Source organism: Mus musculus, chromosome 14, assembly GCF_000001635.26.
Source record: "Mus musculus strain C57BL/6J chromosome 14, GRCm38.p6 C57BL/6J".
NCBI classification, from domain to species: Eukaryota; Metazoa; Chordata; class Mammalia; order Rodentia; family Muridae; genus Mus; species Mus musculus.
This window is the reverse complement of record NC_000080.6, coordinates 24,387,007-24,530,266: the sequence shown is the minus strand read 5'-3', so window position 1 is coordinate 24,530,266 and position 143,260 is coordinate 24,387,007. Positions and strand designations below refer to the sequence as shown.

At 45.1% G+C, this 143,260-nt stretch overlaps 2 protein-coding genes, 4 long non-coding RNA genes and 1 pseudogene across 14 annotated transcripts; 5 read left to right on the top strand and 2 right to left on the bottom strand.

Moving 5' to 3' along the window:
• Positions 1-3,338: 3,338 nt before the first annotated feature.
• Positions 3,339-12,236, top strand: Gm31720. The gene is made up of 3 exons (XR_383260.3): positions 3,339-3,572; positions 10,484-10,643; positions 11,162-12,236. It is a non-coding gene; the product is annotated as a predicted gene, 31720 (long non-coding RNA).
• A 21,070-nt stretch (positions 12,237-33,306) lies between these two features.
• On the bottom strand, positions 33,307-39,589 carry Rps24 (ribosomal protein S24). Of its 7 annotated transcripts, NM_001360584.1 has the most exons (8): positions 39,509-39,589; positions 38,452-38,517; positions 38,151-38,360; positions 36,774-36,884; positions 36,648-36,650; positions 36,198-36,215; positions 34,818-34,837; positions 33,307-34,492 (listed from the first exon to the last, which is right to left on the bottom strand). In NM_001360584.1, exons 1-6 carry the CDS (start codon positions 39,509-39,511, stop codon positions 36,210-36,212), a joined length of 399 nt encoding a protein of 132 aa, NP_001347513.1. In that variant the 5' UTR covers positions 39,512-39,589; the 3' UTR covers positions 33,307-34,492; positions 34,818-34,837; positions 36,198-36,209. The 7 variants fall into 7 exon arrangements, with proteins under 7 accessions (NP_001347513.1, NP_001347514.1, NP_997518.1 ...); NM_001360585.1 differs by lacking the exon at positions 36,198-36,215; NM_207635.2 differs by lacking the exon at positions 36,648-36,650.
• A 3,607-nt stretch (positions 39,590-43,196) lies between these two features.
• On the top strand, positions 43,197-81,573 carry Polr3a (polymerase (RNA) III (DNA directed) polypeptide A). Of its 3 annotated transcripts, none has more exons than XM_006518819.4 (31): positions 43,197-43,394; positions 45,745-45,880; positions 46,012-46,149; positions 47,309-47,480; positions 47,733-47,887; positions 50,392-50,631; positions 50,746-50,908; positions 51,025-51,161; positions 54,151-54,254; positions 54,386-54,527; positions 55,954-56,094; positions 58,460-58,529; positions 59,320-59,447; positions 59,595-59,733; positions 60,838-61,002; positions 63,160-63,332; positions 64,895-65,006; positions 65,897-66,015; positions 66,576-66,713; positions 68,397-68,567; positions 70,100-70,303; positions 72,962-73,048; positions 73,168-73,250; positions 74,233-74,403; positions 75,319-75,412; positions 75,605-75,697; positions 76,932-77,096; positions 77,592-77,756; positions 77,943-78,074; positions 79,440-79,572; positions 81,045-81,566. In XM_006518819.4, exons 1-31 carry the CDS (start codon positions 43,351-43,353, stop codon positions 81,191-81,193), a joined length of 4,263 nt encoding a protein of 1,420 aa, XP_006518882.1. In that variant the 5' UTR covers positions 43,197-43,350; the 3' UTR covers positions 81,194-81,566. The 3 variants fall into 3 exon arrangements, with proteins under 3 accessions (XP_006518882.1, NP_001074716.1, XP_030103608.1); NM_001081247.2 differs by having other exon boundaries at positions 43,209-43,394; positions 70,190-70,303; positions 81,045-81,573; XM_030247748.1 differs by lacking the exons at positions 43,197-43,394; positions 45,745-45,880; positions 46,012-46,149; ... (7 more) ...; positions 55,954-56,094; positions 58,460-58,529 and having other exon boundaries at positions 60,824-61,002.
• Positions 81,574-83,976: 2,403 nt separating this feature from the next.
• Gm47814 lies at positions 83,977-91,708 on the top strand. The gene is made up of 2 exons (XR_003951210.1): positions 83,977-88,689; positions 89,739-91,708. It is a non-coding gene; the product is annotated as a predicted gene, 47814 (long non-coding RNA).
• An 8,704-nt stretch (positions 91,709-100,412) lies between these two features.
• Positions 100,413-120,291, top strand: Gm41109. The gene is made up of 3 exons (XR_874408.1): positions 100,413-105,880; positions 109,069-109,116; positions 120,249-120,291. It is a non-coding gene; the product is annotated as a predicted gene, 41109 (long non-coding RNA).
• Gm52167 lies at positions 117,865-118,016 on the top strand (annotated as a pseudogene).
• Positions 120,292-138,457: 18,166 nt separating the features above from the next.
• Positions 138,458-140,250, bottom strand: Gm41108. The gene is made up of 3 exons (XR_874407.3): positions 139,933-140,250; positions 139,177-139,559; positions 138,458-139,119 (listed from the first exon to the last, which is right to left on the bottom strand). It is a non-coding gene; the product is annotated as a predicted gene, 41108 (long non-coding RNA).
• Positions 140,251-143,260: the final 3,010 nt, after the last annotated feature.

The following is a 143,260-nucleotide window of genomic DNA, read 5'->3' as shown; positions in this document are numbered from 1 at the left end:
ATCCTCGGAATTTCACTCACTACCTGTGGCTTATAAATTTTAATTGGCTCTAAACTGCCACCTGAACTGATGTGCAAGTGTAGGGATGCCAGAAACGGCCCAAGCCTCAAACACACGTGGATGTAACCTCTAGAAAAGGGGGTGTGGGTGGGAAGGGCTATTACAGATGCCAAGTAAATGGGTAAAGAGCATAAAGTTCCAGTAGCCACCTCAGTATCCCCACCACCACTGAGGAAGCTGGAGGAAGAGAATAGAGACTACACTCAGGAAATCTGTACCTCCGTCCCCTGCTCTTCCTGCCCAGGATTCCGGTCCCCGATTAACTGGGCAACTCCACAAGCTGTGACGGAGCACTGGGTATGGGTCAGTACTGTGGCATTTAGATACGGGATACAGAAGCCCCACTCAGAGAGATCTGTGTACCAGCGGAGGCAGCACTGCTATGAAGACGCTGAGGTAGACGCGGAAGGAGAGTCTCCTAGGGAGGCCCAGTTCTCTCTGTTTCTATCACAGAACACACGGGCTTTGTCCCCCCTCCCTCTTTGAAGACAGGTTTATGAAGCTTCTGTAGCCGGGCAAACTTGGTGGCCTCTGCTGCTGATATGCTTGTAGTTCAGCAGCATCCACAGCCTGTCCTGGAACCAGACGCTCCTCTCTGGTCCTCTGCTACATGGCTCTTTCCTTAGAAGCGAGACACACGGCTTCCCTTGAACTTCCCGCGGGAAAGGCAAAGGTCTGTATTGCTCCACCCAATGGTAGTAGCTACTACTTGTGTCTACAGAACCCTTGAAATGTGGCTGCCTCTCCTGATGAACTGACTCCTGCTTCATTTAACATTCTCCCTCCTGGTCTCTCAGCCCTGCCAGACTTCCTCTATGACCTCTATCTTCCTCTATCAAATACACTTCCTTACTTGAGCATGTACACGTGTGTGTGTGTGTGTGTGTGTGTGTGTGTGTGTGTGTGTGTAGGTCTAAGAACATCTTCCAGGAGTCAGCTCTGTCCTTCCACCATGTGGATTTCCAGGATTTAACTCGAGTTATAAAATTTAGAGGCAAAGCTACTTTTAACTCATAGAGCCATCTCACCAGACCTCAACCACAATTCTTTAAAAAAAAATTTTTTTTACTTTATTATTTTTGTATGTTTTGTTTTGCACCTCATGTGTGCAGTGCCCTCAGAGGCCAGAAAAGGCCACGGAATTTCCTGGGACTGGAGTCACAGATGGTTGTGATCCAACATGTGGGTGCTGGGAATTGAACCTTGGTCCTCTGAAAGAGCAGCCAGTGCTCCTATCAGCTGATCCATCTCTCTGGTCCATCAACAATTCTCGAACCATCCTCTCTGTAAAAGGTCAAACAAACCAGCTGAATGTCTCTAATCCTAGCTCTTCAGAGGGGGAGGCAGGAGGATCAAAAGTTCCAGACATCCAAGGCAACATAGCCAGAGCTTGTCTCAAAAATGAAATGGGCTGTGGAGATAACTTGATTATAAATCACATGTCATACAGGCATGAGGACCTGAACTTGGTCCCCAGAACCCATGTTAAAAAGCTGGGTGTGGAGGTATTGGGTGGGCAGATGGTTCATGTAGGCACAGGAGGGAGTGTGGGGTGGAAAACTACTGGAACACACAGTCTTTGCCATTGGGAAGGTCAGAAAAAGCAGGGTGTGTTCACAGAGCAGAGAGAGGCTGTGTGGGGGAGGGATGGAGGGAGATGAAGCCGGATTACAAAAACCTGGCCAACTGAGCTGTTGGGTGTTGTTTTTAAAAAACCAAATTCCCAATTGTTCGATTTTTACCAATGAAGACTAAGGAGCCAGATGCTGGGGTGAAAGCCTGCTAGCTCCGAGAGGCAAAGAAAGCACCCAGTTGACCTTCCCACTCCACCAATATCCCAGAAAGGAAAAACAGCAACAACAACAAAAAAAGCTCTGTCTCCTTTGATGTCTTAAATGCCCTTTGCCTCAAAGACCCTCCTTTCTGTTCACTTATGCTCACAGGGATCCCTGTCTGCTTGGTTGCTTGCTCTGCCTCTTGACCTATGGTTAACTTTATTTAGCACTTGGATTAAAGGTGTGTGCTAGGGCTGAGCCACACCACAACTACTTGTTTACAGTAAACAGAAAGCTCTAGGATCAAAGACTGAGCCACACCACAATTAGAAACAGGATTTTACAGTTCACCATCTCAGGGTTCACAATGTGATTAAATATCTTACAACAGTTGGGCTTCGTTCTGTGTAAGCACCATGCATTAGCCACCTTACTGCCCCGTGACCTTCTCTCAATCCCTTTTTTTCTCTGCCCGTTGGCCATGCCATCCCCAAGGCTCCCAGTTCCAAGTCAAGACCTGCTAAGGGCTAGTGAGACTTAACACTAGGCTGATATTCATATTGAAATTAATCTATGTCAGAGGTCCTCAACCTGTGGGTTGCGACCTGTCTGAAGGCCACATATCAGATATCCTGCATATTTACAATAGGATTCATTAACGGTAGGAAAATTACAATTATGAAGTAGCAACAAAATAATTTTATGATCTGGAGATCACCACAACATAAGGAACTGTATTAAAGAGTTCTCTCTCTCATATCTGCCCACCCCCTCTCTCTGTCTCTGTCTCTGTCTCTCTCTGTGTATATGTGTGTGTGTGTGTGTGTGTGTGTGTGTGTGTGGTCATGGCTAACAGAAGACAGCTTTATAGGGTTGGGTCTCTCCTTCCACCTTTGGTGGGTTCCAGGAATCCAACTTAGACTGTCAGGCATGTATATCAAATGCCTTTCCCTGTTGAACCATCTTCCAGACCTAGTGCCCCGTGTTTTCAGGAAGCCCTCCAGTGGTTCTGATGGCTCAGTCTGCAGTTACCCCACCATATCCAAACACTGCACACCTAAAGAGTCAACCAACTTGAGCAGAAAATATTTAAAAGGAATAGTACCCGTACTGTCTAGGAACAGGCTGTCCCCCAGTCATTCACCCTAAACAACGCATTAGAACCATGATACACTCAGTATCTGCCCTGCATTAGGTGTCTGGGAGGAGGAGTGTATCTTAGCAAAAACACTATACCATCTTCTATACGCGGTTGAGACTCCTTGGATTTTAGCATACAAGGAAGTTCACAGAACCAGTTCTCTTAGAACAAAAAGGTGCAACAGTATTGACGGACTATGGAAGTCCTTGCAGGCAGGGACCCTGCCATCTTTTGGCTGTGTTTGCCCAGCCGTAGCTCAGAACCCTGGTACAGCCAGGGCTTAGGATAAGCACATGAATATCAGCATGAATGAATGAAGAAACAAGTAGAGGAGCTACAAAAAACTGCAAGAGGTTATAATGATTTCCTTCAGCCAATGTGATGAGGAAGAGGATGGAGGGAAAGAACAATGCAGGCATGGCGATGCCCACTGGGATGCCACGTCCCCCAGCCCGATCTGTGCAGAGTCCTGCATGATACCGCCTTGTCATGTAACCACTCCAGCCTGAATCCCAGATGCAAAACCCAGTTCAAACTACTTCCCCAGACCCAGAAGCAAGAGATCCCTTGGTCTCCTGTGGTCTGGATGGGACCTGGTAAGTTAATTGCTTAATATCGTTTACAGAGGCCCAGTCGGTCTTGGGGTGAAGGAGGCTAATGCTGTTCTTGGCATCCGGCTGAAAGATTCAAGGCGCCAGAAATACAAAGGAAGGCTTCTTTCAACTTCGAGGACCAGACTGTTGAATAAAACTAGAGATGGGGAAGGGGCTGCCGAGGTGGGTGGGGGCTATTCAGAGAAAGAAGAAAGGTTCTTTTGGTAAAGAAATATTAATCGTAACACTCACATTGCGTTAAAATATATGTTTGAGGTCTGCAGAATGAGATGTTCATAAATAGATAAGCTTTAAGTGGATGATTTTTTAGCCTGGATTTTCCTGTACTGAAATATAATTAACACTTCCTGAAACCAGCTAGCTTGGAATAATTTAGTTCAATTGTAAGTATGCAAAACACTTAACAATTAGCTCTGTGAAATGAGACCAGCAAGCACTGAGCCGACTTCATTAATGCCCTAAGTGCACATGCCCCATTATGAGAGCTTTCAGAAATATTGTATGAATCTGAAATACCCTCGTAGAATGGAACCGGGAGGGAGTTTCCGATTATTTCCATTCATTTGAAAGTTATGTCTCATAACGCAGCCATCTGAAAGATGATGGCAATTGGTTTTAATATTTTTACAGCCTCTTCTGAGGGAGAGAGAGAGAGAGAGAGAGAGAGAGAGAAGAAAGGAAACCAAAGTGTAATGAGGTCTTTAAAGCCAATGCGATTTAATTTGTTATGAAAAGGCAGGCAGCCTGGGCAGAATAAAGCTCTCTGGTTGTCGGAGTCAGGGGACTGTGACGTAGCCTTTGTCCACCCATGTTTGCTCACCTGTACAATGGAAACAACCGGAAGTATTGCTCAAACTCGTAGCCCTCAGAACTGGTCCTGACCAGTCAGGATGAATGCTGGCAGCAAGTGTTCCCATGTCCTTAAATTTTCTGGAGCCAGAATAACTGTGCCTCCCTCAGGGGCCTGCTGGGTGCTCTCCCTGAATCATGACTGACAGGGGGTCAGAAGCAGGGGTGGGGGAAGGGGTAGGAGAGGGAAGGAAGAGGTGAGATTTGAATAAAAATGAAGTCTGGAGGCAAAGCCTTCCTCAGATGAAGATCAACTCTGGGGTTGGTGAAGTGAGAATTTTAGTTTCTTAAACAGCCCAGATATGTTATGTGAAGATGTTTTTATTTTAACCCCAGGTGTGGGATAAGAGGCTGCTTCACAGCAGGTGATTAAGATTTGCCTCGTGCACTAGCAGGGTCTCAATTTTTGCCAGCTGCACACAGTTTAATTCTGGGGACTCTGGAAAGGATATAAATGGGAGAGCCCCAAGGGGGCCTGTGATAGCTGCTGTCCTCCTGCATGCTACTGTTTCCTGGTGCCCTGTTTGCTTTTGCATTGGCTGGTGTGCTGGCTTGCTGGATATCGTAGCTATGAAGATTGGACTTTCCCCTAGGAACTCAACTTCTCTAACCAGCCGGAAGTAGCCTAAAAAGGTCTGCATCAACTTTCCTCCCTAACCTCTCTCTCCCACCTAATGTTGGAAATGGTGGTGGAAGGTATTTGGGTGTAATAAGGGTTGGAAGGGAGTTAGAGGTAGAAATAGCCAATGAAGTAGCTGAAAAACAAAAATGCCAACAGGTTGGAGGGAGGGCCCAGTAGTCGCTACTGCAACTTGCCTTTCAAGTATGAGACTTAAGTTTGATGCCAAACCCAGAGCCCCAGAACCACAGAAGCCAGCCCAACCTAATCCAGCAAGTTCTAGCCCGGTGAGGAAAGGCACACCTGAGGTTATCCTCTGGCCTCAGAACACACACACAAATTAAAACTTTAAAAATCAACTCTGGCTGGGCGGTGGTGGCGCATGCCTTTAATCCCAGCACTTGGGAGGCAGAGGCAGGCAGATTTCTGAGTTCGACGCCAGCCTGGTCTACAAAGTGAGTTCTAGGACAGCCAGAGCTATACAGAGAAACCCTGTCTCAAAAAACCAAAAAAATAAAAAAATAAAATAAAATAAAATTAAAAAATTAAAAAAATCAACTCTGGCTACTTATAAGCTCTAAGAAGGCAATCAGAAACAATCACAACAGCAAAAAGGAAGAGTTTTCACTCTGTACAATTGCCAAAACGTGACTTTAACTCCCTCCCTCAAGTAAAAACCACACATTGGAAGCCTTCTACTTCATGAGGCTTGTGTGGGTGTTGGCCCAAACGACCCCTGAGGACAGAATGGGAACAGTCATAACACAGAGTCTCCTACAGTGTGGTACAAAGAGTTCATCTAATTCCTGAAGGTCAGGCCAAGTGAGTCTTTCCACGGCTTTGTCTGAACTCTGTCCTTGTCACCACAAGACAAGCTGGCTGCACCAAGGAGAACCCCAGAGACGACCCCTGATTGTGACCTCAAGAGTCTGCCCTTTCTAGGCAGAAGGGCTCTCCCAGGGAAGAGAGATGAGAGATTGTATCAGGGGAGGAGGGCAAAAGCAACAGCCTCCGCTCAGCTGGAGTCTACTGAGCACCAAGGCAATCAGCTTCCTCCTTGGATTCTGCTGCCCACTTCAGGAACAAAAAGGAAACTGAGGCTCAGAGATCCCAGATGGCTGACTCAAGATCCCAGGGCCAAAAGACAGTAGCACTGAAAACTGAGGCAGGAGGATCATCCAGATTTGGAAGCTAGCCTGGGATACACCATAAGACCATATCTACCATATACACACAACAGTAGAATTCTTTTGCTAGATAAGGCAACACAAAACTTAGGACCACGAGGACATTTTAAGGAGTCCCAGGCTTTAACGAAGTCATAATAGCTATGCCTTCTTTAGTTAGAGCTAACTTAATTCCAGATTTCTTAGCAATGGTCTCAATAGCCAATAGTGGCACTCTACCAGTAACAGTAATAATCTATCTATGACAATTTACATGCATGATATTATAAACTTTTTTCAGAAATTGTGGCATTTCATCTTGAAAAGTACTCCCATAGGGCTGAGGTTGTAGTTTACTTGGGAGAGTGCTTGACTAGTGTGTGTGAGGACCCAAGTTCAATCTCCAGCATCACACACATTGGACATTATGGTGCACACCTATAACTCAGGAGCTAGAGGCAAGAGAATCTCCAGTTCAAGGTCATCCTCAGCTACATAAAGAACTTGAGGCCAGCCTGGGCTACATGAGACTCTATCTCAGAAAAAAAAGAAAAAAATGCCCAGCAAACTAGGTATACACCTGCAAGTCTAGCACCCAGGAAGCTAAGGCAGGAAGGTCCAGCATTTGAAAATAGCCTGGTCTACATGATAAGACTTTTTGTGGGGACCGGAAAGATTGCTCAGTAATTAAGAGCACTTACTTCCAAGGACCCAGTTTTGATTCCCAGCATCTAAATGGTGGCTGACAATCATCTGTAACTTCAGTTCCAGAAGATCCAATACCCTTTTCTAGCCCCTCTGGGCACCAGACACCCATGTGGTGCACAGACTTACATGTAGAAACAAATACCCTTACACAAAAAATCAATTATTTATTTATTTTTCTTTGTGAGGGCTGGGATATGACTCAATGGTAGAATGTTTTCCTAGCTTGCCCAGTTCCCAGTTCCCAGAACTAAACAAATGCTCTCAGTTCCCAGAACTAAACAAAAACAAACAAAAGACATTAGTAGTAGTAATAGTAGTAGTAGTAGTCTTCCCAATGGGCAAAGTGGGAAGAGAGGCTCTCCCTGTTGTCTAACCTGTGCAAGGGCAGCCAGCTGGATTTGAACCTGAGCCACTTCCAGGTGCACTAGGCATCTAATGAAGAACCAGAGACACAACAAGTATTGTCACCAGAAGAACACTCTATGCATACAAAGGAGAATACTCTAGAAGATATTAAGTTAGCTGCAAATATTCAAAGGAAGCACAAAGGGGCTGGGAGTGGGGCTCAGTGGAAGAGCATGTGCCGAACGCTCTGGGTGAGAGCCCCAGAAATGCAAAAACTAAAAGGTAAAACTCAACAGAAGGTGGCACAGTCCGTAAAGTCCTTTAATTGCACACATAAGTCCTTTCTTTCCTTCAGAAAGTCAGGCTTAGTGTTGTACACTTGTTACATGAACACTGGAGAGGCAGAGACAGGTGGAGCCCCGAGTCTCCCTAGCCAGTCAGCCTAGCTTCCTTGGAGAATTCCAGGCCAGTGAGAAGATCCTTCCTGTCTCACAACCAAACCAAAAGTTGGACAGCACCTGAAGGCTGACCTCTGGCTTCTATACACATTTACACATGCACATATGTACCCGCACATGACTGTATACACACACACACACAAATTAATATAAATACAGGGAATAATACTACAGGGAATGATACAGAAAGAAACATCTGGGGTCAAGTCCAAATCCTGCCACTTTGGTCTCAATTTTACCATCTATAAATTGGAATTAATTACACCCTCTTCTTTGGATTCAGGTAGATTCAAAGGAAATAACACATGTGGTGTTCTGTAACATGGCTCCAAAAAGCTAGGTAAATCTGACTGGAAAATCTGTGTTCAGAATAATGCTGGTTGACCCTCCTGTCAAATAAGAGACTCCTCCAGTGTCCAGAAGAGAAAAAAAAAAAAAAAAAAAAAAAAAGATGGACTAGTTACTGTCTGGGTCTCTCCTGCTTCTGACTCCTTGGGAAAAGACCTGACCAGCTTCCTCTGACTCTGACCAAAGACCAGCTTCCTGTCGCTGCCAGCATCCTCTGGTCCCCAGGCGGCAAGGATTGATGGGATGTGTAAAAAGGTCTTCTAGAATCTTGCTCAGTACCACTTTGCGCAGATACCCTTCAAGCCTCTGCGGCACACTCGTTTATCAGGCTTGTGAAAACATGGCAGTGAACCACCAGGTCCGTAGCCCAGTTCCAAGCTGTGCCTCACACGAGAGATTGATGACAGGGGTGATGGAGAGAGAGAGGCTGGCTAGGGCAGCTCCTTTGTCCCTGAGAAGAGAAGCTTCACCCCTGGCTGGTTCATCTGCTCCAGAAAGGCTCACAGCCTGACTGTGGGGCCCAAATGGGCCAGAAGGAGTGGGATGATAACGGGGGCTTGTCCCAGATCACACAGCAGGACTGTGTGCAGTCAAGTGGCTCTGTGACCTTGAACAAGTCAACACCCTCTCTGTGCCTCCATTAAATCAACTCTGAGCTTGAAGAAATAATGTAAATCTTTTACAGGGCTGTTGAGCACATTAAGTGTATTCAGACCTATGAAGTTCCTAGAGGACTGCCTAGCCTACTGTAGGGGCTATATTTGATTAGCTACTATCTTGTTTGAAGTTGACTCCTTGGTCTTCATTATAGGAATACTCTGATTCCCATACGAGTGTTCTTTCATGACTTCAGAACCACCTTCTTCTGCCCAGTTAGTTGTCTGGCATTCAGAGGCTTTTTTCCCTAGTCCAGAATGACCTCAGAGTTTTTCTCATTCTTCCAGCTCATCCCAAAGAGGCCTGAAAGCTTACCAGGGTGTTTTCTGGAAGCTTCTCTTCTGGATTGGCCCTAGCATTAAGCATGTCTCATGGAGACCTATGAACTCTTCACAAACATCTGCTCTGGGCAAGCATGAAAGTCACTGGATGCTGGGCGGTGGTGGTGCATGCCTTTAATCCCAGCACTTGGGAGGCAGAGGCAAGTGGATTTCTGAGTTCGAGGCCAGCCTGGTCTACAAAGTGAGTTCCAGGACAGCCAAGGCTACACAGAGAAACCCTGTCTCAAAAAAACAAAAACAAAAACAAAAAACAAAACAAAAACAAAACAAAAAAAACAAGAAAGAAAGAAAGAAAGAAAAGAAAGAAAGAAAGGAAAGAAGGAAGGAAGGAAGGAAGGAAGGAAGGAAGGAAGGAAGGAAGGAAGTCACTGGATGGAAAGAGCTGTGTGGCCATCCAGACCAAAAAGCTTCCCAGTCAGTAAGTGGCTGTCAAGAGAGTCTCCTTTAGAGGGTCTGGGGAAGCTGTCCTTCGGACGCCTGATGCCTCTGCACACTGAGCGATGTTCCCAGTATCCCCAAGACATGTCCTCTGAGGATGCAGGAGTCTTGCATTTGTGGGGCTGAACACAGACAGCTGCTGTGTTAACCAACCAATCATGATCAATCACCTTGTCATTTGGCCCATCAAAGCTTCTCCTGCTGAGGGCGGGGTGAGATGACTTAGTAGGTGGTGGCACTTGTCACGCAAACCTGGGGACTTGAGCTTGATTCCTAGAATCCCCATAAAGGTGAGGGATAGAAATGACTCCACAAAGTTATCTTGTGAACTTCACACTAATACTGTGGCACAAGTACACACACACACACACACACACACACTTTCTGCAGAGATGTGACATAGACACTTAAGGGTGATCCATAGAAGCTCAGGAGAAATGTCTGGCACGGAAAGCTGTAGACAAATGTGGCTCTGCCCCAGCTGGGCACTGAGTTCCCACACACAAACACTGTTAGCATGGAAACCAGGAGTCTTATGACCGTCACATGGTCACACCAAGGGAACAACACTGAGGGTGAAAGGCAGAAATGACAGCCTATGGCTGAAGGGAGATGGCAAGGACACCCCAGTACCCTGTTCCCCACCAGCTGGGTCAAGGGTAATAAGGCAATTACTTTCCAGGCCATGCTTTGTCCATTGAAGATGCACCTCCATCTGGATGCACTGACACACACCTGCAGTCCCGGGATTGCTTGAAGGTGGGAGGCTGAGTCTGGCTGAGGTCTGGAAAGTGTAGCAAGATCCTGTGAAAGAAGAGGGAGGAAGGAATAAGGAGGAAGGGAAAAATGTGTCTTCATTCAGAACTTTGAGACGGTTTTTTGTTTCATTCAGAACTTTGAGGTTGCTGGTTTTTGAGATGGTCTCATGTAGCCCAGGCTGACATCAAACTTACTATGTACACAGGAGAACCAGCAATTATGACAAGGCCATCAGCAACTTCCTAGGTAAGCTGAAAGACCGGCAAGCTCCAGGACACCAAAGATGCTCCATATGTGCTCCATCTTCATGGATGTGCATGATGCCACTGACTGCTTTTACAGCCCCTGAGCAAGATGGGCAAGAGGTAACCTCCCTACATGCTCCAACCACTCTTCCCCTCTTTTTCTTCCCTCTGTTCTTGGAACTCCTGTCTCTCCCTCAATTCCAGTGGGGAGAGAGGTCATCTCAGGCCTTCCTATTCAAAGCTTATCTTGTTAAAGTTGTCAGAAATGGACCTGACACTCCATTACTGGGTATCTCATCTGATTTTTAGCCATTGTACCATTTTATGTGGGAGAGGGGAACTTGTTTCTATAGGAGCGTTCACTTCTCCAGCCAGGGACCTCAGGTTTTTCCCAGCTTGATTTTATTTTTATTTTATGTTATTTTTAACTATGTATTGGGGAATATGTGCATATGTGGTTGCAGGTTTCCCTCCTTGGAGTCCAGAAGAGGGAGTCATAGTCCCTGGAGCTGGAGATAAAGGCAGCTATAGACCTTCTTGGAACCAAACTGATGTCCATTGTAAGAGCAGTACGTGCTGAGTGATCTCTCCAGCTCTCTAGCTCAAGCATAACTTAACCAAAGTCCTTTTGTTTACAGGGAGCTTCCTGCCCATCCCATGACATCCTAGCAGCTCCAAAAGAACTACAGAAAAATGTGCAAGGAGCATGGGATGCCATCACTCCTGGGACCTCAAGCCACTTCCTCATTTGTTTAGCCTTTATCAAAATGTAGTTTAGTTGATAGAGTGCTTACCTATCTAGTATACATGAAGTCCTAGATTTAACCCCCATAACCACATAAAACCAAGCATAGTGGTGCATGCCTGCAATCCCAACACAAGAGAGAGAGAGAGAGAGAGAGAGAGAGAGAGAGAGAGAAGGTTTAAAAGACTAAAGTCATCTTCCACTACATAGTGGATTCAAAGCCAACCTGGGATACATAACATAAGCCCTTGTCCTCCTCCTCCTCCAATATCAGCATACTTTCCAATCCCTGGTACATGAGCTCACTCCACTAGGCAGTTTTCTTGTAAGCCAGTGATTCTACTAACAGCAATGGACTGGTGTCTTCCATGGGACACATGTGTAGAGGCAGGAACAGCATTCAAGGACTCTTGGTCCTATCACAAGGGACATGGCCTCATGATGTCTGAATACCCTTCTTAAAAGTCCAAGACCCACATACCTACAAATATTTCCCCCAAATCCTCTGGGTAAATCTTAATATTAGAATCCTGCAAGCAGCCTGGTTATGTTTGGAGAAGAAAGGAAAAGCCTGAAACTCCCAGAGTTACTAACATTCACCTCATGTCCAGCCATGACATGAAGGATTGCTTGTTTTGATTGCCTAGTACTGACAAAGTTATAACCCTGCCAGGCCACTACATCATTAGCAAGCAAGCTGCTTGAAGTCAAAAGACTTGGGTTTAAATGATAGCTCTACTACCAACTGACTCTATGACCTCAGGAAAAATTTCCTAACTTCTCTGTCACTCAAATTTCTCATTTCAGGCTAGGAATATATCTGTCAGTTAGAGAAAATGTGCACAGAGCACCAGAGATTTTAGATTTGGACTCTTGTAGAGCAGGAATATTTTCTCATTTCCCATGGAAACAGGACAAGACTAATATGGTTTAGTAAATACTTAGCAGAATGAAGGAGAACATTTTCCCCCAATGGCGTAGCCACTGGCACATTGTCCATGCTTCTATAAGTAAATTAAATTAAAACTTATTAGATCACTTAAAATTAAGAAAAACATAGGAAGAAGAGGAGGAAGAAGACACTGAGGAAGAGGAAGAGACAAAGAATACAAAATGAAAATAGAAGATGAGAACAGGAAGAGGACCCATGTGAGAAGGAAGGGACAAGAGAGAGTGATGGGGAAAATGAATAAAACCAAAATATATTACATAAAATTTAAAAGTATTAATGCACGGAAAAATTAGCAAAATAAAACATCAAAATACAAGCATGCAAGAGGTTGTCTGTCCACCAGACATATAAATGGGCAGCAATGAGGAGGCATGGAAGAAATGTGTTACAATGGACTAAAGGGTATGTGGAGTGGACCGCTTGGCTGGCTGTGTGGTTTGAAGAAACTGAAGTGTAATATTTTTTACCATGTTATAAAACTTGATCTTTTCCCAATGCTTCTTCTACACACCAGTCCAGCCATGTCTTAACCTTTTACCCATACACTATGACCCTTCCAGGAAAGCAGAACTCTGTACTGTCTGTTTCTTCTACTCTCACAAGAGCTTTCTAAGCCCCCTGCACTGGCAGCATAGCATAGAGGCCTGAGTGCGCTCAGGTAGACCAGTTGTCTCTACCCAGAATATCATTTGAGACTTGATATTCAACCCTTAGAACCTCTGCCTCAGGGAGATGAGGAGTCTTAGATTGGATTCATGATCAAAAGCTGTCTAAATTACTCTGTCAATCTCAGAGTAGAGGGTATCTAGAGCAACAATTCTCAACCTGTGTGTCTCCACCCCTTTGAACATCCCTTTTACAGGGTTCACCTAAGACCATCAGAAAACACAAATATTTACATTATGATTCATAACAGTGGCAAAATTACAGTTATGAAATAGCAATGAAAATAATTTTATTTTGGGTATAGTGAGAATTTTTATTTCTTTAAAAACCCATTTGTGTTATATGAATACGTTTTTGTTTTAATCCCAGGTATGGGATATGGGGTTGCTTCAGTTTATCCACAGCCATTAACTATGATTATCTTGTTCTCTAGGAGGGTCATAATCTTGGCCAGGTGTAGATAGATTATTCTGGGGACTCTGGGGAGGGAATACATGCCAGAGCCCTGAGAAGGGTTGGGGGAACTCCAAAGAAGAAGAAGTCTGCCATTTCCTTTCCTCTAGAGCTCTTGGTTGCTGTTATTGAGGTTTGATGAGAATAAGTTAGAGATATTCTGATAATGACGATCAGATTTACCCCAAGAAACTCAATACCCCTAATCAGCAGGAAGTAGTCTAAAGATGTCCTTGACCCCTTTCCCTCTAACCTTCTTTCTCTTCTACCTAGGGTTGAGGGCTTGAAAGGAGTCAGGGTAAAATAAGGTTCAGAAGAGAGATAAGGATATAAGAACCCAATTACATAATAATAATAATAATAATAATAATAATAATAATAATAAAATAATGATAATGCTAACCGTTGGCAGTCACAAAACATGAAGAGCTGTATTAAAGCTTCACAGCATTAGGAAAGTTTAATATCACTGTTCTAGAGCCTTCCCTATCCTAGGGAACCTTGCCTGTGTGTGTCATTAATACAGAACTTCATTCTATGACATGACTTTCAATTTGTGGTCAGTCAAGAACCCAGAGGATCCTATAATTTGCCCATATTCTAAGCCTGCTACTCTGTGCTCAGTGACAATGGATACTTGGCTCTTCCTTCCTGAGCATACTTCCTCAGGTAGAACATAACTGATGTAATGTGGTAAGAATGTAGTGAGGTGAATGAGTCCCCAGTGGGGACTATGACAAGGGCTGGACAAGCATCAGACTCTTCATTCTGAGCATTTAACTGGTGGTTATGGCCAATGCTGTTAAAACAAACACATCACAGAACCTGTTAGTTGCCTCCTCTCAACCACTGCCATCTCCTTACTCTGCCTTTTCCAGTCTCCTCCATGGCTCTGAGGTTGTTTGGAAGAGTAAAGAAATAAATTAATGGTGTCCTTCTGGAATGTCCAGTTCCTGAATTCCCAGCTTCTGTTGGTCAGAAAAATGTAAGTCCCTTTTTACCACTGAACAGAGTCTGAGTATCAGACAGGCTTGGCAGTAAGATGTTTATCAAACTAGTCTGGACCATACCCTCTGTGTTGGTGAGGTATGTGACCAGGAGACAGATAAGTGGAGAGAAATGCCCTACGTGTAATCACAGGAAGAAATTTGGAATTAAAACGTTGGTTTCTTATCAACGTTTAGATAGGGTCTCACTATAACCCAAGACTAGTCCCAAACATGGGAGCCCCTACCTCAGCCCCCTACATGTTAAGATTATAGAACTTTGGACTGAACCCAGTCCAATCTATCCTGAGACACATATGTGTGTGCACACATACAGAGCCAGGTCAGAGAAGAAAGTCACCAATTCTACCTCCCAGACAGTTAAGTGGAGGCCATGAATTATGGAGAGCTGAGTTATGGTGGCATCAGGAATCCACAAGGGTTTCCTTATCCTGAAGCATATCCTGCCATGTGCAAAACAGCAATACCAACAGATAAATATGCTACCTGTTTAAGGGACCAGATGGAGTTAGGGAGATAGACTCAGATGCAAAATAATTGGACTCAGGAAATAAATAAAAGTCAAAGATGAAAGAGACTCAGAACTGAGCCCAGGAGAGTCAGGTCTCTTTAGCTAGTGGTAGGAAGCTGCCTCACCCCAGCTTACATCTACCCTCAGATGACCCCTCAACAGAAAGGACAGAGGAGGCATCTCACTACCTCACTAGTCTCTAGACACTGGGACCACAGGCTAGTTGGCTACTCATCATTCTCCATGTTATTCCAGTCCTCTTCACCTTTCCACAGAAACCCTTCCTACATGTCTCACTTCATTGATTATTATAGTGGAAGTCTAAGCTCAGAGGTTACCAAACCAAATCTCTCATCTCTTCATGACAGGCTCACCATGTCCTTGGCTCCCACTGGACCAGGATCTGTCTTGATTATCTTTGGAGCCCCAACACCTATCACAGGGCTTGGTGTGAAGTTGCCTAAGTAATACAACTTAATTTACATAAATTGCTTCCGGGGCCAGGTCCGTCTGTGAAGGAAACTAGCTTGGGCTGTAAGAGAGAGAAAGTAAGGAGAGATATAACAAGGTTGGACAAGAGCAGGTTGAAATTTGATGTGATATCCAAATGCAGACAGAGCCACACAGTGCTCAGTGATGGTGAGAGGGATGCAGGGGTCTGCTACACTGGGCTGGTGACTAGGATCATGGGGACAAGATGAGCTCCTTTAGTTAGAAGGCGACTTGATGACAGATGGAAGTGAGGAGAGAACAATACCCTCCATAGTGTTCCTGAAATCATTCTAGGTAGAGACAACCCTCTTACATGACGGCTAGAACGTGGCAGTTAAAATTTTACTGTTGCCCAAGTGTTGGACATTGGGCACAAGCCACGACAAAGAGAAAGAGGAGGGTACTAGCAATAAATGTATCCCAAAGGGTTTCAACAAAAACCTGACCCAGACCCTCTATATGGACCCCACTCCAAACCAACACACACACACGATGAAAGGGAAAGGGGTGCTCAAGAGAGTCACACTCTGAAAGAGGGTGCAGAAGGGATGAGAAGGTGGTGTTTTCCTGCCTGGCTAGGTGTCTGCTAAGCTACAGTCTGATGTTGTTGGGACAGAAGACTATAGGGCTAGGAGGGAAAGTAGGAGTGATGGATGTCCCAGCTCTCTGGAGCACAGTACCCACATTCTGCTGGAGATCACCAAAGGTAGAAGGCTTGATGGAAATGCCCATACTTCCAGATGAGGCCTACGACAAAAAAGTTGGGGGAGTCTCTGCCTTCCTGGTCCCATGACACTTCCTGCATGGTCTCCTGAAGGTACAGACATTAGACAATGGATCAGAACCCCAGAACAGTCCAGGACAAACAAGGGCCAACAGAAAGGAGACTAGAGATGTGTGATATTTGTGAGGCTGAAGGAATTCTCAGTGCCTGTGCCAACCTGAATTGAAGCCAGCAGCCCTGCAGTCCATGTGGAGACCACCACACAAGCTAAAGAAGAAAGCCACAGAGAAAATAGGACCACTAGAGTCTCCTTTGACCTTTGTGGGAATTATTTCTCCCTAACCCCCAAGGAAGTCCAGTCTCCAACTCCAGAGCAGACCTAGTTACTGACCAAGCTGGTTGGTTGGTAGAAGGTAGGGTCTAAATGGGAAGAGTAGTAACAATACGTACTGTCCCCATGGCTCCTGTCCTCCAAGTCCAGATGTGACCCTATATGAAGCAAGGGGAAATTCCAACATCTCAAGAGCCCAGAGTGTTTTGTTTTAGTGTGTGTGTGTGTGTGTGTGTGTGTGTGTGTGTGTATTTTTAACACCAGGTTCTGTGTAGCCCAGGCTAGCTTGGATATCACTATGTAACCAAAGATGACCTTGAACTTCTGATCCTCCAGCCTCTACCTCCCAAGTACTGGTATTATGGGCCTGTGCCACAGTGGTTTTATGCAGGTTCTGGGGATTAAAGCTAGTCTTTGTGCATGCTGGGCAAGCACTGTTACCAACTGAGCTACATCCCCAGCCTGAAACCTGTAGTTTTGACCTCCACAGCTGTCAAGTTATGGACTCCACTCTAGCCAGTGTTAAAGGTAATTTGACAGGGTTCAGCAATAAGAAGTGGCTGGGGGAAAATGAAACTATTTCATTTTCCACACCACCAAGTTGACACTAGTCAATAAGTCACCATGCAGAGGCCACCATGGAGCCCAAAGTGGGGAACACCTCTCAGCTCCCTACCTCTGTTTCCCACACACATAGAATTCAAGTCAAAAGCCCCCCCAGTCTTAATTACCAAACAACAACAACAACAACTAGCCAGCCCCCTCACTGTATGTCTTTATACTGTCATCTGTTCTGGCATTTTAATATCCAACTTCCCGTTGGAAGACAGATGCCTGGATGTTCACACCCCGTTCTAATGGCTTAATACCCTGGGTACTGGAGGGGGAGGGGGGCTTTGGAGAAGGGGGAGGATGAGAGCTGCCACCACATTGAGCACAACTTTGGAGCAAATGGGTTTGAATATTCATTAAACAACATTTAATTTAAACACCCAAACTCTGGAAGCAGCAACATATGGCCTGTTTTATTTTACATAAACTGAATAGGAGGTGGAGCCATTAGTTTCTGCAGACATAATGTTCATTACCAATGAAGAATGTCTTCCTTTGAGGGCATCCCAGCATTGTCCTGGGCCCATAGGCCTGCTGCCCCTGAGGGTCAGGCAAGCCTCCATTGAGGGCTCCCTGGTGGCCTACTCTTGGGGCGGCTACTTCAGATAAATCCCTGTCGCCGTGAGGACGCAGATTAAGGCTTTGTTGTCTCCTCAGTTCATGCTTTGGAGAATAGGTTGGTTGGTATTTTTGTCCTCCTGGAATGAGCCCCCTTAGTAGCTAGAGACAGTATCTGGTAGGTAGCATAAGTCACAGTAGTCAGTGGCCTACAGACTTCTCCATGTCACCTGCCACCCAGTGGCCTGGGACCTGACTGTGTTTACAGGTGTACAGAAAGCTCTGGCTGGAGCCAGGTGTGTATGTCCCTACCCTGTATATGTCAGCACATGTCCCTGTCACTCTCTGGGTGGGCATGGATATCAGCTGTGGATTCACTTCCAGGGCATGATACATGGACTCTTGTGCTAGATACAAATGTGTAAATGTATTTTTGAATGCAGCTGTGGCTGTGTGTGTGTACAGCAGGTGTAAGATGAGGCTTTTGAAGCTGTGTGTGTGCACGTGCATGTATGCATGCATGTATATATAAAAGGATTCTGGTATGTAGGCACACACAGCTACCTAGTTTCATACATGTATATGTGGGAATGTTCTGTCTTACACTAAGGGATTTGTAACTTGGGGATCGCAGGTACCTGGGGTACATGGACAGAATGACCAGGAATATGAATGTATAAATAAAAAGATGCTTGGGGCAGCAGGAGTTGGTGGTGGGAAACAGCTCAGTCAGCAAAGCACCCACTATACAAGCATGAGGATTTGAGTTCAAATCCCAAGCCCTGCATAAAAAGCTAGGTGTAATGGTGCATCTCTATAAACCCAGCGCTGGTGGAAGCAGGTGAGACATGGGGTTCCTTGAAGTTCACAGGGCAGCCAGCATAGCCAAATCAATGGGCTCCAGGCAGGCAGCAAGGAAGGAACACAATGGAGGTAGACCCTGCAGCCCACATGCATGCATACACAGGTGCACTCACACACACACACAGAGAGAGGGGGGGGGGTGAGACAGAGAGACAGAGAGGCAGGGAGACAAAGCAATAGGCAAAGAGACAGAGACAGAAAGAGAGACAGAGAGACAGAAACAAATTCAAGGCCAGCCTAGCCCAAACCCAGCCTCAAAAAGAACAAAATTTGGGGAGAAAAAAAAAAGCATCTCATCTCAACCAGATAGGCATGTTGCTTTTTGTCCTTAACAAGCATGGTTTTCTCTGTAAATACATGGTTCTATTTTCATTGTTGTAGTTGTGGTTGTGGTGGTGGTGGTGGTGGTTGTTTTGACACAGGATCCTGAAATGTTGCCTCCAATAATCTTCCTGCCCCAGCCTCCCAAGTGCTAGGCTTATAGATGCCAGTCACCACACCCATCTCGTTTATACATTTATAAACATTTCAGAAAGGAATGCACAGGCCTCCCCACCAATGGGCAAAGAGAGATGAAGGACCCCATGTGTGGTCCACAGCAGGTACTGGTTCACTATGTCAAAGCATGTATGTGCAGGAACTGTGGCAGCAGAGGCAGTTGTCCCAGCTAAGGGAGACAGTGGGAACAAAGGGAAGTAAAAACTAGCTTGTCTCTGCTCCAAATGTCATCTCCATCCTGGGGGTCTTCTGTAAGCCACTGACTACTGTGACAATGCAGGGGGACAGATTTCCCCCATGACTAATGCCACACTGGCCTCTTCCAGGAAGAAACTCCCTAGGGTGTTGCTTGGCCCCCACCCTCCAAGCTAGTGTGGAGCAAGAGCCTGGACAGAAGCTTGAAGCTATGTCGGGCTCTGCCCCAAGTTTTACCAATGCCTGGTGTCAAATAGCAATACCAGCAAGGGCACTTCCCTTGAGCAGGCTGCAGGATCAGGGATAAGTCCCTCCCCTTGGTGGAGATGGGCCATGCGTCTGGACTAATTTAGCCTGACACCCAAAGGCTCCCTGACTGTTACACTTACTCTTGGTCCCAGAAAAGTATGGCTTGTGAATAAAATGGAGAAGACCACCACAAAGCAGATCTTTTGAGCACCATGCAGACAAGCTGATCATTTTTATCTAAGATCTGCCTAAGAGTCTGCTTTGTTTTTATTTGTACTCAAGTGTGTCTGTCTCTTGCTGTTTACGTGTGATGTAAGTACATAGCTTCCCCTCTCCTACCCTCTGACCATGCACAGGGCTAGACAGATGATTCAGTGGCTAAGAGCACTTGCCATTCTTGCAAAGGAACCAGGTTCCATTCCTAGCACCCACCTTAAGGGGGTCAAAACCAGCTGCACTTCCAGTTCCAGAGGATCTGGTGCCCTCTGCTGGCCTCTGCAGGTACCTACATGCACATAGTACACATACATTCAAGATACATATGCAGACATGTGTGCACACACACAATCTGGTATAATGTGTGTTTAAAATTTTTTGTTGTTGTTTGAAACAGATGTAGCCCAGACTGGCCTCAAATTCAATCTGTACTCAGGGCTGACCTTGAACTCTTACTTCGCTAGCTCCACCCTCCAGTTCTGGGATTACAATTTGTACTGCCATGCCCTGCAATTTCTTTTTCAATCACACATAACAGATAAACATATTGCTTTTGTTTTGTTTCGTTTTGTTTTTAAGACAGCCTCTCACTATCTAGGCTGTCCTAGAACTCACTCTGTAGACCAGGCTGGTCTTAAAATCACAGAGATCCATCTGCCTCTGCCTCCCAAGTGCTGGGATTGAAGGCATATGCCACCACACCTGACTACAGATTAACCAATTTAAACAGCCTTAAATATATTTTAACGTTTTTTTTACCTTAAATAATATTGATTAGCCTCTATAACTGGAGCTCACGGGTACTGAAGTCTTTATGCAGCTCTGTAAGGATCCAGTTATTTTACTATCTTGCCCTCGGTACTATCACCTCGTGTTAAAAAGAACTCTTGCCCAACCTCCTGGCTGCTCTCCCTGCCTGTGTACCAGCCCAGTCCTTCTCACACAGCCTCTGCTCAGCCAGCCACCCAGCCAGCCAGTCAGTCAGTCAGTCAGTCAACAAATGCTTATTAGTGTGTGCTAGACAATATTTGAGGCCCAAGGACACAGCAGGGGAACGGAATGACATATTTAATCCCCAATGCCTCTGCCTTCATGTGCTTCCTTTCTGGCTGGAGAAGTTGGTAGCCAGGAAGATTCTGAAAGAGCCTGCTGAGGAGAACAAACAAAAGCCCACAGAAATGCTAACACAGATACAGCTGTGGTCAAGGGGCAGATGTGAAGCCTCAGAGGGCTCTGGACAGGGAGCAAGTTTATTGGATTGACATTTTTATAAAGCCACTTTGCTGAGTAAAAAAGTAAGTGGGGAGGGGTGACAGCTAGTGATGAGGTCCAGTTGGCAAAGCACTTGCCAAGCACAATCTAGGCACTGGATTCCGTCTTCAGCACCATACTGAGTAGGTGGCATGTGCCTATAACCCCAGAACTCGGGAGGTCGAGGCAGGGGGATTTAAAGGTTCAAGGCCACCAGGCATGGTGGAGCATGCCTTTAATCCCTGTACTCAGGAGGAAGAGACAGGCACAGGCAAGCAGATCTTTATGAGTTCAGTAGCAGGTTCAGGCCAGCAGGCTACAGAGTGAGACTCTGTCTCCACAAAATAAAACAAAAACAAAACAACAACAAACACACAAACAAAAAAGAAATATTCAAGGTCATCCTCTGGTATAAATGAAGTTTGAGGTCAGCCGAGGCTACATGAGACCCAGTGACAAAGGGATAACTGAAATGACAGTGGTATGGGGGGCACAGTCATGCTGTATGGGAATGACACGGGTAAGAACATGTCAATGGCTTAGGCAAGAATTGAGTGATGGGGAGGTAAGCAGCTAGACTCCAGATGGGAAAGAAGGGACAGAACCAATGAACAAGTTGTGGAACATAAGAGGAAGGCTCCAGGCTGCAGAGAAGTGAGGCTTTCAGTCCAATCAGGTGAAGGGACAAATTGCCCTCCACAGAGCAGTGAAGAGAAGTGGGCAGCAGATGAAGACAGAACCCCAGGGGCTCCGCATCGGACCCAGGACTTTACATGATGCACACGTGACAGCTCACCCTCCTGCCTCGCAGACCTCCTCTAGTTACAGCCCACCGTGTAAAGAGCTGCTACAGCCCCAGCACAATTAGCGCCGCTGCCCTCATCCCCAGTCCCGGCACAGTTAGCGCCGCCCTCATCTCCAGCCTCCTTCCCATACATCTCCAGGTTTGTGCGTATGCTTCCTGCTCTTTCTGAAGAGGCTCTGTATCACAGCTACAGCTCCCAAAACCCGATCCGTTCACCTCCAAAGCGGAAATGGCAAGAGTTGTGCAGTGCCAGGGAGTTTAAAAAAAAAAAAATCTGCCTGCTGTCTCCGGTTGTAGTCTGGTGCCCTGGGTTTCTGAAGCTCAGCTAAGAAGTTCCCGACTACAGGCTGGAATGAATGTCCAAGCCAGCTTGAATTCCAAATGCCCAGGCTTGAAGTGACAGGGCCTGGGAGGATTACAGACGTTGGCTGCCCTGAAAGGCTAAATAGAAAAGGCACTGACAGCATGCTCTGGAGTAGACACGAAGCCCAAAGTCAACCCACCATCTAACAAGGCTGTTGAGGTGGCTAATATGGATTGTCAACTTGGCAAGATCTTAAATCACCTAGGAAACAAACTTCCAGGGGTGCCTAGGAGTAAGTTTCTAGATTCTTTATTGAAGCGGGAAGATTCATCCCAAGATCTGGGCTAACTATTCCATGGGCTGGGGCTGGGGGCAGGGAGGTGTTTCCCAGGATGAATACAAAGGAGAAAACAGACTGACCGCCAGCTTCCCGGCTGGAGACGGAACGTGACCTCTGCCTCACCCTCTCCACCATAATAGGCTATATCCCCTTGAAATGCCAGACAAAGTAATCTCTTCCTCCCTTCAGCCACTTTCGCCAAACACTTGGTCAGAGCGATGAGGAAAGGAACTGCTGCAGCCCTCTACCTGCACAGCCGCTCCTTCCCTTCCATCTCTGCTCAGCCTCCCCAGCCACTTCCGGTAGCTCCCTTCCAAGGGAGGCCTCCACCGCTCCTGGCTGCCTGGCTCTGCATCCAAATGCACGCTATCTAGTTGGTTAGGAAAGCCAACTGCAAGTCTCAGCACCAGACTCCAAGGCTCCTCTCTCTGCACAGAAACCATCTCGAGGTCTGTGCCTGCCTCCTCTGGTCCAGTTGACAGTGGCCTTCCCACTGCACCTTCAGGCTCAGGCTTCGCGATTCGCGACTCAGAGTTTCTTTCCCCACCCCTCCCCTAGTACAATAGCTTATACCTAGGCACTTGTGCACAATAAGTAGGTCTTAAACATTTTTTTTTTTAAAAGTGGGACTAAACTACCAACACACTGTCTGAGACATGAGCATTCTTTTGTGAGATGTTCGTGGTTTACCCAAAGGCAGCCTGTTCCCAAGAGGGCCAGCCCAGGGGACAACAAGGCAGGTCACACCGTAGTCCCCAGGTTGCTCCCATGGCGGCTGTCTCCTCTCACCTTCAGGATGTGTAGAAGCCAAAGAGAGATCCCTTCTCATCTCTCTGCTCACTCACCTTCTGCCCAGGGACGTTATGAGAATTAATGGGATGACGGATGAAGCGCCTCCAAGGAAACAGGCTACATAAATCCAAAGTGTTATTATTAAATTCCAAATTTAGCCCTTGGGATCAGTGAGACATGACAAATATGGGCTGGGAGCAATCTCAGCTGCATGGACAGGAAGTACCTATAAAACCAGAACCTATGACATACAGGCTTTGGGGGCTAAAAGAAACCCTAAATGCACCCCCCCACCTCCAGTCTACATGTCACAAAAGGCTGGGAGAGGCTCTTAAGGGAGTCCCAGCACAGAAGCAGCCAGCCTCTGCTCATCCTCGCAGGGACAGGATGCTCACTGTCCTCAAGCAGTGCCTGTCTTCTTCCATTACCTTTGAGTTTTAAGAACTTATTCCTGGGTAGGGGGGCTGTCACTCAGATGAGAGAATGTTTGCCTATTATACCCAAAGCCCTGGTTTGGAGGCATTGTAGCACATATCTGCAATCCTAGCACTTGGGAGGTAGAGGTAGGAGGACCAGAGGTTCAAGATCTGGCTGGAGACATGGCTGCTTTTTCAGAGGTCCTGAGTTCAATTCCCAGCAACCACGCGGTGGCTCCACAACCATCTCTAATGAAATCTGATGCCCTCTTCTGGTGTGCAGGCATATATGCAAATAGAGCACTCATATACAGAAATCAAAAAATCATAAAAGAAGAAGTTTAAGATCTTCCTCACTAGATAGCAAGTTTCAGACCATACTGAGCTACATGAGACCCTTTCTCAAAAAGGAAATAAATAAGTAAGTAAATAAATAACCTATTGTCCAGCCACACCCATTCCCATGCCTTCCATTCCCAGGACCACTTTCAGGCTTTTTCTGTAGGATAGCCATGACCAATAGAACAACTGCCTTTTCACTCCCAAGTAAAAGCCCCTGACATGCCAACAGGCTACCCACAACCACAATCAGAAGGCAAGCCACCTTGACACTCTATCGTGCATGGATTCTCCTTGTAATTTCAAAGCCTGACATAACTCCTGGGAAAACTCTTAAGACATGAATGACAGAGTAGGAGACCCCTGCCCCTGCTAAGGCAGACAGACATTCGGCTCACATGAAATCACAGCAGGACATGACATTACCTACTTTTAGATTTGGGGCCTTACTCCTGCATTGGAGGGACCTAGATAATCACACCCCTAAACACCCCGGGGTGAGATCTAAGTAACAGGGGCTTCTTGGAACAAAAAGTCCCAGTGCTTGGAGGAGCCCACCCATGGGGGGTTGGGGGAGAGGGTAGACATAGGATGGGACACCAATAGGCACCTATTAAGTGATTCTCAGGCAGTCTCTTAAATTCTCAATTGTAGTTTGCTTTTCCCTCAGCTAGGAACACTATTTGGGTTGGTGGCATGTAACCTCTGGAGGTTGATGCAGTGAGATTAAGAATTTTAGGCCAGGCTGGGTTATACAGCACCCTGAAGTCAACCCAGTCAATTTAGCAAGACAGTCTCAAAACAAACAAACAAACAAACAAATGCTGGGAGTGCCCATCTTACTAGGGCTCAATAGAAAAGAATTTAGCTAGCATGTGCACTATCCTGGTTCTGTCCCCTTCACTGCACACACACACACACACACACACACACACACACACAGAGAGAGAAAGAGAAAGAGAGAGAGAGAGAGAGAGAGAGAGAGAGAGAGAGAGAGAGAGAGAGAGAGAGAGAGAAGATCCCTTACAGTTCAACAATAAAAGCACAATAAGGAAATAAGGGCTGGAGAGATAGCTTAATCAGTGATGTGGGCACCTTGCAAGCATGAGGACATCAGTTTAATCCCCACAATCCATTGGGTTTTATTGTTTTGTTTAATGTTTTTGTTTTTAAGGGCAGACATTATGACACACTCACTTATGATCCCAATGCTAGAGGCAGAGGTCCCGGGGCTCACTGCCCAGCCAGGCTACTGGTCAATGTCCAAGCCAAAACATGTTTCATAAAACAAGGCAGGCTATGACTAAGGGTTGCCACCCAAGGTTATCCTCTGGCTATCACACCCATGTTCACAGACCTACTGTGCCCCCATCCCAAGCACATGTGCGCGCACACATGCAAATGCACACACACACCATAACCTAATCTTATATTGAGAAAAGAATTTCAAGGGGCTAGAGAGATTGCTCAGTGGTTAAGAGAACTGAGTGCTCTTCCAGAGGTCCTGAGTTCAATTCCCAGCAACTACATGGTGGCTCACAACCATCTGTAATGGGATCTGATGCCCTCTTCTGGTGTGTCTGAAGAGAGCAATGGTGTACTCACATACATTAAATAAATAAGTAAAAGAATTTAAAAAGACATTTTTCTTAAGGTTTATGTGTTGGTTAGTCTTAACTGACAATGTGCCAACCTAGAATCATCTGGAAAGAGAGTCTTAGGACATATCTGTGAGGATAATCTTGATTGTTAATTAATGTAGGAAGACCCAGCCCACTGTAGGTGGCACCATTCCCTAGACAGGGGATCCTGAATAGTATGAAAGGAGAAAACTAGATAAGAGCCAACCAGCAATTGAACATGTACATATTCATTTCTCTCTGCTCTTGATTGTGGATGTGATATAACTAGTAGTCTCCAGCTCCTGCTGCTGTGACTTTCCAAAGTAATGGATTGGAACCTAGAATTATGAGCTAAAATAAACTTTCTCCTCTAAAGCTGTTTTTGTTAGGGTATTTTTCATAGCAACAGAAATGACAATAGAACAACATATATTCATAAATAAGCACATGAAAAGACCGTCAAACCATTAGTTGGGTTGTTTTTGCTTATTTATTTGTTTGTTTTTGAGATAAGGTCTCTCTGTGAAGCTCTGGATGTCCTGGAACTTGCTACATACAACAGGCTGTCCTTAAACTCACAGTTAAATACTTGCCTATACCTCCAGAGTTCTGCAATTAAAGTTGTGTGCTCCCATGCCTTGTAAAATCAGTTATTATGAAATGTAAATGAAAACTATAATGAAGGCTGGAGCTTTAGTTCTAGTTTACAATATAGACCTATGTATAGAAGAAATTAGACTCTGGTTTTGATCCACAGAGTACACATAGCCACACAAAAAGACACTCGTAAACCAAGTATGGTGGCAGACACCTGTGATCCAGCACTAGAAAGGTTAAGGCAGAAAGATCTCAAGTCCAATGCCAGTAAGATTACTGGCTACTGTAAGGATTTGAATGAGAGTGGCCCCATGAACTCACATGTTTAAATGCCTGCTTCCCCAATTAGTGGAACTGTTCGGGAAGGAAGAAGGGGTGTGGCCTTGGAGTAGGTGTGTCATTGGGAGTAGGCTTTGAGGTTTCAAAAGCCCACAGCAGGTTCATTGTCTCTTTCTGCCTGCTGCCTGTGGATAGGGATTTAAAGCTTTCAGTACCATTACTGTCTGTTTCCCCACCATAAACATGGACTAATGCTTAAAACTGTAAGCAAACTCTAATGAAATGCTTTCTTTTATAAGAGTTGCCTGAGTCATGGTGTCTCTTCACAGCAATAGGACAGTTAACTATGTAGTGAGTTCAAAACCAACTTGAATCATACAATGAGATCTTATTTCAAACAAACAAATGAACAAACAAACAAACAAACAAAACAGGGCTGGTAATGTAGCTCACTTGGTAGAGTGCTTGCCTAGCATACATGAAGCCCAAGGTTTGCTCTCCAGCACATAAAACAAGATGATGGTGGGCTATAATCTCAGCACTTGGGAAGTAGAGGCAAGAGGGTTGGTAGTTCAAGGTTGTCTTCAGCTACATATCCAGTTAGAGGCTAGCCTGGATAACAAAAATGCCAAAACCATAATTAACTTATCCCTTCACACTCTGGCAGCTAAAATCAATACTACGGATAACTAACAAGTGTTGGAGAAGATGTAGAGAAACTGGAGCATAAAGCTTGCTCGTGTTCTGGCGTGATTTTTCTCGCACCAATCCCAGAGAAGCCCCCAGCGCTGTTTTTCAGTTCTTCGCTAAATACTTGTCAGTTTTCTAATAAAGGGTTTAATAAAAACCCCTTGTGTTCCAGAGGCCTTTGGTCAAAAAGACCCTAAAACAAGCATCCATTGTTTTCCTTCTGCCACAGCAAAGACTGGCACTGGTCCCTAAGCCATTCTCCTTTGATGGTTTAGGCTAGAGCTGATCTATGTGCAGAAGGTATGACTTCTCCCAGATGTGCTGGGGCTGGGGGAGATGGGGCCTTCAGCTAGTCATCCACAGCCAAGTTCTCCTCAGACCTCTTATGCTGAGCATCTGTCCCTTGTCTAACTCTTAGCCCACTTGTGATTTGCACAGGCCATACCACAGCACCCATATGAGATAATGAAGGAGGGAAACCATTGCTGACACTAGAGAACTGCTGCATCCACCAAGCCTTTGCCCATGAGTGCTATGTGTGCTGCCTACTCAAGGCTGTTTATACCGAGTCAAAGTTACTAGCAGCCAAGACCTCCAGTCTACTGAATCTATGGCATAGGAAGTACCAAGGTTGTGATGTCAAGCCTCACCCTCCCAGGGGCCGCCTCTGTGCTAATGATAGACTGTGTGGGAAGACACAGGACAAGGAGGTAGAGAGAATGGAAAAGGTACCACGGAGCTTCATGAACTCAGTGGCTGGGGTGTAGCTCAGATAAAGCATTCTCTCTTCCTGCTTGCTCCATCCCAGCACCACAAGCAAGTATGTATTGAGGGGATGTCTATGTGTGTGGCGAAGGGGGGGATGTCAATGTTTGTGTATGTATTAATGCACCTGAGCGTCTTCAAATGACACATGCTGTCAGGAGGGGCATGAGCTATGGGTAAAGCAGCCTGAAGCCCAGTCCCCTCCTTACCATTAACAAATTGAGAGACCTCAGCAAGTCACTGATACGCTCCACACTTCTGTGGAGGTACTAGATGAGCCAAAAGAGGCCCTCTGGCCGGGCATGGTGGTGCACGCCTTTAATCCCAGCCCTCGGGAGGCAGAGGCAGGCAGATTTCTGAGTTCGAGGCCAGCCTGGTCTACAGAGTGAGTTTCAGGACAGCCAGAGCTACAGAGAAACCCTGTCTCGAAAAACCAAAAAACAAAACAAAAACAAAAAACAACAACAACAACAAAAGAGGCCCTCTGCTTCTCTGGGAAATCAGGTAGTTATCTGGCTTAACCTGTACCCTCTACTGTGGAGAGTTATGACTCAGTGGTCTTGCTGGTGGGGTGGGCAGTTTCTAACCAAATGCTGTGTATCATCAGACACGGTGGGAGTCAGCAGAAGGCTGGAATCTCCCTTGGTATTGGATACTTCTATAGGCTCATATTGGCCAATGCCAGAGGCTCAATGCCTAACTCGGCATTCAACTTCTTCAGTGCGCAGCCACTATAGACATAAGATACCAGTCCTTTGTATTAAGGAGGGAAATGCTGAAGTCACTGTGAGACAATGTATTTTCTGAAGAAACACGTGCAGCCAAGAGGAGACCATGATGTAAATCTTTCCTTCTTCCAAACACACAGAATAGAAATCTATATAGAGGCAAATCCTGGGTGTCTAAGGACCTGAAAAAAAAAAATCCAATTTGGTAGGTTCCACCTTACTGCCTTGCAAGTCCCTGGAAAGGCTTACTGAAACGTACACCAGAGATGGATGTCATGTCACAGCCCCTGCAGTGTCCTTGCACCACATGCCTTTCAGAGTCTGAGCTGGGCTCTTCCCCGGCCCCCTGGGGCAGGACTTGTATGTTGTTATCTGCATGTGTGTATTTACACTTATTTTTAAAAGCAGAGGATCTATAAGCCTGACGCTTCTTCTGTAGGAGGGGAGGATAGACCAGGAGACAGAAAGGGGGGTTGTCGGCTTCCTCCTTTCTTCCCTAGGGCAGGATTTTTAGACATGGAGAGAAAGAGGGGCTGAGAGCCACCTAATGAAAGCTACTCCCTTCAATCTCCTGGGAAACTGGGGCCCAGAGGTGAAGGAAAACTGCCCCAAACCACAAAATGAAGACTCGAAATTGGCTCCTGTTCCCATCTAAACAAGACAACACTATGACACGGAAGCACGTTGAACGCTGAGCCATAATCGGCTACTGGGGTTCTAGTGCTCTGCCCTCCAAAGGAACTGTAAGCTGCCTGGCTGGGCAGCTACAAAAGGGGAATGTTGTTTGCAGAGGATCTTCAGAGACCTTGCCCCACGGATGGGTAGGCATCGCCATGCACATGTGAACAGCAGCAAGCCCTCCAGGTTCAGTTTCACCACGAGGGCTGAATCCTGTAAACAAGATTACCACCCCGGCAGACCTTCCCGGAAGAAGAAAGGCTGACCCCTCAGCTAATCTGGCAGCAGGCTTTCTTCAGGCTTCCCGAGAGCAGCAGCAGCAGCCGCCGGGACAACAAAGCCGGCGATTCCAAGCCTGAATCCACAGTGCCCCCTCGTGGAAGACAGCCGCAGGGACCACTTTTATTCCACCAAGGAAGGTTCAGTATTATGGCTATCAAAAGCATCCATTGCTGGCCCCCACAGTTGTCTCCTCCCCCAATACCCTTAACTTTACTCCGCGCCAAATGTACCTGCCAGGCTTGCTAAAACCCAGGTAACTGGGCTCCACTCTCACTTTCCAGTAGTTGACTGAGTACGGTCCGGAAATTTGCAGATCTAATAAGTTAGCAATTGGTGCTGTGGCTAGAGTGAATACCCATGACCTTCCTTAGCTACTCTGGCTCATTAGGCTGACTATTTAGCTCCCTGTAAACCTCAACATCTTCATCTGCAAAATGGGCTTATTTGTGCCTCCCTCCTAGACTCAGATCCCAGTATAATCTCAATAAATCTGTTCATGTGTTTATCACATGTATATATTTACACGTGCATGCACATATGGAGGCCAGAAGTAGACCTCAGATCTCCTCTCATCATTTAGGCTTAGGCTGGAAAGCGTCCCAGAAATCTGCCTGTGGCTTTCCTGGCACTAGGGTTACGGGTATCCGCTTCAGCCCAGCTCTTCTGTAGGCGATAGGGATTTAAACTCAAGTCCTCACAAGTGCAAGAACTTTATCCACTAAGCATCTCCCTAGTTTTGTGCCCGGAATGTTTATTAGCAGTAGTTGTAGTATTATCATTCATCCACAAGCTTCTCTTGGACAAGACCTGTCACATCGAGAGACATCGGCAGAAAAGACCTTTGTGAACTTTGAGTCCAAGCCTCAAAGCTGTTAAATTTTCAGATGAATGAATGCTCCCACTCCGAGCTACAAAGTGAACACAGGTGAACAGCTGAGTATTTTTAACAAAGCCTCACTACTCAACCCTGCTCTTGTACCTGCTATAGAGGGAGGGGTGGGAGCCCTCTGTTCCCCAACAGCTCCTGCTGCTGGACGCTGAGGAGCAGGAACCGGGCCGGGCCGTTTCCCAGTACACTGCTCAAATACCCGCTCATCAGCCCTCTCCAGCTGTAATCTTCCCATCGTGCCTGATGAGCAGTCAAACGGCTCAAGTATTCTGTGTGGAAAAACTCAGCGTGTGACAAGGACACTCCACTTACTGTTCAATCTCTAATTCTCCACATTTCTTTTACTCAACCAAAATAATGAATGAGAAAAGTCCTCAGCCTGGCACACGGGGTCTTCCTGGGGTTGTTCCCTGCTGACCTTTGGGGGGGGGGGGGGGCGGCTTGCTCCATCAGGTCTTATCCTCCCACTCCCAGCCTGAAGACTATGGGAGACAGGGCCTCAGGTCTGGCATAGGAGGAAAGTCTGGAGAACGGAGGAACAGCTGTGTAGTGCTTTGGGACTCAAGAATTTGTGCTGTCCACATTGATAACCCAGAGTCAGCCAGCTATCTTTGCTGGTCTGAGGTCTGTTCAGAATGGGATTTCTCCTGTAAAAACAGCAGGAGTTAAGGGCAACTGTCTGAAGCCACCTAAACAAATTCAGGATTTCCATCTTTCCCCTGCCCCACCACAGAACGGCCACTCCCTCACGCACCTGCTTAATCATTTTTCATGGCCTTGAATGTGACTCTGCTCTTGAATTTGAGCCAGATCACATCACTTAACCCCATGACCTCCGGAAACCTTCCAGGATCCACGGCCTTACACCAAGTTTGGCTGTGGACTGCCACAATGTCCCAACCTGCTAGCTACTCCAGGAGCCAGACCACAAGATCCTCTATTGGCTTCTTTCCTCCCCAGGTGCCAGATCAGGGACTGGCAGGGCACAGTTAACTTGGTAAATGGGTAATGTGGTTGGCTAGGCTACCTATATTCAGTATCCCTATGGCAGATGGCACCTCACTGACCAATGTCATGCCCAAAAGAAAGCAGCTTGGTGACTGAACATACAGTACTACCTTGGAGTCACAAAACTGCGTCCTAATCCCACCCTCACATGGTACCTCCCCAACCTAAACTACTGGTTGTCAGACCTCACCAGCATCCTTCCAGGTAAATTGTAGACCACTGTGCCCATAATGTACCACTTATAACCCACCTGCCTCAGCTCCAGGAGTTTGGTATAAGTCTTCTTGGACCAAATTAAAATTCTACTTTGGCAAGGAAGGAAAGCAATGAAAGACAACTGAAAGCTACACACACAGGATACTGGGGCAATCTAAAAGCAGCCCCCAACACCACAACGGAGACACTACACTTGCAGAACCATCTCCAGCCTTTCTTCCCACCCTTGATGGTTTCTACATGGAAGGAAGCTCACACACCACACATCAAGTAGGCACAAGGTCTGGAGTTTTGAGCCTTGTGCTCTCGTTCTCATTAATTTCCAGCTAGTGCTAGGCTGGAGGGGCGGTGCATGGGCCTTTTCTGTAGTAAGATCACTTAGTAAGTCACCCTCATGTCAATTGTAATGAGACACGATCAACTTAGATCAACTTTGCATTCTTATAAAGGCTTGCCCAAAGCAGAGCGCGTTATCATAGTTATCAGGGCTGTGCTACAGCTCCCAACACTCCCAAGCTCAGTAGCACAATTGCACACAAACTAGTTCCCCTCAGCCTCACAGTTCTGCCATCCTGAGCCTCAAAATAACTTGATTCAGAATGTCTGAACAGGTACCCTTCAAAGCCCTCGATCTGACATGAACCCAAACATCCAGAGGAATTCAAAGTAGCAGAGGGGACAGACTGATGAGAGTGCTAACTGGCTAGGCAGAGGCTGGTTGCCCACTCAGGCTGCCTACAACCATCACATAGGAAGGTGGACCACAGTGGCTTCAGCTATTTCAAAAATACCCTCTATCAAGGAACACTTACAGGTAGGTAGCCAGTGTGACTTGTTTCTCTGGAGAGCCTGGCCCATGCCTGGAGCTCAGGAAGCATGCCTGTACAACTGTCCCTGCCCACACCAGCCACAGAAAAGGCCCATGCACTTCCTTGCCCCAGCTAGTTATCATCTTTGACACCTGACTTTTAAGAAAACTGGTTTGTCTGGGCACAGGCCTTTAAATCTTACCACTCAGGAGGTAAATCTCTATGCTGCACTCCTTTCAACAGACCAGCTATGTAACTTCCTGCCAACAGCAGTCTCTCCTGTACCCACAGGTTGCTCCTCTGCTCCCATACTCTAACTAAGCAACCGACTCCTGCTCCAGGCTTCCTTGACTTTTTCCAGACAGGGTTCTGTGTAGCCCTAGGTATCCTGGAACCAGACTAGCCTGAGACCTGCTTTGACTCCTGTGCTAGCCTCTGCTGTTTAGTTACCTCATCCTACTCCATATAACCCTAGCCTTCAGCCCGTGACCCATTCTACTCATTTGATTCCAGCAAGGGAACTGATTCCCTAAAACAGCTTTACACCCAAGTCTGCAGCTACAATAGTCACATCTTTGCTCCCCACGTTGATGCCCCATTTTACAATGCTGTCCAAATCTCACTTGTCCATTGCTTCAAGATGTCTCATTACAATTGACATAAGGGTGGGAGGGGCTCAGTGATTAAGAGCACCCCCACGGCACCTCACAACCATTTCTAACTCCAGTCCAGAGGATCCAACACTCAGACACACATGAAACCAAAACACCAATGCACATAAAATATCTACCTGCCTGAAACTAGAACTACAAATGATAGCCAGCCACAAGGCACTGAAAACTTGAAACCAGGCCATCTTCAAAAGCAAACAAACCACTTCTCTCTCCAGTCCCAAGATGTCCCTAGTTTTCCATTCAATGTTTATTGCATTTACAAGTCTGATTACCACATGGACCCATACAAATTGATAAAATACAGCCTTTATAGAGAAAAACTCACCTAAGATCCACATAGGCTAAGCTTCACTCTCAGCACAAAAGCAAATTTAGCCCAACCGAATATCTGACTTGATCAACTCAGTTCAGGCTCTTGACTCTGATCCCTCCCAATATCAGGCAAAGCAAAGTATCTGTTGCTGGACTGGTGACTATGGGCCACTGCCAGAACACTTGCTGCCAAGCCTGGAGTCCTAGCCCAAGACAGACTCAATTTCCACTGGGATAAGATCTGGTAAGCTGTCTCAGGCAGATTTAGCTTCAACTAAGGCCAAAAGCCAGATGTGGGGAACAAGGGAGACTCACCTCTAACCTCTGTACTGAGGAAGGCAGATCTCTGTTCAGGCCAGCCTAGTCTACATGAGTTCCAGACCAGCTAGAGCTAGAGATCATCAAGCAGAGGGAGGAGAGGAAGGCCTGGCTTCTAAGAACAAAGTTGAAGGGGCTAGGGAGATGGCTCAGCAGGTAAGAGCCCTGACTGTTCTTCTGAAGGTCCTGAGTTCAAATCCCCCAACCACATGGTGGCTACACCTGCCCATGAGATCTGACGCCCCCTTCTGATGTGTCTGAAGACAGCTAGTGTACTTATTTGTAATAAATCTTTGGGCTGGAGCAGGGTTGACCGGAGCCAGCAGAGGTCCTAAATTCAATTGTCAACATTCACATGAAGACTCACAACCATCTGTACAGCTACAGTGTACTCACATACATAAATCTTAAAAAAATAAAACCTCAAAACACTCAGTGTTCAATAAAAATCAATTAGAAAAAAACTCAGAGTCTAGGGACACAGAAAGGTGTTGAGCAAAGACGATGCTAACAGGGTAATTGGTCCTACACTTTGCCCATGTAGTTATTTATGTTCTCTCCATCACCACCCTCTGCCAGGAAGGATCTGTACCGGCCTCTTACACTGGGCTTTTCACCAAGCCCAGTGCACTTGACTGCATCAACACCCAAGCAGCCACCTGATTCTTCTAATGCCCAATAAGCAGCAGAGCAGACGTGTAGGAGCTTTTTAGTTTATTTGTCCTCTCAGAAATCTGCACATCACAGCAAAACATCAAGTCACCGCAGATCTACTCCTTTGGCTGTAAATGGAGAAAGAAATTCAGTCAGCAACAGTTTTAAAAAAGATCTTTAAAGTTCAAAGACAAACAAATTCTAAAAATAACTCATGCAGAACAAGTATTAACCTAGAACAGAAACTGTAAGGATGATGCAAACACACAGAAACTAAACTAACATTCACGTTAGAAATGAAACAAAAACAAGTCACCATCTCTGAAGTTTAGACAGTCAATGTTAGTACTGTTATAAACTACACTTGCCAATCTACTTATAAATGTTCACGTGCTTGGTCTACTACATCAGTAACAAGGAGTCTAGTGATCTACGGAATAGCTTGAACTATACCTGTATCCAATCTCCACTCACTGAATCAGTGGCAGGAAAGGGGGAATGGGAAGGAGGAAAACAGACAGTTCATTAGTAGTCCTTTTTCAAACACCAAAATTATCTGAAGTACATGCAGATACCTCAGGTGACTGTCCTCTGTTGTGTACAGAACATTCCTTGCACAGCACCCACTTCTGACAGCACCTTCCCTGATTACCAGTTCCAATGTTAACAAAGTAACAGGCAACTGCATTAATGCCAGAGTGGTGCCACCAACCCATGTTGCACATGGATGACAATGGGGCTGGGCCCTTTGGCTCAGGTCAGCCTTGTGCCAGGCAGAGGACCCAGACTTGGGAATCTTTAGACTCCAATGGGAGGAGCTCTGTATGTATGATTAGGCAGGCAAGTCTTTGAAATCTGCTCAAAGTACTTTATACCAATCTTGATACCACAAGGTATACAGATTAGTAACAAAAATTTAGCTAAAGTAAAAATCCAATTACTTTACAAATATATGACCAATGCCTTGTATGCTCCACTGTATACAAAGGATGTTCTAACATCAAGCAAAACAAATTCAGGACATTACTATTTTAAGCCCAGTTTTAAGCTAGCCTTTCAAAGTGTAGTGTACTAGTGAGATCACCAGCTCCACAGAACACCCCATCCAGGGGGACAGAGCCTGGCAAAGAATTTGTTTCATGGCCTTCAGTTCTGGCTCAAAGGACAAACCTACATCAACACTTCTGATCAACAGGTATGATCTGCAACACCTAAGCAGCGTTGTCTATGGGCAGTGCTCATTAGCCAGTGCTGATAGGAAAGCAGTAAGTCATTTGAGTGTGGTCTCAGGCAGGCAGCTTGAAAGGTAGGCAGAGGGGAGTGGGCAGATTTCTAAAACCATACAAACTTAATCCTAGTGCACTTAATCTACTGCACAGTGTTAAGTGTGAAACGGGAGCCATCCCGACTAAACTGCATGTGGTGAAAACAGTACCAAGTGTCAGAAGGTTACTTCAAAGTTTTCTATTACGAACAGGAGACTAGTTAACAGAAATGCTAGGGCCAACCAGCTTGGATCAGATGCCATTATTCCCAAGGGAATCTACTGGTCTTGACCATTTCCTGAATACCAGACTCTAACTACAAATTAAAGGAGACCAGGGCACCTACCTTCCTTTAGAAGACACCTCCCTCCATCTAACATGTGTTTTGGGGGTCTCCAACATAAATATGAGTAAGCTTTTCCTTCTGATAGTTAAGACACTACTTAAAACAGGCACTGGCACTTTAACAAGCCGTACTATAAAAACCATCATCTAAAAGCCAACATGCAAAGCATCAGAGCCAGCTCAGTGAAGGTGGCACACCCCACACCGTGCCCAATGGCAGTACCTGCTAGGTATTTCATTTCTGTTGAACAAGAAATCCAGACAGTAGGAGAGGGGAAAAAATTCACAGAACACTTGATTATTCAGCAACCCAACACCTTAAATTCCATTCTACAAGATTAGCTAGCAAAGCTGGTATGCAGCTACTACTCAAAATCACTGTGATCTTAGCTAACTGGAGAGGAAAGCACAAGCCACATTGATCCAACTGCTTCAAAAACCAGCCCATGTAAAAAAAAAAAAAAAGGCAGTCCCAGGGAGCATGACCTGCTCTCCCTCGAGGGGACTGTGTCAACTAACAAGAAAATTTCTACAACAATCAGGCCTTAAAAGCAGCCACTAGGATCGCTGGATCAATGTGGCCTTATGTTGGAGTGTGCTAGTCTACGAGCAGAAGAGGTGGGCCAATCTACTCTATGATACTACCACACTACAGAGCTTCTCAAAACGTTACCTTCTGCAATCCAGAAGAGGGGAAAGAAAAACACCAAAACAGATTATTTAGAAAAGAAAGCCCCTTCTCACAGAAAATATTAAGCTTAACAACTAATGACATTTCTGCAGCAGCCATGAACCATACCTTTTTGCCAGCACCAACATTGGCCTTCGCCGTGCCCCTGACCTTCTTCATTCTGTTCTTGCGTTCCTTTCGCTGTTTTCGGGAGGTCTTTTTCTTCTCATAAAGGCCATGCTATGAGAGAAGAGTGCATTTAATGGAATCCTTCCTCACCACTCTGATACCAGCTCAACCTTTTAAAGCTGCCACAACAGCCAGGCGTGGTGGCGTACGCCTTTAATCCCAGCACTTGGGAGGCAGAGGCAGACGGATTTCTGACTTCGAGGCCAGCCTGGTCTACAGAGTGAGTTCCAGGACAGCCAGGGCTACACAAAAAAAACCAAAAAACAAACAAACAAACAAAAAACAAACAAACAAACAAAAAACCCAAAAACCCTGCCACAACACTGCTCAGCATCTTGTCTTTCAATTTCTATTTCTCCAGTGAAGGAAGGAACACTTTTACTAAGAACCCTACCACCCCACCCCCACCTCGGATCCTAACCCACTCATCTGTTCTTGGCATTCTAGACAGAATCTTCACAAGGCTCTCAGCAAGATTCCCAAAGCACCACTTTTTTTTAAGATACCTAGCCAGGTGTGGTGGCACATGCCTCTAATCCCAGAGCTGGGAGACAGGCAGGATAATCCCTGTGATTTGAAGCCAGCTAGGGCAACACCCTATCTCAAAAAAAAAAAAAAAAAAACTTCAGGAAGTCCTCATGTCCAACTGTTATAGTAGAGAATTCATCATACCAAGGAGTAAATGGACTAAAGAACTCATGAAACTGGGTAAAGTAACTCCCAGTTTGTGGCTAGCCTGTGCTAAAGGCCATGCCTCAAATAAACAACCCAATGAAACAAACAAGAAAATAACTCAGGGTGGGCAACCCATGCCTGTAATCTCACCACGCTGGAGACAGAGGAGGTCAGCCTGGGCGACAGTGAGAAGTCACCTAAAAGAATGAAATAAGCCAGCCAGGTGCATCCTGACCATCAACCAAGCTTGTTACCCATTTTGGACTACATGAAGTTTGTACATTTTTAAAGGTACCATGTGTGCATTGTATATTGTATATGGTAACTTTCCCATTAAATGATACCAACTTTTCCTAGGCATGGACGGCAGCACGGCTCATACAAAACAGTGAGGTATGGCAGTGCACACCTGCAATTCCACTACTTAGAAATAGAAAGCCCAGTAAAGACTGCTAAGTTCCAGTTCAGAAGGCCAGAGAAACTGCATGGAGATGGGCTAGTGGGTAGGTAGAACACCACAAGTTTGGCCCAAACTGCTTATTGTATCCCAATATACACTGGAAAACAAAATCTAACTTGCCATCCTAACTCAGTCCAGGCTGGGATTACAGGCATGTATCCATTAAAGAATAAGATACCTACTCTTGCCAGTCTGTGTTTAGGCTCATTCTTCTTTGCATAATCTAAAGAATCATAGATCATGCCAAAGCCAGTGGTCTTGCCACCACCGAAGTGGGTTCTGAATCCAAATACAAAGATGACATCTGGTGTGGTTTTGTACATTTTGGCCAGCTTTTCCCGAATTTCTGTCTTTGGTACTGTTGCCTTCCCAGGATGAAGGACATCAATGACCTATAAAGAGGTGTAAGAGTCAGTACTCCTTACAAGTTAACTACATCTTCAAAAGCAGACACAAAGACCACATTTTGACTCTGATCCTTACCATCTGTTTCCTCTGAAGCAGACGGTTGGTCATGAACTTCCTGGTCCGGATGGTTACTGTGTCATTCTGCAGGTAACACACAAGTCAGTAAGATGTTAAAAATCTCGTCTTGCCTTTGCTCTGGCCTTTCAGCAATTACTAGCAATGCAGTCTAGAAAGAGGCAGGAATTGGGGACAAGCTATAAAGGAAAGAAAAGGCAAAAAAGCCCCAAAGCAGGCGACAGCGCCTCATAAACTACCATAAAACAACTCATTTTCTCTCACGTCATCCAAACTTCACTTTAGATTATGGCTATCATTTGAAGTACTACTGATTTTGTGATCTCACATATTGATTTGAGAATCCCTGATCACCTGACACTGGACACCACCAGGACTCTCTACATGCTGCAACCAATGCCTCTAGTGCTTGGAGAGAGAAGTCTCAGTGGTTCCCAGCATCTCTCAGTGGCTACCCAGACACAGGACTTCGCCAACTTCTTCCCTAATTAGAGTAAGTACCGCAGTAGCTGGCATTCAGCGAGCTTAAACAGACACGAAAATTAGCAGAGATCAACTCAAATCGGCAGCTTGCACATGGCTGCTTGCCTTCCGAGCTCGACTCGAGGAATCGGGATTAAGTCACCTCGATAGCACCATGCACGAGTCAAAGAACAGCCCGCGCGTGGCGGAAGGCTCAGTCCTCCGCCTCAGAGAAGTGGACAAGGCCACTTTTTGGCGGTCCCCGAGGCACCCAAGTTCTGCTCCACCGCTCAGTCCGCTGGCCCAAGAGCCGGAGGCGCCTTCGTCACCTTGGCCCGCCAGCGCCCGCCTCACTCGTGCCCCTGAAGCTCCACAGGGGTTTCCATAGCCGAGGCCCGGGAGCCCAAAGCCCGGCGTGTTCCGGACGGCGGTGCCGGACAGCCGCGACTCGGCGACCCCGGGCGACCGGCCTCCGTGAGGCAGGCCGGAGCAGAGTAAGTGGGCCCCGGATGGCTGCAGCTCTAGTGGGGTCCCCGAACAGGCAGGGATGGCGCGGATAAGCGACGGATAGTGCTGAGAGCCCGAGGAGACTCACCATGATGGCTACGGCGCCGGAGCTGGAGAGGAGGAAAAGAGGACCGCTCACTGCCGACCAATCATATCAACGCGCAAGGAAGGACCCCAGCGCGGGGGCGTGGCTAAGGCCTTGGGGTAGACTACAGCAATGCCTGACCGAAAGTACTTGAAGCCACGCCTCGCTAGCCCTTAGCCACGCCCCAGACCTGGGCTCTGGCTGGCCTGAATTGGATCCACTCAAATTGATGTATGGTTACACAATCGCGTGTATATTTCCCATTCCCTTCTTTTCCGTCCTGCATTTGTATTTTGTTGTTTTCTGAAACAGGAGTTCACTATATAGCCCTGGCTGCCCTGAAACTATCGCTGTAGATCACGCTGACCTCGAATTCAAGAGAACGGCCTGCTTCTGCCTCCCAGGCACGTTGGATTTGAGAAATGTGCGCTACTTCACCCAGTAAAGTTCGCTTTCAATGTCATTTGTTTAAATCGGCGGTTCTCAGCCAAAGGGTCACGACCCTTTTGCAAGGGTTGCCCAAAACCATCAGGAAACAGATATTTACATTACAAGTCAAAATCACAGCAAATTAATTACAATTAAGTAATTACAATTAAGTAGCAACGAGAATAATTTTATTTTTTAAGTATTTATTTATTTATTTTTGGGTTTTTTGAGACAGGGTTTCTCTGTGCTGTCCTGGAACTCACTCTGTAGACCAGGCTGGCCTTGAACTCAGAAATCCGCCTGCCTTTGCCTCCCAAGTGCTGGGATTAAAGGCGTGCGCCACCACTGCCCGGCAGGAATAATTTTATAGTCAAGAGTTAACACAATATGAGGAACTGTAGTAAGAGGCCGCAGCGTTAGCAAGGCTAAGAACCACTAGTTTAAATCTTAGAGGCAGGTAGTTGGTTTAAATTGTTTCCACTAAGCAGGGCCTAAGAGGTAGAGGAAGGCAGATCTCTGAGTTTGAGGCCTACAAAGAGTTTTGGGTCAATCAGGGTTGCACAGTGAGACGCTGACTCAAGAATAAAATAAAGTGCCGGGCGGGCGTGGTGGCACATGCCTTTAATCCCAGCACTCGGGAGGCAGAGGCAGGTGGATTTCTGAGTTTGAGGCCAGCCTGGCCTACAAAGTGAGTTCCAGGACAGCCAGGACTACACAGAGAAACCCTGTCTCGAGAAACCAAAAAAAAAAAAAGAATAAAATAAAGTAAAACTTGTCTCCAAAAAAGTTCATCTTGAAGGCATTTAAGAAAGCCATTGGGGTCGGGGTGGGGTGGGGGCTTTGATCAGGGCGTAAAGTAAATAAATTAATTAATGAGAAAAAAAAGGCCTTTCAGTCAGCATCCCTGCTTTACACCAGGGAAATAGCAGAAACCTTAACTACTCACCCCTATTGCATTGACGTGACACCACGAGTTGCTAGTGACTTTTTCATAAGGTTTTTCGTGTGTGAGGCTTTAGGTTCTTTAAAACCAGACCTTCGAAGCCCATGCAAGGTCTTGAAAAATCCATTGCATTGCCAAGAATGATCCTGAATTCCTGATCTTTCTGCCTTCACCTCCCAAGTGGGGCACCACACCTAGCAGTTTATTGGATTGGAAGGGAGGATTGTGGCTCTTTTGGCTTTGAGACTTTCTGAGAGTCTTTTAAAAACTTGTGAGTTTTTAAAAGACTGGTTTTTATCCAGCCAGCCTGGATGACATGGCTGGATCCTGGCTCCAGTTAAAATTTTAAAAGAACTGAGGATGTAGGTCCACTCAGTGGCGGAACACTGTCTAATATGCAAAGGCTCTGGGTACAATCTACATTGTTCAGTATGCAATGGCTCTGAGTTCAATGCCCAGCTCTGGATGGAGAAAAAAAAAAAAAAGAAAGAAACTATCTATTTGAACCAGCTGTGGTGGCATACACCTATGAATGACCACACCAATCTGTGAAGTTAAATAAGAGGATTAGCCAAGAACTTGAGGCTATCCTGGGCTACAAAGCAAGCACCAACATACCAACTAGGGTTACATAGAGAGAACCTATCTCAAAATATATTTTGGGTTTTTTTTTGTATGTGTGTGAATCTCTGATCTGACACAAAATAAGCTTTTAATATTGCCTGAACCAGAAGTTAATGCTTTGCATAAAGTGGAGCAAACATGAATTAACAGCATTATTCCAAGGGAAATACCCGAGTACAGGGCTTAGTGTGCAGAGGAGACCAACCTGCACTTCTGCCTGCACACACACAAACACACACAAGTATGTTAAGTCCCCAAAGCAGGCCCCCAAACGGCAGTGCTGACGGCACTATTTTAAAGTGATGGTCTGGACCCCACCAGACCTTGCTAGGAAACAGACTTAAAGCATTTCTCAGAAGCCCTTAACAGCTGGCTGAAGGCTCCTGGCTGTATCTGTCAGTCTCCTCCCTGCCCAACAGAGTTCTCATGCTAACCACCGGGATTTTCTGAGCTGGCCCCACTCCAGCCATATAAGTCCCTAAAACCTAGCAAGGCTTTGCTGCTGGGAGCTGTCTTCTACTGTTCTTAGTGGTGGCCTGGCAGTTGGTTTTGTTTTGTTTTGTTTTGTTTTGTTTTTGAGACAGGGTTTCTCTGTGTAGCCCTGGCTGTCCTGGAACTCACTCTGTAGACCAGGCTGGCCTCGAACTCAGAAATCCACCTGCCTCTGCCTCCCGAGTGCTGGAATTAAAGGCGTGCGCCACCACGCCCGGCTTCTGGCAGTTTTTAATAGACCGTTCTTTCTCTCCTTGGAGAGCTGAAGGGTTGGGTGGGTTTTTGTTGCATCTATTTACAAAACACACAATTCAAAACGAACCATACATATATATTACATATGCTGTGTAAGAATAAGCGTGTTTATATGTGTTTGTATATATGTTTGTACACAAGTATGTAAATAGATATGTAAATTTACTTATTTATACCAGGTGGGATGTAACTGAGCACTGAGAGTATGGAGACAGGATGGCAAATTCAGTACCCGTCGGGACTATATATGGAGAGCCTTTCTCAGGAAACAACAACAACAACAACAACACACACACACACACACACACACACACACACGCGCGCGCCGGTCCTTGTTTGATTTTTTTTTCTATTTGATGTAACTTTTTGACCTTGAGATTTAAAAAAAAAAAAACAAAACTGCGGGGCGTGGTGGCGCATGCCTTTAATCCCAGCACTCGGGAGGCAGAGGCAGGCAGATTTCTGAGTTTGAGGCCAGCCTGGTCTACAGAGCGAGTTCCAGGACAGCCAGGGCTGCACAGAGAAACCCTGCCTTGAAAAACAAAAAAACAAAAAAACAAAAAAACAAAAAACAAAAAACAAAAAACAAAAAAAAAAAACAAACAAAAAAAGCGGTCCATCCGTCTCTTCTGCTGTTTTTTTGTTTTTGTTTTTGTTTTTGAGACAGGGTTTCTCTGTGTAGCCCTGGCTGTCCTGGAACTCGCTCTGTAGACCAGGCTGGCCTCGAGCTCAGAAATCCGCCTGCCTCTGCCTCCCAAGTGCCGGGATTAAAGGCGTGCGCCACCACGCCCGGCCTCTTCTGCTGTTTTGAGAAACCCACCTGAAAAAGCCATTTTCCCCCACTGATCTGCGCGGCCTAGGTGCATTTTCGTGAAGGAGCCGCTAGATGGCGATCTAGAAGGAGGGCTCAAAGCAGCGTCTGCCAAGCCTCTCTTCATAAAGTCCGGCGGCGGAAGAGGAAGCGGCACGTGCGGCGCTCTACGGTGGCCGGGGAGGCTGCTGCAGCTTCCTTACTCCTAAATACCTAAGCACCCCGGGAAGGTGCGGCGACAGTGGTTTTTGTAGTCGCAGCTCCGAGAAGGGCGTCCGGCCAGCCGGCACCATGGTGAAGGAGCAGTTCCGCGAGACGGATGTGGCTAAGAAAATGTAAGGACGCCCCCGAAGGGGTGGGGGTGAGGTGGAGGCTGAGGTCCCGGGTCCCAGAGTGTCCCAGGAGAGGGACAGTTGTTAAGGGAGCGAAGAAAAAAGTTCCAGGATGGGATTTCAGATCCTGGGGTGGGGGGTGGGGGATCCGTGAGGTATAGCGGGGAAAGTGCAATGGACGGAACAGTGTCAGAACGGGCATTCTGGGCGAAGATGCCACCTCCTGAATCCCTGCGCTGATTACTCTCAGCGGACCTCTTCCTCTGGCACGAGGACACAGTTGTGTGCTGACTCAAGGTTGTCAGCTAGAAAGTGGCAGGCTCAGAAACCAAGCTGCTCTTCTGGGCTCTCTGTTTCAAAGCTTAATTATTAAGCCCTGGTTGTTTGATTTTTTTTTTTTTTGGCGGGGGGGGGGGAGGCTAAGGCGGATCTTTTTGCTTCTTCAACTTACATAAGAGAATGTACTGAGGACAGTGTTGTGCACTAAAGGTCCCGCAGAATGCAGTCTTTCTGCTTGGTCTGTTGTAGAGTAGACAAATCAGCCATGATTGTGGCAAATGCAACGACCAGCAGAGAGGAGACTGAGAGCACCAAGTAATGAATAAGTCTGGGCTCGGTGCAGACCAGGCTCCTTTTAAAACACGTACTGGAGGGACAAGGTAGACTGATAGACGTGAAGCAGGGGACTTACACTATGTGAGTCTTGCAAGGCGTGTCAGACTTTTGGAGTGTTTGGCCAGGACAGAGTTTGAGGCCATGGCAGGGATCTAGACTGGCAATGATGGTGACTTGAGCTGGGTCCAGGGCTCTGAGGTGGATGTGGGGACTTTGGAGAGAAGTGAACTTAAAGGGGCATAGGGCATAAAATGGAAGAGAGAAGCAGAGACAGAGGTAAGAAAAATGAGACTGGAGGAACTCTGTGTTACTGTTCACTGGGACAGGTGTCACCTGGGTGACCTCCGACTGTTCTCAGTCCACCATCTCAGTCCTTCACACGCACCCTATTCACATGAAAGGATCCTCACACAGCAGCCCAGGGATGCAGAGCCACAAGCCAATAGTTATGCCACTCAGGCCAAGGCAGGCAGTCAGGAGTTTGAAGCTAGCCCAAGCTACAGAGCAAGACCCTTCATTTCAGATGCAAACTAGATCTCTGTCACCTGGATCTTCCAGCAGCTCTTGGTAATGCTGACACTTGATTCCCTCCTAAATCCCAAGCCCTGGCCCCTGCAGGCCTTACTGGGCTCATCTTGTACCCTTAGCTGTCTGTGCCGCTTGCCTGTGATTCTCTGGTGATGCCCAGTGCCTGTGGGCCAAGGAATCTTTACCTTCTGCTTCCTATCTTCATTCTCCTATTTGCTCTGTCTGACTTAGAATTCAGCTGGAAGATCACCTTTGCAGAGAGGTGTTCTGACCAGACCCTGGTGTCCCATCAGACTGTACCATCATCCCATGTTATTTTAATTCTCTCTATCTTTTATGAACAGTTAGTGCTCCTACCCCAACTCCAAACAGATAAAGTCTTTTATTCAAAGCAGCACAGTATCTCTAGATGAACTCTTTGTCCATGTAAGTTGTTACTTGCTTGTGTTTCTTAGAAAATGGCAAAGGGGAGGAAGCCTGCACACGTTTGATCTAGATGTAACTTTTCAGATATTCTGAGTTGGAGATGCCCATGCCCAGTCAACTAGAGGTGGCTGACGTAAAGAGATTTCGAAGACGTCTATATATACAAACAAAGGGCATCCCTGGGAGGATTGTGCAATGAAGAGGAGGAAGGGTGGCACCCAGAATGGTGGGGGGGGGGGGTGTCCAATATGCAAATGATAGCAGTGGAAGAAGATACCTCAAAAGACCCAAAAGGACTAAATGAAGACAGTAAAGGAGAGTATAGGCCGGGTGGTGGTGGAGCACGCCTTTAATTCCAGCACTTGGGAGGCAGAGGCAGGCGGATTTCTGAGTTCGAGGCCAGCCTAGACTATAGGCTACACAGAGAAACCCTGCCTCAACCCTCCTCCTCCCCCCAAAAAGGAGAATATACTGAGAGGAGAGGGGCACTGAAGGTGTAGGGAACCTGAAAGCAGAGATAAGGAAGCAAGTCCAGACTGAGAAAGATAGGTTCATCACTAGCTTGCCCACCAAGGGAGTGACCTTGAGAGCAATAACGTCTCATGAGGGAAAATTGAAACTCTTTCCCGTAGGATAAAGGGTTGAAGACCCAGTTACTAAACTCTGTCTGGGTCTGGTGGAACGAGCCTGTCCAGGAGTCAGAGGGCAGGGTGGTTTTGGTTGTGTCCATGTGTGCCTAGATCCATGGGCTTTGATACCTTTCTCTGGTTTGTTCCCACTGCAGAAGCCATATCTGTTTTGGAATGAAGTCCCCTGAGGAGATGCGCCAGCAGGCACATATCCAGGTTGTCAGTAAGAACCTGTACAGCCAAGACAACAACCACGCCCCCTTGTTGTATGGAGTGCTTGACCATAGAATGGTAAGGCCCTGTCCCTCCCAGTGTTCCACAGTTGACACGTGAAATCGTTGGTCCCAGCTGGCTGTGAGTTAGGAAGATTGGGCCCCTTTCTTGTGCTCTCCACCAATGGCTGGGTGTTCTTTCCTCCAAAGGGTACGAGCGAAAAAGATCGTCCTTGTGAGACCTGTGGGAAGAACTTGGCGGACTGTCTCGGCCACTATGGCTACATTGATCTCGAGCTACCGTGCTTTCATGTCGGGTACTTCAGGGCTGTCATTGGTATCTTACAGGTGAGCGAGGGGTCAGGGACACTGGAGGGAACCCAGGAACTGTGGCTGAGGAGGGGTATATCCAGAAGTTTCTATACTGTGCCCATAGTATTGCAATCTTGCATTATGTTAAATTCCTTACAGATTCTCTAATGTTCTGTTTCCCTTGAGAAAGCAATAGCTGCAGAAGAGATGGCTTACTGGGTAAGGCGTTTGGTGCTAGTCTGAGCACCTGAGTCACTTGCCAGGTCCCGCGCTGTTGAAGGAGAGAGCTGACTCCTAATGTCCTCTGATCTTCACACATAAGCTGTAGCTCACACTGAAATAAATACATGTTAAAAGAAAAAAAAAATCTGCCCAACTGAAAGTGGTAGTTTATTCATCGCAAGCCGTGCTAAGCTAGGCGTAACATATACTGGAACCTTAGCACTCAAGAAGCAGACAAGGAGAATCTCAGGTCCAAGACCAGCTCAGGCTGTGCAATGAAACCTGTCTTAAGGTTTTAAAAATCCAGATTCCAACTGTTAAAAACTATAGGACTGGTGATGTGCACGTGTAATCACAGGGCTAGAGAGGCAGAGGCAGGAAGATTGCGAAACTGAGGCTAGCTTGAGACGTGAGTTCAAGATCAGCCTGAACTAAATAACAAAAAAAGATGGTAGGGTAGCTAGAGTTCATTGATATGCATGCCTAGCATGCCTAAGACCCGAGGTTCAATCAAACACTGTACAAAAATAATAACAGTTCCAACACAGAAGACACAAAGAAGAATACAGCAACAAAATCCTGCCATCTGGCCTTGAGCACCGACAACATCCTGGGAACACGGGCTGCCATGATGAGTAGATCTTAGTTTGTGATAATCCATTCCATGTACACAACAAAGCAGAGACATTTAGTAGTAGTGTTTATTTATTTTGTGTGTGTATATATGTCTGTGTGTGTATATGTATATATATTTGTGGGGGGAGCCACTCAATGGGGGTCAGAGGATAACTCGCAGGAGTCAGTTTTCTCCTTCTACCTTGTGGCTCCCAGGAATTGGACTTAGGTCATCAGGTTTGGCAGCAAGCACCTCACCCAGTGATCTATCTCAGTAGCTCCAGAGGTGACATTTTAAAGAGGAAGGATTTTTTTTTAGCCTCTTATCTTTGTCTCCATTCTGCTTAACCTTTGAAAGATGATCTGCAAAACCTGCTGCCACATTATGCTGTCCCAGGAAGAGAAGCAGCAGTTTCTAGATTTTCTGAAGAGGCCTGGCCTAACCTACCTGCAGAAGCGAGGCCTGAAGAAGAAGATCTCAGATAAATGCCGGAAGAAAAGCACTTGTCACTACTGTGGTGCCTTTAATGGTGAGGGGGATGCCTAGAGGCTCAGCCATGGCCCTTCTGTTCACTCTTTGTTTCGTGGATTGATTTTGTAAGATGGTTTTAAATCAGCTGTTTGCCTGTGAATTAGGATTATGGGCCCCGAAGCTGGTGTGTTCCTAGAAAATGTTCCTCTCCTTTTGATTGACGTAGCAGTTTTGTTAGACTATAACCTTTGGACAGCATAGCTGAGAACCTGACTTTTTAAATCCTTTGTAAATTAATTCAATCTTGTAGGTACCGTAAAGAAATGTGGTTTACTGAAGATAATTCATGAAAAATACAAGACAAACAAAAAAGTCGTGGATCCCATTGTATCAAACTTCCTGCAGTCCTTTGAGACAGCCATTGAGCATAACAAAGAGGTTGAACCCCTGCTGGGAAGGGCCCAGGTAAGCTGGAAATGTATGCTGACCCTTGCTCTACATCTCTAGAACATCATACTGGGGCCCACACATGCACACAGATGCACTCATACACATCCTTGCCTTCCTCCGGTCTCCACCCCTAGTATGCCCACATTCTTTAAAAAGAAACGAGGGTTTTATTTTGTCTCTCCCCATGGAACCTCCCAGGACTGTGATAGGTAGATATCTGGCATAAAGTTTTATTTGAATTGGCTTTGTAACTCCACTTGGTTGGTTGTGATTTCCCTTTAGTGTTTTCCTTTCCTAGTGGGGTTGGGGAGTAGTCAGGGTCTCAGGGTGTAGCCCAGGATCCTCCATTCTTATGACTCCTCAGTCTTCTAAGTGCTGGCATTACAGGCTTGTGCTCCTACACCCAGGACATGGGTGGAGCTGGTTAGTCCAGCTCAGTCTATGCTGTTGTGGGCAGCACCATATGGTTGAGTAGAAAAGGACTCTCAATGATTCTACAGCAGTGATTCTCAGGCAATTCAGGTCCCTGAGGGACTGGACAGAAATTAGTCTGTCCCCAGAAGACTAGTGGGTCCTCACACTCATGTCACCAAACACAGGACACGTCCTGAGGTTGGTGAACAGTCCCTCCATGGAGGTCGGCAGTCTCCCACATCCTCTGTGCCTGCTTGCTGTGCTCCTCGCCTGTGGTTCCTGGTCTCTGCATCATTGTACAGGGCACAGGTGCCAGCAGCCTCTTCCCAGTGCCCCCGGCCAGCCGGCTGCTCTTGCTGATAAGTGGGTTCTAGACTCTGCAGTCCTCTGGCCTTTCAGTTTCATGGCATTCCGGGGTCCTGTCTAGCTGCAGCTGCTTCCCAGCTGAGACCCAGCCTCTCGCTGTCCTTTTCCTACCATCTACTTCTCACTGGACTTGAAGAGTTCCTGCCTTCTTTTCTCAGATGGTAGGGAGGTGTTCATGGCTGGAAGACAGGAGCTATTTAACCAATGTCATTCATCCCGGCTGTCCACACTTGCCTTCTATGCTTTGGGGTCCTAATGTCAGTAGCCATTCTTTCTAACATTGTTTCTCTCCTAGATCCCTAGAGAAAATGTTTGTTATTGTCAACTTAAGTATAACATTTCTTTTCTTTTCTTTTTTTTTTTTTTTTTGAGACAGGGTTTCTCTATGTAGCCCTGGCTGTCCTGGAACATAAGATTTAGTTAATAAAATCCCCAGAAAGTTTAATAAGTAGAAAGCAACTCACATAGTGACTTTAAAAAAAAAAGATATATTTATTTATTTTATTTATGTGAGTACACTGTAGCTCTCTTCAGACACACCAGAAGAGGGCATCCCATTACAGATGGTTGTGAGCCACCATGTGGTTGCTGAGAATTGAACTCAGGACCTCTGGGAGAGCAGTCAGTGCTCTTAACCACTGAGCCATCTCTCCAGCCCCCTTTGCTTTTGTTTTTGAGACATGGTCTTTCTATGTTAGTGGTTCTCAACCTGTGCATCTTGACTACAGGGGTCAAACAGCCCTTTCCCAGGGGTCACCTGAGACCATCAGAAAACACAGTAACAAAATGGCAGGTTGGAAGTAGTAATGAAAATAATTTTACGGTTGGGGGTCACCACCACATGAGGAACTGTATTAAAAGGTCACAGCATTGGGAAGGTTGAGAAAGACTGTTCTATGTAGACCAGGCTGTCCTGGAACTCACTGTGTAGACCAGGCTGGCCTTCCTCTGCTTCCCAAAAGCTGGGATTAAAGGCGTGATACCAGGCCTCACTCCATTCTTAGGAATTTTAGATCTCTAATCACTTGCCTAGTTCTTAATGTTAGCAACTCACAGCTTAACGTTTTTAATACATTTTTGTTGATTCTTTAAGAAGTCCATATATGCATACAATATATTTTTATCATATTCACCCTACTTTTCTTCTACATCCCCTCAGATCCATGGCTTGTCCCTTCCTACTTTCATGTTCTCTATTAAATACCCCACCAAGTCAAGTTTATACCGTCCATATATCAGGAGAGAGGTCATCACTGAGACATGGTTAACCCAGCAGGAACCATAAAGAGCTCTCCCTTCCCTAAGGGCCATCAGCTAGCGATGGTTCCTCAGCTTGCAGTGGTATCTGTGAGCGAGCCCTGGCCCTCCTTCACAGCATAACACTTTAATGAACTTAATTCAAAGGTAATACATCTAAGTTTATAGAAAAAACTTGATTATAATAAAAAGGCAACAAAGACTCAGCTAAGTGCTTGCAAAAGGATTTGTGATGCGTATTTAGCACCCAGACGCTGAGGAAGCCAGTGTGATGGTTTATGCTTATAATCCCAGCTGTGGGGAAGCAGAGACAGGCGCAACCCTAGGGCTCGGCTGGCCAGCTGGCCCTAGGCAATTCTCCACTAAATAGCAAGGTTGAGGCTATATGGGAATCTGTCTCCAAGCAAAGCAGACAGGGAAGGATAACCTTACCAACCTGTCAGAAACTAACCTACTATCCCTATTCCTTCCTGCTCCTGTAGGAGAACTTGAATCCTTTAGTAGTTCTGAACTTGTTTAAGCGCATCCCAGCTGAAGATGTCCCGTTACTCCTGATGAACCCAGAATCTGGAAAGCCCTCTGATTTGATTCTCACCCGACTTTTGGTGCCTCCCCTGTGTATCAGACCGTCCGTCGTGAGTGATCTGAAGTCTGGAACCAATGAAGATGACCTGACAATGAAACTGACAGAGATCATTTTCCTAAATGATGTTATTAAAAAGGTCAGTGTTTCCCGTTAACGTTTGCGTCCTGCAGTGAGTGCATCTGGAGATGTTTGCTCAGTAAGGTTTGAGACAGCTCAGAGAGCAGGCTTGTCTGATCTCTCTGTTCTCTAGCACCGGATCTCCGGAGCCAAGACGCAGATGATCATGGAGGACTGGGATTTCCTGCAGCTGCAGTGTGCCCTCTACATCAACAGTGAGCTCTCTGGCATCCCTCTCAACATGGCACCTAAGAAATGGACGCGAGGCTTTGTGCAGCGCCTGAAGGGGAAACAGGGTAGGTTCCTGACAGGATGTGCATTGTCACCTGTTGAGAGAGTGGATGTCTGTTCAGATAACTGCCAAGCAGCACAGAGCGTGGCACGGACTCACGATGCATTTTGATTTGTTTAGGTCGATTTAGAGGTAATCTGTCAGGGAAGAGGGTGGATTTCTCCGGCCGAACAGTCATCTCACCTGACCCCAACCTCCGGATTGATGAAGTAGCCGTGCCAGTTCATGTGGCCAAAATTCTAACTTTTCCTGAGAAGGTGAGTAGCATTCAGCTGCCGAGTTCTTTGTTTCCAGTCCAGTGTTTTCATTTGGACGGTTCATGCTACACATATAAGCAAATATCCAGAAACTCACCCAGCTTTGTGAAAATATCTCACTCCTCTTTGTTTATGGGGGTTTGTTTGTTTTCTTTTTAAATGGTGCCCTGTCTTCATGTACATCTGCACGGCAGAAGAGGGCGTCAGATCCTACTATAAATGGTGGTGAGCCACCGTGAGGGTTGAGTTCAGGACCTCTGGAAGAACAGTCAGTGCTCTTAACCCCTTAGCCATCTCTCCAGTTCATTTCACACACAACCTCTGTAACATCTACACTGGTATGGGCATTGTTGTAGCTGGTGGTTGTTGGGTGTTTTGTTGATGTAGTGGTAGAGATCTGACCTGGGACTACTTGGACCAGGCATACTATAAGCACTCAACTGCTTTTATTAAGGCTTACACGATTTGCACCCTGCTCCACAGACCAAAAGCAGAATCTCATGGACCCTAAGGAGACAATTATTATCAAATAGCTATAGCCAGTAATAGGTTTTTGGTTTGGTTTGGTTTTTTAAGATTTTATTTATTTTATATAGGTGAGTACACTGTTCTCAGACACACCAGAAGAGAGCATCAGATCCCATTACAGATGGTTGTGAGCCATCTTGTGGTTGCTGGGAATTGAACTCAGGGCCTCTGGAAGAGCAGTCAGTGCTCTTAACCTCTGAGCCATCTCTCCAGCCCATCAATAATAGTTTTTTTAAAGTGCTCTGTTTTGGTTTTGGTGAGGTGTGGTTCGGTCTCACTGTGTAGCTCTGGCTGTTCTAGAACTCACTATGTAGGCCAGGCTGGCCTTGACTTCACAGAGCTCTTCCTGTCTCTGCCTCCCAAGTGTTGGGATTAAAAGCTCTTGCCACCATCGCCTGGCTCAGCTGTTTTGTTTTGTTTTGTTTTGTTTTGTTGAGACAGGGTTTCTCTGTGTAGCCCTGGCAGTCCTGGAACTCACTTTGTAGACCAGGCTGGCCTCGAACTCAGAAATCCGCCTGCCTCTGTCTCCCGAGTGCTGAGATTAAAGACGTGCGCCACCACGCCCGACTCTGGCTCAGCTTTTTAAGGCTTTAAAGGGCTGATAAAGTACTTAAGCTACTTTCTTTATATTTTGTTTTTATTTTGATTGCGTATGTGTTTGTACACATGCGTGAGTGTGAGCACACATGTCGTGTAGTGTGCATATGGAAGTCAGCACAATTTCAGGAGTCAGTTCTCTCTACAGTGAGTTCCAGTGATTGAGTTCCGGTCCTCATACCTACTGGCAGGTGCTTTTACTAAACCAGGGAGCCATCTCACCAGCTCTTACCATATTGCTGTCAGTTAGAGACAGCTGCAAATGAAGACAGAAAGCTTTTTTATATTTGCAAAATAAAAGAATCAGCTTTCCCTTTTTGTGTCTTTTATTTTCCCTTTTCCCAGGGCTAGAGATGGAGCTGAGCCCTCCTCTCAGGCCCATTCAGCAGTGTTTTAAAACAAAATGCCATGCCCTTTGCCAGGCTTGCCAAACACCAAAACCCAGTGTACTGGCTAGTTTTGTGTCAACTTGACACAGCTGGAGTTATCGCAGAGAAAGGAGCTTCAGTTGAGGAAATGCCTCCATGAGATCCAACTGTAAGGCATTTTCTGTTAGTGATCAAGGGGGAAAGGCCCCATTGTGGGTGGGACCAACTCTGAGAGAGCAGACTGAGCAAGCCAGGGGAAGCAAGCCAGTAAGGAACATCCCTCCATTGCTTCTGCATCAGCTCCTGCTTCCTGACCTGCCTGAGTTCCAGTCCTGACTTCCTTTGGTGATGAACAGCAGTTTGGAAGTGTAAGCCGAATAAACCCTTTCCTCCCCAACTTGTTTCTTGGTCATGATGTTTGTGCAGGGATAGAAACCCTGACTAAGACACCCACTCAATCCGTTTTCAGTTCGGTCAGTGTTACTTAAGCATTCAGGGTTGCAGGTTTTGGTGATATGGGCCCCGTTGGGATGCGTGACGGTTGGGGAGTGTGGTCTTTGGAGAATCTCTGTCCTGCTTCCTGCTTATGAATGCCTGCATCACATCTGTTCCCTGACTTGTTTTTCCTACTGACAACACTTGGAACACTTTTGTTGGTTTAATCCTCATATTTAAAACTGTTTTACTGAAAACGCTTTCCTATACAGTGCTATTAAATAAAATAGGCAGTGTTTCTCATTTGCTTGTACGTTTTGTAGTCTAGCCATCCAAAAACTTCTGGTTACACAGTTGTCAAAATAACCAAACAATCAGCTCTTCTTCCCGGTTAGTTTTCTTGGGATGGGTTGTTAGTTTTTAAACCTTAGACTCTCAGAGTCCAGGAGGTTGATCGTTTAAAAGCTGTTGCTGGTCACCCAGAAAGCCTGTAGCAGTCTGCATTCAGTTCACCTCTGAGTTTATATCTGATGGTGGTTACAGGACACCCACCCAAGCTCTGCATGGACACCTAGAGCGCTGTGGGGCCGCTCATCACAGTCTGCTGATCAGTTGCAGGAGTGTGAGTGGTTTACAGGCAGTCTGGACCATCAGTGCTTGTGGTAAATCAGTTCCACGTGTCCTCGTTTGAATGAAAAATGATGTAATGCCTTCCCATGGAACTGCTGACTGAGAAGTTACAGAGCGAGGCTGGAGCAGGCCACGGCCCATGGTGCTGCTGCCACGTCTTCTAAGTCGTAGAGCCTCGTAGACGTTGGCAGATGACGTCACCACAGACTGCAGTCAGTCCAGTGTTGCCCAGTGCAGTACGGAGACTGAGGAGGGACTGGGCCACGCCTCCTTAGGTCTAGGCTCCTGTCTGCCAGCCTGTTCTTAAGCTTCTGTCAAGCCCTATGGTAGCTGTTTTTCCTCTTAGAACTATACAAGGAACAACTGAGTATTGTTGGCTAGCTTGTGAGAGAAAAGACGGTTTCACTGTGGTTTTTATCATGGTCCCATAGGTGAACAAAGCAAACATCAACTTTTTGAGGAAACTGGTTCGAAATGGCCCAGATGTTCACCCAGGAGCCAATTTTATCCAACAAAGACACATGCAGATGAAGAGGTAGTGCCTTCCCAGTTGTGTGGGAGTAACTTTCTTTACAGTACAGCAGGGGGATGGCATGCACTCTAGATAGTGGCATTTTGGAGTGCAGAGAACTTAGTTCAGAGACCATGTATATCCTGCACCCTTAGGTTCCTGAAGTATGGAAATCGGGAAAAGATGGCTCAGGAGCTCAAGTTCGGCGACATTGTAGAGAGACACCTGATAGATGGAGATGTGGTCTTGTTCAACCGGCAGCCCTCCCTGCACAAACTGAGCATCATGGCCCACCTGGTGAGTGTGAGGCTGCCTCTTTCTTCCTGCTGAGCAGGAACATACAGGGTCTATTATAGCTTTGAACTTTACCTTTCAGTTTAAATAAAACTTATTTCACCCTTTAAAATTCAGTGTGTGAGTGAGTGAGTGTGTGTGTGTGTGTGTGTGTGTGTGTCTGTGGTCATGCCTTGATGCATATGTGGAGTTAAGGAACCCCTTGCAGAAACTGATTCTCTCCCCCATGTGCTTCCCAGTTATTAGTGTGTGATTGTGTGTGCACCATCTGTGTGCAGGTGCCTATAGTTACCCAAAGAGGGTATGGGATTTCCTGAATTGGAATTATAGACAGGGTGAGAGGACCAGAATGGGCTGGGAACCAAACATGAGTGCTCTGCAGTAGCAAGTGCTTCTAACCTGAGAACTATCTGCAGCTCCTCCCTTAAGAGGCCTTCAGATGCAAGCTGGAAGAACCATACACAGCACACAGTGGCACAGATCTAATTGAGAGTTGCTGTGAAAACGGCAGAAATATTTCCAGTATGTGTTGTGCACATAGCTTTATATAAAATAGGCAGAAAATCATTTAGTTTTGCTTTTGCTTGTTAACAACTAAGATGCTTAAAAGACTTGCATCAGCAGGCCCCTTGAAGAGTGTTGGGTGTCATAGGCTTACAAGCAGAGGCAGATGTGGCTCTGAGGAGCTGTGTGCTCACCTGCAGATGAGGCTCTGCTCCTGCTACTGCTTTTCATCCCTGTGAGCTCGAAATGAGCCTGAAGGTCTCACCAGATTCAGGTTCACCTTTTTTGGCAGAACTGATATAGTATTTGTTATTGTGCTTGGCTTTTTTGAGGGGGGTTTATGTAATCTGGCCACCCACTCTTGCTGATGATAACAAAACTCAAATACTGAGGCTGCAAAGGGAGCCCTAGTTTCTAATTTCTTTTTGTTCTTATTCGTTATCCAGATGAATTTTAATGGAAGTATTTCCTCCAGGGCTCTACAGAGAAACCCTGTCTTGAAAAAACAAACAAAAAGAAAGTATTTCCCTTTCTGTTAGGGCAATGGCTCACCCTGAAGTACAGTTCACAGAGGGAAGACGGTGTTCATGGCTAGTTCTTTCCCTTCCCTTCCTTTTTCAGCCTGGGCAGGTGAGACTCAGTCACTCCAAGTTACTTGACAGGCTTAGGTTCTTTGTGTTTTGACTTCCACCTGTTATAAACTCAGTGTGAAACTCCGAATGCTGGGCGGTAAGGACTGTGCATATATATCATCTCCTGGGTTGGTATCTGCCTCATAGTATGTTAAATTTGTCTGGTCTCCCAGAGCTTGTTGACTAAATCTACCAATGAGTATGTTTACCGCAACAGAATATGTAGAAGTTCTTTTCTTTTGGACATGCCTAAGTCCTTAAGTTCATATTTCACTTTGTTTGTTGTTCTACAGGCCAGGGTTAAGCCCCACCGGACCTTCAGATTCAATGAATGTGTCTGCACCCCCTACAATGCAGACTTTGATGGGGATGAAATGAACCTTCATCTTCCCCAGACAGAGGAAGCCAAAGCAGAGGCCCTTGTTCTCATGGGGGTAGGTAGTGGGACACTGCCTGTGAAAAGGGCCCCACATGAAATGGCAGTGTAGGTCAATGCCAGGCTCAGCTGGGCGTGGTGGTACATGACTTTAATCCCAGTGCTCAGGAGGCAGAGGCAGGCAGATCTCTGAGTTCAAGGCCAGCCAGGGCTACACTGAGAAACTGTCTAAAAGAAAGGAAGAAGAGAGAAGAGAAGAAATAGCCTGGCATGGTGATGCATACTTATAATTCCAGCACTTAGAACCTGAGCTACAGAGTGAGACCCAGCCCATTGGATGTAGAGACAAGAACATTATGAGTTCAAGGCCAGCATGTTCTACATGATCCTGTCTCTAAAGTGGGGGAAAGTGCATGAGTTCCAGTATGGGCCTTGCTGAGGGAAGATGCCTTACTAAGTGGATTGCCCAGTAGTTTTCGGCACAATTTCTAAATGAAACTTTTTTGAAGTTTCCATGGACACACCATGTTGCTTTGACCTCTTAAAGGGCTCTACAGTAACTGTTTTATCCTCTAAACTCAAAATGAGACTGCTGTGGCTGCAGAGGTTCTATGATAGGTTTGTGCCTCGTCATAGGAATTGGCCTCTGTCTATTGTACTGTCCTCACTGCCCCCCTACCCCTGGCACTGTTGGGTGTCTGCTCTGTAAGGCTCTGCCCCTCTAATAATTCCTTACCAGTTACTTGGTATAGCTTTGGGCTTTGTGGATTTTAATTGGGACCTATGTGTGTTGCCTGTGTTAGCCTTGAACTCATGAGTTCAAGTGAGCCTCCAGCCTCAGTCTCCCTAGTGATTAAGACTACACACATTACATTACATCTAGTTTGGCTTTTCACCCCCCTCTGGTTTATATTTCTACATTATAAGCTAACCTGTGTTATAGTTGTAAGCTGTAATCCTACCCTGAAAAAAATCACTTGTAGGGAGTGTGTGGCTATAGCGCTATGGCGGACTCTTTCATGACATACTGGAAGCCTTTAATTCAGTCCCCAGTCCCACTGAATGTAAATAGATCAAAACAGAAAGCAGCCAGTTCTTTCTTTGCTCCAGCTCTCTTCTGTAGTGTTGGGGTTGACTCAGCTTTGTACTCTCAAGTATGAAGCCACGCTCCCAGCCTCCACATTTTCATTGTTGAAATGGACTTGGTTTGTAGCACAGGCTAGCTAGAATTCACAGATCCTACATCTGCTTTTAGCCCTAATATAACAGACGTGAGATACCATGCTTAGCCACAGGCTTCATCACGGGGGTGATGCTTCAGACTTACGTTGGGTTAGGCCTTAGTCCACGTGGTAATTCTGGTGTTTTGTATTGTCTGTCTTTGTAGGTATTTTGTTTGTTTTTCTAACAACAACAACAAAACCCACATGCTGTTTTGTAATTAAAAACAATATTAAAATGTTCTTAGGAAGAACAGCCAGCACTTGGACTCAGCCAGTCAGAATTTGCTTTTGGGTGCCGTACCACTGTCTTCGTTAGGCAAACTTACTGGTTAAAGTAACAGCTGTTAACTACAGACTCAGACACTTGTGCGGGTAGGGGAGTCTGCGCCATTTGAACAAATCTTTGAGTTTCACTGTAGAAACTCAAAAGAAGGTTTTGCCCTGGCACTATGATGCAGCAGTTCTCAGGAAGGCCTATAGGGCCCAGCTTGGATGTGGGCCCAGAGTACACAGATTGACAAAATCCTGGAACTCTACCCCACATCCTCTCCCTGCTCCAAGTCACCTGCTGTTCTCCCTCTGATAGGTCTCTAAACCTGATAGGTCTCTGATAGGTCTTGGCCCCACCCCAGACATAGGACTCATTATTGTATGGTGGGAAGTAAAAGATCTTTGTCTGACAGGATCTTGGAGGTAGTGAGGAGGCCCAGAAAACCCAGTCTTACAGGAGCACTCCACGTCACCTCATGGACGTTAGAAGGTTCCCACTCTAACATGGAAACTTTTGTCTGCTCTCAAGTGCTGTTAGAACTTAACAGCTCAAACAAGAGAAATTGCTCAGTTCTGTTGGGATGGTGGAGAATCGTGGGCTTGGTTGATTTCAGAGATGACACTCCCCTTAGCATTCATGGAAGGGAGTTCTTAGCTGTGCTGGGTTCACACTTGTTAATGCTAGTGCTGGAGAAGCTGAGGCTGGGGGATCACTGGGAGTTCCAGGCCAGCCTGGGTTACAGAGAGAGCTCTAGGCCAACCTGGGCTACAGAATGAGTGCCTTCTAGAGAGTTTTCCTTTCCCTCGATAGATAAGAAAACTACCGGGTAATAAGAATTCTGGGTAGAGACAATCAGTTCAGCCAGCAGTCATGTGATGCACACTGCACTGTCCAGCTAATATCTGACGTGTACTTGTTCTGTCCTTCAGACCAAAGCGAACCTTGTAACCCCACGAAATGGGGAGCCACTCATTGCTGCCATTCAGGACTTCTTAACAGGTGAGTTTGTGAATATAACTTGAAAGGAGACTGTATTCTCAGCCACAGTGATTCCTTCATACGATGGCCTGAACTGAACACTATTCATTGTATGATGTTGATGCATTGGGTTGAGACCGGGTCTCCCTGTGTGGCTTAGGCTGGGCTGGTGCTCAGAATGCTGTCCCGCACTTCCAGGTGTCAGGGTTATAGATGTGCACCTCTGCTCTGCCCTGTGTTTAGGTTTGTCATTTGCCCTTGAGCTTGCTGGAGGTGTTTTTTTTTGTTGTTGTTTTTTTTTTTTTTTAACTGATTGTTTAATCATTTGATTCTGGGTACACTCACTGACTTTACATTTATTTTTATGTTGTTTCTTTTGTGGTGGAGGCTTAGGGAGAGAAGCTGGGGACGGGGGCATTGCTTTAGGTAGGCTGAGTCTGGGGGATTTGGTGGAGCTTCATATCGGCTGAACTGGGGCAGCAATTTGGAAGGTCTTCATGTAGGCTGAAGTGTGTTGGGAGGTGTTCATTAGGGCTTCATCTGGGCTGACTCTGAGCTTACGGTGCAGCCAAGGCTGATCTTCCTGAAACTAGAAGTTCTCTAGGCCTAGTATCTGGCCCAGGCACTGCCATAGCTCTGAGCTGAGGCAGGGGATGACACAGAGTCACTTCACTAGCTTTGGAGTCGGGTCAGGGGCACAGTCAGCACGCCTGTTTTAATTCTTCTCTGGGAAGCAGACCTGAAGGTTTAACGTGTGTGTGTTCCCCGTGTGGCCCCGTCTCCTTCTGTGCTGGTTGTTTTCCTGTCTTAGGTGCTTACCTCCTCACCCTCAAGGACACCTTCTTTGACCGAGCCAAGGCTTGCCAGATCATCGCTTCAATACTGGTTGGCAAAGATGAAAAAATTAAAGTGCGCCTCCCACCCCCTACAATACTAAAGGTGTGCTGGGGCCAGTGTGGGTTGGGGTAGTGTGGAGGGGGCCGTGCTGCTGCAGGGCTTGCCTGTCCCCACTGCACCCTCTTGCCTTACTGAAGTGGGCTGTGGTGATAGCAGACGGGCCCTCATCTGCCCCCTCCTTTCCTCTAGCCTGTCACCCTGTGGACCGGAAAGCAGATCTTCAGTGTCATCCTCAGACCTAGTGATGACAATCCAGTGCGGGCCAACCTCCGAACCAAGGGCAAGCAGTACTGTGGCAAGGGGGAAGACCTCTGCGTCAACGACTCCTGTGAGTGGGAGGACGGGAGGGGATGGAAGGAGCAAGCAGATAGCAGAGAGTGAACTCCACTCTCTCAGACCACCTCCATTGTTTCTACAAAGGCCCAGGAGGAAGGGGTTTCCTTAGGAACATGTCAGTCTCCGTTCTTCTAGGTGGCAGAGATCCGGGGGTCAGAGTGGTCCTTTTGAATGGTTTTTCAGTTAGTGCAGTTTCTATTTTCTTTCTCGGGTGGGGGGGGGGGGAGCAGTTGAGCATCAAAGGTTGTTTTAATGGAGGTAAAGTGTCACGCTGTAGCCCAAGCATGGAGCTCACAGTGTCTTTGCCTCACTTTGGGAGTGCTGGCTGGCTCTTCAGTGGTGGGCAGTCCCACCTCGCTCTGTTGTGGTGCTGAGGATTGAGCTCAGGGCCTCTTGCATGATGCTTTCACAGAGCTCCACCCCTCCTCAAAACTGGTGGGTTTTGTTTTTTAACTCATTTTTACTTGGTCAGAAAGAAGTCTTGCTAACATGAAAATTCAGTATAACAGAAGAGGATTTAAATACAATTCGCTGAGTCCCTTTAGTTAAAAACAGCGACGCCAAGTGAGGTTCACAGCCACCATCAGAGATTTCTGTCTAGCACAATCTTTTTAGCTTTTCCCAGTTCACTGATAAGTTGTCCCTGGCCTAGTGAAGGTCAGAATGAACATGGCTAGCAGGGCCTCGGGACTAGCTGTGTGAATCTCCAGGATGCCCTACTGCGTTCTCAGGAGGTCAGGACTTCTACTGTGTCTAGTGTTTGGGGGGTACTGGTTCTTCTTACATTTGTTTCCTTACCAGAAAACACATTTTTGTTTGTTTGTTTGGTTGGTTGGTTGGTTTTTCGAGACAGGGTTTCTCTGTGTAGTTCTGGCTGTCCTGGAACTCACTCTGTAGACCAGGCTGGCCTCGAACTCAGAAATCCTCTGCCTCTGCCTCCCGAGTGCTGGGATTAAAGGCGTGCACCACCACGCCCGGCAGAAAACAAATTTTTAAGGAGAAATTCTTTGGCTGTACTTTGAATTTTTAGGATGTAAACATTATTCTCCACCAGATAATTGTTCACTTAAATGCATTGTCAGTATCGCCCTTCCAGATGTCACCATCCAGAACAGTGAGTTGATGTGCGGCAGCATGGACAAAGGGACCCTGGGGTCGGGGTCCAAGAACAACATCTTCTACATCTTGCTACGAGACTGGGGGCAGAATGAGGCTGCCGATGCCATGTCTCGGCTTGCCAGGCTGGCTCCTGTCTACCTGTGTGAGTATCTCAGTAGCTTCGTGTCTCACGTTAATGCCGCAGAGGGAAAGGCTTAGTGTGTTATAAGTGTGCTCTCCCACACGGACAAAACGTTAAGTCATTTGTGCATATGTCAGTGAGGTCGACTCAGGGCTGCCAAGTTGGGGATGTGAATTGACTTTCTTTTTTCCTTTCTATTCAGAACTTAAAAGTAGCTTCCTGTTGTCTATAACTGGGTGCACTGCATAAGAAGCCATTTGTGGGATACTTGCCAGGTCCTTGGCAAAGGTCTACAGCCTTTGGGCGTCCCTTACATTCCACCCGGATGATTCAGTGTCAGCCCTCTGTGCTTACACGGCTCTTTCTTATGCCTGCTCATTCTTGGAGGGTGTAGAATATATATATCAAGGGATTTTGGTTTTTAATGATAGGGTTTCTCTATGTATCCCTGCTGTCTTAGAACTTACTCTGTAGACCCTACTGGCCTCGAACTCACTGACATGTGCTTGCCTCTGCCTCCTGAGGGCTGAGATTAAAGGTGTGTGCCACTACCACCTGGACATCTCAAGTGATTTTTGCGTGTGTCCCAACTTGAGTTGCTGGCGTGTGTGTGTGTGTGTGTGTGTGTGTGTGTGTGTGTGTTGTGTGTTGTGTGTTGTGTTTGTTGTTTGAGTAAGGGTACACTGCCACACCATGAGTGTAGAAGTTCAAGACAACTTGCAGGTCTCAGACTTGGTGGCAAACAGCTTTATCCACTGAGTCATGTTGCCAACCATAAAATCTACTCACACTTGACTATTCTGCTGGGTGAAAAGTTCTAGACTAGATACTTTTTCTTCGTATCAGAATCCCTTTGGTGGGGTTGAAATCCTCTGTAGCTTCTAGAGGTGCAATCAAAAGGGTGCCACTTTTCTTTAATAATTTATTTATATTTTTAATGTTCATTAATATTTTACCTGGATGTACATGTGTGAAGGTGACAGGAACCCTAGAACTGGAGTTAGAGGCAGCTGCCATGTGGTTGCTGGAAACTGAACTCAAATCCTCTGGAAGAGCAGTGAGTGCTTTTAACTTCTGAGCCATCTCTCAAGCCCAGTTGTGGCCACTTTTATTCTCACAATGCTTTGAATGTTTGTGTGTGTGCGTGTGTGTACTGTGAATGTGTGTGTGTTGTCTTGTGTTCTTATTGGAAAAGTTCACAGTGGTAAGCTTTTTCGTTTCTTGTGCTAATCACTCAGTCATCTCCTGTAAGTTTGCAGCAGTGTCCTTTCTTTCTGGAAATGTCCTCATTATTTCTTGGATAATTTTATCTTCATTTCTTGTTGTTTTTACCTTGTGTTAATTGCATTTCTCTTTACTGCATCAATTCTGCTTTTCATACCTTTTTTTCTATTGTCTATGTCTTTATTCTTGATTCCTTTCGTCTCTCATCATTTCTGTTGATATGTGGTGGCCTGCAGTGAGGCCCATCAAACCCGCAGCTTGACTAGTACCTCACACCCACAGGGCCACCACTTACCCCCTTAAGTAACAGGTTTCCCCGGGGAGGCTTGATTTCCTCAGAGACATCAGAAGGTGTGTCTTCCCTGGGGACAGTGACTTGGAAGCTAGACAAGGAGGGGGCTCAGTGGTCCCCGGTATATGATGTACAGGTGGTTCTCCGGTATCTTGTTGTCCTATCTGGCTGTGTCTGGTGTTCCCAAACCCAGAGCACTTGCTGCCTTTCCTGAGGGTGTGTGCTGCCATCTCCCTTGGAGCACATCCAGAGCCTGTTTCTTACACAGACTTTTCACCCATTCACTTGTTTCCAGTGCACTCATCTCCATGTCTGGAGAACCTAGCAGTCTCAATTTTAAGCCTCTCTAGACTTGTTGGTTCTCCACCTCACCTTTCTCATGCAGCTAAGAGTGATCACTCCACTCCTTTCTTCACATTTGAAGCTTAGTCCTAGCTTACTGGAAATGGCATTTCTATTGCCTTTTTCCCCCCTTTGGGAACAGAACCCAGATTCACACAGCGCTCTCTTCATTGAGTTACACCCCCAGTCTGACACTGCCTCCTTCTCTCTCTTTGAGAGTGATCTCTGAGGAGAGGAGGGCAAGCAGTAGGATAAGCTCTACCCCACAGCTTGACTGATGATAGTTATCCCTCTAACTCTGCCTGCCAATTCGTCCTCAGCTAACCGTGGGTTCTCCATCGGGATTGGTGATGTCACGCCTGGCCAGGGACTGCTGAAAGCCAAGTATGAGCTACTAAATGCTGGCTACAAAAAATGTGACGAGTACATTGAAGCCCTGAACACAGGCAAGCTGCAGCAGCAGCCAGGCTGCACGGCCGAGGAGACGCTTGAGGTGAGACTGCCCTCAGATCAGCATGGTCAGTTGTCCTGCTTACAGTGTGCTTGGGGATGGGCTAAGAGCCATGCAGAGCAGATGCAGAAGAGCAAGAAGGGGAGCACCATCGGGTGGCAGTCCTGGCTCGTGTTCTTACTAGGTAGACAAGGCAGGGCCTTTGCCCCATGCACGCTCTCTGGTATGAAAGCATGGTATCTGTTCTTTTGACCTTATGAGGCTGTTCTGACTCTTCCTCAGTGCCTCTGCTCTCCCTGCTTACAGCATCATTCCAGAGACACCACACTATAACTCAGTGGGCTGATCATTACCATGACTTGGGTACAGGATAAAGAATACTCATAGTGGACGGTCTTATGGGACCCAACCCGTAACTTCCTCACGTGTGAAACCACTTTGCTAGGTGCTGAACTGGCTGCATCAACATCTGTTACCTCTCCTCTAGGAGACTGAAGTTCTAGAGTAGCTGGGGTGCCAGCAGGTGGGGCACCCCCAGCAGATGGGGCACAGGGCTTTGTTTTGTTCTGTTTCATGGCAGTCTCACTCTGTAGTTCAGGCTGGCCTCTAATTTAAGCTCTTCTGATCTCAGCCTCCTTGAGTCTTGGGATTTGCAAGTATGTGTTTTCTTTCTTTTCTCTCTCTCCCCCCCTCTCCTGCCTTCTCTGTGGCCTGTGCCTTGTGCCTTTCCCTCACTCTAGTTGGGAAGACAGGCTCTTGAAGCATCAAGTTCTCTGACCTGGATGTGGTGGCACATACCTATAATCCCAGTTACCTGGAGGCTGAGGCAGGAAAATGTAGAGTTCAAAGCCAGTGTTTTGTTTTCTCTTCAGATCATAGAAATATTTTGCTAAAGAGGGTTCAAAACCAGGTTGAGCAACTTTAGCAATACTGTGACTAAAAGAGAGGTGAAGAATTCTTTTTGTGATTTTTTTTTTTTTTTTTTGAGACAGGGTTTCTCTATGTAAGCCTGTGTAGTCTCTAGTTCACAATCCTGCCATAGCCTCCTGCATGCTGGGCTCCAAGGACTATATTAATCCCCTGAAAGTCACCTCACTTTCAGTCTTACTGAGTTCTAGGCAGAAGGGTAAGAGGATGCTTCAAATTACTAGAGTCCTCACTAGGACAAGGACTCTAGAGGGTGGCACCTTAAATTGTGGATTATGGCTGTGCTCACAGGTAAGGGGGCTCCTGGAGTCATCTGTCCCACTCTTTGCTCATGCAGGCTGAAGCATGCTTGGTGAGACCAGGTAGAAAGACAGAGTGTGCAAGTGGAGTGAGCGGGTTCCCTTCACACGCTGGATGTATCTTTACAGGACCGTGTATACAAGCCATTTATTGATTCTGCTTCATGAGCAGCTATTCACACTCTTTCAGAACTCTACAGAAGAAAGGCATTTATGCAACTTGGGCTTTTTGATTATCAGAGCTCAGTGAACTTCACCGATTGGAAATCAGACATCATTTAAATTTTCTGTAAATGTCCAATGGAAGCTTTGTGATCTGTAGAGCCCGAGCATGACTTCTCATGGACTGCATTTTCTTCCCTCTGTCCCCTTGCCCAGGCTCTGATCCTGAAGGAGCTGTCTGTGATCCGGGACCATGCTGGCAGTGCCTGCCTCCGCGAGCTGGACAAGAGCAACAGCCCCCTCACCATGGCCCTGTGTGGCTCCAAAGGTGAGATAAGCCCTCAGGGTTGGCTGTTCGTGTGGCCTGCCAAGGGCTTGGCTCTAGATAATTGGTGCTTGTAACTCTGTAGAGGCTCTTCTGTCTCTAAAGAGCCAGACGGGATGGATGACTGAGCCTTTGTTTGCATTTAGGGCAGTTTAAGTCTTTTGAAGAAACTGGTTAGTAATATGGCTGGGTCCTGAGTTTGGAGGTGCTTTGACTAAGTTTGATGTTAAGAAGAAAGCTGGGAATTTTTAGTAATATATTTAGTGATGTAGCAATCGTTTTCCATTGATTGATTGATTGATTGATTGTGATGTTGAGTATCAAATCCAGGGCCTCATGCATCTACTCTACTACTGAGCTATAGCCCTATCTTAGATGTGGCAAAATGTAACTACATATTTACTCAGACCCTTAAAAGCATTAGATTTAATAATCCATGCTCAAACTTAGAGCCTGGGGCTTCTATTACTGTACTTTTTGCTTATTGTGAAATTCTAGCTCTCTACCTTGGCTACCTTTCACCTGTTGTTCTACTTCCTGCCCCTGGTGTTCACCTAGGGCCTCCCCTCCTCTGTCTTTGCTTCCTACTCTTACACACACATTCAGATTTCTTCTCCCTTTCGTCCTCTGTATATAAACCCATGACCAGAAGGCCAGTCTGTGAAAGGTTGCAAAGGCTCTTCCCTCCACCCCACACATGCACAAGCCCTTCCCTTGGCTTCACCTACATTGCTGTAGCTGTTGCTGTAGCTGGCCTCCGTGGACGCCTAGGCTGTGAGCATAGGGTTGTGCTGTGTCCCTTTCTGTTTTCTCCTCTGTCTGGCTGCCTTCTGTTACTACTGTGCTGCATTACATTTTTCCAGTATAATTTACATTTCTGACCTGTACCCCAGGTTCCTTCATAAACATATCACAGATGATTGCCTGTGTGGGACAGCAAGCCATCAGTGGCTCCCGGGTTCCAGATGGCTTTGAGAACAGATCTTTGCCTCACTTTGAGAAGCATTCAAAGGTAAATGGCAGTGGAAGACTGAAGGCTTGTCCAGATTGTCCTCTGAGGGACACAGAACTATCAGGGTGTAACGCCACATTGGTTGTTTCCATGTGGTTCCACTATGATGTCACTTGTGTCCCCTTCATGTCAGTCTTCAAACATTTGAAGTGCTTGTTTGGTGACTGTTGGTATGTGAGAGTTTCACCACCATCACAATGGTCTGTTTTTACATTTTTAGTTGGCTGTAGCTACATATGGCTCTTGTGTGGAGGTGGGTGGGGCTGAACCACAATAAGAATGCCTTGAAGGCAGCAGCTCCCAGGGAATGGGTCAGACACCCTCTGAGTTCCTTGACACTTTGGGACAGCAGCTCACACTCCCACTTCCCTCTTGTGAGCCACTCACATGCCCTGGCACTCCAGCAAAGATAGCCTGTGCAAGTTGTCTCTACTATAGGCAGTTCTTCAGCCACTGGCTAGGAATGTGTAGCCTCCAGGGGACATTTTCTTATGTGGGTGGATTTTACAATTTGGGATCTTGAACCTCATTTGATTTTCTTCTTTCCTACTTCTCTTTAGCTCCCTGCTGCCAAAGGCTTTGTGGCCAATAGCTTTTACTCTGGCTTAACGCCTACTGAGTTTTTCTTCCACACAATGGCCGGTCGGGAGGGTCTGGTGGACACAGCTGTAAAGACTGCTGAAACAGGATACATGCAGGTAAGTGAGGATGTGTCATTAGCTGCAGAGCACCAGGTCTTTGTGAGTGTGAACTGTGCCTGTAGTGAGGGTGTATGTGTCTGTGTGTCTATCTGTCTTGTGTTTTTGTTTGTGAGCTGTGGCTTACCACCACCTTGGGTTTGAAGGGAAACGTTTAGACTTCTTGATGCTCCAGAGCTAAAGAAACAAAATAGTAACCCAACTCAGATGGTCCTGTGGACCTTGAATGGTGAGAACAGGCTGGAGTTGGTGTCACTGAGTGCCCTAGAGGTGGATGCTGAGCGTAGAGCCTGGAACTTGTGATTCAGCCTCCTCAGCTGTTTGCTAGCACGAAGGGTGTGGAGTGGTACCTGCCTGCTAGTTACTGAGAGGGTTGTCTCCCACTTTGCTACTGTTTAGGTCTCATTATTCACCTCCATGGCTCTTGGGAATTACAGCTGCAGGGTAGCAGGGCTGGGCTAGAGGATTTTTGCTGCACTTCTCAAATGGCTGTCAACCTTGACCCTGTGTGTCTCCTCTAAGGTCGCAGCAGGATTTCTCTCTACTCCCCATACATTAGTAGCTCTGCATGTTACAAGACAGCCATGTGTGTTTCTCTTGCCGGCGATCTCGTACAGGGCCTCCCAAATGCTAGGCCAGAGCTTTAATTGCTGAGCATAGTCCTAGCCCCACCAAAATTCTTCATGTTTTTGACTGACACTAGTTAAAATTGACAGGCCACATTATTGGGCCACAAACTTGATTCCAGCTTGTTTCCTGTGTTTCCCCTGGAAGTATGGTCCCTATAGACCAGGCTTGTTAAACTAGTGAGCTGAACAAAGGTTATGAGGATATAGTGGCAGAAGACACTTGTTACAGACAGAGCCCTGCTTATGCCATGTTTGGTATCATCTGGTGCTGTAGACACCTGCTAGGAATTACCCTTTGTAGGAGGTGTGCCACTTTTGTGTCACACCCCAGTGGGCTGTGAATGCTTTTCCTACTCATGCATGACAAGCTGTGTCTTAGGGTGTGAACATATGTAGTATGAATTCCTGGATCACTATGTTAGCCTAGAAGCAGTGGGTTCTGGCAAGGGGGGCTTTGTTTCTCTAAGGCACACTACTGGCTGCTGGTGGAAGGCTCTCCCAGGCAGAGTTGAGAAATGGTTGCTGCTCTTGATTCAGATTCTTGCCCTGCCTCCTCCCCTTCTGTCCTAAAACAGAGCTTGCATCCGACTCTCTGTACTGAAGTCTACAGGTGTCCCGGCATGAGTGTGTGTAGAAACTATAGTTTGTACCACAGGGAGCTGGGGGAGGCAAAGCAGCCCGGGAAAGCAGTGTGCAGAGTTTTGGGGGCTGGTGAGGTTTCTGCTACAGGGAGACGTAACATAGTGAAGACGCGGTTAGAGCAAGAGCTGCTTCTCATTGCACATGTGCCTGGATGTTCTCCGGTAAGGGAGGCAGCTATAAGGGTTTCTAATAAAGTGCTGTTGATGTGATTCGAGTGCTTATAACCCAGGGCTGGGATGAGGCTTGATGATCGAGTGCTTACCTAGCACACATAGGGCCCCGGGTTGATCTCTAGCAGCAGGAAAAACAAGTAAATCAATGACCTGTGACCTTAAAACTTTGAATGGCAAGTCTGGTTGTGTGCTGTGAAGCAGCCTTCAGCAGGCAGCTGGTCTTCCTTCTCTTCCTGTAGAGAAGACTGGTCAAATCCCTGGAAGACCTCTGCTCGCAGTACGATCTGACAGTGCGGAGCTCCACCGGTGACATCATCCAGTTCATCTATGGAGGAGATGGCTTAGATCCTGCTGCCATGGAGGGCAAAGACGAACCGCTGGAGTTTAAGCGGGTTCTGGACAACATCAAGGTGGGATACAGCACTCTGTGGGGGCTGCAGACTTCTGGAGGCTCTGTCTTCTCTTGGCACTACAAATAAGTACCATGCTTTCTCTTAGTTCCCTCAGCCTGAGGACTACATTAGTGCCTTTCTTCCAGTGACCCTGTTTTCATTTGTGCGCCTGTTAGTCCAAATCAGATAGATACAAGGGGAAGAGGCTTGGCTCCTCTCAGCTAGTGGAGTGAACTAGAGACCAGCTTCATGAAGAATGGTGTGAGGCAGCAAGCTCCTTTCATATACTAGAGCCAGGAATGGATGTTGGAACCATTCTTTTTGAAGAGTCATTGGACAAGATTCATCTGGTGTCAATTTAGTGCCTTTTTCCCAGCTTTTATCGACAGAAGGTTGTTCCAATGAGGTGTCTTTTCCACTAGTAGTTGCAGCTACCAGTTAAGAATGGGTCAAAAATGGCTCAGTGGTTAAGAGCGCCTACTGCTCTTCCAAAGGTCCTGAGTTTGAATCCTATCAACCACATGGAGGCTTCCAACCATTCGTAATGAAAACTGATGCTCTCTTCTGGAGTGTCTGAAGACACACTACAGTGTACTTACATATAATAAATAAATAAATATTACTTAAAAAAAAAAGAACGGGTCAAAAAAATAATAAAACTTTGAGGGAACCCCCATGAGCTTAAGGTGTGGTGAAATATTTCCCCTCTTGAGATGTTTAGTTGGCTGGTTATTTTTGTAATCCTGAAGTTGAGGCCAGGGCCTGGAGTATGCTGAAAAAGGGCTGTAGCAACATCTTTGATCCTTTATTAATTTTGTACTTTTTATTTTCAGATAACATCTTACTTGGCTGCCAACTGCAGTTGAATTTGTTCTGTAGCTTAGGCCAGCTAGAACTTGTGATCCACCTGCCTGGGCCTTCTAAGTAGCTGAGATTACAGAGTGGACCACTAAGCCTGGTGACAGCAATGTATATTTTTACAAATACAAAATATGCCAGGCAGTAGTAATCCCAGCATTTTGGAGGCAGAAGCAGGCAGATCTCTGAGTTTGAGGCCAGCCTGGTCTACAGAGCAAGTTCCAGTATGGCCTGGGCTACACAGAGAAATTCTGTCTCACAACAAACAAACAAACAAACAAACAACAACAACAAAACCCTAACTACAGTCTGGGCTGCAGTTGAGTGGGGAAGCAGCAGATCCACACCTAGCAATTAGAGTGGAACTCCTTAAGTCAGGGGATTCCTAGCGGCACGGCAGAGCAGGCCTGTAGTCCTTTCTCTTGGGGGGAAGAGGATCAGGAATTAAAGGCCAACTGCCGCTGCGTAATGAGCCTGAGGTCAGCCTGAACTACACAGGACACTGTCTCAGACAGGCCAGACAGAAGGCAGAGCTTATCTGGTGTTCACTTTCACATTAGACATGGAGTCCAGAGTTTATTAGCAAAGAAAGCCACAGGTTGCTAAGAGCTTACTGCAGAGTTTTATATCTGGGAAATCCCTCTGCCTCCCCCTCAGCAGGCACATGTAACACATGTCTTTCTGGTGCTCAGGCAGTGTATCCATGTCTTTCTGGTGCTCAGGCAGTGTACCCGTGTCTTTCTGGTGCTCAGGCAGTGTATCCATGTCTTTCTGGTACTCAGGCAGTGTATCCATGTCAGACTGAACCTGCTCTCAGTAAGAACGACCTCACCTTGACCGCTGAGGCCATCATGAAGAAGAATGAGTTCCTATGCTGCCAAGACAGCTTCCTGCAGGTAGGCTCTGCCTGGTGTCCTGGGGACTCTGTCTAGTGCCTCCCACTGCAATTTATAAGTCAGGGTTTTATTGTGTTCTAGACAGTATCTCACTAGCCAGATAAAGAATAATGTCTTGTCTTTCACACAAGTGACTCTGTGTTGGAAAAGGAATCTAGAGATCTTGTCTGTATAGCCTTGTCACCAGCCCCATGTCCACTTTCTTTTTTTCTGCAGCCATTCTGAGCACCTGCCTTTAGTGACTGCCATCTGCCTCAGATTGCAGCTTCTTTCTAGCACAGATCAGAAACTGACTGTGTGGTCTTCCCATTCCTCCTGGGGCCACCACTATGCTGTGCCTTGAAGGTTCTCATCGGTTTGCTTTTTGTTTCTGACCAGTGAGGACCCGCTCCAGCAGCATCTCCTCATCTGTAATCATGGTTAAAATCAAAGGCAGAGGATTGAGTGACCCCAGCCAGTGCTCACCTTCAGGCTTGAGCCCACAGGCCAGGTTGTGTGTGCAGCAGGACCAGAGGGGAATCCTGGGGAGACCCCATTCCCCTTGATCCTGTGTGTAGGTGTGAAAGGTGAAAGGTATTGGTTTTTACCCTAGAAGTCATCTTGCTTTTATGCTTTTTAGAGATTAGAATGACAGTTTTGTTTTTCCACGTGACTATATTAGTTATCTTCCTCTTCATCCTCAAGGACCTTCACTGAGAAATAACAGCCACGTGCTGTGTCAGCATGGCCTGCGAGCCAGCAAGCGACCTGTCGCCAGCATGGGGGCAACACATTTCTGTCCCAGTTCCAGCAAACACAGGCTCCTCCTCTGGCTGATTCCTATACCTTTGAGTAGTTTTCATAGATGGCCTTGTGGCCAACAGTTTCTTCAGTGAGCACTGGCTCAGCTTGTCCACTATGTCACTCATATTAAAGACTTAATGATGTGACAGTGGTAAAACGTGTCCTCTCTGTCCAGTCTCTCACAATGAGGAACTCACATGCTCTAAGAGAACTAAAATTGAATGCTAAGCCCAGCCCATACTACAGCTGAGGCAGGTCTGAGTAGCCAGCCCTTGTTTCCTGGCCCTTACCAGAGGCCAGTATGAATGCTATTGGCACACTGGAGTGTGAGACTAATGACGAGTTGCCCATGAGTTCATTTGCCTGCTGAGTGTTGTACGTGCCTTCCTCTAGCATGCGTAGACTCACCCGACAGAATTCCTGGTGCTTATATCAGGCTGGTTTCTTCCATGTGAGTCTGCTGTTTAGAACTGTCATGTCCAGTGTGTGTCTGTCCCCTAGACCCTTTATTCCTTTCAACAAAGTCACTGGGAGCATGTTACATGAGGAGCCACTGACAGGTGCTACCCCTAGTGCCTGTAGGCTGTGGTTTGGTGTGCATGTCTGATGGTGTGTGTCTGTCTGTTTCCATCTCCTCACAGCTGGAAACCTCCAGGCCTCTTCGCCTTCTGCTGTTTCTGTTCCCCTTGCTGAAAGAGTTGTCACAGCTCCTGGGCCCTTAGGTCTCAGCCCTGAACCAGACAAGTGGCAAGGGGTGAAAGCCACTGGTGGGCAGGGTATTTTTGCCCTGAGCAGCACAGAGAGAGGTCTGTCCTGTCCAGCGTCTCTCCACCTTGTCTTTGCAGTTACTCACTGTCCCAAACCAGTTCCAGGTGACTGCTTACTGAGTCTTGAGAGCTTTTCTTTTCTTCCCTTTTCAATATTACTACATTCGTATTTATTTATATTGTGGGTGCCATGGTAAGCATGTGAAACTCAGAGGACAGCTCTTCCCCTATGGTCTTGGGGACAGAACCCAGGCCGTCAGGCTTAGGGACAGGCATCTTTACCCCCGGACACAGTCACTAGCAATGAGTTTTTCTTCCACATCAGTCTTTGAGGAGCTTTAAATAATATGTTATGTACATGGGTATTTTGCCTGCGTGTATGTCTGTGCACTACTTGCCTGCCTGGTGCCCGTGGAGGCCAGACCACAGAGTCACAGGTGCTTATGAGCTTTCGTGTGAGTGCGTGGAGTTGAACCTGGATGTCCTGGAAGAGTAACCCGTGCTTTTAAGTGCCGAGTGTTCTCTCCAGCCCGTTCTGAGACTTTAAATCTTACAATTTAATAAAGCTCTTTCTAAAATGAAGTCATTTCTATCTAGACAGATGTCTGAACTGCAGAGTCACCCTCCATGTCTCCTACCTTCTCAATATAAAGACAGAGTTGACTAGCCCAGGCAGCTATGAGAGCTGCAGAGAGACAGTGATGTTTAGAGTGATTGTCAATGCTTCCAAAGAGGTCTTCCCTGTGGAGTCATGAGGGTTCTGAGTGTGGAGTCTTAATGCCCTGTAGAGTCCCTGAGAGCTGTGCCAAGCTCCTTCCTACAGCATGTGGCTGAGATAAGGAGCCAGAATAACTCATGGGGAAAGGTTGGATAGTGAGGCCTAACGAACTTCTTAAGCAGAGGGCCAGTTTCCCCAGGGTGGAAGCACAGCAGCCTCTTACCAACACACTATGTAAGGGAACCAGTGCCCATATTGCATCCTCCATGCTGTGTAGTTAGCAGTTGCTAAGATAGGGAGCACTGTGTCCATTGTTGGGTTACAGAGTGATTCTGCTGTCTAAATCATTGACAAGCATACAGATTGATAGGTGTTCTATGATCTTTTCAGGAAATAAAAACATTCATTAAAGGGGTGTCCGAGAAGATTAAGAAAACCAGAGATAAATATGGGATCAATGATAACGGCACAACAGAGGTACTGCTTTCCCAGGCTCTGGGGACCCGGTGGTTCACAGATTCAGCTCGTCCTGACTGTGTGCTACAGTGCTTGACAGATCAGCTCGTCCTGACTGTGCACTTGCCTTTGTCCTTCAGCCTCGTGTGCTGTACCAGTTGGACCGTATTACCCCTACCCAAATAGAGAAGTTTCTGGAGACCTGTAGGGATAAGTATATGAGGTAAGCATGCTAACTAACCTACGCTGTGAGGCATCCATCATGTGCTGGACATTCTCTCTGCTGTCAGGATCCTGGCTGGCCTAGTTCATCTCTGTTGATGTGGTAAAATACTTTGTCCAAAAGCATCCTAGGGGAAGAAAGGAGTGATTTTTAGCTCACAGTTCCAGGTTATAACCATTTGGGAAGTCGAGGCAGGCACTCAGTCAGCTGTCACATTGCACCGCAGTCAGGAGCAGAGGGGAAGGGGAGCGGCCTTGCTGCCTGCTTGTCTCTGCTTATGCTGTAGCTTCCTTCATGTTACACAGTTCGGGTCCCAGATGATGAAATGATTCTGACCTCTTAGGTTGGGTCTTTCCAACTCGATTAGCAATCTGTAAAATCCTCCTCAGACATGCCCACAGTCAATGTAATATAGATAATTCTCCATTGAGAATCCGTCTTTTCTCATGAATCTATGTTGGGTCAGGTTGATAATAACAACTAACAAACACACTGCCCAGCATCAATGCCAGGCTTTGGGGAAATTTGTGCCTTTCATCTAGAGTCTCCAATGGGATCCTAAGTTGGATGAATGCCCCTAAACATGAAAGGATTACAAAAGAATTTCTTGAATGTCCTTTGGCCATAAGGAAACATATTATGTACTGCAGATTCCAACTCTCTGGCCGAGTTTACTACCCAGTAAGAACAGACCACTTCCACAGGGTGGACACCAGCCCTGTATATATCACAAGCTTATCACACAGAATTTAGTCATATTGTCTGCCCCTCTGACCCTCTTACTCCCCTGATGACACTTGTTCCTAGCCTGTGCCAGCACCTTCCTCTGGCACAAACACTGCCTGGCCCATGCTGTTTCCATCCTAAACCCGACAGAATCTACATATTTTCCTTTAAGAGGCAGTAACTAGAAGCCTGTCCCAGCACTGTTGATGGCCTTTTCTTTGTTGTGTCATATTTGCTTTTGTGCCTTTTCTTCTAGAGCACAGATGGAGCCAGGCTCTGCGGTAGGTGCACTCTGTGCACAGAGCATTGGTGAGCCCGGCACCCAGATGACGCTGAAGACATTCCACTTTGCAGGAGTAGCCTCCATGAACATCACCCTGGGTGTGCCTCGGATCAAAGAGATCATCAACGCTTCCAAGGCCATCAGGTAGCTGTGCCCTGGTCTGTTTCCTGGGACCAGTGGTCCTTGTGCTCATGAACACCTGTGATTTGTCAACTGGGAAGTGTCTGGTGTCCAGAGGGCAGGTCTGCTGTGTTGATCAGTGTTTGGATTTTTAGAAAGCCATTCAAGCCAAAACTTGTTTTGTTTTATGGCCACTACCTACATGAAATAGAAAATATTACACAAGCCAGCAGGATTGAGGACTAGGTCAGTAGACATTTCACTCCTTTGCGCCATTACTCCATGCCCGAAGATCTGATTGATTATCCTCTGGCTTGATTTGTAGCCATTCTCTATAAGCCCCTAGTGATTCAGTCACATTTTCAAGAGACCTTTAATTAGAACTAGAGATACATCATAATTTTAGGGGTAAAAATTATTCTGTCTATTCTAAGTCTTGCAGTAGAAATAACATCTTAGGAACAGCTAAAGATAGCAGATCCTGGTTGTAGACCAGCAACTGTGGATATCTACAGTGGTTGGAGGTCTGCTTGCCTTCTGCAGGCTGCTCAGATCTGTCCCAAGGGCCCGTGTTGATGGGATATTGTGCCCTGTGAGAACAGAAGATGACAGTGGAGGTCAGAGGAGCAGGGGTAATTATTGGAGAGGGGTAAAGAGAGGTGAAATGCTCTAGGAGTTGGTTCCCTGGAGAGCAGGAGGTCAAGAACTAAGTGGTAGGAAATTTCTTAAATTTTGCCACAGGTAGAATGGGGACCAGGGGTCTCTGAAACTAGCAAGTCTCAGTGAGAGGTCTGTGACGTCCCTTGTTGTGGGTCTCCCTGAAGTGAGTTCTAGTAAAGTCCTCATGGCTGTGAGCAGCACTCAGACTTAATACAGCAGCACACTACGCAGGCAGTCCTGGTCCCTTCCTTGTGAGCTGATCCTTGCTCCTCCTTGCAGCACTCCAATTATCACAGCACAGCTAGACAAGGATGACGACGCGGATTATGCACGCCTGGTGAAGGGCAGGATTGAGAAAACCCTCCTGGGGGAGGTAAGGAATCCCTTTTGATAACAGGAACATGTTTTCCGACATCCTCTCCTCTGCAGTGGTGAGGATGCAGCAGAGTGGCTGCTGTGGATGTAGCCTGCAGCCGAGGCCATGTGGAGAGTGCGCCTGTGGAAGGCTGAGATGGGGAAGGGGCCATGACAGTGCGGGTAATGAACTGCTCTTTTGCCATGGCAGATCTCAGAGTATATTGAAGAAGTGTTTCTTCCTGATGACTGCTTTATTCTTGTCAAGCTCTCCCTGGAACGGATCCGACTTCTGAGACTGGAGGTGAGTCAGAGTTAATGTCTGAGGATGTGATCCTGTGTGTCCTGAGACAGGTGCTGAGAAGCCAAGGGAGAAGTCGGAAGCCAGAGAAACATAAAGAATTTTGGCTGGTGGTTGTTGTTGGTCACACCATCAGCTGTCACATCCTTCTGAGTTGACCTTGAAATACAGACAAAGCACGCCCATCACAAGAAACTATTGATGTGGGCACAGTCTACCTTTACTGGTTTGTTATGGCGTTAGGATAGCTCATTTCTGTCCACCTTCATGTTCTGTGGAGGGAGCCTGGGCCAGTTCTGTCATAGTCACCTGTGCATCCTCAGCACAGCACTTGGCTGGTTTGTAACGTTCTCAGTTGGTGGGTTAACCTGGCCTCCCTTACGAGTATTTGTGGAGATTACAGTTAACTGATAACAACCTTTGTCGGGGTCAGCTGAGGTCAGCTGCTAGTTAAACCTTTCTTAGCCTTGAAAACATTTTGAAGGCCACTGTCAAGTCCCGTATCCTTGTGGCTGCCACCTGACTGCCAAGCCTGTCTTGTGTAACGTGTGACTCTGGGAACACTGGCTTTATAGGCCTTGATATAGCTTGATGGTAGAATAATTGCCTCTTATGTATAAACAAAGTCCTCGGTTTTATCTAGGGATTGGAAAAATATAAAAATGAAGAATGCATTTGCATCTGGGAGTATAGAACAAAACCAACAAACTTCTCAGCCTTCCTGGCCTCTGATTTCCAGACACTCCAGAACTTTCTCCATGGGTTGTGTTTGTTGCCTTGAGTTGAACATGAATGTTCAATGAGAAAAATGTTCATTTTTTTCAGTAAAAAGAATCTCCGGTTTATGAATAAAACACGGGTATTGAACATAAATACATAATATAGCAACATTTGTGGGCTTCGGGAGATTGAATAGTTAAGAATGCTTACTGCTCTTCAGGAGGCAAAGATCCTGTTCTAGTACCCACATAAATCTTAAAACTGTCTGTAACTCTAGCTCCAAGGGATCTGACCCCTCTTTTTGTCTTCATGTGTACCTACACATAGGTGACATACATTCACACAGACAGACAGACACACACACACATAAGTAAAGATAACAGTAACTTCTGTGGCAGAGGAGGTGGCAACAATTGACTACCAAGACTTCTTAAAGCATCCTCATGTCATTAAGGCTGAAAGCCATTGTCACAGACTTCTGCAGATGTCTGATGGTAATGTCCCTGGCACCCTGCAGGTCAATGCTGAGACAGTGCGGTACTCCATCTGCACATCCAAGCTCCGAGTGAAGCCTGGTGATGTGGCCGTTCATGGGGAGGCTGTGGTGTGTGTCACCCCCAGGGAAAACAGCAAGAGCTCCATGTATTATGTGCTGCAGTTTCTCAAAGAGGATCTGCCCAAGGTGAGGCATAGATAGCGTCCTCTCTTGGAGAAACAGCCAGGGGTGCAGCTGGGGACCAGGTCGCTACAAAACCAACGATGGCACCCCACTCCCTCGTGGTCATATCCCTAAGGGCTCAGTCTGGTGGTTCTTATTAACTATTTTTGGAGGTGTGGGAGTGTGTGGTGTGCTTGTGGTAGTTGGCTCTTTCTGCCTGTGGGTTCTTAGAATCAGACTTGGGTTGTCAGGCTCGGGGGGAGACTCTTATTCTGTGACTGAAGCTCTGTCCATCAGTCTTTCCGCTCTCTTCAAGCTAATTGTAGGTTGGGGCGCAGTCCCCTGGACTGTCTTCCCCTACCCGGGACAGTACCTGGTCCCCCTGGATTGCACACATTGAAGTGGGGATGAGCGAGAATGGCATGAGGCAGGTTGTCAGCCCGTTCCTCTGCCCTGTTTCTGAGGCTCTCGGGTGGGACCAAGGGTTGCAGCATCTCGAGCGTTCTATGTTGAATGTAGGTGGTTGTACAAGGCATCCCAGAGGTGTCGCGAGCTGTCATCCATATTGACGAGCAGAGTGGGAAGGAGAAGTTCAAGCTTCTGGTGGAAGGTGACAACCTGCGGGCAGTCATGGCCACCCACGGTGTGAAAGGCACCCGGACCACGTCTAATAACACCTATGAGGTACCATCCATCCCCTTTGGACCCTCGGCCAATACCCGGCACAGTTGCTGACCCCGACATTTGCTCTCTCTTCTCCCAGCAATTGCATAGCAATCTGTTGTGGGAAATGGAGCAGGATTTGCCTTGTGCTTGTTAGGGTAGCTCCGGCAGGGGCTGCAGCCTCTGCTCACTCTGAGCTTTTCCTAGGTGGAAAAAACCCTGGGCATTGAGGCTGCCCGGACAACTATCATCAACGAGATCCAGTACACGATGGTCAACCACGGCATGAGCATCGACAGGAGGCACGTGATGCTGCTCTCTGACCTGATGACCTACAAGGTGTGAGAGAAGGGAGGCTCCAGCCGGTCCGGGGTCGGCAGACAGCCAGAGAGCTTGGATGGCACATGAAGCACTGGTGTGAGGACTGACCTGGATAGGAAGGAAGCTGTCACCACCAGAAAGCCTTCAGTGTGGGAATGGGGCCAGGTTTTCTGGTAAATTCACGGGGGCAGAATTTCAACACAGGTAGTTTTTGGAAGAGAAGTGTTTGAGTATGGCTTTTTCCATGTCCCGAGTCTTACTCTTCAGCAAGACTGGCCATTACCAAAGCTAGGCTGTCCATGGTGACTTGGGTTTTTTTCTTAAAGCATGCTTTGTCTTTGTGCAGATTATTTAGCTGTTTCCAAAGAGTAGGGCTGGGGATGTTGCCCAGTCATAGATTGTCTGCCCTGCATGTATTGGCCTTATGCTTGAACTCCATCAACACACACACAAGTGGGAGTGTAGGAGGAAGCTGCTGAGGGTGTTGGATTCCTCATACTGTAGATTTTTCATGATAAGCCGTTACTGTAATGGAGGGCTTTTAGGAACCAGAGATGTAAGTCAGAGGTGGGGAGCACAGTCATGGTAAATAGCCCTGAGTCTCTGGCTTCTGTGACAAAACCATCCCTGAAGGAGAAGGTGTCTCAGGGGTGGGTGCCTTCTGGTATTGTTTGAATGCATGTACTAGTTCACAGTTTCTGCCAGACAGGTTTCATTCTACTTTTGTGTTGTATGTACGCGTGGGTGTGTAATCACATGGGTATTCCTTCAAGTGGCCATTCTGTGCACGTGGCTGATGTGGTTTTCTTGGAGTCACGTCCATTTACCGTGTCTTACTGACTCCCTCCTGCTCACCCCCTTCCTCTTCCCAACTCGTCCTATTCTCATGTTATCTGTTTAAAGGCCCAATGAGTCTCAATTGGACTGCACACAAGGGCGGGGGTGAGGCAGGGGTCAGTTCTTCAATGGTGTAAACAGTGGCAAGGTCCCCATGTCCCTGTAACAGACCCCGGCCTCACCTTTACCAGTGTTTATACCATTGAAGATTGTCTTTCCCTGTGCCCACCAAAGATGTAAATCCTCACATAAGGGTTCCTGAAGCACTCCCTCCTACCCTAAGATATTGACAGCACCCGTCTTGTGTATGTTTAGCACTTTTTCTTAGCTGGAAGTACCTACATTGTTTCTAGTACTAGCTTCTTAAGAAGGAAGAAGCTACCTCCACCCCCAACCGATTTTTTAAAAACCCAGATTGCTAATTCTATTCCTTGAGTAGCTGCATGGCTGGTTTTGGTGTTTCTGGTGTTGGGATATTGTCTGTTGCTTTGTTATGAAACTTTAGGGTGTGGCTTTATTCCCTTCTGACAGTCTCTCCTCACACAGGGTGAAGTCCTGGGTATAACCAGGTTTGGCCTGGCCAAGATGAAGGAGAGTGTGTTGATGCTGGCCTCCTTTGAAAAGACAGCTGACCATCTCTTTGATGCTGCCTACTTTGGGCAGAAAGACTCTGTATGCGGTAGGTTTGGAATGGCTTTGTTGTCTCTAGAACCCAGCTGAGGCATCCTTCCCCTTACTGAGTCTGAGCTACTTTTAGTGCAGACAGTTTCTGAGTTTCAAAAGAATCTATGGCTCCTGAGTCCTTGAAGCTGTACTTGGCCCCACTGACCTACATGTTGTCCAGGTTTGATAGGCAGTGGGTAGTATCAGTACCATCAGGAGCAGAAGAGATGGCCTACGGTCAAGTATCACAGAAAAGGAGGAGAGACACAAGGTGGAGAGAGGGGTGGGAAGGTGTGAGGTGACTGAAAAGCCAGGCCAGGAGGTGCACATCTTTAATCCCAGGACTAAAGAGGCAGAGGCAAGCAAAATCCTGAGTTCCATGCCAGCCTGTTCTACACAGTGAGTTCAGCCTAGTCGAAGCTACGCAGTGAGAGCCTGTCTTAAAAATACCCAGTGGAAATGAAGGAAAAGTGAGGAGGCTTAGCATAGGAGAAGCCCAGGCATAAGCCAGAGTAGAGCTAGCTGTGAGATACTGGGACTGAGACCTAGCACCCACCTGACCTAGGAGACTGGGTCTTTGCTCAAGCTGTACACACCCACTTTCTGATGCTCCTCCACCACATTGACACCATGCAGCCTTAGCACAGCCTCTCCCCCATCCTACTTGGAAATTGCCCTGTCTCTATGACTGGAGCACTCTAGCTCAACAGTAGCTCTCCTTGTATATTGGGTGTAGGTTGGCGCTTTGTCTCTTTGACATCAACCTGTAATGTGTCTGCCTCTTGATTGCTTCCTGGAGAATCAGAGACATGCACAGAGCCTAGACTTTGAGCTTTTAAAACTAACTAAAGCTGCCCAGTGGTGGTATACACCTATAATCCCAAGCACTATGAAGGCAGAAGCAAGCAGGTCTCTTGAGTTTGAGGCCAGGTGGTCCACAGAGGGATTTCCAGGGATGCCAGGGTAAGCAGAGAAACTTTGCCTTGAAAAACCAAAACTGGGAAAAGAAAGATTTGAAGTGAAGCCGAGAGGGGAATTCTGCCCCCACCCTTCTCAGGCAGTGGAAGCCCTTCTCAGTGTTGTGACTCGGGCACTGGAACCCAGGGCCCTGCACTTTCAGCTGTTGTCATCCTTTCTTCCAGGCGCTAGGTTAAGGAAGGCAAGTGACAAACTCATCTCCTGATCACGTGCAGACTTCCTGCTATCGAGCTGTTTCCCAAAGACTATCTATCTGCTGCTTTTTGACTCAGGTTTTAGAAATGGCTGAGCTGACTTGGTTTCCATTGACCTAGTAGACTGTGGTAGGCACTGTCCTTCATGGCTCCTCAGCCTTTGCCCTTGTATTCGTACACAGGAAGGAAAATGAGCAGGGTCTAGGCAGGTGATACATGGTAGAGCTGGGCCTCAAATCTCAAATGTACAGTCCTCAGTGAGTAATGGTTTCCCCACTCTGAGTCCCTCTCTAAGCACGGTTGTGTTTGGTTTCAGGAGTGTCTGAGTGCATCATCATGGGAATCCCGATGAACATCGGAACTGGGCTCTTCAAGCTGTTACACAAAGCCAACAGGGACCCCAAACCACCCAGGAGACCCCTGATATTTGACACACATGAATTCCACATCCCTCTTGTTACATAGTTTGTGGCAAGAGGTCACCATCTCTGACCTTGATCCTTGTCCTATGTGCTGCTGAATGGAAGAACTTTGTTTTACTTGAACAGATGTCTGCATAAATTTACCATGGTCAGACAAAGTCCATGCCCTCAGCAGGAGCTCCTTGGATGGGAACTGGGATTCTCTTCACTGAGGGACCTCAACACTGCTGCTCAGCCAGCTCACGACCCCTGCCATCTCACTGTTGCTGCAGAGGATTGTAAGGTGTGCCCATACCTGCATGTGAGCCAGGCTGGCCCACAGAGACTAGGACCCAGTCCTGGTTTCTCAATGCTCAGTTATACCAGATTTTCCACTGATGTACCAATGTAAATACATTACCTTTATTTATTTGTTCTGAGGGATATTAAGTGTTTTTTGTTAACTTTGAGTCAGAGGCTGTAGAAATAAGAACAGCAGCTTCAAAGCATATTGGGAAAGCACATACCAATGTGAGGTCCAGTGTGGGGTGGCTAGGCGCTGGTCAGGCACTGTCCGTGTCATTGGAATACCTTAAAAGAAAATGAGAAGCAAGCTGAGTTTCCTAGTAAAGTGAGTCACTTTTGAGGATTCTGTAGCCTGTGGCTCCCAAGGAAAGACTGGGACATCATTAACAAGAGGAGGAGTGGCTCCCCTAAATTCTCTTGAGCAGTAGTTGTCTACAGCAGTCTATTAACAAATCTGGGCCCATGGGTATAGCAGGAAGTCTACCAAGGTATCCATCACTTATGTGGGTGCTTGAACTCCACCCTGTTCTGCTCTCGAGGGGCTGAGGTGGGGGTATAAGGTGTGGTCAGATAGCCCACTAGTTTCCAATGGATCAACCTGATTTAATCTCTGACCAAGGAAGTGTGATGTCCCTGATGACTTCTGTCTAGCCCCTTAAAGGGATCAGTGGGGTTGGCCTCAGTACATGACACTGGCTGCTGACAAAGATTCACTTAGGGAAGGCAGAATTTGTCGTAGGCACACTACTAAGTAGCCGCAGTGAATATTACTCAGTAGTTTTAGATGGTGATAACAACTTTCATTTGGTCTCAGTGTGGACCTAAGGAAAGACAAGAATAGAAAGATCACTGCCGCTTCCTCTCCATCTTCCCAAACTAAAGGAGTAGTAGGGAGAATGGTATCTTTTGACTTTTTCCAAATTTATTTAATCACATTATATCACAATCACAGACCTCTGCCCTGCTTTGTCATTGAGTAGAGGGAAATCCTTGCTGTGTACCAGCTTACCTGGCACCTCAAGTAACTGCAGGACTAGGCACATCCTCTCTCACTGAGGCCACACAAAGCAGGCCAAGCAGGACAAAAGGATCCACACATAGGCAGCAGAGTCAGAATAATCCCCCACTCTAGCTGCTGGGGCTTCCCACATGAAGACCAAGCTGCACAGCTGCTACCTTTGTGTTGGGGTGCAGGAAGGGACCTAGATCCAGTCCATATTTGCTGCTTGGTTGAAGATTCAGTCCCTGGGGCCCCCAAGGTTTTAGGTTATTTGACTCTGTTGGTCTTTTTGTGGATTCCTTATCCCCTCTGAGTTCCCAATTCTTTCCCCCAAGTTCTTCTCAACGCAAAAGGTTTGGCAGGTGAGGCTTTGGGGTAGTGTACTTCGGTTTTGTATTACTGAGACAGGTTCTCATGGATCCCAAGGTGTCCTCAGCCGGGCTTTGCAGGTTCACCTTGAGCTTAGATCATCCTGCTTCCTCTTCACCCGAGCTAGTATTACAAGAGGGACTGCCAAGGGCAGCAAGGACAGCTCTAGTCAGCTCTGGGCTTCATATATGCCAGGCAGTCACTCTGTCAACTCAAGTATATCTACATCTATTGTCTTCTTACCACCCGCAATCGTGTTGCATTGCTCTCTGTGTAAGTCACAAAGGCCTGTCACCAGTCCTGCTTTGGTATCTTTGGTGCAGAGAGGAGACCACCACATTCAGTCTAGGGCCTTTTCTCCCGATGGGACCACTCTTTCAGTTTCCTCTGCCAACAGTTCATCAAAGTGTAGCCAGCACTCTGATGGCTTCCTTCTCTATCTTGGAAGATGTCTTGGAGCAATTTCAAAGGCTGAGCACATGGCTCCTATACTTGTTCCCGCTAATCCACATCCCAGTTTGCAGCCAGCCCTGCAGGCTGTTCCTGGATGTGTTTTAAAGCACCTGTACATGATGAGGTGGGTGATCTTCCCTCCTCCACATCCATCCTAGTGTCACTTCTCAGGACTATTGCTGATATTGACAAATGGGGGTAGTTTGAGAGAGGAACGAGATATTTCTGGTCAGGGTTTGAAAATAAACACTCAGTTCCCCACTCTGGAAGAGCTAAGATGTTCCCAATTAAGCCAAGAGGAAATCTCTGGCTTTGGAAGGAGGAAGTGCTCAATGGCTTCCCCTGGTCCAGGAGATGCTCACTTGAAACTGAGCTGAAGGGCACCTCAGCTTCTTGTCAGTTCAGGGAGACATACTCCTTAGTAGGGAGTAAAGGCCATGCCATCAGCACTGTCTTCTCTGGACATTCCATTGTATCCTGGAGAGCTCACGGCATCCCCTGTGATGTCACCAGCGTTGTGGCAACACCCACTGCTCTTAGAGACTTCAGTCAGTGACTACAGAGTCAATCTGTAGACATGTTTTCTAGACTGAGGAGTCTACTTGGGAGAAAAAAAAATGGGGAGCATGGTGAGACCAGAGAAAGGCAGAAGGAAGCTGTCCTTCCATCTGAGAGTCATTCAGGAAGAAAGAAACGGTCCTGAAGAAGACATAGTGAGTCCTGGGAAGGGGGTGCTGACCTTCCTGGAGGAGGTGGCTTGAAGTGGGTTCAAACAATGTCACACTGGAACTGGAGCCTCTGGGTTGCAAATGGACTTTGGTGCGTATCCTAACTCCTGAAAGTCAAGGATTCCAAAACATTAGCTTGTCCAGTCCAAAGCCAGGATCTGTAAGACCAAAGGCCTGCTACTGTGAGCTCACAGCTTTTCCTCTTACAGGGACTTGTGTACATCATGGGAAAAAGGAGTCCATGAGGGTAAAGGACAGACTCACGCTTCCCACTTTAGGACAAGACAGCACTGAAGTTAGCCCCTAGTGGCCATTGAGGCACAGCAGATTCCTGATAGTTGTAGCTCAGAGAGAAATGTGCCTCTGTCTATGTGACCTTAAGTAATGAGAACTCCTCTGACAACCTCTCACTGACAGTGTCCTCTGAGGTTTCTGAATCAGCTGTTGTGGGTGGCAGGTTTTCTCTAGTACAGCCAAACAACTGAGAGAGGCAGTGGACCCAGACAGAGAGATGCTATTGGCAGCTCAGGGAGGGGGCAGGTTGGGCTTCAGTGGGGTGAACTGATGACTCTGTAGCTCCTGCTCGGCCCCTGCATGAACTTCTCATCCACTCATTTGCTTAGAGAACGAGGTAGAAGGCCTGGGCGTCTCCACAGCCCCTGAGTGCTTGCAGATTGTTTCAGTTTTTCTCCTGGCTTGAGGTCTCTGAAGTCCAAGTGCCCCTGTGCAGTTGTTAATAAGCACAGAGAGGCATCTGTGTGGTGATCATGAGCATGTGTAGGAGGCAGAGGAAACACCTGGATGCTTTGATAGTCCCCTCTCTACAGAGTGATGGGAGAGCGGAGAGCCACCCAGGAGGCATCTCAAGCCTGGGCCAAGATCTTTGAGGTGTCTCTGACTTGAGTGCATGCTCTCTTTCTCATTAAGCCTCAGGCTGGTCTGTCCATCCTCTGTTCCTTCTCACTATGCAAGTTCACGTGTAGTCTTCTACCCGCAGAGGCTGGCAGATAGCCATCAGCCTCCACACCTGTCTCCACCAAGGAGCAGGTGAAGAGGGAAACAGGCTGACCACATAGCTTCACAGGCTGATGACTGAGAGGAATGAATTGCAGTGTCACCTGAAAGTCACCACTGAAGGATCCTTGAAAAGTAGTTATTGTCTCAATATCTGTGGGGTCTGAGAGTTTTGAGTCTGTTATGTCATCCTCATCTTTTTTAAGATCTTGGATTTTAGGAGTCTGCCCCTCCAATGTGTCCCCGTGTTCAACCTTATGTCCCTAAATGCTTCTCAGAGGAGAGGCATATTGGAAGCTTGGGCAGGAGTGAGATGGGAAATGGTCTCCATCTTCCTCCAAATAAAAAACAGAGCCTGTGGTCTGAGTGACAGAACTCAGAGATTGAGAGATTGGAGAGTGAGTTCCCAGTGAGCAGAGATGTCGGAACAAATGGAAGGTCTTGGAACGGGGGTCGCATAGGTGGGCATTCAGGGTGAAATGTTCCCTGGTCATCTCAGCATAGTCTGGCAAAGAAAAGGTTTCCACATACTTCATCTAGCTTGAAGTCTGTCTGCAGTGTGGCATATCATGCCTGTGTGCATTGGCTAGAGGAAAACATTGTGTCTTTTCCTTGTAAATCCCTACCTTGAAACATGATGTCCTAGCTCCCCAGAAGCACGATGTAGAGGCCTTTGTCTTGTCTGGCTTAGCTGCAAGGTCTTGGGATCCTGAGTAGGTGGCCTGTATTGTATGAATGTTTGTGCATGCCTGTGTACCACCCATCCTCTAAGAACACTGTCTTCTAAGGAAGGGGATCGTGAAAAAATGGAGGAATTGCTGGAGGGCAGATCCAAGAAGAGGAGCTGGGGATCCAGGACAAGAATTTAACAGAAAGTCTAAAGTATCACTTTGAGGTCCTCTGGAGTAGGTAGGGGCCCAGGGTAGAAGGAGAATATGGACCCCACTGTGCCCACTGTACCTAGATCTCTGTGTTTTATGGGCTTTTCTGCTCATCAGCAACTCTTAGAGCCACTGCCAGGAAAAGAGCAACTGTGTGAGTTTTGCTGGTCCAGTCAATCTGTCCTGTGGTGGAAGAAGCCATAGTTTTGCTCCTCTGTATAACTGAGCTGCTATGACCGCCTTCTGTGCTCTCTAGTATGTTCTGAGCAGGCTGGTTTTGTTGCCACAGAAATCTTCCTGCTTCTGCTTCCAGTTTGAAGGGATCTCAACGTGGCCAACTCCATGCTTGGCTGTAGTCATAGTTTATTCCTAACATTCCCTTTATAGCACAGAAACCACTCCACTAACAGTGCCCTCAGCCATGTTTACCCAGTTCTTGAAGAGTTCAATGGATCATATGGTGTAAGGAGTTTCCAGAATGAACCCTCGCAGATACCTCTGCTGCAGGGATGATCAGAACCCTCAAGGGAATGGTCTCTATCAGACTCCCAGAGAGAGAGAGCCAGGCTGTGGCTTCTCAGCTCTAGTCTGAAGGAAACACAGCTTCCTGTTTGGTGCCGAAGCCTGTGCAGGGGACATTTCTCTGTCACACAACTGGAGCAATGCTGCTCCAGAATGATGGGCTCTGTCCTAATCTCGTACATTCTTCAGTGCAGGATGCATCCTGCCCTAGCAGGTTTGAGCTAGCCTCAGGACCATGTGCAGGAGCCCAGATTGTAGGGCTATCTATAAAATGGTGTGCTGCATAAGTACCCAACTGTGAATTTGTTGTTTATTGCTCACATGCTGTTGACCCGCAGAAGGTTACTTTTACAAAACGATGCCTGTGGGCTGCAGAAGAATTTCCTATTCTTATGCTAGGTCATTAAACATACAGTGTCTAGATAAAAATGCTGACATACTGTTTAAGGGTAGAAAATGTCTACTCTCTGCTACTGGATAAAGATTATTTGTTAGGATTATAATAATTTCAGACATCTCTGGGTCTGTGGTGCTTAGGCGTGTTTTTACTGCACTCATTGCTGTGTAACAGTTGAAAAGAATGTCCGCCCTTAGTTCTCTCTCCTACCTTGAGGTTCTTTACCCTCTCCTCCACTTTTCTTGATGTTTCCCCATAACCTTGAAGAGTCAAGAAAGGAAGAGATTCCACTTTAAATCAAGGGACTTGGATTTCTGTTGGCATTGGAGAGTTCATGATTTATTTACTCTTTTCTGATTTTGCTGTTCTCTTTGCTTTGGGTCTTCTGAGTGTAGCTGTCATGGCTGTATTCGTCCCTTTCTTAGGTCTTCATGGGAACCTGGGTCCTGTTGGGGTTACTGGGGCCCTGAAGAAGGGCTGGCAGGAGGAGACTGCCAGGGGCTTACTGTGTGGAGGTCGTTTCCAGAAACCTGTTCTTCAGGTGAAGAACAACTTGGAAATACTGAGGGAGGAAAACCAAAAAATGCAGGGGGATTTTGCACTCCTGCAGCATCACTTGGCGAAATTGTAGTCAAATTATAAGAAGCAACAGGAAGATACCAGTAACCCATAGACCCAACACCAAAAGGCATGGAGAGGCATCTGGGTATGGTTAATGCCTTACACCATTTCCCATTGGACTTCCTATCTGCTCTATGACCCACCTCTGCTTTCACCCATTACCTTTCTAATCCACCCTCCCATCCAGCCACCCAGCACATCAATGTGATGGTTTATGACTCTGTCTATGCACAGATATTCTGGGAAGTTAGCTTCTTGTGAGTAAATGAATTATTGCAAGGCAGATCCTCTGTCCTGCGTGAAGTTGCAGCTAGGGAGGGAGATAGGCAAATAATGTTTCCTACCTATACATGGCCTGCTGATGCATAGAGCGCTGAATGAGTTCTGAGTACTGTGAATCATTTACATGGCAGGGGTCATTGGACATCACTGGTGGGAATCTGCTTGATGGAAGAGCCTAGTGCAACTGGGAAATAACTGCTTTTCATTGTTGCCTATTTACATGTCCTATGGCTTTCTCCTTTCTTCCTGAAACCAAGGAGGTCTCTTCTCTTTGCCTAAGGCTTGCTTCATACTGATAGAAACCTGAGTAGCAACTCTTCAGCTCTGTTCTCTGTGAGCATTCCTGGGGAGTTCTCCCTTCCTGAAGACTCAATTCTAGACCTGACTACATAATTATGGATTGAGGACAGACTTTTAAGGGGATTCAGGAGTTGTTTGAGACTTGGACATTCAGGCAACAAAGTTCTCAAATCACATCTATATAGTCCGGCCAAGCACAGTGCACAATATGCTCCATAGTAGATTCATTTCCCCATGGATAGACAGAGTTGGTGTACTTAGTCTCAAATCCCATGCTCATGTCACATGAGGTTGCTTTTTGCTCAATTCATGTGTGTGTGGGGGTGTGTGGGGTATGGGTAGTGCTTCATGCATGTGTGCACTGGCTGGAGGAGAACGTAGAGTTTCTTTCTTGTCATTCTCTAACTTAAAAAAATGGTTTCTTACTTCCCCAGAAGTTTGCTGGGGAAACAGATTCTCTTTTGCTTTGCTGAGCAGCAAGCTTGTATTCCTCTATATCCGTTTGCATTTCTATGGAAGTCTGTGCATGCCTGTGTATAACCCTCCACTAAGGACACCATCTTCTAATGAACAGCACATGGAAAGAATGGAGGAAATGTTGCAGTATGTGGTGAAACTGACGATGGCCATCAAGCAAAAGGAGTTAGCATAGAAGCTGCAGCATCACTTTGAGGACCTCCAGGTGAGGTAGGAGCCCAGTCTGGAAGGAGATCTAGAGCCACCTGAGTCCTATATATATGGACATCTGTCCATCAGTAAGACTAAGAGGCACTACAATGAAAAGAATCCCTCAAGGTATTGTGCTAATCTAGTTATTAAGAGCTTCTGCGCAGGAGAGCAGACGACTGCCTTCTGTCATCTCCAATATCTATGTTCTGAGCAGGTTTTCCTTGAATTCACAGAAATCTGCCTTCTTTTCTCTCCCAACTCCTGAAATTTCCACCCCCATCTCAGGCAGAAATTACAGTTTGTTTAGGAACATCCCTTGTAGAGAACAGATTCCACTCCTTTTATGGTGCTCTCAACATTGATTACCAATTTCTGTGAAAAGGGCTCTGTAGATAACAATAGGTTAAAGAGTTTCCAAGATGAGCCCATGCAGATGCCTCTGCTGTGGGGTTGTCTAGATCCATCACAGTAGTGTTCTACAACTGACTCCCAGAGAGAGCCAGGATACAGTTTCCCATCTCTCGTCCTGAGGAACTTGAGCTTTCTGTTTGTTTCCAGAGACTATGTCAGGCCGTTGTTCTCAGAGACACCACTGGAGAATTGCTGCTCCTGCCTCACAGGCTCTATTGTGTGTGTTACTTGAGTGCATGATGCCTTCTGTGCAGGAGGACTGAGCTATTCTCATGCCCTCGTTCAGGTACCAATGATGTAAGACTGTGTCTGTATATAATGCTGTGATCCATCACTAACTCACCATCAATAACTTGTATATCGCTCATATGTTGTTGATTATGGGTCGCTACCTTTACAAAATGATTCTCATGGACTCCAAGCGAAAGTCCTATATTTTCTAATAGAAAGAGAACATACAGTACCTTGATCGGATTCTGAATATTTGCAGCCCCAGCTACTGTGTGAGTCTTATTTGTGTGGGGTATAAACAGTGGCTTCAGGTTAACCATCCATGTTGAGTGACCAGTACAGTTGAGGTGGTGGGAGGTAGCAGCCTGACAACTAACATAGCAGGTCCCTATCTAGCCAGTGGCTTAACTGCCTTCCTCTCCCAGGTCTAAGAAACTGCAGCATGAGATGGATCTGGCCACAGCCCACGAAGAGAGTGTCCTGCAGAAAGACCTGCTGAGTCATGAGCCCCCTGCTGAGCCCCATCCCCAGAAACCACAGGATCCCTTGGGTGGGTTTGCTTTAACATAGTGTATTTCCTCAGTGTGAATAGGCCCTGATTTCATGGAGCCCGTGAGCCACCAGCCTTCTTCTGGGTCTGCTTCCCTTTGATTTTCTGATTTTCTGAAACTCCTCTTGAGAGAACTGGGGTGATTTCCCAGTCATTAAGTATCAAAGACCAGGCACAGGCTGAAGTTTAGTGCTGCTAAATTCGTAATGAGAGAATGCTACTTAACATAATTTTGTGTTTGAGGTTTGGTTTTTGGATTTGAATGTTTTGGGTTTTATATTGTTTTGGAGATGTCATATATTCTTGTTAATGTTTTTCAAAAATTCTTAAGGCTATTTGCTCATTATATTGGCTGCTGTTTTAATGTCTGTTTAAAAAAATATATGTCAAGAACGAAGACCAAAGTGTGGACACTGCCCCTTCTTAGAATTGAGAACAAAACACCCATGGAAGGAGTTACAGAGACAAAGTTTGGAGTTGTGATGAAAGGATGGACCATCTAGAGACTGCCATATCCAGGGATCCATCCCATAATCAGCTTCCAAACGCTGACACCATTGCATACACTAGCAAGATTTTGCTGAAAGGACCCAGATATAGCTGTCTCTTGTGAGACTATGCCGGGGCCTAGCAAACACAGAAGTGGATGCTCACAGTCAGCTATTGGATGGATCACAGGGCCCCCAATGGAGGAGCTAGAGAAAGTATCCAAGGAGCTAAAGAGATCTGCAACCCTGTAGGTGCAACAACATTATGAACTAACCAGTACCCCGGAGCTCTTGACTCTAGCTGCATATGGATCAAAAGATGGCCTAGTCAGCCATCACTGGAAAGAGAGGCCCATTGGACACGCAAACTTTATATGCCCCAGTACAGGGGAACGCCAGGGCCAAAAAGTGGGGGTGGGTGAGTATGGGGGACTTTTGGGATAGCATTGGAAATGTAAATGAAGAAAATACCTAATTAAAAAAAAATCAAAAAAAAAAAAAAAAGAAAGTCAAAAAAAAAAAAAAATGAAGGGGACATGCGTCCTCATAAAGGAGGTAAGAATCTCTCTTAGTAAATTATGGAATACCAGATATTTCACAGTAATCCTGAGTGAACTCTGAAAGATAATGTTTTTTAAATGTAAATTTACAGAATGTTTTATGAAGGTATTAAGGATCAACTCTCTTCTACATTGTCCACTAGATATAAATGGCAATTTTACAATCTTTGTATATTGGAAAATTTTCAAAATTATAAATGATGTTATCTTTTTATCCAATCAGGATCCATCCTAAAGAAGCAGATGACTGACAGTGCATCCTTTATGCCCTTTAAATTTCATTGGGGTGGGGCGTATCCTTAAAAGTCTTACCCTTCAGAAGCCCTAATTTGCCTGTCCTCTGTGGAATAAAGAGCTGTTGTCTCTGGAGCAGTGTGCGTTTGTCTGACAATTTCAATATCATACAGATGGGGTAAATGCCAAAACTGGAATGGGCACATATGAACATAGAAGGTCACTGTGATATGGCATTTTCCCAAGAGTGGGGTGACATCTGTGACAGGTACACAGTAGGTTAGGAACTAAAATTTATGAACTTTGAATTGTCAGACTTATTCCTGCATCATTCAAGGTATATTATTCACCCTAGGAAAGTAGAAACTAATTAATAGCTTGTTAGTTTGGTTAACTGAAATATTTGAGCCCAGAATAAGTTGTACTCTGTTTGTAGTCTTGTACTATTTTTATTTCAATATTACAAATGTGTAATGGTATCAGTTCAAAAATGTTTTGTATGGCATTGTTTTAATGAATAGCTTGTTTTTAAAATTAAAATAAAGATGGCTAACTAAAATATATATATATGTCTTATGAACAATAAATAATTTTCTAATTCTTTATTCACTTACTATTTTCTTGGATATTTTATTTACATTTTAAATGTTTTCCCCTTTCCAAGTCTCCCCTTCAGAAGTCCCCTATCCTATCTGCCCTTCTCTTGACTCTATGAGCGTGCTCCCCCACCCATCTACTCCCTTCCTCCTGCCCTGGCATTCCCCTACACTGGGGCATTGAACACCCTCAGGCCTGAGGGCCTCTCCTCCCACTGATGTCTAACAAGCCTATCTTCTGCCACACATGTGACCAGCACCATGAGCCGCTCCATGTGTATTCTTTGGTTGGTGGTCCAGTCCCCAAGAGCTGCAATGGTTCTGGCCTGTTGACACTGTTGTTTCCTCCATGGGGCTGCAAACCCCCTCAGCTCCTTCAGTCCCTTCTCCAACTCCTCCATCAGGGACTCTCAAACTCAGTCCAGTGGTTGACTGCAAGCTTCCTCCTCTATATTTGTCAGGCTCTGGCAGAGCCTCTCAGGAGACAGCCACATCAGGCTCCTGTCAGCAAGCACTTCCCAGCATCCACAATAATGTCCAGGTTTGATGCCTGTGTATGGGAAGGATCCCCAGGTGGGGCAGTCTCTGCATGACCTTTCCTTCAGTCTCTGCTCCATATTTTGTCTCCATATTTACCCTTGAGTATTTTGTTCACCCTTCTAAAAATCACTGAAGCATCTACATTTTGGTCTTCCTTCTTCTTAGGCTTCATATGGTTTTTTAATTGAATCTTGGGTATTCTGAACTTTGGGCTAATATCTATTTATCAGTGAGTACATATCTTGTTTGTCTCTTTGTGACTGAGTCACCTCACTCAGGATGATATTCTCAAGTTCTATCTATTTAACTAAGAACTTCATGAAGTCAATGTTTTTAATGGCTGAGTAGTATTCCATGTGTAAATGTACATTTTCTGTATCCACTCCTCTGTTGAGAGACATCTGGGTTGCTTCCAGCTTCTGGCTATTATAAATATGGCTGCTATGAACATAGAGGAGATTGTATCCTTATTACATATGTTGGAGCATCTTCTGGGTATATGTCCAGGAGTGGTGTAGCTGGGTCCTCAGGTAGTACTATGTCCAATTTTCTGAGGAACTGCCAAACTGATTTCCAGAGTGGCTGTACCAGCTTGCCATCCCACCAGCAATGGAGGAGTGTTTCTCTTTCTCCATTACCCTTTGGCCATTCTGACTGGTGTGAGGTGGAATCTCAGGGTCATTTTTGTTTTGCATTTCCCTGATGACTAAGGATGTTAAACATTTCTTTAGGTGTTTCTGAGCCCTTTGTGTTTCCTCAGGTGAGAATTCTCTGTTTAGCTCTGTTTCCCATTTTAAAATAGGGTTGTTTGGTTCTCTGGAGTCTACCTTCTTGAGTCCTTTTTTAAAAAAAAAATTAGATATTTTCTTTATTTACATTTCAAATGTTATCCCCTTTCCTGGTTTCCCCTCCCAAACCCCCATATCTCCCCCCTCCCTGCTCACCAAGCCACCCACTCCCACTTCCTATCCCTGGAATTCCCCTACATTGGGGCACAGAGCCTTCACAGGACCAAAAGCCTCGCCTCCCATTGATGGCCAACTATGCCATTCCCTGCTACATATGAGGATGGAGCCGTGCATCCCACCTTGTGAATCCTATGGCCGATGGTTTAGTCCAGAGTGGTAGTGCCAGCTTGGAGTGTATGAGTAGGTGGGGGAGCACCCTCTTAGAAGTGAAAGGGGGATGAGGTTGGGGTAACATGTAGGTGGGATTAGGAATAGGGATAACATTTAAAATGTAAATAAATAAAATAATAAAAATATAAAAGGATACCAGGTTATACTAAAAATAATTACAAAATAAAAAAATATGCGTTGCTTATCAAAAAATATTAGGTCAGAAATTTCTAGCTTAGAGCTTAGTGTGGTTAGTACAATCCTGAAATTCCAGCCTTATCAAGGATAGAGGAGAAAAATCTTTACCCAGCCTGTGCTAGATAATAAAACATTACCATTGTTTAAAAAAAAAAAAAAAGCCCGTGTCTACTTAAAACACCCATGGCCACCCTGAGACCCTTAGCAACTTGAACTCAAAGCTAAGGAAATCAACTCGAGTCATTCAACATTCATCTACGGAGGTAGCATGGAACAGTTTGTATACCAGGCTGTTTCTACTTCCCATGTTATTAAAGTCCTGTGCAATCAAACCAGGATAGACTTGTTTCTTGCAGGAAAGAGAGAATTAGACCCCCCCCCCCCGTGTCATTACAGAAGTGACCCTAGGGTACACAGAACAAGATAGAGGGATCAGATCCCTACTTCCAATTACACAACTGTCCAGGGAGGAAGGACAATAATAATCCATGTGGTCAGGAGACCGAAGGAGAACACGCCCAAAGATGCTCCAAAGGGAGGGAGCTGTGGCCATGAGCATTTCTTCCTAACCCTGGGCCAACCCCACTGAGAACATCAAGCAAACCGAGCACATTGTATCAGGAGCAAATCCTCCAGGACAGTGACTTTCATTCCCCTCCTGTACTGCATGGACCCTAGGTATCTAAAGCTCCTGGCAAGGTGAAAGGATTATTGGAAGCCTAAGAACTGATTGGAGCATTTGTTCAAGTCCCAAGAAACAAGCTAGAGCAGTCACTCTAATATCAAATAAAATTGATTTTCAACTTAAAGTTATCAAAAAAGACGAGGGGCACTTCATACTCATCAAAGGTAAAATCTACCAAGATGAACTCTCAATTCTGAACATTTATGCTCCAAATGCAAGGGCACCCTCATTCATAAAAGAAACTTCATTAAAGCTCAAAGCACACATTGCACCTCACACAATAATAGCGGGAGACTTCAACACCCAACTCTCATCAATGGACAGATTATGGAAACAGAAACTAAACAGAGACACAGTGAAGCTAACAGAAGTTATGAACCAAATGGATTTAATAGATAGCTATAGAACATTTTATCCTAAAACAAAATAATATACCTTTTCAGTACCGCATGCTACGTTCTCCAAAATTGACACAAAACAGGCCTCAACAGATACAAGAAGATGGCTAATCCACTGCACCCCTATCAGATCATCACGGACTAAGGCTGGTCTTCAACAGCAACAAAAACAAAAGGAAGCACACATACACATGGAAGCTGAACAATGCTCTACTCAATGATAACTTGGTCAAGGAAGAAATAAAGAAATTAAAGACTTTTTAAGAATTTAATGAAAATGAAGCCACAACATACCCAGATTTATGGGACACAATGAAAGCAGTGCTAAAAGGAAAACCCATAGATCTGAGTGACTCCAAGAAGAAACTGGAGAGAGCATACACTAGCAGCTTGACAGCACAACTGAAAGCTCTAGAACAAAAAGAAGCAAATATACCCAAGAGGAGTAGAAGACAGAAAATAATCAAATTCAGGGCTAAAAAAATCAACCAAGTAGAAACAAAAAGAACTATACAGATAACCAAACCAGGAGCTGGTTCTTTGAGAAAATCAACAAGATAGATAAACCCTTAGCCAGACTAACCAGGGGGCGCAGAGACAGTATCCAAATCAAAAAATCAGAAATGAAAAGGGAGACATAACAGAAACCGAGGAAATTCAAAAAATCATCAGATCCTACTACAAAAGCCTATACTCAACAAAACTGGAAAATTTGTATGAAATGGACAATTTTCTAGACAGATACCAGGTACCAAAGTTAAATCAGGATCAAATAAGTGATCTAAACAGTCCCATAACTCCTAAAAAAGTAGAAGCATGAAATGTACTCACTGATAAGTGGATATTAACCCAGAAACTTAGTATAGCGAGATATAAGGTACAATATGTAAAACATATGAAACTGAAGAAGAATGAAGACCAAAGTGTGGACACTTTGCTCATTCTTAGAATTGGAAACAATCACCCATGGAAGGAGTTACAGAGACAAAGTTTGGAGCTGAGACAAAAGGATGGATCATCTAGAGACTGCAATACCCAGGGATCCATCCCGTAATTAGCCTCCAAGCGATGACACCATTGCATACACTAGCAAGCCTTTGTTGCAAGGACGGTGATATAGCTGTCCCTTGTGAGACTAGGCCGGGGCCTAGCAAACACAGAAGTGGATGCTCACAGTCAACTATTGGATGGATCACAGGGCCCCCAATGGAGGAGCTAGAGAAAGTATCCAAGGAGCTAAAGAGATCTGCAACCCTATCGGAGGAACAACATTATGAACTAACCAGTACCCCAGAGCTCTTGACTCTAGCTGCATATGTATCAAAAGATGACCTAGTCGGCCATCACTGGAAAGAGAGGCCCATTGGTCAGGCAAACGTTATATGCCCCAATACAGGGGAATGCCAGGGCCAAAAAATGGGAATGGGTGGGTAGGGGAGTGGGGGGGAGCTTTTGGGATAGCATTGGAAATGTATTTGAAGAAAATACGCAATAAAAAAAAAAAGTAGAAGCAGTCATTAATAGTCTCTCAACCAAAAAAAAAAAAAAAAAAAAAAAAAAGACCAGGACCAGATGGTTTAGTGCAGAGTTCTATCAGATCTTCAAAGAAGACCTAATACCAATACTCTTCAAATTATTTCACAATATAGAAACAGAAGAAAAATTACCCAATTCATTCTATGAAGCCACAATCACTCTGATACCTAAACCACACAAAGACCCAACAAAGAAAGAGAACTTCAGACCAATTTCCCTTATGAACATCGATGCAAAAATACTCAATAAAATTCTCACAAACTGAATCCAAGAACACATCAAAACGATCATCCATCATGATCAAGTAGGCTTCATCCCAGGGATGCAGGGATGATTCAATATACAGAAACCCATCAATGTAATCTATATGAACAAACTCAAAGAAAGAAACCACATGATCATTAGATGGTGAGAATTCATTTGACAAAATCCAACATCCCTTTATGATAAGTCTTGGAAACATCAGGAATAAAGGCCCATATCTAAACATAGTAAAAGCAATATACAGCAAACCAGTAGCCAACATCAAACTAAATGGAGAGAAACTTGAAGCAATCCCACTAAAATCAGGGCCTAGACAAGGCTGTCCACCCTCTCCCTGTTCAATATAGTACTTGAAGTCCTAGCCAGAGCAATTAGACAACAAAAGGAGGGCAAAGGGATATAAATTGCAAAGAAAGAAATCAAAATATCACTATTTGCAGATGATATGATAGTATACTTAAGTGACCCCAAAAATTCCACCAGAGAACTCCTAAAGCTGATAAACAACTTCAGCAAAGCAGCTGGATATAAAATTAACTCAAACAAATCAGTGGCCTTCCTCTACTCAAAGGATAAAGAGGCTGAGAAAGAAATTAGGGAAACAACACCCTTCACAATAGTCACAAATAATATTACATACCTAGGTGTGACTCTAACCAAGCAAGCGAAAGATTTCTATGACAAGAACTTCAAGTCTCTGAAGAAAGAAATCAAAGGCGATCTCAGAAGATGGAAAAGTTCTCCCATGCTCATGGATTGGCAGAATTAATATAGTAAAAATGGCCATCTTGCTGAAAGTAATCCACAGATTCAATGCAATCCTCATCAAAAATTCCAAATCAATTCTTCATAGCGTTAGAAAGAAAAATTTGCAAATTCATTTGGAATGGCAAAAAACCCAGGATAGCAAAAACTATTCTCAACAATAAAAGAACTTCTGGGGGAATCACCATCCCTGACCTCAAGGTGTACTTCAGAGCAATCATGGTGAAAACTGCATGGTTGGTACAGTGACAGGTAGGTAGATCAATGGAATAGAATTGAAGACCCAGAAATGAACCCACACACCTATGGTCACTTGATCTTTGAGAAAGGAGCTAAAACCATCCAGTGGACAAGACAGCATTTTCAAAAAATGGTTAGCATATAGAAGAATGCAAATAGATCCATTCTTATCTCCTTGTACAAAGCTCAAGTCCAAGTGTATCAAGGAACTCCACATAAAACCAGACACACTGAAACTAATAGAAAAGAAAGTAGGGAAGAGCCTCAAGCAGAGAGGAAATTTTCCTGAACAGAACACCAATGGCTTATGCTCTAAGATCAAGAATTGACAAGTGAGACCTCATAAAATTGCAAAGCTACTGTAAGGCAAAGGACATTGTCAATAGGACAAAACAGAAACCAACAGATTGGGGAAAGATCTTTACCAACCCTACATCCAATAGAGGGCTAATATCCAATATATACAAAAATCTCAAGAAGTTAGACTCCAGAGAACCAAATAAACTCATTTAAAAATGGGGTACAGAATAAACAAAGAATTCTCAACTGAGGCATACCGAATGGCTGAGAAACATCTAAAGAAACATTCAACATCATTAGTCATCAGGGAAATGCAAATCAAAATAATCCTGAGATTCCACCTCACACCAGTTAGAATGACTAAAATAAAAAACTCAGGTGACAGCAGATGCTGTTGAGGATGTGGAGAAAGAGGAACACTCCTCCATTGTTGGTGGGATTGCAAGCTGGTACAACCACTCTGGAAATCAGTTTGGAAGTTCCTTAGAAAATTGGACATAGTACTTCCTGAGAACCCAGCTATACCTCTCCTGGGCATATAACCAGGAGATGTTCCAACTTGTAATAAGGACACATGCTCCTCTATGTTCATAGCAGCCTTATTTATAATAGCCAGGAGCTGGAAAGAACCCAGATGTCCCTCAACAGAGGAATGGATACAGAAAATGTGGTACATTTACACAATGGAGTACTACTCAGCTATTTAAAATGATGAATTCATGAAGCTCTTAGGCAAATGGATGGAGTGAGGTAACCCAATCACAAAAGAACTCACATGGTATGCACTTACTGATAAGTGGATTTTAGCCCAGAAGTTCAGAATACTCAAGATACAATTCACAGACCACATGAAGCTCAAGAAAAGGAAGACCACAGTGTGGATACTTTGGTCCTTCTTAGAAAGGGGAACAAAATACCCATGGAAAGAGTTACAAAGTTCAGAGCAGAGACTGAAGGAATGACTATCCAGAGACTGACCCACCTGGGGATCCATCCCATATACAGTTACCAAGCCCAGACACTATTGTGGATGCCAACAAGTGCTTGCTGACAGGAGCCTGATAAGCCTGACAAATACAGAGGTGGATGCTCACAGGCATCCTTTGGATTGAGCATGGGGTCCTCAAAGGAGGAGCTAGAGAAAGGATCTAAGGAGCTGAAGGGGTTTGCAGCCCCATAGGAGGAACAACAATATGAACCAACCAGTATCCCCAGAGCTTCCAGGGACTAAACCACCAACCAAAGAGTATACAAGGAGGAACTCAAGACTTCAGCCGCATATGTAGCAGAGGATGGCCTTGTTGGTCATCAATGAAAGGAGAGGCCCTTAGTCCTGTAAAGGCTCAATGCCCCAGTGTAGGGGAATGCCAGGACAGGTAAGCAGGAGTGGGTGTGTTAGTGAGCAGGGGAAGGGGAATGGGATAGGGAAGTTTTGGGAGGGGAAATGAGGAAAGGGGATAAAATTTGAAATGTAAATAAAGAAAATATCTAATAAAAATGAAAAATGGCAGTCAATATAAAGATGGAATAGCTTATAACAAACATACAATATCCCAATAACAGGTGAATATCAAAACAACAAAAAATAAAAAAACCCAAACAAAAACCTTCTGCATTTTCTCACCGCTGATTTCGCAGCACAGACCTAGTGCCTATAGCGGATCTTGGACATTTTCTGGCAGGCCACTCAATTCAGGTTTTCAAAGGTTGTTTTCAAAGGGAATCAGACACAGAAGCATCCTGAATGGATCATTGGCTACACAAAATTATGGTGTATTCACACTAAGAAAGGGAATATGACAAAGAATATGGAACGAAGGGATTCTAGGATTGTGGCGGGGGCGGGGGGGGGGGAGATGAGGCACAGCAGGGGGCTCCTGATGCAGCAGCTCCTTCTTTCTGTAGGAGGCTCTTCCTGGGCTGTGGCCAGTTCCAGTTCATGCTGCAGTTTCTCAAACCGGAGAGAGGAAGGAGGCTAAGACAGACCTGGTGGGGACCTGCCATGTCAGCTGTCAGGCTGCTACCTCCCACCCCCTCAACTGTACTAGAAAGTTAATTTTGAAGTTTTACCTCAAATCACTGTTTCTACGCCCAGAGAAAAAGTCACACAGTAGCTGGCCCTAGAGATTTTCTAAGGCTTAAATGCATGTTTAATTTGAGCTAAGTGATGTATATTCTCTGTTCTACTAAAAAGACTAGGACTAGGACTTTCTCCTACAATCCAGGAGCATCATTTTGTAAAAGTAACCTCATATAGTCAATAGCATGTGAGTGATATGCACCGTATTCATGATGAGTTAGTGATGGACCACAGCATAGACGTAATACAGACCTGGACAAGGTCATGGCTAGCTCAGTCCTCCTGCTCAGGATGCACCTTGCTCACAAGCAACATGCAAAATACAGCCTGCCAGGCTGATGCAGCAATTCTCCAGCTGCCTTCTGAGAACAATGGCCCCTCACTTGGTCTAGCACCAAACAGAAGCCTCATTTTCCTTAGACCTAGTTCTGGAAAACTACTTCCTGGCTCTCTTTTTAGTATGATATATGTTACGTGCCTGGCCCTTTAAATTGTCCTATGGTCTTCAGTGACAGTTGGCCTTTGGACTTCTGGGAGCAGGAGAGGGTATAAAAGCCCACAGAAGCTGAGAGAGGCAGTAGGAGAGTGATGAAGGAGTTGGAGAGTCCTCAGAGTGGGTAGAAGTAGGGTCCAGGAGTCAGAAGAACACAGTCAGAGAAGACAGATGTTACAGGAAGAAAGTATGGCTAGAGAAGAGATGAGGTTTTGAAGGGTGAAATTAAGAGATAGCTGTGAGTGAATTTGGGGAGCAGACCGAAAAGACAGTTGATGACAGTTGAGGCAGGAGGAGGTGAGCTGAGCCAGAGAAATATTGTTAGGAGATAGATGAAAAAGAATTCACTAACAAAGTAGCAATAAGAATATAAAGGAAAACATAACTTTTTACAAAGAGTTACATTTCTATCAGTCTGTTCCAGAGCACTCCCGGGAAGGGTCTGAGCATCCCTGCAGCAGCGGCTTCTGTCTGTCTGGGTTTGTCCTGGGACCTCCTGAACCTATACTATCCACAGAATGGGTAGATATGTGTAAAGGCCTCGAGAGCACTACTACAGGAGTAGAATCTGCTCTTTACAGGGAATGTAATTTTGGCTAAGCAGAGAAGGTGTACACCTTCAGGTCCTGTCATGTGGGAGTCAGAAGCAGGCAGATATCTGTGAGTTCAGGGACAGTCCACTCAGAACATAGTAGAGGCCAAAACAGGAGTCAAAATGCCTGAGACACAAAGAGTAGCAAACATTTTTTTCCTGGACACAAGTTCTTGTTGACTAGAGCAGCACAAAACTTTGTGGTCCTTTCCTGGCAGATATTAGCCTTGCTGCTGAACAAAAGCCCATAAAAGACAGAGACTCCAGGTGCAGGGGGACCCAAGTGCATCTCTCCCCTCTCATCCCAGCCTGGGTTCCTTCCTCATATGGAGGACTTCAAAGTGATGCTGCAGTTTGTCTGCTAAGTTCTTTTCCTGGATGGCCATCTCCCTCTTCTGCAGCATGTACTTAAGCATTAAGAAATGCTTAAGGGGGAGGCCCTTCTTTCCATAAGCTGTTCATTACAAGATGGTGTTCTTAGTGAAGGGTTTGTCCAGGCCTTCATACAAGAGCAAGCACGTACAGAGAACCCCAAGAGCCTGCTGTTCAACCAGGCAAGCCAGAGGCTTTCCCAGCAAACCTCTGGGGGAAAAAAAACAGTTTAGAAGTAGAGACTAAGAAGAAAAGTCCCAAATGGTCTCCTGGAGCCAATGCACACAGGCATAATTCAGGGCGCCACCCCCACGCAGGCTTTGCTGCTACACTAGCATGCGAGTTTAGAATTAGCACTCCAGCTCTTTCAGAGGAGGTTTCAGAACTTTGCTCTCTTTCCTTGAAAACTAAAAATGCAGTGCACAACATGCTCTGCATGTTCAGACCGTGTTGAGGTGGTGAGAGAACTGTTTTCCCTGAAGCCCCAAGTCTCCTGCTCTCTCATCTAGGCTGTCAAAAGTCCTTCCCGCATCCCTGGCCATTCAATCAGACTTTAAAGATCCAGGAAGGAAGAACTTCCCAGCAATGCTCAGAGAAAACAGGGCTCTCGGGGTGATACTCAGTCTTCTGTCCCTGTGAACCAAGAACTGCTCAGTGGACAGAGACCTCATTGGGTTGCAGGAAGAAAGAAGGCCACTTGCCTCCAGAATCCATGACAATGAGAAGCACACATTTGGCATTTGCACTGGGATATTCTCCTTGCCAGCAGCTTCCCACCTGTGATGTCCCGTGACCCTGCCATGCACACGAGCCCCAGAACTGAGACCTCACTCAAAGCTCTGTGCCTAGTAGTACCCCACCTCTCATGAGGACATGTACACGTATGACATGTCAATCACCTGTCTCCTTTATTGGACTGCAGCTTCAAGCAGAGCAGCAGGATATGCTTGCCAACGTTCACTTTCTCACAAGAGATTAACTTCCCCAAATACTTGTGCCTAGACAGAAGAATGAACGATTACATTGTGTGAGGTGGGTGGGTGGTAAGGCGTGTGCATTAGAAAGGCTACAGGCAAAAGCAGAGGTGTGTGGGTGAGCTGACAGTCAAAATGGCAAATGGTGCCAGACATTAGCCTGACCCACCAGCCTACCCTACCTGATGTTGTTGAGTCTCGAAGTCACTGGTCTCTTCATCTTGGTCCCTACAGATCACCTTAATGTCCCTGAAGTGCTGCTGTAGCAGGGCCTAATCCCCCTGCATTTTTTCCTGCCTCAACATACAAACCTTCTTCAGCTGACACTGCTCCATCAAGAGTCATCTGTGCAGGGTATGGCGAACAAACTCTGCAGAATAAGCCCCTCACAACCTCCTTTTGCATCCTCTACTTCAAGGTCTCTTTAAGGCTACCTATGATAGGAACCCATGAAGAACTATGAAAGGTCCCAATACAGTCATGACAGTTGTACTCAAAAGACCATAAACCAAGAACAGGCTATACAGGGAGAAATAAGTAACCCCTAATATCCCTAAGAGCAATAGGGATCTATGTCCCTCCAAAGAAAGAGGGATGTCCACCTGTCCTTCTCTGTCCAAGATAATGAGGAAACATTAAAAAAAAAAGTCAGAGGTAAATAACCTCTGGGTAGGACAGGAGAGCCAAGGGGAGGACATTCTATCTTCTTTTTCCATAATTATAGGCTCTGTGAAAACTCAGCCTAATATTAGAGGCTACCTGTCCCGTATTTCATGGTGTGAATCACTTTTCTCTTGATGCTCCTGAGGATGGCAGGACAATGCTGGGAGGGGAACAGTCTCTTTCACGCTTAGCAAAGCTGAGTACGAAAGGACTGGGGCTGATGGCTACACAGCAAAAGGGATAAGCTGCACACTCTCTAGTCTAGGAACAAGGAATGACACAAACGGTCATTGCACAGCTGCCGGAGTCCCCACAGGCATGTATCTACAGAAGCTGGTCTCATTCTCCTGCTCCTGGGTGTTCTCTGTTGCTTCAAGAGTTTCCTCATTTTCCAAGCTTTGCAAGTCTTACATGATCTGCTTCTGCTTTTTCTTCAGATTCTCATACAACAGATTTGAACTGTGGGAGGGGCTGGCTGCAGGAGGATAGAATCCCATGAATGCAGACTGAAGGATCCTGGGGAATCTACATTCTGGATTCTATGTACTGGGGCATTATGGTGACTATGGACATCTTATCCTGGCCCAAAGCCTGCAGAAGTTATGTGTCCAGATGGAGAATGCCCAGGCTGTATGAGTCACTCAGGAGGACTGGAGGGGCAATTTAGCCCATTTTGTTCTCAGGAGCCTATGCCACAGGGTTTGGCCCACAGATACCAGTGATTTAATTTCTCTTGTCTGTCAACAAGGATTTTTAGATATTAGATAATTACTACTGGAGTGTCAAACATTTTTAGAATTTTGCAGATAAGACACAAGGGCACAACAGCTTTATAAACTACTCAAGAGATTTCAATGTGCCTCCAAGGTGCAGAATAAGCCAAGAGCTGGGCTGCTTATAGAGGGGCTCCCAGAATGCATCACTGGCATTGCTTTGAAACTGTGTGCACACCCCTAATTCCCAGATTCCAGAGGGACATACAAACAAATGTATATGCACAAATGCACTGGTGAGAAATGGAGACAGAGACAGAGAGCACAATGGGATGCAGAAGAAATGCATGGAGCAATATTGTCTCCAAGTAATAGGCACAAGGAATGAGAGGAACAGTAATGACCTTGGGCCTTCCAAGTAAACACTGAGATGGAAAGAGTGGGTTCAGGCTACCTGAGCTCACCAGGAGGTACCAGTACTCAACCATGTGCCAGGCAAATACAAAGATTCACCACAAAGTCAGAGCAACCAGAAACTCACAAAGTGACCACAAGTCAAGGTCCTTCCAAATGCATGCTGGGAACTCACTCTTCAACCTCAATTCCTGAATCCCTGAGTTCAGTCATTCAGACGACAGGCTCAGGTTTTCATGTGGAAGAAGCAGAAGAGACCAGTTCTAATCTCATTCCTTCCCAAGTATCAGGTTCTGATTCTCTTCTGAGAAGTATTTACGGACATGAGTTGGGCACAGGGACATGCTGTACAACCTTCTAGAACTTGGAACCCAAGACCTTAAAAGGATAAGATGACTGTGACATTGCAATCTTAGACTGACATTATGTGTTTGAAACAAGGAATACTTATTGTCCAAGGAACCTTCAGAGATGAAGACCAGGCAATCTTGCAGCTCATTTCTCTTCACTGGTCATCAACTTGAACTAAGCGGTCAGGTCTTCATTTCCTTCATCATCTGCTTGTTGTAGAGGGTTGGGATGTTGTTAGCTATCTAGTAGCACATTAGTGTACTTCTGTAGTGATAAGGCAGAGAGGATGGAAAGACCACTCTGCATCCAAAACAGAAATAGAGCATGCCTGAAACCCAGTGATACCCAAAGATTTTGGAATAGGCTAGAGATGCCCCCTGTGTGGATCTGAACTCTCCCATCACTCTGTAGCGAATTGTGTATCTAATCAGCCAAGAGGTTCTTCTACCTCTGCACACTGCCTAATGATGACTACAGAGATGGACTCTCAAGGATTATTAACAAATGCACAGGGTGCACCTTGGTTTCAGAGCCCTGGAACCTGTGGTTTAGGAATCCAGCAGAAAATGGCACAGTAGACAAGCACTAAGGTGTCTTGGAGATGTCCAGAACTCCTGCCCTGTATTCTAGGCCCATATCTGTGTATTAAAAAGTTATACAGAAAACAGAGCATGGTCAACAGACTGAGTAAATCACTCCACTGAAACTCCCACAACCCCATGAGCTGGCAATGAGATGCAGTCTTGATCCACTGTCTCTGAAGGATGTCTGGCACCACCCCTGTTGGTTCTGAAAGCTAAGGATGACCACTCTTTGGAAGAGCTGGTCAGAGGGCTTCTGAGAACATAAGGTCACATACCTAGAGACACACTTCTCTCCATGATAGCCACTCCACCCAAAAGAAGCAAGTGGGTGTAAAGTGCTGTGATGCACTGCCCTAACCTGGAAAATCATAGTCACTCCCTGATTCTTGGGGCTCTTCCTTCATCCCCATGTTATAACTCCAATGCCCAGTAAGCATAATAGCGAGAGCTCACAGGATAATAGCATTGACCTTGTCAGCAACTGGCTTTGGGATGGACAAACTAATGTTTTGTATTCCTTGACTTTAAGGAATTATAATAACTAGAGACATAATTCGATTCCCAGAGGCTCCACTTCCTTTGCCCCATTGATGGAAGGCCCAGCTCAAGTACACCTCCTCCAGTAAGTTTCTTATCCTTCGCCCAAGACTCACTGCACCTTCCACAAGATCACGAATTTCTTGTTAGTTTACACTGAGATGGAAGTCTAGATTTCTTCTGCCTCTCCTTGATCTCACTATGCTACCCATTCTCCCTACCAAGTAGACTCCCCAGTCAGCGTGGATATTAACCATAAAGTCTAGGATACCTAAACTACACTCCACAGACCTAAGGAAGCTGAACAATAAGGAAGGCACAAGTAAGTAAGTGAATTTTACTTCGAAGGGATAATAGTCATGAGAGGCAGATGGAGGGAAGGAACTGGGAGGAGAGGGGATGGGAAGGGAAATGGGGGATAAGGTGTGGGGAGGGCGAAGAGAGATGGATAGATAGGCCTGAGAATGAATGGAAATATGCATCTGATGGGTGGGGAGAAGAGGCTATCTCCAGGAAGAGACAGAGACCTGGGATGAGGGATCCACCCAAGAATCAATGTGGATAACCTTACCTGAGACTCACTACATTGGAGATATGGAACGTGAAGAGACCACCTCCTATAGCCAGGCAAGAATCCCAGAATAGGGGCTACCCACAAAACTTTCAACCCAAATTTATCCTATCTACAAGAAATCCATGCATGTGGGTTGCAGAAGACACTGAGGGAATGGCCAATCAATATCCCAAGGCCAAGCAACACTCCCTCACACAATTAATGATACTCTGTTATGCTTGTAGACAGGAGGGTAGCATAGCTGTCCTCTGAGAGGCTCCTCTCAGCAATTAACTCAGACAAATGCACACACCCTCATCCAAACACTGAATGGGGCTTGGGAACTCTTATGGAAGAATAGGAGGAAGGATTATGGGCCTCAAAGAGGATAGGAACTCCACAGGAAGACCAATGGAATCAATTAACTTCTACCCTTGGGGCTCTCAGACTCTGAAACACCAAAGAACACTCACAGGCTAGACCTAGACTTTCCTGCACATATGTAGGAGATGCTCAGCTTGTTTTTTATGTGGGTCCCAAACAACTGGAGTCAGGGATATCCCAAAAGCTGGCATCAAGTGTTCAATATGTGATAACCTGTTTGTCAAAGAGAAGTCTCCTCTACCTTGGGTGTCCACTCTGACACATGATTGTTTACCTCACCTTTTATTAGTGTCATGACATCTCTATTGTGGTATTTTATAAGTCCATTCCAACGTTTTAATCACCTTTCAGCTTGTGTCAACTATTGAAATAGAAAATTTCATGTAGTCTTTGAATTATCCATGCAATTCAATGAAAACTGATAACATGGTCAAACTGAGTCTTTCTATCCATGATTATGAAATATCTTTCTACACATTTCGGTTTTTATCTGAGAATTTGCCCTTCTGATAATGTTCTCCCTGTACTGATCAGAAACTGATGCGCACATTTCAGCAGGTGCTCCTGGGACAAAGCCATTGAGAACTACCTCCTTACAAAGCCAAAGAGTAATTAGAGCTAGCTTAGAAACACAATAGCTCTTCCAACCTGTAGGACTGAGTCTACTTTCCAAACCCTGCTCAGGATTGTCGCATTCCTCCCTCAGAATAACCCTATCCATCAATATTAGCAATTAAATAGCACTGAGAAGTCACACGAGCATGGCTGGAGAAGGAAAGATCATCTGACTCATATGTGCGGGTGCTTGAAAGCGCATACAGGAAGAACCTGCAGGTCTGGTTCCAATGTGCGATGTGGATTAGTGGGTTCATTCACTGAAGCCCTGAGATTAGCCTTTGAAAGTTGCCCTAAGATGCTTTAGCAGACAGACAAGGGAGGCATCAGGGTGCTGGAAACACTGTGATGACAGTGGTGGCAGAGGAAGCCTAAATAGTGGTTACCAAGAGAAACACCTCTGTGGCCTAGTGTGGTGTTCTCTCTGCACCAAATATACCAAAGCAGGATTGATTACAGGCCTCTGTGAGTTACACAGTGAGATTATGACTTAATAATAATAATAATAATAATAATAATAATAATAATAGGCTGAGCACAGAGGATAATAGCTGTAGACATTGTAGACATCGCTCAGTTGACAGAATCACTGCCTAGCATGTAGGAAGCTCATGCTTCAGTTACTAGTGCAATCATCACCTCTTGGAAAATTGGAAATAGTCCTACCTGAAGGCCCAGCTATATGTCCTCTGAGATACACAAGATTCTCCACCAGATTGCAAGGAAACATGTTCATAGCAGCTTTATTAATATGCAGAGCCTGAAAACCCAGATACCCCTAAACCAAAGAATGGATGCTGAAAACATGGTTCACTTACATGAATACTACTCAGATATTAAAAAACAAGGACATCATTAACTGTGCAGTCAAATGGATAGAACTAGGAAATATCACCCATCTTCACTGTTAATCCTACTGATCTGAGAAAATGGGAGATATTTCCATTTTCTGATATCTTCCTGAATTTCTTTCTTTGGAGACTTAAACTTCTTGTTTTCCAGGTCTTCCACTTGGTTGGTTAAAGTTACACCAAGATATTTTATATTATTTGTGGCTATAGTGAAGGGTATTGTTTTTGTAACTTCTTTCTCATCCCATTTAATGTTTGGATAAGGAAGGCTACTGATTTGAGTTTACTTTGAATCCAGCCACTTTGCTGGAGGAGTTTATTAGCTGTAGGAGCTCCCTGACAGAATTTTGGGGTAACTGATGTATACTGTGAAATCATTTGCAAATAGCAATACTTTGACTTCTCTCAAATTTGTAACCCCTTGATCTCCATTTGTTGTCTTATTACTCTAGCTAGAAATCATTGTTCTAGCTAGAAATTCAAGTACTATATAGGATAGTTAAGGGGAGAGTGGGCAGCCTTCTTTTGTTCTGATTTTCATGGAATTACTTTAAATTTCTCACCATTTAGATTTTGACTATCAGCTTGCTGTATATTGCTTTGATTGTCTTTGTGTATGTGTCTTGTATCCCTGATCTCTCCAAGACTGTTAAAATGAAGGGGTTTTGGATTTTGTCAAAGGCTTTTTCAGCATCTAATGAGATGATCATATGGTCTTCTGCTTTTAGTTTGTTTATATGGTAGATTGTGTTGTTAGATTGTCCTATATTGAACCATCCCTACAATGAATGGGATGAAGCCTACCTGATCATGGTGGGTGATGTCTTTGATGTGTTCTTAGATTCTCTTTGCAAGTATTTTATTGAGTATTTTTGTATCAGTGTTCCTAAAGGGATATTGGTCTAAAATTGTCTTTATTAGGTCATTGTTTGATTTAGGTATCAGGATGACTCTGGCCTCATAATGAGTTTGGTAACGTTTCTTCTGTTTCTGTTTGTTGAATAGTTTGAAGAGTATTGGCCTTAACTTTTCTTTGACAGGTTAGTAGAATTCTGTGATACAATCATCTGGTTGGGAGGTTTTTAATGATTGCTTCTATTTCCACAGGAGCTAGAGGAATATTCAGATGCCTTCCCTGATCTTGATTGAACTTTGGTAAGCGATATTTGTCTAGAAAATCATTCATTTCATATATATTTCACAACTTTGAGTAGTGTGGCATTTTCAAGTAAGACCTAATGATTCTATGAATTTCCTCAGTGGCAATAAGTTTTCCTAGTGGTTTCTGATTTTGTTAATTTGGTTATGATCTTTTTGTCTTTTAGGTAGTTTGGCTAAGGGTTTGTCTAACTTGTTGATTTTTTTTTCAAAGAACCAGCTCTTGGTTTGTTGATTCTTTGTATTGTTCTCTTTGTTTCAAATTGATTGATTTCAACCCTAAGTTGAATTGTTTCCTTCCACATACTCCTCTTGTGTGTGTTTGCCTGTTTTCTCCCTTATGGCTTTCATATGTATTTTTAAGTTTCTTGTATGATGTGGTGGATTGATTATGATTGACCCAGGGAGTGGCAAGATTGGGAGGTGTGGGATTGCAGGAGGAACTGTGTCACTGTAGGGATGGTCCTTGAGACACCTCCTCCTAGCTGCCTGGAGGACAGCAGTCTTCTCCTGTTCAACTTCAGAACAAGATGTAGAACAATCAGCTCCTTCTCCAGTACCACGCCTTCCTGGATTCTGCCATGTTTCATACTATGATGATAATGGACTGAACCTCTGAACCTATAAGCTAGCCCCAATAAGTGCTGTCCCTTATAAAAGTTGCCTTGGTCATGTCTTTTGAAATGGACATGTGAAACCTAACCAAAACAGAAGCAGGTACCAGGTACTGGGGTATTAATGTAATAGACCTAACCATGTTTTTGTTTGGATGAATATGGATCTGGAGAATTTAGATTTGAAAGCTGTAGAATGATTTACGTGGGGCTTAATGGGTCACCCTAGGAGGAATATGTAAGACACTGGTGCTCAAGGTGACTTAAACTATGAGGGCCTGCTTCAAGTGTTTTCAAAGGAAAAGTAGGTTAGTATGTGGCCAGAGACTATTCTTGTGATATGGTGAAGAATGTGGTTGTTTTTTGCCCTTGTCTAAAGAGTCTGCCTGAGGCTAAAGTAAAATATTCAGATTCATTGCACTGACATGGGAATTTTCAAAAAAAAAAAAAAGCCTACTTTACACTTTATCCTTTGGTTCAGTCTTATGAATAGCATTTTGATCAAGTATAGCACACCTAAATAGAAAAAGCACAAAATGTATGGTTCAAAGAATAAAGGGCAACAGGAAGTAGACATAAACTGATCCCACTCTGCTAAGCCTATTGTTTATGCTTTTGGAGTTGAACAAGGTTCTTGGTTACTGTTTTTATTTGTACTTTAAATCTGGAATGAACTACAATCCAGACATGGAGGGCATAGGCTTTGATCCAGGTCTAGAGAAAGAGTGCCTATGGAAAACCTCGACCCAGGCATGAAAAGCTTTAATCCAGGAGACAAAGACAAACTGATCTCTGAATTCAAGGGCAGCCTGAGACAGAGCAAATTCTAGGTGATGAAAAGCTCAAGTTTAGGAAGGGTAGTACAAGTTTTTAATCTCAGGATTCAGGAGACAGAACCATGCAGATCTCTGAGTTCAAGGTCAATCTACAGAGCAAGTTCCAGGACAGCCAAGCTTAGGCAGTAAAGGAGTTGGAAAATAGAAGTCTGGTGATAATGTAGTAGAATAAGGGAGCCAAATTCCAGATCCAGCAAACAGCAGAACTCAGCAGCTTCAGCCATGTGGCTCTGCCTTTAGTGTCAAGAATAGAATGGACTACTTGGAAAATTAATGCTGTTTTGCTGGAGCTAAGAACCTAGTGGCGATAAAGAAGAAACCCGCATCACTGAGGTGAAATCTTCTGAGAAATGTTTACTTAGAGCACAAAGAAGCTGTGTTTCAGATATTACCCAGTCTGGCCTCAAACACAAGATCCTCCTGCCTCTGCCTCAAATAATATGTGTAGGTATGCACTACCACAAAAGTGAAGAGAGCTTTGAGAGGCTATTGGTGATGCCTAGTTGCAATGGAAGACTCCAGCAAATTAGAGATGCCAGTACCATAGGTTGATCACCAAGATACCAGCAGCAGTGTGGAAGAGTCAACCAGGACCTAGAGTGCTACAGAGGGCAGAGCAAGAGAGGCAAGTTTCTCCAGCTGCCTTTTGGTTTTGCTTTCATGCAGTATTTCCCCACTATGATGTTTTGGAATGGTGGTGTATATTCTGTGATTTTCTAATCTGTTTTTTGTTTGTTTGTTTGAACTTTGAAATTTAGACTGGTATAGACTATGGGATTTTTGAAGTTGGACTAAATGTATTTTGCATTATGCTATCACTTGTAGCACCCCTAGACTCATGTCTTTGAACAAGTCTATGGGGGCCATGGAGTGGAATGTGGTGGATTGAATATTCTTGACCCAGGGAGTATCCCTATTGGGAAATGTGGGTTTTCTTGGAGGAATTGTGTCACTTTCAGATGGTCTCTTGAGACTCCTCCTAGCTGCTTGGGTATTGCAGTTTTCTCCTGTTTGCTTTTGGAATAAGATGTAGGACTCTCAGCTTCTTCTCCAGTATCCATGCTTCCTTCTGTGATGATAATAGACTGAATTTCTGAACCTGTAAGCTATGCCCAATTAAATGCTGCCCCTTGTAAGAGTTGCCTTGGTCATGGTGTCTTTTCCCAGCAATGGAAACATAACTAAGATATATGCAAACTCTCTAATTTCTTTATGAAGGCACTTATGGCTATGAACACTAATCTTAGCACTGCTTTCATTGTGTGTCATAGGTTTGTATACATTGTGCCCTTGTTTTCATTGAATTCTTTTTTTTTTAAAGATTTATTTATTTATTACATGTAAGTACACTGTAGTTGTCTTCAGACACACCACAAGAGGGCATCAGATCTCATGACAGATGGTTGTGAGCCACCATGTGGTTGCTGGGATTTGAACTCTGGACCTTCGGAAGAGCAGTCGGGTGCTCTTACCACTGAGCCATCTCTCCAGCCCCCCATTGAATTCTAGATAATCTTTAATTTCTTCATTTCTTCCCTGACCCATTGATCACAGAGTAGAGTTGTTCAGTTGCCATAAGTATGTAGGCTTTCTATTGTTTCTGTTGTTGAACCCCAGCCTTAATCTATGGGGATCTGACAAGATGCAAGGCATTTCAATCTTCTTCTATATGTTGATGTTGGCTTTGTGACCACCTTTTGGTCATTTTGGAAAAGGTTCTGTGAGGTGCTAAGAAGAAAGTATATTATTTTGTATTTAGATAAATTGTTCTATAGATAGGTTAGGTCCATTTGGGTGATACTTCTTAAAGGAGGATGTCTTAGTCAGGGTTTCTATTCCTGCACAAACATCATGACCAAGAAGCAAGTTGGGGAGGAAAGGGTTTATTCAGCTTACACTTCCATACTGCTGTTTATCACCAAAGGAAGTCAGGACTGGAACTCAAGCAGGTCAGGAAGCAGGAGCTGATGCAGAGGCCATGGAGGGATGTTCCTCACTGGCTTGCTTCCCCTGGCTTGCTCAGCCTGCTCTCTTATAGAACCAAGACTACCAGCCCAGAGATGGTCCCACCCACAAGGGGCCTTTCCCCCTTGATCACTAATTGAGAAAATGCCTTACAGTTGGATCTCATGGAGGCATTTCCTCAACTGAAGCTCCTTTCTCTGTGATAACTCCAGCTGTGTCAAGTTGACACAAAACTAGCCAGTACAGAGGAGGAGAGGGAGGAGTTGGTGGAGGATCTGTTTGAGGTGTTAATGGAAAGGGATGAAGGAACTGATATTGGGATGTAAAGACAATATTCTGAATTAGGTAGCCTGGACCCAAAAGGACATAATACAGAGTATGTTCTCACTTAAAGTCGATGTTTGCCATAAAGTACAGGATACCAAAGCCTACACTCCACAAACCTAAAAGTACTAAACAAGAAGAAAGGCCCAAGTGAGGATGATTGAATCTCACTTAGAATGGGGAATAAAATAGCCACAGGAGGCAGAAGGAGGGAAGTGTTGGGAGCCGCCCCCACATTCGCCGTCACAAGATGGCGCTGACATCCTGTGTTCTAAGTGGTAAACAAATAATCTGCGCATGTGCCAAGGGTATTTTATGACTACTTGTACTCTACCTTTCCCGTGAACGTCAGCTCGGCCATGGGCTACAGCCAATCAGGGAGTGATGCGTCCTAGGCGAAATATAACGCTCCTAAAAAAGGGGACGGGTTTCCGCCATTTCTCTCTCGCTGGCATCTCTCTGGCTCTGCGCGCCCTGCGCTCGCTCGCTGCCTAAAGATGTAAACAATAGAGCGCGCGCGCCGGAGCTCTGGCTCCTAAAGATGTAATAGAAGGGGCTTTTCGTTTTTGGGGCTGGGCGCTGGGCGCTTGCCCTCCTGGCTCCCAAAGATGTAAGCAATAAAGTTTTGCCGCAGAAGATTCTGGTCTGTTGCGTCTTTCCTGGCCGGGCGTGAGAACGCGATTAAGAATTGGTGCCGAAACCCGGGACGAAAAATTCCGGGACGAGAAAAAATCCGAAAAGAAAAAACCCGGGAGGAAACTCGGGACGAGAGTTTCACCGGCGCAAGGAAGATCCCTCATTCCAGAACCAGAACTGCGGGTCGCGGTAATAAAGGTTCCCGTAAAGCAGACTGTTAAAAAAGATTCAACTACATGAATTCAGAACTTTTCAGCTGGGGAACGGCGGTAACCCGTAAGTATAGCTTTACGAGGTAAGCCTGGCCTTGAACTTTCTAAGGAAATTCAAGACAGTCTATCAGAAGTAAAGTGGAAAATAGCTTTATAAGGTATGTTTGGCCTTAAACTTTCTCTAGTGTTAGAAGCCCTTTTGTTCCTTTTCACATGTTATCAAGTGGTTAAGGCAGGGCGGATTCTGGATGAAGTTCAGGACAATCTATCAAAAGTAAAGCGGGGAGAAAAAATAAGAGCAAAGAAAAAATATGGTTCACAAAATAAGTATACAGGCCTTTCCAAGGGTCTTAAACCTGAGGAAAAGTTTAGGTCAGGTAAAAATACCTGGAGAGAGATTAAAAAAAAGGAAAAGAAAAAAGAAAAGAAAAAAGATCAATTAGAGAAGCCAGTTCTTAGTAGTTCTAAATCAGATAAAAAGGCTATTAGGGCCTGAAAGGCGCTCTCCCGAGCAGGTGAAGCCACTGGACAATAATGACAGAGGCAGGCTCTTACAGCCTACAAGGTCTTATTGTCCACCCTGGAGTTGTAGATCAGGATTGTAAAGGGGAACTTCAGGTTCTCTGTTCTTGTCCTCAAGTTGTCTTTTCTATATCACAAGGGGACAAAATAGCTCAACTAATAATTTTGCCAAGCCTACATGGCTGTTTTTTCTTCCTCTAGTATTCCTAGAGCTGCCAGAGAGATTGGTTCTACTGAAAATGATTCTGATTACTTAATAATGCCTTTAGATTGTTGTCAAATTTTGTCTACTCACGTAGGGGTAAACCCTCGTGGCGTCAGGCCATTACAGGTCTGACAAATGGATGTCACGCATATTTCCTCCTTTGAGAGAAATCAATATTTATATGTTTAGATAAAAAGAGATCACCTCCATACCTTAAATGATTTTCAAAAGCTGTTGAGAAACAGTAAGAAACCCACTTAAAAATGGGATTGTGGTATATACTGATGGATCAAAAACTGGCATAGGTGCCTATGTGACTAATGGTAAAGTGGTATCCAAACAATATAATGAAAATTCACCTCAAGTGGTAAAATGTTTAGTGGTCTTAGAAGTTTTAAAAACCTTTTTAGAACCCCTTAATATTGTGTCAGATTCCTGTTATGTGGTTAATGCAGTAAATCTTTTAGAAGTGGCTGGAGTGATTAAGCCTTCCAGTAGAGTTGCCAATATTTTTCAGCAGATACAATTAGTTTTGTTATCTAAAAGATCTCCTGTTTATATTACTCATGTTAGAGCCCATTCAGGCCTACCTGGCCCCATGGCTCTGGGAAATGATTTGGCAGATAAGGCCACTAAAGTGGTGGCTGCTGCCCTATCATCCCCGGTAGAGGCTGCAAGAAATTTTCATAACAATTTTCATGTGACGGCTGAAACATTACACAGTCGTTTCTCCTTGACAAGAAAAGAAGCCCGTGACATTGTTACTCAATGTCAAAGCTGCTGTGAGTTCTTGCCAGTTCCTCATGTGGGAATTAACCCACGCGATATTCGACCTCTACAGGTCTGGCAAATGGATGTTACACATGTTTCTTCCTTTGGAAAACTTCAATATCTCCATGTGTCCATTGACACATGTTCTGACATCATGTTTGCTTCTCCGTTAACCGGAGAAAAAGCCTCACATGTAATTCAACATTGTCTTGAGACATGGAGTGCTTGGGGGAAACCCAGACTCCTTAAGACTGATAATGGACCAGCTTATACATCTCAAAAATTCCAGCAGTTCTGCCGTCAGATGGATGTGACCCACCTGACTGGACTTCCATACAACCCTCAAGGACAGGGTATTGTTGAGCGTGCGCATCGCACCCTCAAAGCCTATCTTATAAAACAGAAGAGGGGAACTTTTGAAGAGATTTTACCCCGAGCACCAAGAGTGTCTGTGTCTTTGGCACTCTTTACACTCAATTTTTTAAATATTGATGCTCATGGCCATACTGCGGCTGAACGTCATTGTACAGAGCCAGATAGGCCCAATGAGATGGTTAAATGGAAAAATGTCCTTGATAATAAATGGTATGGCCCAGATCCTATTTTAATAAGATCCAGGGGAGCTATCTGTGTTTTCCCACAGAATGAAGACAACCCATTTTGGATACCAGAAAGACTCACCCGAAAAATCCAGACTGACCAAGGGAATACTGATGTCCCTCGTCTTGGTGATGTCCAGGGCGTCAATAATAAAGAGAGAGCAGCGTTGGGGGATAATGTCGACATTTCCACTCCCAATGACGGTGATGTATAATGCTCAAGTATTCTCCTGCTTTTTTACCACTAACTAGGAACTGGGTTTAGCCTTGATTCAGACAGCCTTGGCTCTGTCTGGACAGGTCCAGATGACTGACACCATTAACACTTTGTCAGCCTCAGTGACTACAGTCATAGATAAACAGGCCTCAGCTAATGTCAAGATACAGAGAGGTCTCATGCTGGTTAATCAACACATAGATCTTGTCCAGATACAACTAGATGTATTATGACAAATAACTCAGCAGGGATGTGAACAAAAGTTTCCGGGATTGTGTGTTATTTCCATTCAGTATGTTAAATTTACTAGGACAGCTAATTTGTCAAAAAGTCTTTTTCAGTATATGTTACAGAATTGGACGGCTAAATTTAAACAGATCCTTCGGAAATTGAGACTTCAAGTCAACTCCACGCGCTTGGACCTGTCCCTGACCAAAGGATTACCCAATTAGATCTCCTCAGCATTTTCCTTCTTTAAAAAATGGGTGGGATTAATATTATTTAGAGATACACTTTGCTGTGGATTAGTGTTGCTTCTTTGATTGGTCTGTAAGCTTAAGGCCCAAACTAGGAGAGACAAGGTGGTTATTGCCCAGGCGCTTGCAGGACTAGAACATGGAGCTTCCCCTGATATATCTATGCTTAGGCAATAGGTCGCTGGCCACTCAGCTCTTATATCCCATGAGGCTAGTCTCATTGCACGGGATAGAGTGAGTGTGCTTCAGCAGCCCGAGAGAGTTACACGGCTAAGCACTGCAGTAGAAAGGCTCTGCGGCATATATGAGCCTATTCTAGGGAGACATGTCATCTTTCATGAAGGTTCAGTGTCCTAGTTCCCTTCCCCCAGGAAAAACGACACGGGAGCAGGTCAGGGTTGCTCTGGGTAAAAGCCTGTGAGCCTAAGAGCTAATCCTGTACATGGCTCCTTTACCTACACACTGGAGATTTGACCTCTATCTCCACTCTCATTAATATGGGTGGCCTATTTGCTCTTATTAAAAGGAAAGGGGGAGATGTTGGGAGCCGCCCCCACATTCGCCGTCACAAGATGGCGCTGACATCCTGTGTTCTAAGTGGTAAACAAATAATCTGCGCATGTGCCAAGGGTATTTTATGACTACTTGTACTCTACCTTTCCCGTGAACGTCAGCTCGGCCATGGGCTACAGCCAATCAGGGAGTGATGCGTCCTAGGCGAAATATAACGCTCCTAAAAAAGGGGACGGGTTTCCGCCATTTCTCTCTCGCTGGCATCTCTCTGGCTCTGCGCGCCCTGCGCTCGCTCGCTGCCTAAAGATGTAAACAATAGAGCGCGCGCGCCGGAGCTCTGGCTCCTAAAGATGTAATAGAAGGGGCTTTTCGTTTTTGGGGCTGGGCGCTGGGCGCTTGCCCTCCTGGCTCCCAAAGATGTAAGCAATAAAGTTTTGCCGCAGAAGATTCTGGTCTGTTGCGTCTTTCCTGGCCGGGCGTGAGAACGCGATTAAGAGGGAAGGAGGTAACTGGGTTGGAGAAGGCATGGGAACTGGAATGATGAGTGTATGGGGGAGGGGTTGGATAAGGTATGATGTGAAAAAGGGGAGAGAGCCACAGGGCCAGAACAAATGGAAATCTTCAGTTTTTAGGATGGTGGGTGCGAAGTTTCACTAGGACTTTCCAGAGACCTGAAATGGAGGAGGGTCCCAGAGGTCTATTGATGACTTTAGATGAGACTCATAGCAGTAGAGATATAGAACCTGATGAGGGCACCTCTGATAGCCAGCCAGGGCCACCAGTGGAGAGATAAAGAGACCAAACCACTCGCAAAATTTTTGTCCTAAATTTTGTTCCATTTAAAAGAAATGTAGGATTGCTTCTCGGCCTTTTGGCTAAGATCAAGTGTAAAAGAAATGTAGGGACATATCATGAATAAATAAATGTGAAAAAAGTTACTGTTTGCAGAGAGTGGAGATAGTAACTGTAGGCATGACTCCATTGACAGAGTGATTGCCTAACATGTAGGATCCAGAACTCAGTGACTAGTGCTGTCCTGACCAGTCCTGGAGATCCCACTTTTAATCCTAGCTGCTGTGAAGTGGTAGTCATGTGACCTAAGATCTAGTTAGATCTGCAAAACTAGGTTGAGGACAGCATCAGATAATGGCACCCTGTCTCAAAAACCAAAATGGATACATCTCCTAGCTCCAAGGACTCACCTAGTAATCCTTTGCTACCAAAAGGAAGATATGTACCATTTTGCCTACCACTCTTTCATTTGAGGAAGACAGAGACGTGGAAGTGATCTTTAATAAGGACGTTGCTCTTATCTGTCCTTCATTCCACAATGAGTCCAAATGAAAATGGCTATCAAGCTTTGAAGGACAGAGTGATATGCCAGTTGCTAGCATACTGTGAAAAACTCTGCCTTCCCAGTGAAACTGAGCCAGGAGGAAGTCTCAAGTTCTCAGGCCAACCCCACTGATGCCTCCAATGGGGCTGGACACACGTTATCAAAGACACTCCACTTCTATAGCCAGAGATTTAATCAAGCTGACCCATAGGGATCTTGGGGCCTATAAACAACACATGATAACCTCAGCACCACACCACCATCAGCTTTCAGTACAGCATGGAGTTCTGGCACTGCCAACCCAATGAGTACCTTGTTATACTTGACCATGGCCCAGATTTGTAATAGGACTGGGTTTTGAGAAGCAACTACTGTTCTCAGTAAGATGTGACCAGTGACAGTAATGAGGTGACAGTAATGTATTTACATGAGTACATTGGTGAAAAAAATCCTGCATAATTGAGGAGAGTGGGTACCTAGAACGGTGTCCTGGCCTATGTAGGCCTAGCTCACATGCAGGTATAGGCACAACTTGGAATCCTCAGCAGGGACAGGGTGAGGTGGAGTGGCATTGAGCAAGCCAAGCAGCAGTGCTGATTCACCTCAGTTCAGGTAACAGATTCTCAGTTGCTCATCCAAGGAGCTCTTGTTGAGGCCATGGGCCTTGTCTGACCATGGTGAGTTCATACAGACATCTGTCCTAGTGATATAAAGTGCTTCTTATTCAGCAGCAATTAAGACAAGAAGCAAACATCAGGAATAGTGACCTCTTACTATAAACTGACAAAAGGGATGTGGAATTCATTTATGTCAAGGATCTTTGACCTCCTGGGTGGTTTGGGATTCCTGTTGGCCACATGAAAAGGATGTTCATTGGGAATCCCATAATTCACTCTGCCACACCTGGAGACAACCAGAACTGTGGACAGAGAGCTATATTTGTATAGTGGATGTAACATGTATCTAGGATTCCAGACTGTGGATCTGAGGCCCATCTCTATGCAACCTGGAGGAACCTGCCTCTTCACTTTCCTTCCCTTGAACAACATGAGGATGGCTGAGGAGCTCTGTTTCTGGAAGGCCAGTGCATAAAGGTCACTGGGGACCAATTCATATCGTCCAGTCCTCAATAGCAGGAGTCAAAAAGCAGTAAATATAGTTTTTGAGCAGCTGCTTAGGCTCAATTTAGTTCCTAGAAGATAGGAGGATGATGGGGCTGAAAGTGCAGGGCCATGAGTACCAGAACCCATATCAGAACACTCAGAAGGATTCTACTGACCTCCAGAAAATATTGAAGAATCCCACTTCTGGTTCCAATTCCATATTTGTTTTATTTCTTAATTAGTAAATCACACACACACACACACACACACACACACACACACACACACACGCACATCACTTTTGTGTGGCCCTGAAAATGCTGGAACTCATTTTTTAGAACAGGATGCCAAAATTCAGAGATCTGCCTGCTTCTGCATGCAGAGTGCTGGAATTTAAAGGATGTGCCATAACCTTCAGTCTCCATTATAGAATGAACTCTGATTCTCTGGAAAGCAAGCAAGAGACAGATGCATTACAAGTTGATGTCACAGCAACCACAGAACCAGAGAGGCAAAGAACCAACCTAAGTTCAATATATAGGAAAAGCTACTGTTGTGCTAGAGTGTTCTAGGCATAGAGGCAGGGGCAGTTTCCAAGTAGGATAGAATACAGAGGAAGTGTCAAGGTATTAAAGATGTCAGGTATGGGTGCTATGCTAAAGTCCTGTTATCTGATAGCTCTAGTCTGGCTTGTGCCTGAGTTTCTCCCATACTAAGCTGCCTCGCCCTAGTTTTGGCTCACTTTTCTTTCATTTATCCTTGTGTTTATTGACGTACTTTGCTCTTAAAATGCTTTCCAGTGCCTCACCTGGAGTGTAGCTTCCCCCAGCCTGAAGCTGGCTGATGCAGACCTTGTTGCCACTGAGGTGGGGCCACCTGCTTTGCAGCTTTCCGACTTGGCTGGCTTCTTTTCAAGTGTCTACTGCCCTGAGATTCTGCTACCTGGCCAAGAGGCTGAACCTGTGTTCCTGAGACATTCCTGAATAAGCAATAGCCTGGCGACCAAGTGCTGACAGCATGGCGACAAAGCACCAAGGATGGACTGGCAGGGGGAATGGGTCTTCCCCTTTTTAAGCACAGTCTCTTAGTAAACTCGCGGGCCTTGATCAGAGAAAAAATTGTCTTGGCTTCATTCTTTTCTCGCCGTCTAGTCTCTCTTTCAGCCCCAGCCTGCCTTCGAGGAATACCCGGTTCATGTAGGCCATGGGCCAGCCTCCTACTACAGATTGGTGCCTGAAAATGGCAGGAAAACACTGAGGGACCGCTGTCTTGTGTAGAGCTCCACAAGAAGGGAAGAAAAAGATCGTATCGAGCACAGTGAGCAACAGGTATTTATGCCAGCCCTGGTTTTAAATTTCATTCTTTTAAAGTGTTGCTGGAGGTGCGATAGGATACAGGATAAGTTGGAACAGTGCTAACCCGGGGCTGATTCCACTTAGGGTTTGACAGCAAAATATGGGACTAGAAACTCCCAAACAGGTGGTTGTCTGCAGCTTTCAAGAGCTGCTTCAGGTGAGAGGAGTAGGGTTTGAAGAACAATTGTTAGAAATTTTTTTTAGATAAGATAGATTTCTTGTTGCCCATGGTTCAGGGAAGAAAAAACTTTAAATAACAGAACCTGGGAGAGAGTTGGAGAAGCTTTGAAAAACACCCAGGCAGATAATTTCACCCTTTGCCTCTGTGCGCTCGTAAAAGATGCTTTTGAAAAGGAGATCTTGCAGGGGTCAGATAGTACCCAGGCAGAGCTTGAAGAATCTCAGGAAGAGCGCCTGTCAGAGAGGACTTTCTCAGAAAGGGGCCCTCTCAACCCTAAATTAAAAAGATATAGAGACTCTGATAATGAGCTAACTTTAGACAAGGAAGATCATTCAGAAAGAGGAGCTGCCAAGTATTTTGATGAGGATTGGCCTCCTCGCATGTCTCCTGCTCCACCTATGGCCTCCACTATAGGAGATGCTACTTAAATGGACATGCAACTAAGTAAATTAGAGTTTGAAATTAAGTTGCAGAAATTGACTAATGAGCTTCGGGAGCTAAAAAGGGTGTCAGATACAGGGAAGAACAACTCTTCTGAAATGTACCAATCGCTGCTAGAAAGAGCTGTGAGTCAGGCTCTTTTTTTTTTTTTTTTTAAGATTTTTAAGTGGGTTGCTTTTATTAATGCTATTAAGTACCAAGAAAAATATTTAATGTTGATATTATAAAATCTAGAATACAGGAAATTTTAATTTCAAAATCTTTTCTCTGCCACATTCCCAAATTATTTGTTTAAAAAGTATTTTACATTTCCCAAACTACCAGTTCTAAATGCTTGCCAACAATTTTAAAATTCAGGTTTCCTGTCTCTTTTAACACTATGTATTTATTTCTGTCAGACTTATCATCTTGCCCCTGAATATTAAAACATTTTAAAGCTAGCAAAAAGTTATGAGGCTGCTTTTTACCACTAAAATACAAAAACTTAATTTTATTACTGTTACTTTCACCAAAAGAACATTTATTTGTGCTACAAATCTGAGTTCCCACAACTGAAACACAAGAACACAAGATAAAAACAAGGTCACTTGAATTACCCCTAAAAATTCTCCATTCTGCAAGATGGCTACTCACAGCTGTGATCTGAAGTAGAGTTTAAAATGTAACTAAAATTTACAGTTTTTACTTGAACTCCTACCTTCTCGTTGTGGGGAAGACAGTTTTGAGACCCAGAGTGGATGCCTGAAACAGTAGAAGCTATCAATTTCCAGCAAGACAGCCAATGTGGATGTTCATCTTGCCAGTAAGGAAGCACTCCTGGCTAACCTTTGGCTTTGTCACTTGAGAAGGCTGCTCTTTCAGGAGGAGATTTCTTACTTTGGGATTCTGAATGGCGAGAAACCAGTAAGAAAACTTTCGCTTTAAATGCTCAGACAGGTAATCCAGACTGGGATGCTTTTGGGAGAAGGTCAATATGAAGGCAATGCTAATCAGATTGGTTTTCCTGTTGGAGTGTATGCGCAGGTTGCCATGGCTGCCTGCTGTGCTTGGAAACAGTTGCCAGCTAAAGGGGATCTTGGTGGAAGTTTAGTGAGCATTCGGCAGGGTCCTGATGAGCTTTACCAGAACTTTGTGGATAGGCTATTAATAGCAGCTAGTAGGATTCTTGGAGATTCTGACACGGGAAGTCCTTTCATTATGCAATTGGCTTATGAGAATGCTAACGCAATGTGTCGAGCCGTTATCTGACTGCACAAAGGACAGATGGATCTAGTGGGATATATCCATCTTTGTGCAGAGATTGGGCCATCAGGTAATCAGGGTTTGGCTTTCACCACCGCTTTGCAAGGAACCACCGTACAAGCACTGCTTTCACAGAAACGAGGGAATAATGCATGTTTTAAGTGTAGACGTTTTGGGTCATTTTAAAAGTGATTGTCCTAAGAATAAAGGTGCCAAGAGTGGGCAAGCTGGACGTGTTCCAGGAGTTTGTCCTCAGTGCAGGAAGGGCAACCATTGGGTGTGTAAATCCAAGTCAGACATTACGGGCCATCCATTGCCGGAAAATGAGAGGAGGGGCCAGCCCCAGGTCCTGAAATACCCACGGCAAGGAGCTTATGAGGCCATGAAGTTGTTGCCCAGCCAAAGAAATCCATTTTTGAACTTGTCAGGGGAACCCCAGGAAATTCAGGATTGGACCTCTGTCCTACCACCCACACAGTATTAACCCCAGAAATGGGAGTTCAAACTCTGCCTACAGGAGTTTTTGGAACTCTACCTGCAGAAACTTGTGGATTTCTTTTAGGATGAAGCGGTTCTATTGTAAAAGGTCTGCAGATTTATCCAGGTGTTATAGATAATAACTATGAGGGAGAAATTAAAATCATGGCTGCTTCCCCTCATGGTGTTATAACTGTACCTGCCCACCAGAGAATTGCTCAACTTGTCTTAGCTCCTTTACATCTGCTACCATCCAGATTTGTTAAGAATGAGAGAGGACAAGGTGGCTTTGACTCCTCTGGTGTGCAGTGGGTTCAATCTATTACTAATCAGAGACCTAACCTTAAATTGACATTTGAAGGAAAAAGCTTTGAAGGATTAATAGATACTGGAGCTGATGTAACAATTATTAGAGGACAAGATTGGCCTTCAGCTTGGCCTTTGTCTGATACGCTTACTCACCTTCAAGGAATTGGTTATGCCAATAACCCAAAACAAAGCTCCAAATTGCTAACCTGGAGAGATGAGGAAGGCAAATCAGAACAAATTCAGCCATATGTTATGTCAAATTTGCCTGTTACTCTATGGGAAAGAGATCTCTTGTCACAGATGGGCATTATAATATGCAGTCCTAATGAGGCAGTGACCAAGCAGATGCTCAGACAAGAATTTTTGCCTGGTCATGGGCTAGGAAAGAAAGGACAAGGTATTAAGACTTTTGAAGTTCCTAAACCCCTAACACAAGAGGTTTGGGGTATTTTCAGTAATGGCCACTATCTTGCCTACATCCCATGCTGATAAAATTCAATGGCTTAATGATATTCCAGTGTGGGTTGATCAGTGGTCTTTACCTAAAGAGAAAATAGAAGCCGCCTCTTCACTAGTGCAGGAGCAATTAGAGGCAGGACATTTAGTAGAATCTCAGTCTCCTTGGGATACTCCAATTTTTGTTATCAAGAAAAAATCTGGTAAATGGAGATTGTTACAAGATCTAAGAAAGCTTAATGCGACCATAAAATCTTTGGGAACTTTACAACCTGGGCTTTTGTCTCCAGTAGCCATCCCTAAAGGAGATTATAAAATTGTGGTAGATATGAAGGATTGTTTCTTTACAATTCCTTTGCATCCTGAGGATTGTGAAAGATTTGCATTTAGTATTCTATAAAATTTAAAGAACCTATGAAGAGATTATCAGTGGACAGTTCTCCTATAGGGCATGCCTAATAATCCTACCTTATGTCAAAAGTTTGTGGCACAAGCCATTCAGCCTGTAAGATGACAATGGCCCATGATTTACATCCAAAACACCATCAGATCCTTCTACAAAAGGCTATACTCAACAAAACTGGAAAACCTGGACGAAATGGACAAATTCAGGATTTCTTTTTGCTTCTCTACATACCAGAGAGGCCTCTAGAGCCTCTCAGTGTAATTGATCATTGCTTACAAGCCTTTAATACTATGGGATTGCCTAAACTCATTAAGACAGATAATGGGCCATCCTATACTGGCAACAATTTTACTTCATTTTGTAAGGAATTTTGTATCAAACATAAAACTAGAATTCCTTATAACCCCATGGGACAAGAAATTGTTGAACGTGCTCACAACACTCTGAAAAATTGGCTTTTAAAAACAAAACAGGGGCAGTTATACCCTGCAAAGTCACCAAAAGCACATCTTGCTTTTGTCTTGTTTGTTTTAAATTATTTTGCAAACTGATGTTAAAGGTCAGTCTGCAGCAGATCGCCACTGGCATCCAGTTACTTCCAGTTCTTATGCCATGGTTAAATGGTGGGACCCATTAACTAATACATGGAATGGTCCAGACCCTGTTTTAATCTGGGGAAGAGGTTCTATCTGTGTTTTTTCACAAAAAGAAGACAGAGCGCGATGGCTGCCTGAAAGACTGGTTCGTCAAGTGGACACAGATCCCGAATCTTCTAGTAAGTATGATTCTTAACTTCGTTGATGGCTAAAAACCCTTTTTAGCTGAAAAAGTTAATTTGGAGCACAGCCTCCACTTTCAGAGAATTTTCAGCTTTTCTGCTAATTCTCAAAGTCACCTCCCTCACACTGGGAGGTCAGAGTCTGAGCTTAATCGTTGCTATTTTGCAACTGAATAAAGTACCTGGACTTCCCCAAAGAAGCTTTTATCCTGATGTCTTTCAACTATCTCAACTTTGTTTTTCAAGCAGGTCAGTCTCTCCTTACAGCCTGATTTCAGCAAGCGTGCAACCTCGCCTCCAGCAAATGCAGGTGGCAGAAATTCATCAATAGGAAGAAACATATTAAGTATATATTGTGGCTTTGGTCTGATTTAGGAATAAGGTGTGCTAAGAGGGCTGGTCAGCCAATGACTCGCAACCAGATTTCGGAGCTATATCAATCTAAGACAGAGGTACATGCCAAGAGGACGTGGCTTGTTAATAATACAACACAGAGCCATGTTTGTGTAAAATAAATACAAACAAGCTGCATGTATGCTCCTTGACAGATAAGAGTGGCTCGGGAAAACCTGAGTCACCAAGCCAGCCACCATAACTCCCAGGCAGGACTATGGAGCATAAATAAATTTTATATCTTGGTCCAGCTATTTTTATTATATAATTGGGGGGGGGGGTAATTGTAGCCTCCCCCAACCTGAAGCTGGCTGATGCATGCAGTGCAGCTTTCCAACTTGGCTGGCTTCTTTTCAAGTGTCAACTGCCCTGAGATTCTGCTACCTGCTGAGAGGCTGAACCTCTCTTCCTAAGACATTCCTGAATAAGCAACGGCCTGGTGACCAAGTGCTGACAGCATGGTGACAAAGCACCAAGGATGGACTGGCGGGGGGTGGGGGGGTAGGGGTGGGCCTTCCCCCTTTTAAGCACAGTCTCTTAGTAAACTCACGGGACTTGATCAGAGAAAATTTTGTCTTGACTTCATTCTTTTCTCATCGTCTAGTCTCTCTCTCTCTTTCAGCCCTAGTCTGCCTTCCAGGAATACCTGGTTCATGTAGGCCGTGGGCCGGCCTCCTACTACACTGGAGGCATGACCTCAGACCACTCTGCTACACCTGCTATCTCTTCTACTATCTACTACCTGGGCAACATTTATGCTGTTAGTCAATGTGGAGAAGTACAACATTAAGGGCTAAAATAGTCCCCCAGTAGTTCAGTGTTCACATATTCTTTTAGGAAGTCAAAAACTGTATGCACTGACAGTAGCTCATAGAAAGGGGAGGCAGAAGGCAGGTGCCTCTATTTGGGCTCTAGAAATCCATCCTTCTATAAGCAATACATCTTTTAATCTGAAAATCTACCATACCTAGAGCCATTCTCCCAAAATTAGGAATCATGGAATACATGGTTACTTGTCTTCTCAAAGATCAATCATCAATATGAAGTCCTTGGTTTTGGCCAGGTCTGATAATACATAGGACTTCACCCTGGGTCAGCAGAAATGGTCAAAAAAGTCTCCAACCATCTCTGAAGTTTCAAACCTAAGCAATAGACAATACCCTAACAACTAAAGTAACAGACTGCCAGGTATCTATTCATGGTAACAGGAAAGGCAGATGGTTATAAGTGTAGTCTCACATTTAATGAGGTGCTATCAAAGACATAGAGCCTTTCACTTATACCCACAAAGAATTGGGAATCTGAGCTTTAAGTTGGGATGGGACACTTCTTAACATCAAGAAGCTAATTATAGAAGAATTTAGGTTCTTTTAGCCAAGGAAAGGTACCTAATATGCACAAGACCCACACAAAGGCCAGTGCTATATTATATATAAGGGAAGGATTCATGAAGCATCACTTGAGGATTTATATGCAGGTACAGCACAGACATAGACATGTTCTTCAATGCTGTAAACACTGATAAGGTTTCCATGTTCCTGTACCTAACCCCTGCTTCACCCTAGTCTTCACTCCTGGGTCTTTTATGAAAACTACATGAAACTCCGGTCTGCTTCCCCACCCAGACCAGATCAGCAGGCCTGACACCCTCCTACATCCTATAGCTGAAAGACCCACAATGTGAGGATTCCCCCACGTTCTGACTCAGGAGAGGCGACACCCCAAATCACGTGAAATGGTCTTGATGCAAACTGCAAGAGGTTTATTTGGGAAAGACCAGTGCACTGGGAATGACTCATATCCCACACGGGTAGAGGAGTTGACGATGAGCTCAAGGGGTAAGACGTTTATAAAGACACAAAAACTGCAAACACCTGGCATTGGGCTATAGAAAGGCAAAAACCACAAACACCTGGCATCCTGGAACAATGGGACTATTTTGGACAAAGGTCTGGGGGCTTAAGTTTTTTACTCTCTTTCAGGATCTTTTACAGCCAGCAAGTCTCCCAGGAGGTCAACAGTAACCAGAGACACAGGTGAGAATTTTACCCAAATGCCCACTCTGGCTGGGGATATGCATAGAGCCCAGCTGACATGGGACCTACCCAATCTCTTCCTTCCTTCTAGTCTGCTCTTCCACCTGGGGCAAATCAGCAGGCTGATACCCTCCCACACCCTGCAGCTTGTTGGCCTCCCAGAAGGTCCAAAGTAAGGAGGGACACAGAGTGGCTCCCTCCCCAGAGGTCAGCAGTAATCAGGGACATGGGAGGCCTGCTCTAACCAGAGACACAGGAAGCCCATCCTAACCAGAGAGCAGACTGCCTGATCCCCAAGAGACCAGCTATAACCCAGCTCACAGAGCTCTACATGTCTCTAAGGAGGCCAGATCCAGTCAGAGACATTTATGACATTTAACACCAGGGATATCCAGATGAAGCAAGCTCAAGATGATAAGCAACAGAACCTGATGCAATTCGGCACCAGAAGAACCTAGTTCTTCCACCACAGAAAGTCCTGGCTATCATAACCCATCTGAAAATCAAGAAAATGACCTCAAATCCCATCTCATGAAGATGATAGAAAGCTTTAAGGAAGATATAAATAACTACCTTAAAGAATTACAGGAAAATACAGCCAAATAGGTATAAGCCCTTAAGAGGAAACAAACCCTTTGGAGAAACACAGGAAAATACAAACAAGCAGGTGAAGTAATTGAACAAAACAGTCCATGACCTGAAAATGGAGATAAAAGCAAGAAATCATAAACCTGGCAATGGGAAACTTAGGAGAAAGGTCAGAAGCTACAGATACAAGCATCACCAACACAATACAATAGACAGTAGAGAGAATCTCCAGCATAGAGGATACTATAGAAGAGATTGACACATTGGTCAAAGAAAATAACCAAAATATCCTAACCCAAAATATCCAGGAAATTCAGAACACAATGAAAAATCAAACCTAAGAATAATAGGAGTAGAAGAGAGTCAAGAGTCCCAGGTGAAGGGGCCAGAAAACATCTTCAACAAAGTCATAAAAGGAAACTTCCCTAACTGAAAGAAAGAAATGACAATGACCATAAACATACATGAAGCCACAGAACACCAAAGATAGATTGGAACAGAAAAGAAAATCCTCTCCTCAAATAAAAAAACACTAAATGCACAGAGCAAAGAAAGAATATTAAAATCTGTAAGGGAAAAAGGCCAAGTAATATATAAAGGCAAACCTATCAGAATTACACCAGACTTCTCAACAGACTCTAAAATTCAGAAGATCCTGGACAGATGTCATGTAGACCCTAAGAGAACATTAATATTTGTCAGCCCAGGATTCTATACCCAACAAATCTCTCAATCACCATAGATGGAGAAACCATAATATTACATGACAAAGCCAATTTAAACAATATTTTTCTACTAATCCAGTCCTACAGAGGATACTAGAAGAAAATCTCCAACACAAAAATGGTAAGAACACCCAAGAAAACACAAGAAATTAAACATTTCATAACAAACACAAAAGAAGAGAATCACACACTAATGCCACTTCTAGCAACAAAAATAGCAGGAACAATCATCTGTCTTTAATATTTCTCAACATCAAAGGATTCAATTTCCCAATAAAAAGACATAGGCTTACAGACTGGATGCATAAACAGGATTCAAAATTTTGCTGCATACAAGAAAGTGACAAAGACAGACACTCCCTCAGAGTAAAAGGCTCCAGGAAGTTTTCCCTAGAAACAAGCTGGTTGTCATTCTAATATTTAATAAATTAGACTTTCAACCAAGAATTATCAAAAGAGATGGGGGAGGACACTTCATATTCATCAAAGGAAAAATCCACCAAGAGGAAGTCTCAGTTCTAAGCATCTATGCCCCAAATGCAAGAGAAAATACATTCATAAACAAAACTTTACTAAAACTGAAAACACACATTGAACCTCACACATTAATAGTGCTCCCACTCTTACCAATGGACAGGTCAGTGAAATAGAATCTAAACAGAGACACAGTGAAACTAATAGAAGTTATGAACCAAATGGATTGAACAGATATCTATAGAATATTTTACCAAAAATAATATACATTCTTCTTTATCACCTCATGGAAACATCTCCAAAATTGAGCACATAATCAGACTCAACAGTTACAGAAAGATGGAAATAATCCCATACAGTCTATCAGATTATTATGGAGTAAGGTAGGACTTCAATAACAACAAAGACAATGGAAAGCTCACATACTCATGGAAACTGAACAACTACTTGCTCAACGATAATTTGGTCTGGGAAGAAATAAAGAAATCAAATACTTTATAGAATTCATTGAAAATGAAGGCACAACATACCCAAAATTATAGGACACAATGAAAGCAGTCTTATGAGAAAAATTCATAGCACTAATTGCCTTCATAAAAAATTGGAGAGGTCCACACAGGCAACTTAACAGCACACCTGAAAGCTCTAGAACAGAAAGAAGCAAACACACCCAAGAGGAGTAGCTGGCAGGAAGTAATCAAACTTAGGGCTGAAATCAACCAGTTAGAAACAAAGAGAATAATACAAAAAAATCAACAAAACCAAGAGCTGGTTCTTTGAAAAAATCAACAAGATAGCTAAACCTTTAGCCAAACTAACTAAAGGGTATAAAGACAGTATGGAAATTAAGAAAATCAGAACTGAAAAGGGAGACATAACAATTGAAACTAAGGAAATTAAAAAAGAACAATGGGAGGGGAATGAGATAGGGAATTTCCGAGGGAACATTTGAAATGTAAATAAAGAAAATATCCATGTATCAAAAGATGGCCTACTCGGCCATCACTGGAAAGAGAGGCCCATCGGACACACAAACTTTATATGTCCCAGTACAGGGTAACGCCAGGGCCAAAAAAATGAGAATGGGTGGGTAGGGAAGTGGGGGGGGAGGGTATGGGGGACTTTTGGGATAGCATTGGAAATGTCATTGAGGAAAATACGTAATAAATAAAAAAAATGCAAAAAAAAAGAAAATATCCAATAAAATAATCATGAGAACCTACTACAACACCCTATACTTTTTTTTTTTTTTTAAGAAACCTGGAAAAGCTAGATGAAATGGATGACTTTCTAGACAGGTACTGTGTACCATAGTTAAATCAAGATCATATAAACTATCTACATTGTCCCATAACTCCTAAAGAAATAGACATAGTCATTAAAAACCTCCCAACCAAAAGGCCCAGAGCCAGTATGGCTTTAGGGCAGAATTTTACCAGACCTTCAAAGAAGAACTAATATCACCACTCCAGAAACTATTCCATACAATATGAACAGGACGAATACTACCTAATTAATTCTATGAAGTTAGTTACTCTGACACTTAAACCACACAAAGACCCAACAAAGAAAGAGAACTTTGGACCAATTTTGCTTATTAATCCATACAAAATACTCAATAAAATTCTCACAAACAAAATAAAAAATATAACAAAACTATGGTTCACTATGATCAAGTAGGCTTCACTGCAGAGATGCAAAGATGGTTCAATATATGAAAATCCATGAACATAATCCACTATACAAAAAAGCTCACTGAAAAAAAATCACATGATCATCTCATTAGATGCTGGAAAAGCATTTGACAAAATACAACACCCCTTCATGTAAGAAGTATTGGAGAAATCAAAATTTCAAAGTCCATACCTAAACATAAGAAAGACAATATACAGCAAAGCAACAGCTAATATCTTACTAAATGGAGATTTACTTGAAGCAATTCCACTGAAATCAAGAACAAAATAAGGCTGTCCACTCTTTCTGTATCTACTCAATATAGTCATTTTTTTTCCATTTGGGTTTTCAAGGCAGGGTTTCTCTGTATAGAACTCAGAAATCCACCTGCCTCTGCCTCTGCCTCCCAAGTGCTGGGATTACCCAGCACTTCACCCAAGTGAAGGTGTGTTCCACCATGCCCAACTTCAATATAGTCATCTTAAGTTCTAGTTAAAGCAATAAGAAACAAAAGGAGATTAAGTGGGTCCAAATTAGAAAAGAAGCCCCCTACAGATTGGGGGAAACATCTTCCTAAACCCTGTATCTGACAGAAGTCTACTTTCCAAAATATATAAAGAACTCAAGAAGCTAACCTCCAGAAACCCAAATAACCAATTTAAAAATGGGGTACAGAACTAAACAGAAAATTCACAGCAGAGGAATCTTGATTGGCCTAGAAGCACTTAAAGAAATTTTCAAAGACCTTAGTCATCAGAGAAATACAAGTCAAAAGGATCCAGAGATTGCACCTCACACCAATCAGAATGGCTAAGGTCAAAAACTCAAGTGACAGCACATGCTGGCAAGGATGTGGAGAAAGAAGAACACTCCTCCAGTGCTGGTGGGATTGCAAATTTCTACAACCACTCTGGAAATCAATCTGGAGGTTCTTCAGAAAATTGTAATAGCTCTACCTGAAGACCCAGCTATACTCTGGGCATATACCTAAAACATGCTCCATCGTACCACAAGGACGTGTGCACCACCACAATCATCGCTGCCTTATTTGTAATAGTCAGAAGCTGGAAAGAACCCAGACGTCTCTCAAACCAAGAATAGATATAGAAAATGTGGTTCACACAAACACACACATGCTCACACACACACACACACACACACACACACACACACAGCATGGTCGAAACCTTGGGACTCTCTGGCAGGGGCCGGTTCCAGTGAGAAAAGGGTTAAGCCAAGAGAGCTGGTGCTCTAGTCCCAACATCATCAGTCAGAGTCACCCCTATAGGAGATACAAAAGAACAGACTGTTAGTCCCTATAGAAACAACAAACAGATCTTTAAAATAACACACAAGTGGGTGGTGAAAGCTAGCCAGCAGATTCTTCCTGTTGTACTGAGGAGAAAGCAAAAAGGAATTCAGCTGTGAGCCATGTAGCAGAGGGTCCACATCCACTCGTCCTTTCTAGAAATCAGCACAGGGCTATGGAGCATCTTCCAGGACCCCATGGCTATGACCCTTCACCTTGTCCACTGCTGGAATTCCACATCCACTTTAGTCTTTTCTTGTCACGATACTGATGAAAAATCTGACAGCCAAGGCACAGAGACAGGAATGGAATTATTGCAACACCACACAAAGCACAGGGACAGATTTACCATATGGACAGATAAACATATGGAAAGACTCAGACAGGAATGACTGGTGTCCAGACCCTTCTGGGTCTGTAGTCTTGGAAGTGTTGGGGTTCCCAGCTACACACCAAAATGTTGTGCCAGCAAGCATTTGAGAACCCCAAAATATCTCCAAGGAGAAGACTCCAACGTAATGGCATTAGGGTCTCTTTATTACAAGGTTGAGCTTGGGCTCTCCACCAGCACGGACACAGCAGGACAGGAAGGTGGAGCAGCCCTTGGCCCTCTTCAGGATAAGATTTTATAGGAAAAAGCAAGCAAGCAAGGGGATCTAAGACAACAGGAGGGTGATTTGAAGCAAAACCATGAAAAATCACAAATAGTCTGAAAGTACACCTGAAACAATCACAACAATCTTTGATTGATTGTTGTTAGGAAGTGGCAAGGGAGTAACTCTGGGGTATGGGCCCAGAACAAGCCATGGTGTCCTTCTTGGTACTTGGGTTTAGCTCTGGTGTAGCTGTAGGTCAAATTTTCAGGCCTGTTTTTAAATTTTTGTTTGTTTGTTTTTTCCAGACATGGTTTCTCTGTATAATCCAGGCTGTCCTGGAACTCACTCTGTAGACCAGGCTGGCCTCGAACTCAGAAATTCACCTGCCTCTGCCTCCCAAGTGCTGGGATTAAAGGCGTGAGCCACCACTGCCGGCTGTTTTTAAATTTTTAATATGGAGGCTAGTCCCAAGATGGTTTGGCATCTCAATGTGAGGGATCTCCTCAGCTGAAAACACTTAGTGTACCATGTATCAATCATGTAGAAATCTTACAATGTGTGATTCACTAAGCTCCTCTGATGGAATATGTTATGTAACAAATTAATGACATCATTGATCGTCTCTATATTTTAAAAAAATCTCTTATTTGAGGCATCTGAAATGCATTGGTCTTAATGATTACCATGACTCCAAAATGAAATAGCATTGGCATCTTTCCCTTACTCATGAGGAAGGTCAGGTAAGGAGAAGTTTGGCATTCCTCTGTCATCAAAAACAAACAAACAAAACAACACAAAAACCCCACAGCACCTGGAATCTGAGTCCTCAAGATGGTTGGAGAAGCGAAGGGCTCCACGATATCCAGCCAGCTAGCAGGTTCTATTCAGTGTAGGGCTTCACTTGAGCCAAGCTGAAGGAAAGGCTTACCAAGAAGGACAGCAGTCATAGGCTTTGCAAAGTTGTCCAGCCTGGGTCCTCTGCTCAGGGAACAATCTCAGGGGTCTGTGCCTACCAGTGGGAGACCCTAGAGAAACAGGTTGGAAGCCAGAACACAAGCCAGACATGTCAGCCAGACCTTATTCTTCAGCATGATAGAACCCGCTGCTGTGTAGAAACTGTCTACAGGAGAAGGGTCCTGGATGCAGCAGTATGATTTGAAACCAAAGGGTGGTAGAATGGATGCCACATGTACCATGTTTGGTGGGAAGAGGTGTGGCTAGGGGTGAAAGGTGATACCAGGGCTGGTGATACCAGGAAGGTTCCTAGGGGTGACGCCACACTCAGTGCTTTGCTCCTTTGGGCCATCACACTGGCCCATGCAAACAGAATGGTACACACTGCTCGCATGAACACACCTGTGCACTCCTCCAATCAGAGGGACACTTGTCAAGCACCCAACAGGCCATACCTCTCATCTCAAGTGGGTCTCAAGCATAATGGCCTGGGGTTTGCCCTGCTCCTCTCCACTGCTCTTGCTACAGTGCATATGTGTACTCCTGAGTCTGATCAGGCCTGTTTCCTCTTCATGGAAAATAGTGCAAGAAGCAGCTGTTTCTACATACCCATGTGCAACTCTGTGGAATTCCTAGATCACACTGGGAAGGCTTATGTCTATGAGATTGGAAATCTGAGCCAATCTTAGTTAATGGCCTGGACTCTTTGTTATGACTACAGAAATAGCATTTGAAAACAGAGAAAACAGGCATTTTCCCATCACTGATTCTTATAGAGTCCAGCCTTGTGGATGTAGAGAGAACACAGTCCTAAATTACAAATATCAGTTCTTGATAGGGTCTTACTATGTCAAATAGCTTTACCTTAATCTTAGGCCATACTTCTTCCTCCATGAACAGAGGCTAATAAATACAGCCCTCCATGCATAGCCTATTAAGTCTAATTTGAAAAGTATGCCTTGCATATGAAAAAATACTAGCCCAGGAATTCCTGATTTGGACCTATGTGTGGTTAGTGCACGGCTGCAATCTCAGAACTGAGAAAGCTAAAGCAGAAGTATCTTCAGCTGAAGAACCAGCCTGGGTTAAGGCATAAAACAATATCATCGTGAAACAAAAACATACTCAGTGGATGCTCTAAACACCCATGGCCACCCTGAGATCCTTAGCAACTGTAACTCAGAAGTCATGAAATCAACTAGGGAAACTCTCAATATCATATGTTCTAGAAAACATTGCTTCAGTTTTATCTTTTTTGGGTCCCTTTTTACCATATTTATACCTTTAATTATTGAACATATTTACGGAGGTACTGTGGACCTCTATGTACATCAGTCTTGACTCCATCATAAATATTTGCTGACCTCAAACTCCCTTCTTATGAAAGTCATGTGCCACTATATTAGGGCAGATTTCTGTTTCTTACAGAATAGACTGTTCCCTTATCAGAGGTGTGTAGATGACAACAGTGCAGGTCACCTCGACCAGTTGGGCATCATCATCATCATCTAGGTCACCTAAAGTAGGTTCCAATCTCAAGTGAGAATTCTACAGGTCAAAGGGGCTGGCTTGATTTTGGACTCAGCAGACTGTTGCTATTAGACACCAAGAAGAATATAATAAAATCAATAAGACAGACAGCTATAGAAGATCTTTCCAAGGACTTTGGACCTCACAAAGGTCTTCCCTCAATTACTGATTCCACATGGGCTCATTTACTTAAACTGTGTTTCAGGTTATGCTTTGAGGTCAGATTTGAGGACATGTCTCTATAGATTCTGGAGAAAACAAACAAACAAAACAAAAACAAAAAAACCCTAAAATAAAACAAACAAACAAACAAACAAACAAAACCCAAAAGCCCAGATTCTTCAAATGGAGCAAATATTAATGGTACACTGAATTACGTGTCAAGGAGGAGACATAAGGAGGGAGCTGATGTGTATCAGAGTTTGTCATACCTGGCGACTCAATGGGCTTGATCTCTTGCCATAATGCACAGCACACTCTAACTGAGAGCAGTCACATTACCAGGTTTCAGTGTGCAGTTGAAGTAGCCCACCATTTCTGTGTTTCCATCAAGGTGCCATGACACATTAGTAACAAATGTCTGCAGACAAATATAGGGCCAAGACCAAAAACATCTGTAAAAAGCTACTTTGCAATGTAACTTGGAAGGTCATTATATCGGTTGTGTCCTTAACACTGAGGCTCCTAGCTCTGTATTTCCTAATTTCTTTTGTACTCCATTCAATGCTTTTGTTTCCTGAGATCCTATACTGCAATGCTGGTATATTTCTCAATATTAAAATCATTCAGTCAATAATTATACTGTGTTATAGAGCACTGTATTTTAGGGGTAGCAGAATATATGAGAACAAGGATGTAGTATGGTACTAATTACATCAAAAAGTGTGGTTATGTGGATCAAACCATTTACTACACACAAGACAACCTCCACCTAGATATACTGTGTGGCTTGGAAATTGACAATTTAGCTGAGACTGCCTGGAAATTACAGAGATTAATCTCAGCCTGTGAGTTCTAGGGTTATAGGAGTGGAAAAGCACGTGGACAATGAAGATGGTCTTAAGATTGAAGAGTTAAACAATTTATTATTTGTAAAACATATTTTTTAAATGGACATTAAAACAGCAGTGATTTTTTAAAATTTTTTAAGATTTATTTTTATTATTTTTAAACCATGTGTGTCTACATACATGAATGCAAAGGCCAGAGGCATGGACCCCCTGGAGCTGTTGTTACAGGTGGTTGTGAGTCACCTGACGTGAGTGCTGGGACTTGAACTCAGGTCTTCTGGAGGAGCAATATGTGCTCTTAACTGCTGAGCCACGTCTGGCTGCTTCCTCTTCTTTTTCTTTTTTTTAAGGTGTGGTCCTGGCTTGCTACTAGTATTCACTTACTCTGTGGCCCGCCTTGCTTCAAAATTGAGGTATTCCTCCCTCAGCTTCCCAGGTGCTGGGGTTATAGGTGTGAGCTATGATGCCCAGTCTTTATTTTTAAAATGTTTTTATATATATGTATATATACAATTCCACAAAAATTGTTTGGAGTCACTCAGGTTGAGGTAGAAGAATTGCCAGTGATGATAGCCCATTCTATAAACTGAAACCTTGTTTAAAATTTTTTTCAAAGCTGGAGAGAAGGTTCAGTGGTTAATAGTACTTGCTGCTGTCCAGAGGGACCCAAGGTGGGTTTCCAGCATCCACACCAGGCGTCTCCAGGGGATCTGGAACTCTCCTATGGCCTTTGCATTGACCTGTGCACACGTGAACGTACCCTCCTACAGATACAGACATACATATAACTAAAGATGAAGGAAGTTTCTTACAGTTGGGTTTGAGCTGAGCTCGGTGGTGCACACCTTTAATCCCAGCACCTGGGAGACAGAGGTAGATAGATTAGGAGTTCAAAGTCTCCCTTGACTCCATAGCAAAAAAGAGAAAATAAATAATAAATTTAAAAGTTTACGTTAAACCCACCCAGTTCTAGCTGTTCTCCAACTACCTTGGATCCCTTCCCTAACTGTGTTTCTGATATGCCTCTAAGGAAAAAGAGATCAATAGCTCTCTATTTCTGCTGTTTTGTGTTGCTTTGTTTTATTCTGAGACAGGGTCTCTCTGTGTGTAGCCCTGGCTGGCCTGGAACACACTGTGTAGATCAGCACGGATGAAGCTTACAGCTACTTTCCTGCCTCTGCCTCTAGAGTGCAGAGATTACAGGTGTGTAGCACCATGCCTAGCCCAGTGTTGAATCTTTTCCAAGTCCTGGAGCTATGCAGAAGCTGCTGCTAAGCACACAGTTTGTTGTATAAGGAATTGTAATTTCTGCTGTCAACACTTATCAATTCACTACTTAATTATTATTTATTGAGTGTAAAATTAGGTTGAAAAATTAAGAAATTCTCTTAGTACTAAAAATCATACTGCCAAATATGTTGACTTATTTTCAATATGCATATTTTGGTGGGTGGTAGTGGGTAAATTCTGGGAGAGGAAACAGGGAGTTAGGATTTCCAGTGCCCTAATGTTGGGAGTCTCCTTCCCTGGCTTATGAGCAGGTCTGTTACTTATGTAAGACATGAAGCTGACAGATCTGCCAGAAGTTCTGTGTGGCAAAGGGCAGCAGTCCTTCTCGTCCTTTTGGGAAATGAGCCCCTCTTGCACCATTCAGGGTCCTGTCTGAGTATCATTTGCTTTGACTCCACTGTTGTGCTCTCTACTGCTCCACTGGACTGAATGGCCGAGCCTTGCGGCTGCCTGCCCTTCAAAGGAACCCTAGGTTTCTGTCAGAACCCTGTGATTGACACTCAGGATTCAAATCAGAGGAATGGCTTTCTCTGGAACAGGAGCTGTGTGTAGAAATCTCCTGATGTGAACTGTGCATTGAGGGACCTCCCCTGAGCTCTCTGTCATTTGTAGATGAAGCTGCATGAGTCACCCCATTCATCACTTGGACACACTGACTCCACATTGTCTGGTCCACTACCCTCACAGTCTTATAGCACAATATACTCCACTTCAGCACTGCAGCCAAAGGCTGGGCCCAAGGTGTGGTCAGAAGAGGTGCTCCTGCCTGTGGTATTATATGTGTGTGTTTATGTGTGTGTTTATGTTCACCTGTACAGGTGGCACTACACTCAATGTAAGATACCCTGGAGACAGGGCTACCGGAGGTGGCTGGATCTCAGTCTCTGTCTCTCTTCTTTTTCTTTTACTGTATCAGACATTTGATTGACAAAGTGCGGGCCTTAATTAGGATCAAATTTCTATGTCTGTTGCTATGGCCTTTAATTAAAGTTACACAAAGTGGCCCATTCTTGTCACTCTATACATATGGGACATATGTATATCTAGAACATATGTAATATATAAATATATAAATATATATAAAGCATTAACCTCTGCCCACTTGGTTTAGGATGGAGGCCTTTCTGTTGAGTGGAAATGCACCTTAGCTTGGTGCTGCCAGCAGCCTGCAGGCCCCAGCCCTGTTGAGATGAACACAGTTGACAATAAAGGAATGAGTATCATTGTGGAGTCGCTTGCCTGCTTCTCTCCCTTTGCCTCTATCCTGCATTCCCCTTTTCAAGCTTGCCTTTCTCTCCAGCTTTTTCAAAAAGTGTTTGGAGGCTGCCCACAGCGATCAGAACATCGGAGGAGAAATAACTGCTTAGTGAAAGGATGTCTGTAGAGCTGCTGGATTCGCTTGGCTGTTAGGGGGCTTGTGTAGCACGTTCAAGACACTGCTCCATTCCTTAGTTTCTGAAGAGAACATACAAGCACCATGCCGGAGGCCCTGTGTTCCACTTACTGTGCACAAAACAAACATCTTGTCCATCTTGGAGGGAATGAAAAGTAGTGACCTCAACAAAGCCTCGTGCCCTGGCTCACAAGGCAGCAACACCAGTGAGCAGTTTGGACACTGGAGTATTTTCAAAGGTATTTCTTGCCCCTGTACTTCCAGCCTTCAATCCTGGCCTTCAGGCTGAGTGTCACTCTGGTGTTGAAGACATCTGCCAGGGCTTGCATTGGGCTTACATAGTGAATTCAGAGGCAGCTGGGGATACTGGTGATCCTAGTATACACAAAAGTCTGGTTTCCATCCCCAACACCCAGGAAGCAGAGGCAGAAGTTCAAGGTCATCCTTGGCTATGCATCAAGTTTGAGGCCAGATTCATACATGAGTTTCTGAGCCTGTACCACAACAAAATCAACAGCAGTGATTATAAAGAGCAAATAGGTTTACCAATTTTTGAAACACCATAACAAGAACATATAACATCCCAATAACAATATCAAAACCAAAATATCCAAACCCCAAATCCCCAAAAATTTTAACACAAAATTAAGTTAGGCAGCATTCTATTACTGCAGATTTAGTAGCACCGACATGCAGCCTGTGCGTGGTCTTCCACACTTATTGGAAGGGCAAACCCACCAGTTCTCTCAGGAGGAGTTCTCAAAAATCAAAGGGAAGCAGACCCAGAAGAAGACTGGTGGCTCCCGGGCTCCATAAAATCAGGGCCTATTCACACTGAGGAAATATACTATGTTAAAGCAAACCCACCCAAGGGATTCTGTGGTTTCAGTGGATGGGGCTCAGCAGGGGGCTCCTGATACAGCAGGTCTTTCTGCAGGACTCTCTCTTCCTGGGCTGTGGCCAGTTCCATCTCCTGCTGCTACTTATCAAACCTGGGAAAGGAAGGAAATTAAGTCACTGGCTTGATAGAGACCTGCCATGATAGCTGTCAGGCTGCTACCTCCCACCACCTCAACTGTACTGGTCACTCAACATGGATGGTTAACCTGAAGCCATTGTTTATACCCCACACAAATAAGACTCACACAGTAGCTGGGGCTGCAAATATTCAGAATCTGATCAAGGTACTGTATATTCTCTTTCTATTAGAAAATATAGGACTTTCTCTTGGAGTCCATGAGAATCATTTGTAAAGGTAGCGACCCATAATCAACAACAGATGAGCGATATACTAGTTATTGATGGTGAGTTAGTGATGGATCATAGCATTCTATACAGACAGTCTTACAACATTGGTACCTGAACGAGGGCATGAGAATAGCTCAGTCCTCCTGCACAGAAGGCACCATGTACTCAAGTAACACACACAATAGAGCCTGTGAGGCAGGAGCAGCAATTCTCCAGTGGTGTCTCTGAGAACAACGGCCCGACATAGTCTCTGGAAACAAACAGAAAGCTCAAGTTCCTCAGGACGAGAGATGGGAAACTGTATCCTGGCTCTCTCTGGGAGTCAGTTGTAGAACACTCCTGTGATGGGTCTAGACAACCCCACAGCAGAGGCATCTGCATGGGCTCATCTTGGAAACTCTTTAACCTATTGTTATCTACAGAGCCCTTTTCACAGAAAGTGGTAATCAATGTCGAGAGCACCATAAAAGGAGTGGAATCTGTTCTCTACAAGGGATGTTCCTAAACAAACTGTAATTTCTGCCTGAGAAGGAGGTGGAAAATTTCAGGAGTTGGGAGAGAAAAGGCAGATTTCTGTGAATTCAAGGAAAACCTGCTCAGAACATAGATAATGGAGGTGACAGAAGGCAGTCACACTGTCGCACACACAGGGAGTAAGAGTTGTCTGCTCTCCTGCGCAGAAGCTCTTAATAACTAGACTAGCACAATACCTTGAGGGATTCTTTGCATGGTAGTGGCTCTTAGTCTTACTGATGGACAGATGTCCATATATATATAGGACTCAGGTGGCTCTACTATCTCCTTCCAGACTGGGCTCCTACTTCACCTGAAGGTCCTCAAAGTGATGCTGCAGCTTCTATGCTAACTCCTTTTGCTTGATGGCCATCTTCAGTTTCACCACATACTGCAACATTTCCTCCATTCTTTCCATGTGCTGTCCATTAGAAGATGGTGTCCTTAGTGGAGGGTTATACACGGGCATGCACAGACTTCCATAGAAATGCAAACGGATATAGAGGAATACAAGCTTGCTGCTCAGCAAAGCAAAAAAGAATCTTCTTCCCCAGCAAACTTCTGGGGAAGTAAGAAACCATTTTTTTAAGTTCGAGACTGACAAGAAAGAAACTCTATGTTCTCCTCCAGCCAGTGCACACATGCATGAAGCACTACACACACACACACACACACACACACACACACACACACATTGAGCAAAAGGCAACCTCATGTGAGATGAGCATGGGAGTTCAGACTAAGTACACCAACTCTGTCTATCCATGGGGAAATGAATCTACTATGGAGCATACTGTGCACTGTGCTTGGCTAGACTATATAGATGTGATTTGAGAACTTTGTTGCCTGAATGTCCAAGTCTCAAACAACTCCTGAATCCCCTTAAAAGTCTTTCCTCAATCCATAATTATGTAGTCAGGTCTAGAATTGAGTCTTCAGGAAGGGAGAACTCCCCAGGAACTCTCACAGAGAACAGAGCTGAAGAGTTGCTACTCAGGTTTCTGTCAGTATGAAGCAAGCCTTAGGCAAAGAGAAGAGACCTCCTTGGTTTCAGGAAGAAAGGAAGAAAGCCATAGGACATGTAAATAGACAACAATGAGAAGCAGTTATTTCCCAGTTGCACTAGGCTCTTCCATCAAGCAGATTCCCACCAGTGATGTCCAATAACCCCTGTCATGTAAATGATTCACAGTACTCAGAACTCATTCAGCACTCTATGCATCAGCAGGCCATGTACAGGTAGGAAACATTATTTGCCTATCTCCCTCCCTAGCTGCAACTTCACGCAGGACAGAAGGATCTGCTTTCCAATAATTCATTTTCCCAGAAGAAGCTAACTTCCCAGAATATTTGTGCATAGACACAGACATAAACCATCACATTAATGTGCTGGGTGGCTGGATGGGAGTGTGGATTAGAAAGGTAATGGGTGAAAGCAGAGGTGGGTCATAGAGTAGACAGAAAGCCCAATGGGAAATGGTGTAAGGCATTAACCATACCCAGATGCCTCTCCATGCCTTTTGGTGCTGGGTCTATGGGTTACTGGTATCTTTCTGTTGCTTCTTATCATTTGACTACAATTTTGCCAAGTGATGCTGCAGTAATGCAAAATCCTCCTTCATTTTTTGGTTTTCCTCCCTCAGTATTTCCAAGTTGTTCTTCACCTGAAGAACAGGTTTCTGGAAACGACCTCCACACAGTAAGCCCCTGGCAGTCTCCTCCTGCCAGCCCTTCTTCAGGGCCCCAGTAACCCCAACAGGACCCAGGTTCCCATGAAGACCTAAGAAAGAGACGAATACAGCCATGACAGATACACTCAGAAGACCCAAAGCAAAGAGAACAGCAAAATCAGAAGAGAGTAATCCTGAATTCCCCAATGCCAATAAAAATCCAAGTCCCTTGATTTAAAGTGGAATCTCTTCCTTTCTTGACTCTTCAAGGTTATGGGGAAACATCAAGAAAAGTGGAGGAGAGGGTAAATAACCCCAAGGTAGGAGAGAGAACTAAGGGCGGACATTCTTTTCAACTGTTACACGGCAATGAGTGCAGTACAAACACGCCTAAGCACCACAGACCCAGAGATGTCTGAAATTATTATAATCCTAACAAATAATCTTTATCCAGTAGCAGAGACTAGACATTTTCTACCCTTAAACAGTATGTCAGCATTTTTATCTAGACACTGTGTGTTTAATGACCTAGCAATAAGAATAGGAAATTCTTCTGCAGCCCACAAGCATCGTTTTGTAAAAGTAACCTTCTGCGGGTCAACAGCATGCGAGCAATAAACAACAAATTCACAGTTGGGTACTTATGCAGCACACCATTTTATAGATAGAATAAAGCCCTACAATCTGGGCTCCTGCACATGGTCCTGAGGCTAGCTCAAACCTGCTAGGACAGGATGCATTCTGCACTGAAGAATGTACGAGAT

What these genes read in the sequence shown, in the direction of transcription:
- Polr3a (XM_006518819.4), top strand. Translation starts at nt 43,351, where the DNA reads ATGGTGAAGGAGCAGTTCCGCGAGACGGATGTGGCTAAGAAAAT. An exon ending in CTACTGTGGTGCCTTTAATG is followed by an intron (nt 47,481 to 47,732) that starts GTGAGGGGGATG and finishes TCAATCTTGTAG; the next exon opens with GTACCGTAAAGAAATGTGGT. An exon ending in ATGATAACGGCACAACAGAG is followed by an intron (nt 73,049 to 73,167) that starts GTACTGCTTTCC and finishes TTTGTCCTTCAG; the next exon opens with CCTCGTGTGCTGTACCAGTT.
- Rps24 (NM_207634.2), bottom strand. An exon ending in TGCTTCAGAGGAAACAGATG is followed by an intron (nt 38,361 to 38,451) that starts GTAAGGATCAGA and finishes ACCTCTTTATAG; the next exon opens with GTCATTGATGTCCTTCATCC. An exon ending in CTAAACACAGACTGGCAAGA is followed by an intron (nt 36,885 to 38,150) that starts GTAGGTATCTTA and finishes CTTCTCTCATAG; the next exon opens with CATGGCCTTTATGAGAAGAA.